This window comes from Vanacampus margaritifer, chromosome 1 (assembly GCF_051991255.1).
Source record: "Vanacampus margaritifer isolate UIUO_Vmar chromosome 1, RoL_Vmar_1.0, whole genome shotgun sequence".
Lineage (NCBI taxonomy): Eukaryota > Metazoa > Chordata > Actinopteri > Syngnathiformes > Syngnathidae > Vanacampus > Vanacampus margaritifer.
In genome coordinates this window covers 65,637,221-65,740,629 of record NC_135432.1, presented here as the reverse complement: position 1 = coordinate 65,740,629, position 103,409 = coordinate 65,637,221, and the positions used below count along the sequence as shown (strand labels likewise).

At 40.8% G+C, this 103,409-nt stretch overlaps 4 protein-coding genes across 10 annotated transcripts; 3 read left to right on the top strand and 1 right to left on the bottom strand.

Annotated features, from left to right (window-relative positions):
* The first annotated feature begins 3,754 nt into the window (after window positions 1–3,754).
* cdan1 (codanin 1) lies at window positions 3,755–18,020 on the top strand. Of its 2 annotated transcripts, none has more exons than XM_077562443.1 (27): window positions 3,755–3,857; window positions 5,118–5,728; window positions 6,817–7,020; window positions 7,109–7,302; window positions 7,384–7,509; window positions 7,594–7,672; window positions 8,579–8,699; window positions 8,783–8,892; window positions 9,430–9,519; window positions 9,613–9,688; window positions 9,760–9,965; window positions 11,202–11,352; window positions 11,430–11,573; window positions 11,752–11,918; window positions 12,705–12,786; window positions 12,852–12,941; window positions 13,224–13,278; window positions 13,362–13,611; window positions 14,365–14,514; window positions 14,597–14,660; window positions 15,434–15,512; window positions 15,588–15,775; window positions 15,998–16,105; window positions 16,195–16,258; window positions 16,339–16,517; window positions 17,389–17,496; window positions 17,565–18,020. In XM_077562443.1, exons 1-27 carry the CDS (start codon window positions 3,780–3,782, stop codon window positions 17,667–17,669), a joined length of 3,879 nt encoding a protein of 1,292 aa, XP_077418569.1. In that variant the 5' UTR covers window positions 3,755–3,779; the 3' UTR covers window positions 17,670–18,020. The 2 variants fall into 2 exon arrangements, with proteins under 2 accessions (XP_077418569.1, XP_077418563.1); XM_077562437.1 differs by having other exon boundaries at window positions 5,115–5,728.
* Window positions 18,021–19,136: 1,116 nt separating this feature from the next.
* Window positions 19,137–53,657, top strand: stard9 (StAR-related lipid transfer (START) domain containing 9). Its single transcript, XM_077562426.1, has 32 exons — window positions 19,137–19,388; window positions 21,447–21,516; window positions 23,953–24,069; window positions 32,173–32,289; window positions 33,264–33,296; window positions 33,375–33,436; window positions 33,847–33,953; window positions 35,138–35,280; window positions 35,358–35,425; window positions 35,603–35,700; window positions 35,788–35,997; window positions 36,999–37,096; window positions 37,176–37,253; window positions 37,337–37,414; window positions 37,680–37,859; window positions 38,604–38,655; window positions 39,555–39,680; window positions 39,973–40,058; window positions 40,137–40,186; window positions 40,261–40,445; window positions 40,854–41,310; window positions 41,382–46,121; window positions 47,304–47,444; window positions 47,516–47,699; window positions 48,627–48,770; window positions 49,626–49,686; window positions 49,795–49,952; window positions 50,593–50,657; window positions 50,729–50,931; window positions 51,234–51,313; window positions 51,866–52,036; window positions 52,433–53,657. The coding sequence occupies exons 1-32, from the start codon at window positions 19,342–19,344 to the stop codon at window positions 52,532–52,534; spliced, it is 8,511 nt and encodes a 2,836-aa protein (XP_077418552.1). The 5' UTR covers window positions 19,137–19,341; the 3' UTR covers window positions 52,535–53,657.
* Window positions 53,658–54,359: 702 nt separating this feature from the next.
* sptb (spectrin, beta, erythrocytic) lies at window positions 54,360–94,080 on the top strand. 4 transcript variants are annotated; one of them, XM_077562378.1, is made up of 36 exons: window positions 54,360–54,635; window positions 58,875–59,176; window positions 66,992–67,143; window positions 68,127–68,300; window positions 69,005–69,102; window positions 69,213–69,293; window positions 70,161–70,577; window positions 70,925–71,042; window positions 72,112–72,270; window positions 72,601–72,903; window positions 72,966–73,116; window positions 74,188–74,477; window positions 75,345–75,925; window positions 76,793–76,930; window positions 77,498–78,257; window positions 78,342–78,544; window positions 80,192–80,282; window positions 80,373–80,519; window positions 81,704–81,991; window positions 82,085–82,321; window positions 82,435–82,524; window positions 83,020–83,340; window positions 84,311–84,441; window positions 84,524–84,728; window positions 85,805–86,028; window positions 86,428–86,578; window positions 86,812–87,056; window positions 88,256–88,394; window positions 88,471–88,555; window positions 88,621–88,817; window positions 88,893–88,975; window positions 90,056–90,116; window positions 90,262–90,509; window positions 91,516–91,689; window positions 91,787–91,829; window positions 92,614–94,080. In XM_077562378.1, exons 2-36 carry the CDS (start codon window positions 59,029–59,031, stop codon window positions 92,812–92,814), a joined length of 7,134 nt encoding a protein of 2,377 aa, XP_077418504.1. In that variant the 5' UTR covers window positions 54,360–54,635; window positions 58,875–59,028; the 3' UTR covers window positions 92,815–94,080. The 4 variants fall into 4 exon arrangements, with proteins under 4 accessions (XP_077418504.1, XP_077418511.1, XP_077418495.1 ...); XM_077562385.1 differs by lacking the exon at window positions 54,360–54,635 and adding an exon at window positions 54,949–54,998; XM_077562369.1 differs by lacking the exons at window positions 54,360–54,635; window positions 58,875–59,176 and adding an exon at window positions 61,354–61,906 and having other exon boundaries at window positions 90,059–90,116.
* A 414-nt stretch (window positions 94,081–94,494) lies between these two features.
* On the bottom strand, window positions 94,495–103,183 carry snap23.1 (synaptosome associated protein 23.1). 3 transcript variants are annotated; one of them, XM_077562397.1, is made up of 8 exons: window positions 102,891–103,183; window positions 100,319–100,433; window positions 98,619–98,660; window positions 98,485–98,533; window positions 98,177–98,294; window positions 96,958–97,137; window positions 96,142–96,286; window positions 94,495–95,316 (listed from the first exon to the last, which is right to left on the bottom strand). In XM_077562397.1, the coding sequence occupies exons 1-8, from the start codon at window positions 103,166–103,168 to the stop codon at window positions 95,254–95,256; spliced, it is 990 nt and encodes a 329-aa protein (XP_077418523.1). In that variant the 5' UTR covers window positions 103,169–103,183; the 3' UTR covers window positions 94,495–95,253. The 3 variants fall into 3 exon arrangements, with proteins under 3 accessions (XP_077418523.1, XP_077418532.1, XP_077418541.1); XM_077562406.1 differs by lacking the exon at window positions 102,891–103,183 and adding an exon at window positions 102,710–102,877; XM_077562415.1 differs by lacking the exons at window positions 94,495–95,316; window positions 96,142–96,286 and having other exon boundaries at window positions 97,033–97,910; window positions 98,123–98,294.
* Between the last annotated feature and the right edge of the window lie 226 nt (window positions 103,184–103,409).

The following is a 103,409-nucleotide window of genomic DNA, read 5'->3' as shown; positions in this document are numbered from 1 at the left end:
GACACATTTACATTCAACAAGGCCGTTTCATTTGACATGAATGGATTAATTGCACCTCTACTTACCGATGACTTTGGCGTTATCTTGAGGGTATCGTTTCACAAAGAGCAAAAAAAAAAAGATACATTTTCAGACCGACTAAGTGAAATGGAATAATTTCCCCGGGCGCGTTAATGGTTGGGAATCGCTGCTGTGTAAGTCAAAGGTTTATTTATGGCACTTTCACAACGCAGTATATAGTCACGTATTTATCACGAGTATTAATGCAATTGATTTGCATACTGAGACTGTTTCCATATAACGAGGCCGGCTTTTTTGACGAAGCCGTGCCGCGGTGTGTACAGTTGTATTCATGGAGATATTTATTTCTTGCCGAAATTTTTATTTCTGTAAGCAGCCCCCCCCCCCCCACACACACACACACAAATTTTTTTGTGCGTGTGCTTCAATGGCAAGAAATGGCTGAGGAGCTCCAATGAGTCGTGCGGAGTGCGTGAAAACACGCAAACCTTCCTGTGCCTACTGTCGTCCCTTTTACGCAGCCTGTCCAAGCCCGGATTTGTCCACCCTTTTTGCGGCTTGCAGCAATATTCCACCTCCCGGCGGTGGTAACCGAATCCCCTTTCACGCCGTTTGAAAGCTGGCATTGTTGCTGTACAAACTGGCAATGGGTTGACTCTTGACTTTTTTTTTCCCAGCTTCGGAGGCTCTCAGAAGCCGTTTTTAACCTACCGGCGTTATTCCGCCTTTGGAGGTAGCAACAGAAGCTCCTTTCGCACCATTCGCCAGGATGAGTTGGGAAATGGAACTCCCGGCTCTCACTTCTGCCACCGTTTTGTGTTGAACGCAAGTTTTCCCCGCGCAACGCTCATTTGACGCGTTAACGCCTGATGCCGGGTTCTGTGTGAAATCGAACACTTTTGCAGGGTTCTTGTGTGAAAGGGGCTTGTGTTGCGAAGAAGCATCGGCGATAAGTGAGTTCATTTTTTTCCAGATACTTTTGAGCAACTGTGTTGTATTTTAACACGGTTGAACAAGGCACATTTCCAGAATTCGAAGTACTCGAGGTGAGGGCGAAAATGGAACGCGTTTGTGCACGAGAGCAAAAGGTAACCACTTTTTTTTTTTTTTTAATTCCAACACTAAAGCTTCTTCTGCGCTTGTACGATAAACAGCTTCTTCTTCTCTACTGCATTTCCTTCCGCATGCTGAATCCACTACTAAGACAAAATGAGCTGCATCTTTTGACCTCACTGTGACCGATATGTTGAAAAGCTTCTCACGCAAACGTCATTATGGCGAGCACTTCTGCGACGTGGCGCTCTTCCCGGCAATTTAGTAGGATTTCTTACAACGGCTGACCAGTATTTCTGAGATGACTGACATACTTTATTTGATGGTTAGAGCATGTTGCCTGGCCTATATATATATATATATATATATATATATATAATAATATATATACTATATTTCATATACTATATTTCCACTGCACTGTACCTTAGTTTGGAATGTTTGGTTTTCCACTTGCACAGTAAACGGCGAAAGCAACTGCACATCATTTAGGAGGAGGCGTGAATTCAAGCAAATGGACCTGCTCAAAAGTCCATTGCACATTGCGGAAAAAACATAACTAAATAAAATTCGGTGGAATTTTTTTTTTTTTTTCACCGAATTTTATTTAGTTATGTTTTTTCCTTTTTTCTTTTCCGATATGCTTCGTGAAGATTTTTCCATGCAACTTAAAAAAAAAAAAAGTGACTTCTGGCGAGAACCCCGGCACAATTGATGAAAACTGTCGTGTTGTTTGATACGGCCCGCCGACCCATGTGGGTTTTTTTTAGGACATTGCTGATTATGATATTTCGCAAAACACAATTCCGAAGGTATAATAAAAAAATATATAAATATATAAATTTACTTATTTTTTGGTTCCATTACTCGCTTAAGACTCTCAACGATAAAGATGTGAATTACAGAAACATTATTGGACTGTTTTATGATACTTTTGCTTAATTTATAGCAGAAAGAAAAATATATTTTTGCCTTTTTATTTTTAGGGAGGTGATTATTTGAATGTGTTATGTTCAAATGTGTTACTGTGTAAAAAATAACCGGAAAAAAAAAATCGGCCGATTTTTGCCAATAGTAGCTAATATCAACCGATAAAATCGTCCGGCGGATCTAATCGGTTAATGAATCGGTCCGTCCTAATTAAGGCACAGCGGGACGGATGCCATTTGACAAAATATGTGCAAGCCCACAATGTCCGCACTGAGCTAAGGCTAAGCTAATGACAAATCTGATCAACCACTTCATTGGAACCTTAGCAGTGGGAAAGCGGCAAAAGTGAGTAGAGCCGAGTAGGTACCGTGCAGTGGAGAATATTTTTCTGCACTGACTTTGAATGATTGTGATTCTTGTTTCTTTTTTATTTTTATCCACACCTGAAGAACTTGTGTTTTCCCACCTCCACTTTATTCAAATAGGCGGATCACGTTGCCAAATATTTTGATACAACACATGCTTTGAATGGTCACAGGAGCGAGTAGAAGTGCTTGTAGATGTCCCGATAGGCCCGCTTTTTCGCCGTTGGGTCGGCTAGTTTGGCGTTTGGTTCGCCGCCTTAATGCCTTTTCTCCGGCCTCTTTGAAACGCAAATAGATCCCTTTTCGCACTGTAAAATAATCTCAATACATTTTTAGACACGCTTCAGTGGAAGTGAGATGGAAACAACAACGGAATGGCTACTTTGAAAAGATAATCCTGTTTTTTTTGTTTTGTTATTAACGTACACAAGTGGCGTGCAGTCGTAGCGTTAGCGCATTTTGTTTGTCGGATTAGAAAGGGGTTGTTGTACGGTACTTTTACAGAATACTTGACATGTTTTATTTATTTATGGTGACATTTTTATGACCATCCGTTATTTGAACTGATATTTATTTATTTTTAATCCATAACTTTATTATTGATTGTGTATGTGTGAGTTTGAATCTGTAAAATTCTCCATGGGAAAGAATGTATCAAGTGTTTGTTTTTCTGCATTGTATATAATTGTAATTATTTATGTTGATGATATCATTTGTATCATATCAAAGCCTTGTACAGTGATTTCCCCCCCCACACACTTTTTTTTATTTTGTTTTTTTTTAATTTTGAAATTATTTTGTATTTTATTTTTATAAACTGGTTATAAATAAAATACTCATTCCGCATGCATAATCAAACAGTTGCGGTGTTGTGTTTTCCTAATCCTTTATTTTTCATACAACAAAATAATACAATTTCGTAAGGCGTGTTCCAATCAGGGTTTTATGCTGCAGGTGGAAGATATTTTAATTGACCAAATAGTAATTTATGTACAATAATATTTTTTTTCCAATGCCAATCATTGTTAAAATGTAATGCAGCAATGCATAAAACAAATAATCTGTTATTGGAATGTATCAATAAATACATAATTCAATTTAATAACTAAATAATTGCTACTTTTACTACATCATATTCAAATAACAAGTCTGTTTTCAGACCTTTTTTTTTTTTTTTTTACAAAGCCTATCAAATTCAAACTTCTATTTAAATCTCAAAGAGGTTAAAATCTTATATAGCTTCCACTTAAATTTATTTAGACCATTAAAGATGAAAATAAAATATGAATAACAAATCAAAACGAAAGACGTCGTAGACGGTGCTGACGTCACTTTCTTTTTTGCGCATGCGTGCTCGCCGACCCCGCCCCCTTCCTGGCAGGTCATCCGCCGCGCAAGTGCCTCCTCAGAATGGCGGCTCTTTTGGAATCGCTACTGGCAAGGAAAGTAGACCTTAGTAAGGTCTCGGACTGGCTGAAGAATATCCAGGTGGGTCGGAAATACCCTCGAACCCCTTCGGTGACACGCTCGGCTCGGGTTCGGCGGCGTACCATTTGTCCAAGGGGTGTGACATGAGCACATTGCGGATTGTAAACAAAACTTTTAGCTCGGCAGCTAAGCCAGGTAGCGTGAACTCGTCCCAATAGGAACGAGTAGCGGCCGAAAAATGCGTATAAATGGACTAAATTCGCTTTGTTTTGGTTATAATCTGTAAGGGTGATGCGGCTAAATAGAAATTACCCGAAGGGTAGACAGCTTCTTTAACATTGCTATTTTATAATAAAATAGTTATTATTCGCTGAAATGATTGTGTACTGCTGGAATGAAATGATTTGAACTCTTATTCTTCAATAAACCAGCGCCCCATAGAAGACAGTACATTTTTCCAATATGTTTTAAAGAAGAAAAATAGCATTCTTGGGTTTTGTATTCTTAAAAAAAAAAAAAACATATTGCAATGACATAATTAAATTGGCGCAGTGGTTATTTTGCCGTGACCGGCAACTCGCCACTTAGCGTTATTTTGCCGTGAATCGGGCAACTGGCAGGTAAACGAGCTCATCTCTACCTGTTGAGTAGAAGCTCCTGTGGCTAAAGCCAAACTGTTTCAGGGTTTTTACTTTCTGGACCTGGATTCCCCAACCCTGCTTGTGCGATAACTAGAATATTTTCTATACAAATATTTATATGTAAAAATTAGCATTTTAGCTCAATAGCTTCCAGGTCATGTGACCAATCTACTCAAAATCAGTGTGGGATCAGAGTACCGTGTCCACCGCATGAGATACGCCTCTTGTTTTTCCATTTTACATTTCTCAATCATTTCTATGAATTTATATGCATAAATTGCATTTTAGCGTAATAGCTTCCAGGTCATGTGATTTTTACTCAAAACCAGTGTGGTTTTGCTTTTTTCTTTGGATTCAACCGTAACTTCTGCAATAGGGGCACACTAAAATGTTCTTTTTTTTCCCCCGAACGTGTCGAGAATATCCAACTTCAAACTAAATTCACTTTCGTCACTCACCCCGAAAGTTCTGCTTTTCTTCGCGTCATGGATTCGAATACCGCTTTATTACATTTTACTATATTCACAATTTCTTGCAGCCACTCGGGAGTTGTAAACGACCATTTTGTTTCACGTTTTTATTGACGAACTTGAACAGTTATGCAGTTGACATTTTGTACTCCTTTTGTACTAGTTTTTCCATTTGCCTGTAAGTGTGTATGTTTTTTCCTTGTTAGCAGGAAAGCGACAGTTTGACCTTCAGCGATCCAGAATCGACGGTGCACAAGCATGAATTCATCCCGTTCCTGCTCAACTTCTTGCGGGATCAGAGCAGCCAGGCCCTTACCCATGGCCCCTCCACGCCCGCCAAGACCCCCAGCCGACCCAGGCCCGCCGCTTCGTCGCAGGGCTTCGCCGAGAGGAGGGCCTGCAGATCGGCGGGCGGCGGCTCCCGCGGCTCCAGCCGGATGCAGCTGTTCTCGCCGACGCCGTCCGCAGGATCTGACTCGGGCCTGAGTTACGTGAGCAGCCCCTCCTTTTCCACCGCATGGAGCCCGGCGTCCAGGCCCTCGGGTTCGGAGCGGAGGCCGAGCCAGAGGATCCGTCTCGGGGACTACGTGCTGTCTTCCCCGGAGCTCCAGAAAGGTCGCAGGAGGAGTGGGAATGGGGCGGGGAGGCACGCGGGAGGAGGGAGAGCGGCGCATCACGCTGACGACAGCGCGCGGAGAACCGGAAGAGGCGGAGCCTTCGGCGGGACTAACGAGCAGGTTTCTCCTCCGTCAACGGGTCATCTTAATTTCAACAACTTGGAGGATTTCCCACCCGTCGGCTCGTCACCCGTTACCCCCACGTGAGTTGTGTTGTCTACCATTTTTAAAAATGGACTTAAAACCTTTCTTTTTAAAAAACATTTTAATTTATAAACTTGTTTTGTCTGTCTCTTATTTAGGTTTTCTTCTTTTAACATTTTTATTATTGTAGCACTTAGAGATCTCTGGTAGATGTAAAGTGCGTTACAAAAAAAAAAATATATATTATTAATATTGTTATTATTACCAGTTTGAACCATTTACTTAGGTGGGTGTGACAATCAGTGGTACTTTAACTTAACTTTAGCTTTATTTTGCAAAATGAAAGAAGCAAGTTCATGCTAACTTTTATTTTTATCTAATTTTCTGAAAAATCATTTAGTGTAGATTTTAACTCATTTGCTCCCCAAAACGTATAAATACATTCTATTTTAAACGTTATAAGTGTCCCAAAGACGTATTTATATGTTTAATATATATATATGTATATATTTTTTTTAATGCTAGACAGAAGGCTTTGATGCAGCCTCTCAACTGCAGAGAACGGTTGAAGAAATGGTAGTTATTACAAAAACGGCCAGCAGGTGGCAGCAGAGCAAAGGAGATCAACCAGGGCCATATTGAAAAAAAGCTAATTTACCTACAGTTCTAAACAGATTTGTGAATAATGATCAAACTTAGCTATCTTTTAATGCTATCTGCTGCAAAACGGAAACAGATAGAAATATATATTTTTCCTGATGAAAGAACAGACTCTAATCTTTCTTTTGGTAGGTTCCATGTTTTTATAGGAATAGAACACAATGGGCCTTGCAAAATCAGTCAAAATCCAGTAAAACAGCCAGGAGCGAAGGAAATTACTTCAGTGAAATTGGCTGGGAGTGAAAATTAATGGATATTTTTTACATTATTTTAAAAATTCTCAAAAATGTTAAATTTGCTGAAAGCGTATTCAAATTTTACTTTTGTCAAAATAGCCAAAAGAACAGGAAATAGTCCACTAGTTAACATACTGTTTATTGCCCGTTTGAAGGCAGCCCTGTCTCTTTCAAGCCGGGGGCAATTTACCCTGCTCCAAATATGCGGAGCCAATCACAAGTCAAGTTTGTTTCTTTCATTTGTCCTACAGGGGCAGCAAACCATCCAGAAGAATAAATCCGACGCCGGTAAGCGCGGAACGATCGCACTCCAAGCCCAAGATGTGCTTCACCTCCACGCCCTTCGCCAAAGCTCCCAGCCCGCCGCCACCGGGGACGGAGAGGCCCGACAGGTCGGTGACAGCCATCAGCCCCCACAGCCTGATGGAAGAGAGGGAACTGCTCAAGAGGGAAAAGTAAGAACAGCCTCCAATTTCCAACCACAGCCTCCTCCGACGTTTTAGCGACAATCATGCGTCCCCGCGCGTTTCCTCCTGTCTCCAGGTCTAAACGAGCCCAGCAGACCTGCTCTCCTCCGCTAGCCTCGGAGGAGCCGTGCACACCGACCAAGTCAGGGGTCCGAGTGGTCACAACCAAGGTGACGCCCGACCCGCAGACGCCCTGTCCCGAACCATCCAAAGTCACTTTGGCCTCCGACCTGGACGTGCTGGCGGAGCTGTACTGCGCCTGCATATCCGGTGCGTCAACCTGAACGGAGTGCCAGAAAAGCAACAAAAGAGAGCAAAGCAATATTTTTTGTGGGGGGAATGTTTTTCCAGAAAACCTGGTGCCAAACGTTTTTCTGGAGCTCTTCTTCGTAATGCAGCTTCTCACGTCTCAATCTCCTCACACTCCTGACAAAAATGATGACGATGAGGAAGAGAGTGTGCGTACGCTCAACTCAGGTATTATATTGTAATAGACGACACTCCTTTTTTTTTTTTTAATTGAACATTTCAACTTTTGTTCTATTTGATGCATTTTTATAGACGTGCTGAAGAGACCCTACCTGAGGACGGTGCACAACTGTGTGTACTTTGCAGTGAAGGTGCTGGAGAATCAATATCAGTGAGTATTCGTCTCCATACATGACGTAGCCTATTAGCCTACTAGCTTGCTTCAAGCTGTTTAGTGCCACTCCCATTTGAAGTTTTGCATGTTTAGCATTTAACCTAAATTTGCCTTACTGCAGTCCACTATCTTGATGCTAACACATGATGGGGAAAGCCTTTGGCAGGCTAACAAACGTAGCATGGACATTGCAGTAGTTATATTGACATTTGAACACCAAAGAGAAGAAGCAACACATGCAGAACGACAACATAACAATACTCTCAAGTAGTGCTGTCACTATCGAATATTTTTAGAATCAATTAATCTATTGATAACTCAATCGATTAATTGACTAATCGGATTAATTAAAATTTTGCATTGACGTGTATTACAAAAGCATTCCCCCCCCGATTATTATTTATTAACCAGTGATTGGTGTTTATTTCATACTTCGTATTTGTATAGTTGTTGAAAAAAGGTGGGTTTGATGTTATATGATGTTACTGGTTCGGTTATTGTTTTCCAAAGTAAAAACAGATGTTATCTTGTGATCTTGTGATCTTATTTTGATTAAACACAGAAGATAATCAGTCTTCTTCCATGAAGGACTACAGAAATCAGTGAACAATTACTGTTGATATTCTGAAATGAGAGGATTTGGACAATTTTAAATGAAAAAAAAATGGCTCCAAATGTTACTCAATTATTAATATAGTCGTTGATTAATTTGATAATCGATTACTTGATGATTCATCGATTAATTTTGACAGCTCCTTTCAAGCATATATTCTTGATGCTCTGCAAAAAAACAACTGACCAATATTGATTTATTATAATATTTTTTAGACTGATGCTGAAAAATTCCGATAACCGATTGAACACGTAAGCACTTTTTACTTGACGTTCTTGCTTGTTTTGTAGGTTGTTGGCTCATCTGGACAAGTGCACGTTGCGTCTCCTGGCCGAGAACGAGAGAGTGGCGTCGTTCTCGCCGCCCCTCAGTGATCGTTTGGGTCTGGCCCAGGACAGAAGTACGGCCCAGGTAGCATAATGAGATTCATACGTAAACTACGCCATCAATTGAAATGACAAGAGATTAATTTTGTAAGCTTTGATGTCTTGTAGCTCTCACCCTCCGCTTCCACATTCATCCACTCGGTGCCCTTCCAGCCCGACACAGACAATCGCTCCAACTTCAGCAGCGACAAGGCCTTCCACACCTTTAAAAAGCAAAGGTAATGCTAGATTTTAGATGAACTTGCTAAATTACTTACATTTTTTTGTTGTTGTTGGAAATAACAGGATTTCATGGGAATTTACTTGACCAAAAATCATAACTTGCTAGATACCGTGGTTTTAAAGGTCATAATTTGGTTTATATTGGGCACAGTAAAGGAACAAAATGTCATGTCTTTTGTATAAGCATGTGCGCGTCAGCAGGCTAATTTTTTTTTATCTATTTTTTTTTCTGTGAAAAGAAAAAAATGATATGCCGTGTTCCCTCATTTATGGCTGGGGTTACATTCCCAAAAATACCCGGAATTAGTGAAATCCGTGAAGTAGTCAGCTTTATTTTTTTACATTTATTATGACTATTTTAAGGCTGTAAAACCCCTCAACACTATTTATTGAATCAATTCATCACCTATCCCTAGTACAACCTTAATTTACGGAAAATAAGGGAATTTCTTTGCAGCCCCGATCGTACATGACTGCAATGCATCCGAATAGTCATCTTCTAAATGGACTGATTGATTTTCTTTTCATCTCAGAGACATTTTTTACGAGGTGCTTCGAGAATGGGAGGACTTCCACAAGAACCCCGGCTGGATATTTGACGTTGCTTTCGGGAGTCGGATCAGGCAGGTCAAAGTCTTTCATTGCTACTTTGTTTTGTGCGGTTTTTAACTAATCTTACTCTCTCTTTCTTTTTGTTTTGCTTGGTGGCGTCTCAGAGGAATGATGAGTCAGCTGACCGCCGCCGGAAACCACTCGCACTTTGCTCGTCTTTTCCTGAAGCAGCTCGTTCAAGTACGTCCAAGCGTCCCACTGTGATGACCTTTGATACGAATCCCACTGCAAAGTTCAACTCCCGTGTTCAGATGTGCAAAGGGCCTCGCGTTAACTGCTCAACCGGCGACGCCCCCGACGCCGACCTGCTCGGCATGCTGGGAGCCGACGGCCTGGGCCGCCTGAAGCGGCTGGAGGAGCGTCTGATCCAGCCTCATGGCGTCGGCGGCCCGTGCCCGCCGCCGTCCTTTCCCGGACACCAGGAGTTCTTCCGGGACTTTTTGCAAGCGGCCAGTTGGTAAGACAGCAGTAAGATGAGTTATTGACACGATCAATTCATGCTAATTATTATTAATACTAGTGGTGCAACTGATCACAAAAGTCACAGATCGGATCATGGATTTGAGTCGGATCAGCAAAAAAAAAAATAAAAAAAATAGTACTTTGCTTTCATTTATTTTGTAAAGTGCTTTTTCCATTAAAAAAAAAACAATTAAAAATGTCAAATATAGCCATGTGTGATTTAGTGTCTTCATTTATTTTGTAAAACGCCTTTTCCCATAAAAAAAAAATCTATTCAAAATGTCAAATATAGCCGTTTAGGGTTTAGGAACACAACTTGTAAGTGCAATATGAGGCAGAAACATTCTTATTTTTACATGTTTCATGTGTAAAATAACATTGTTGTTGTTTTCCTATAATCTAAACAACTATGATTGACATTTTGAGTTGAATGTTTTTCTTTTTTTATTGGGCAAAAGTGTTTTATAAAATAAATGAAGACAAAGTTTTATTTATATATATATATATATATATATATATATATATATATTTTTTTTTTTTTAATAATGAAAATACCTCAACATTCCCTTCCTTTAAACATGGAGAGCGGATTACAAAGTCGCCGTGTCCAGAATATTGAAAAATGATTCAAGTAAGCCATCAGATACCAACTGTCAAACTTACCAGCCGGCAGCCAGACACTCGTTGGTCATGCTAACAAGTAGCCGCTAGCCACTTACGTCGGAGACTTCTGCCATATCATACAATGACGGCGTAATTAATTAGCGGTTTCTTCCTAAATTAGCGATTTGAACAGGAGTTCGGGATAGGGTTGTGTTGATGTTGATCGCAACTACAATTTCAGTCAACTTCGATAAAGGAAAGTCAAGCAAGTAAAAGTGTACTAAGGCTGTTTGCATTGCCATCAATATATTACTGCATTTGGTCAACTTTATTTTGAAGTTCGGCTTTCAGCCTCCGTGACATGTCAGAATGGTATCGACTTTCCCCACCAACCAATCCATGGATCGGGTGTGATCCGAACCGTGGGGCCAGATCCGAACCGACCACAGATCAATGACGATCCGTTGCACCACTAATTAATACTAATTTACAGTGCGTAATATGTAAACACATTTTCTTCTTCACTTCTGAAAATTAATCTCGTTAAAAGTGCCAAATGTATTATTGTGTAAATCTCCTGATTTGGTAATAAATCTTTATAACCGCACTTTTATTGACTTAATACCAGCTGCCAGCTGAACCAGCACCTGCAGGATAGCTTGTGTCAGCAGCTCCTTCAGCTGGACGAAGTCTCCGTCCTGACTCCTCCTCCGACCGCCGTCGGAGAACGAGGGGCCGAGGGCGAAGAGGCGGGCGGCGACGGGGACATGGAGCAGCAGGTACACGTCCGCCCGACGGCCGCCAATGAAAAGCACACTTTGTGGGTGCTGACCGAGCACCGCAAACCTCCCGTCAGGACGAGAAACAGCGCTTCACCTCCGTGCTCCTCCTCGCTCGTCTCTTGGCCAAGTTCTTGGGCTTCATCTCCTTCCTGCCGTACCAGACCCGAGAGAAACCGTCAAGGGAGATCCAGGAGGCGGCGGTCGCCCTGCGGAGCAAGGTAAAAGCCGTCGCTTTATCTTTTGCTCACAAATGGATGCACCGTGAACTTCTTTGTATTATAATGACATTTGTACATACAGGTAAGAAGCTTTATTCTTTAAAGAAGTTAATTGAAGAAATGTGTAGCTATTGTACTTTTGTCCCACCCTGTGTCTACACATCTCTGGTACCTGAAGAGCGTCCCCGTGCTGGACGTGTGCGGCGTCCTGAGGAACAGCGTGAGGCACGGGCGCACCATCTTGACCGTGCCGTGGCTGGTGGAGTTCCTCTCCATGCTGGATTTCACCGGGCCGCTGCTGCTCAGCTACAGGGTGGTTCTGGGCACGCTGTGTCTCCTCTACAGGTATTTGTGGTATTCCACAGGGCACTTCATCAGGAACACTATAAGAATGCAAGTGTTTGACTATTGTTTTTTGTTTTGTTTTTTTGTAACACACTGAGAGCTGAGACTGACTCACATTTTTGTGTTTTTAGCTAATACTTGATATTATTTCCTAATATTTAGTATTTATATATATATATATATATATATATATATATAAGAAAATAAAATTCAATATAAAAAAACAAAACAAAAATGACAAAAACACACATATATATATATATATATATATATATATATATATATATATATATATATATATATACGTATATATACGTATATATATATATATACGTATATATACGTATATATATATATATACGTATATATACGTATATATATATATATACGTATATATATACGTATATATATATATATACGTATATATATATATATATATATATATATATATATATATATATATATATATATATATATATATATATATGTATATATATATATAAAAGAAAATAGCATAGAATAAAATATCTAGATATCTACGGTATAGATATCTTGATATTTTATTATATGCTCTTTTATTATTCTATTTTATTATTATTTTTGCAAACATTTTTGCATATATGCAGATATTTTTCTGTATTTTGTCATAATGTATTTTCTACAATTTTTCTTTTCAGCTTTTCCATCTAGTATTTTAGTTTCCCCTCTTTAATAGGATTGCCTTTAAAAAAAAAAACTGATATATTTTCAAAAAAAATTCTCTCCAATTTTTGTATGCACTTGAAGGAAAATTGTGCCGGGCAGATGCAGCGAGACGTTTTACCTGAACAAGCTGCTGATTGTGTCCGTCCTGGGATGGCTCTTCCAGGTATGCAGCTCCCTCCACCCTTTTCAGCATGTAACACACGCTTAACGTACCGTCGTATTTGCCAGATCCCGGCGATCCCAGAGGAAGTGTTCTTCACCAGTGACTTCACTAAGGTGGCCGAGCTGGAGGAGATCAACGGCAATGCTGTCGGTCTCGTAAGTAGGCCGTTCGTGAAGCTCTGCAGACATTTCACATCGTGGGGTTACATCCTTGGAAGCCGTTTTAATGCGGGGAATTTGTCGCATACCAAAAAATGAACTCCATCTTAGTTTGTCTACAAGTCGCTGCTGCCAGCTTAAAAGTGTCACCTACTCATTGTGTGATAATGATTACATTTAAGAGGTAGTTTTCTTTTACATGACATCTCCAGTTCACCTGGCTGCAACGTTAGTGAGCATAAGCAGTCAAGAAAATGTGTGTGCGTTATCTCTACACAGGACTGCATCCCCCTGGTGGACCAGCAGCTCCTCTACACATGCTGTCCCTTTCTCGGTTAGTGCTGTTGGAGTTTGTCCTCCCCCACGATCACATGGTTTATGTACTGTAAACGAACTTGGCTTTTTGCTCTCCGCCAGGTGAGTTCCGCAAGCTCCTCGCCGCCTTCGTGTCGGGAAGCAGCGCCAAGGGCGGCGGCATCGTGCGCAAAATCACGCCGACGTCGGCCGAGCCTCAAGATGCGGCGGGCGTCGCTGGCGGCAAGCAGTCGCAGCAGAAACTGCAGGCAGACCTGGAGCAGGCTTTCTTCCACAACCAACCGCCGTCTCTGCGCCGCACGGTGGAGTTTGTGGCCGAGCGGGTCGGCTCCAACGCTGTCAAGCACATGAAGTTGGTATCGGAGTGTTTGAATGACAGCGAACCCTTGCTATTCTCTACAAACTTTTTTGCTCACTGGCCAAAATTTCTTTTTAAAGCGGATATTTGGACGACCTCGTTTTATAGAGCTAGTAAAAATAAAAATAAAAATAAAAAGTATGTAATACATGTAAAATATCTTATTTTGATAATTAAAAAGATACATTTTTATCTCATCTTACTATTTACTTCATTAATTAACCAATTAATAAAATAAATTTTTTAAATGGTAAAAAAAAAACTTTTTTGCTCACTGGCCAAAATTTCTTTTTAAAGCGGATATTTGGACGACCTCGTTTTATAGAGCTAGTAAAAATAAAAATAAAAAGTATGTAATACATGTAAAATATCTTATTTTGATAATTAAAAAGATACATTTTTATCTCATCTTACTATTTACTTCATTAATTAACCAATTAATAAAATTAATTTTTTAAATATACATAAAATACTTTTTTTAAATTTTATTTACAATGTATCCATGAACCCATTTTTTTAATGAGAAATAAAAAGTACATTAAAAAAAAATGTAATTAACCAATTTTAGGAAAACTGCTCAATTAATGTAACAAATAGGACTCTTTGTCATGTAAATGCTCATAATGGACTGATAAATGTGAATTGCATACGTTCTACGGGAAAAAAATGTGAAATGGCCAGGCGAGGGTTTGCTGTACTTTTTCCATGAGTTGGTGTTATGTTATAGATAAGGTTGGTTGTTCACAGGGCGACATTAGTGAGCGAGTTGGTGGAAAGAGGGGACAAAATGCTCAGAGACGGGCTGGAGTCACCCAAAGCCAACCCGTCCAAACTGAACGAGTACATCTGTGCTCAACTGTGTGAGGCAGGACTGGACGCTCTGAGCAGAGCTACCAGGTACCACAATTAAAAAAATAAAAAATCTCCTTTACATCATGTCAGTTTCTTTCAATTGATTTCCGCCTTCCATAATTTGCAGATTTTGCTGTGAAAAGAGTCCAGAAGCCATTCGCATTTTGCTCCCTGATGAGACCTCACCTGCTGTAAGTCCCATTTATTTATTTATTTATTACATTTATTTTTTTCTGGAGAGCTCAGTATTGTTCATTCGGTAATTTTACCGATTTGACATGTCATCATCATTGCTCTCCTTTTTTTAAAATTTTTATTTTATTTTATTTTTTTATGTATTTTTTTTATATTTTTTATTTTATTTTTATTTTATTTTTTGTATGTGTGTGATTACGTGTATGTGCATGCGAGTGAGTGTGTATTCATTAGTTCACCTAAAACCTATGGAAAAAAAAAAATCCCATGTCATCATCATTGCTCTCCTTTTTTTGAAATTTTTTATTTTATTTTATTTTTTTATGTATTTTTTTAATTTATTTTTATTTTTATTTTTTTATTTTTTTTGTATGTGTGTGATTACGTGTATGTGCGTGCGAGTGAGTGTGTATTCATTAGTTCACCTAAAACCTATTGAAAAAAAAAAAATCCCATACCGTTCACCGTGTAAGTCCCATTTAAGTGTTGGTGTTCAATGACAAACAGTATTTCCTCCTCATTAACATTGTAGCATAAAAGTAATTTGTTTACAAAAAGAAAAGAAAAGAAAGTCCCCAAATATGCAGTATAATAAATTAGTGCATCTTGTGAATTGAAAACAAATCCACACCCGCGATTATAATTGAAGTTTATTTATTCAAACACATGATTGTTAGTTAAAATGACATCATAAAAAGCCCTGGCTTACTTTATTTTCGCATTGAGTTGCTTGATTGTAAATTTTTTTTTTTTTTAACTGTGTCTTAAGGTGCTGGCCACATCTGAAAGCGTCACCATACACCTGGCCACAGAGAAAGCTTGCGGTTGGCTCTCAGCCAACATAACAGGTACGCTTAAAGCCACGCGTGCGAAATCCGCCCGTCCAACGGCAAACATTCAAATGTCTCACTTCTACCGCTCAGCGCTCATCCGGCGAGAATGGAAGAGCAGGTACGAGCGCGTCACCAAGACTTTGACTGCTGACTCTGCGGACGAGCTGGGCCCGCCAATTACGCCCAAGAGGAAGCAAGGGGGCGCCAGAGTGACGTCTTGCCCTCCCTGCTGCACCCACAGTGCCTCGTTGCCTTCTGACGTCCTTATTGCCATCAAGGTATGACATGAACACAGTTGGAAGTTAACGTGTAACCCGATGAATGCGTTTTTAGAGGTATGAGCAGCCATTTGGCCTTTTTTTTTTTTTTTTTTTTGAGGTGCAGTTTTTCTTTTTGTGAGTTGTGAGCGTGGTCACATTGAATTGAACTCTTTAGTCAAGGCATCGCTGTAAAGGTACTTTCATGACTAAACGCTGGCAATTTAACCACATCATTCAAAGGACATGCTGAGCGTGGCTGTGGGTCCCAGGATGGACGAGGAGCTGCCGAGCGGCTCTCGGCTCCAAACGCTCTTCCAAAGAGTGCGAGACACGCTCGTCTGCAAAAAGGTTCGAATGCACGCATCCAACCACGCTCATTGTATTGTTCGTTGTCACGTTTAATCCAACGCCTTTTTTAACAATCCCTTTGTGTTTAGTTCTTAACAGCCGTGTCGGAGCAAATGCTGCTTAATGCTACTGTCCTGCTGGCCTGCAAGCTGGGTGAGCCCGACAAAAGATGCCTTTTATAAAAATCATGGCATGAAAGGCCTCCGCTCAGTCCAAATCTTCTGTGAGTCCAGTCTCTGCGGAGCTGCCTCTGGCTCCTCCGTCATGCGGCGAGGAGTCCGAGGCTTCTGTCAGAACGCTGCTGGAGCAGCTGAGTGAGCTTTGGGAGCGAGACAACTGTTGCTGTGCGCCGCTCCACCTGCTCTTCAGCCCGCTAACCGTCACCGCCGTGCTCAAGGCTGGCGACAACGAGGTACGGTCACAGCGTGCGTTGATCCATTTTCCTTGTATAGTGTTTATCGGGGGTCGCAGGTGAGCTAGATTCGATCCCAGCTGATGTCGGGCGAGAGCCTTGGTTTATCCTGGACTAAAAATGAGCAGTCACGCACTCATAGGATTATTTAAAAAAAAACAACAACACAATTTTAGTTTTTAAGTATATGTACTCATGAAAGCACAATAATCATAACCAAGTTATTTTTTTTGAATGATAATGAAAAGGATAAAAACTAAAATTGAAATATAAAGAGCATGCAAAAAAAATAAATTAAAAAAAGAATACATGATTATGAAAGTAGTAGGTTTAAAATTGTCTAAAAGCACAATACTTGTTTACATTTTAAAAAAAATATTAAAAATAAAACTTATGAATTAAAAACAAATAAACCTATGAATAAATAAAAATGTGCATGATTACATAGTTATTTTAAGCAACTATACATAAAACCACAATATAAATATTTTTTCAATTTATGACTGGAGTATTTTAGCAATTATTAATTAATTAATTATTAAATTTGAATAACTTTAGCCAATCAATAAAGTTTTATAAATACATGTTTATATATGCAATGTACATAAAATAACTATTTTGTATTTTTTTTTCATGCTTTGAATGAGAAAATGTGGATTTTTTTTTTAAATGTTCCTTAGATATTTGTAAAAAAATATATTTTTCATCCAAAATCTTCATCTTTGACATCTCCCCATCCTTATCTACTTTTTGTGTACCTTCTCTCTGTTTAGTGTTGTGAGTATTAAAAAAAAAAAAAAAAAAAACTATACAAATCAGATTTTTTTTCTTTTTTTAAACAGTTATTATTATTATTGTAATTGTTTTTTAGTGGAACAACTACTTGTATGTGGTGAGGAGGCTGGTAGACAGAGGCCTGTTGTCCGAAGAGGAGCTTGTATCCCACTGGACCAAACTGGCAAAGCAGACGGTGCCAGCGGTGAGTTTTTACCGCCATTTTCCAAATCTGTCCATCTTCATGCTTTAAAAACAATTTTTACACTTCAGGAGCTGATGGAGAAATTGGGTCAGGACAGAGCCACTTCCTCCTCACTTACCAATAAAATGGACCTGCTGCAGCTGTCTAAACGGACTCTAGAGGGTGCTACATGACAAAAAGAACAAACAAACAAAGGCAGGAAAAATCCTGCAACAACTTGTAAGCTCCCCTCTTGTTCTGGACATCTTGTAAAACAGAAAATGATATATAATATAAAAAATTATTTTATCAATGTAGCACTTTGGCATGCGAGTCCTTACATGAATGTGACGCTGCATTTGTTCACTGTCACCCCTTTTTTATGCTGCTTTTTTTTTTTTTAATGGACAACAATATTTTTGGTCACCAAACTGACCAAATATTGATAAGGATGATAATAATAAAGAAGAACTCTGGTTAATGTTTATATCACATCTTCCTCAATGTGTTTTTGTATGAAAGATAAAATTAAACAAATAAGCAAATATGTAGATATCTGACTACTATTTCTGAAAATGTGTCTGTGCAACTTCCGCCCCACTATTACTTCGCTGTGAGGTTGAGGCTGCTTAACATAATCACCCCCACGTCAAGGTTTTTCTTTTCTATTACATTTTCGAGGCAAAGCCACAAGTGAAAGAACCACGATGAAGTAGTATCTCAGGCACTGTGTCAAAGTGAAAAGGTAAGCAGAGCTGCAGTGCGAGCACACATTAGTGTTAGCTAATAGCGTTTGATGGGGTACACCCTGGACTGGTTGCCAGGAAATTATAGGACGTGTTTAAGACAACACACATTCACAAATCACAGGTATGGACAATTTAGAATGCTAATTCCACTCAAGGCCAGAGCCAAGATTTGATTCCAGAATTTCTTGACTGTGAGGCAGAAGTGCTAAACACTAGGTGCCTGTTCTGCCCATAGATATGTAAAATTGAAATAATGATTAAAATAATCGAAATTCTAAATTATACATATTTTATGTACAATTAAAAAAATGTATAAAAACTACAAAGGTTCAAACCAAATAATAAAATTTACCTATGCATTTTATTTTTGGTATGCTTTATCTTACTATTTTAATTACGCTATTGGTATATAAACCATATTTAAAAATTGTATGCAAATGTATAAAGATCTGTAGAATAAAGCATACCTGCTAATTTTATACAATGCACACATCCTAAAAAAACTAATTGTATATAATAAATATCTAAAATGTTAATTTAAAAGACATTTTGCAATTAATAAAATGTGAAATTACCAATGTGAATAATAATACACATTTTCCAAACCAATTTTATTAAAATTTTAACAGTACTGCATTAAAAATACAATTACATTTGAAAAAAAATTAAGTTTTACATTATTGCATATTTTTTGTGCAACGTTGTTGTGTACCTAATGAATTGTCCGTCAGTGAACTTTTTATTTATTTATTTATTTTTTACAGTGTTGGGCTTGTGCCGGGCAACAAAAAAAAAAAAGTGAACATTTCCTACAGTGTTGATTTTTTGGCTCAGGTCACGGTCCCGCCCACCCGTGACTTTTGTATCCCAGCAGGAAGTTCGGCAGCTCGGCAGCTGGGCTTCACTGTTTGAAAGCGTCGGTCTGTTGGTCCGTACGACGAGGACTTCACGCCGGCGGAGATGGCTTGAAGACGGGCCGGACGACAGGGCTCTCGCGCGCATACACCAACCGCTGCTTTTTTTTTGTGGGAGGAAAAACATGTCCGGAGTCCTGCTATGCAGCTGCCGGGTGCTTTTGTGAGCTGTTTGCGCCGAGGAGTGACACACTGCTGTCAGCATGGCCAACGTCAAAGTGGCGGTTCGAGTCCGACCGCTCAACGCGAGGTAAAGTCGGATAACTACCTTAAGTCAACTGCTTAGGGCGGGCGATTGTTACAAAAGTGTATTTTATTGTGGAAATGTACTCAGTGATACTTAGTTAGGGAATTTCCGTGTCATACGGTGTCAGTTAGCGCCAAACTGGACTTTCCAATACAATATGTTTTGTTTATCGTGAAGTGGGAATGATTTATGCTAATTCATGCTAACTGTTGTCATTACAGTTGTGTTTATAAAAAGATACTTATTTTTTTTGTTATATGAAAAATATATATTGTGATACCTCCTAATATTCAACAAATTCATTTCTTATTTGGACTTAACTGGTTTGAAATGTTCTAAAATAATGTGCTATCTTATCGTATTTGCAAATCAAAAGTAGCGTAGTATTATTTTGATTTTAAATATTTAGTAAAAAATGTTTTCAATAAAAAAAAGTTATCTTGTAAGTTAACATTTTTGTTATATCATATTTCATCTCAGTGTAAATTACAATGGTTTAAAATCTTAATTCTTAATTATTAAAATTGTGTCGTTTTGTGTGATTAACCTTTTTTTAAATTCTACCTGAGCGGTCCAAATAATGGATGGATCTTTATATTCCAGTCTAGTCAAGTCAACAAATATTAACAACATTGCCTGATCTAACCACAAGAGGGAAAAACAAAATAATGTTTTATATTGTAATTAAAATGTTTTGCGTTTTTATTTATTTTTAATGAATAAAATTGTGTTCTATCTTCAAGCTGCTCAATGCAAGAAATTGAATTTCGTATCGCTACTGCTACTACGTGTGGTTGAATAATGAAACTGCACACTCTTCTTCACGTACGCAATGTGCGCATGACGTCACATCCACAGACAGAATCCAGTCTGACTATTGGCTAGAAGCTTGCAGGAGTTAATCTGATCATTTGAGGATGTTTGAGACATAAACGGTGAAATAAAAAGGCTATTGTCAAGATATTTTTTAATCAAATTGTTCAGTTTTTGTAGTCAAATGACATCACATTTTGAAATTAAAATAGTCCTCCAGTCCCAATGCTTTTCAATGAGCGGAGTAGTAAGACCGCCATTTTGCCTTGTGACGTAAGCTCGGAATCGTCAATAGGCATGGGCCAATTACCGATTTGATGATCAATAACCTCTAATCACAGCCAGGTAACCAATAATTCTTCTTCTTTTATTTGACGGGACTTCTAAGCAGAGCACAATATGATTGGCCGCTTGCAGAGTTGTGTAAATGCGGGGCCGCCTCCTTGCGGTTAATTGCTTCCATTGAACTTTTTGCCCCTCCTTCTCGGTGGGGCGAGCAGTTACGTACTGAGGAGGGTGCAGGAGCAAGACGTAAGAGACACTGCAAACATGGATGTTTTTTAGAGCTGTAATATTAATACAGTGATAACTGTAGCATATTGCCTCGTGTCGTAGCCTTGTTGCATCAGATGCGCACATTCTGAGAGATGACCTTGTTTTGTTTTTTTTTTGGTTCTGATAGTCCAAACACACACACACACATGCTGGCCTGGATGGAGTCCAGTCCTCACACTGTCATGCTGGCCCTGCTGGATGTTACGCTCTTGTTTTCATTTGAATCTCATCAGGAGCTCTCACAGCACAGAGCTTAACCCTACAAGCGGCAAACTTGGGCCGAACTGGACCCGGTCGCTACAAATTTGCTTTGAGAGCCCCAAGAAAGGACTGTAACATATCACGAGAAGTCCCCAGATACTAGAATTGTGCGATCTGACGATCGTAGGCAGGATGTAAAACATATCATTTGCTGTAACGGTGTGTTTATTGTTCATATAGTGTGTTTTTTTAATTTAAAATTAAATTTTTTTTTTAGCTTTTTGACAATGTGAACATACGTTAACAAAAGTCTATTTGTTGTTAGCCCCCCATCGCTACTGAGGGAAATTTATTTTCCTCTGTGAATAAATAATATTAGTGTCGTACCGATGAGTAGGGAGGAGTTTTTTTGGCTTGTTGTTAATGCAGGGAGACACAAAAAATTGTATTAAAAATAATAAGAACTGTTTTTGTCTTGTCACCCCCACACAGGGAGAATGCGGATGGGGGCAGGCTGGCAGTCCATGTGGAGGATAAGTTTGTGAGGATCCAAAATGCCAAGGTTGGTAATAACAAGCTTCATTTGTTTTATTTATTTGAGCATATGGGGGAGGGGCAATGGTAAAATATTAGATGACCAACCCCCCCCCCCCTCTTCCCCCAACAAATATTAGCCAAAATTATGAAATATTAGGACAAAATTGCAGAAATATTTGGGAATGACACTAAAATATTGGGTACAAATTACAAACACTAAAATAAATAATAATAATAATAATAATAATAATAATAATAATTAAGAACAATATAAAATACTAGATTAAATATCTTTTTAAAAATGTTAAAAATACACACAATAGGAAAAAAAATACTAGAATAAAACAGTATGAAAATTATAAAAATATAGGAAAAAGTATTTCTTTCTGTTTTTCAATATTATTTTGCCTGATATTTTTTCCCCCAAAAAATCATTTTGTATTAGTTTTATTTTTCCCCCTCTAATATTTGTATACTGTATTTTGTATACTATTTTTTTTTTTTAATAAATATTACATGCAGTTTTAAAACATAGAAATATTGGAGAGAAAAACAGGAAATGGTAGAATATGGAAAAAGTAAGTAAAAAAAAAAATAATCGGAAAGAATTAAGCAGGAAATACACACATTTTAGGAATAACTACACAAATATTCAGGGACTGCGCCTTGATGCTAACTGATATGCGGAAATCCAACTTGACAACTAATTTTTGTGCCATATTTTCCTCCACATTTTTGGATGCTAATTTTGTGTAGTTACATGAACTTCTCTCCGATGGTGTCCATCAAAACGCTTCTTGTAAGCCTGCTGCTTTCCCGCCAAGCTTTTGTGAGCCTCCAAACATAAGATAAGAAGCTCCATTAAATGTGCGCTTGAGGCTTATTCTTAGCTCGTTTTCACTGACTCTCGGCATGTGGGAATAATTACCGCCTCGGCAACGGGTCGTCTCGTAACGTGACACCGATCCGCCGCGTCATGTGGCCCGTGCCGAGGCGTCCCATTGGTTGGTTCGTTTTATGTTCATAGAGCGCGTACGCTGAGGTCTTTGTTTACATTTGAGGAAAAAAGTCTTGCGGTCAAGGGAGGAGGAGATGTGTTACAAATGTGACGAGGCTGAGATAAACCACATCAGGCCTCCTCTTACGCTCCTCCTCCAACGACATGCGCACGTCTCGTGGGAACCGTCGCTTGTGGAAAGTGGGACAGATCGAGACCAGAGATGAAACGGGGTGAACATTTCACATTACCGTGATGGCAAAATGATCACACGTAGCACCGGATTGCTCAAAGGAATACGTCAGGGATTTGTTCTTGGGAGTGGCACAAGTCAAAGCAATATATAATAATTGCCCAAGCCATTAAATATTGAAATAGGACTTAGGCAATTATGCTATGTGGTCGACGATATTAGAAAAACAATTAAAACAATATAAAATAAAAATAAAAATCCAGATGAGAAATATGAAATATTAGGAAAGATGAGATAAATATCCATACATGAATATTAGACAAAATACATTATAATTAAAAAAAAAAAAAAAACATAAATATTAGGAAATATAAGACAGAAATAAAATGAATATCAGTAAATATTAAAATAAAAAATAGTCAGTAAAATATTACAACAAAAATATTGGGGTAAAAATACACAAATATTATGAAAATATAAAAAAAATATTTGGCAAATAATATATAAATATTCAGGACACAATAAAAATTGCGAGATAAAGTATTTAAAAAAATTACAAAATATTTCTTAGCTCAGCTCATCTTTATTAAGGCAGAAAATATGAAAATGACTAGCAAAAATATGACAAAACAGAAGAAAAATAAACATTATAGAAAAATACACAAATAATATAAGACAAAAATATTAAGATAAAATGTATACATATTAGGGGAAAAGTTTGACAAAAAATACACAAATATTAGATATAAAATGGTTGGAAGAATATTTAAAAAGTCAGAAATAATACACAAATATTGGGAAAAAGTGCAAATCTAAAATACAATTTTAAAGAGGAAAAAAAATACAGAAAAAAATTAAGTATTACAACAACAACAAAATCACATAGATCTTCTATAATAGGAAAAAAAATACAAAATATTTGGGAAATAAATGCACAAATATACAGAAAAAAAACTACTACATAAAATCTAATCAAGCCAAAATGCACTTGAAGAGTTGATTCTTTTGACGCTCACTCCCAACATATATTCTGTTTGGAATATTAAACAAATGATTAGCGGCGCTCTCTTTCCATTCCTCATTACGGTTTATTCCCCGGCAGTAAGCAGAAAGGTGCGGTGTGCACTGAGGCAGATAGCGCTCCATGCAGCGCTAATGAATGGAGTGGAAACAGCTTGCTCACATTTTTCCACCACAAATAAAACCCCTACTACTTTTTTATTTTTTGGGGGGGCAAAGACATGAAATACTTTGTGACTTGTGCTCCACAGCTGGACCCACGTGCCGACCACGCCGTGGATTCCAGGGAGAAGCTCCTGGAGTTCCGCTTTGACTACTGCTACTGGTCGGTGCGGCCTGACGACCCCGGCTATGCGTCACAGGAGGAGGTAACCAGAAAAAAAAAACACAAACACAAACACACCATGATAAGATCTGCGCACTCCCGCTATCAATGCCCTCAAGGGCTAATTAGACATTTTGCGATGGAATTGAGGGGTTGCAGAGGAAAGCTGTTTCTCATCAGAGTTGACTTTGTGTTTGGGAAAAAAGATGTCTAACACACTTTGGGACGAGGCATTCCGCCGTTGACCCGTGGTGGGCGAAAAGGACACGGTGGGTCAACAGCGGGAATGCGTGCTTCTGCCAAACAGGCAAGTCTTCTTAAACGCTCTTGTTCACGCTGACGCAAAAACGCTTTTGATGGTTTTGAGTCCGACAAAGAGGACGGTGTAAGTTGGACAACAGGCGGGACCGGGTCATTAAAAAAAAATGTGTTGGGGACTTCAGGTCTTAACTGGCAAAAGACAAAATAAACGACAGACGTGCTACTAAGAAACGACTAGTATTTTAAACTATAAAAAAAATACAGAGTATGTCTCCTTTTTCCCATGTTTCAATGTGCCCCCCTTTTTTTTTTAATCTTCCATCTTCATTGTATAAAATGCAAAATATACAAATACATATAAATAGGATAAAATACACAGCTTTTCTGAGAAAAAAAAAAAGCAAAAAGGAAGATTAAGCTAAATATCACAAAAAACAATATGTAGATAATATGCAGATTTTAGGCAAAATCACAAAATTATAAAAAAAAATTTAAAAAAAATATTGGATAAGAATATGAGGAAAAATGCAACGTAAAATATAACTTTTTTTTGAAAATACAGAGAATAGATAACAAACAACAAAAAAGTACAAAATATTAGGCAGCGCATACAAAATACTACAACAATATTTGGCAAAAACATCCCACCCACAAATATTCGAGGCAAAAATATTTAGGAGAAATATGTTTTTATATCTTTTGTGGGGGAAAGGTACATAAATGAAAATACATTATTAAAGCAAAAAAAACAAACACATTATTTACAGGTGTCATTATTAAAATTGTAACCCCCCACCCGAAAAAAAAAATCACAATACTGTGGTACTTTGATTTAAGAGTGACCTGACCCAACAAGTCAAGTCTTTTACAAGTCTTTAAACATTTAAAAATATATTCTTATTCAAACTATAACATTTCCCAATCTTTCATGTGGCTTTCACATTCCCTTTTTTGTTTATCCTCCATCTTCCCATCGTCTCAAAATAGTCCCAAGGATGAGGAAGTGTAAACTCTGCAAACTTTGTAGCCCCCCCCCCCCATCTCATGAGACCGAGAAAATGGAAGGGAGGGGGTCTGGGGGGGGGGGATGGTGACTGCGGTTGTTAAGTGAGACAAACTGGATTTTAACTCGTGCTTTTCCAGTCCGTGCGACCGTTCCACCACCACGCCCCGCCGGCGACCCCTCGGGAATCGGGATAGCCGAGCGTGGCCTGCCAGCGCCTCTGCACGGTTTACAGCAGAACCGCGTGGGCGTCGCTGTCCAAATCTGGCGCGTTAAGCTGCACTTAGGGGTGCAGATGTGGTCGGCAAGGAAGACATTTTTTTTTTTCTCGTATCTCTCTCTGAGGAAGAAGTGCCCTCTGCCTGATGTTGCTCATGGAAAGGAGTAGAAGAAAGCCAGCTGAGGCATTCACGCTAGGTGGGAAGTGGCTAGGGGGCAACCGAGGCCCAAATACGGCCCGCCGCTTGCATCGTGACTCCCAATGTCTCTTATTTAAAATTTTGAATGTTCCAAAATAGCTGGTGCAGAGCCAACTAAAGACTTGGAATGTTGTTTGGAACATTATTTGGGATAAAAGGAGCATCCTCCCAAAAGTCTCACTTGTTCACATCAAGGATGGCGCGAGGCTCGTCATTTTGTGAACAATTGCTTGGCCGAATAGTCCCAACAGTTTAAGAAAGTTTTTCAGCGCACACTTGCAAGGTTTTCATCATCTACGGGTTCATTCAATCATCAAAAGATTCTGAGAAAATACTAATTCTCTTTTTTATTCTATCTCTTTGACTGCCAGACGTTTTCAGAAAAGGGATGCCGTGGGTGCCAGCCGATTTTAAGCATTTTGACTGATCTTTCAAGGTCCATAGAAAATTATGTGTTTGCACTATGGAAACACACATACTGCCAAAACAAGATTGGACTCTCATCTTCCATCAGAAAAAAAAAGTTTGTTTCTACCTTATTCCGTTTTTGAGTAATCAACAATAGAAAATGGTTAGTTTCACCTGTTTTGAAAAAAACGTCTTTTAACGTCTTTGGCACTCCTCCATAGGATTTTACGAAACGTTATTTAAAGTTTTTGGCAGTCAAAGAGCTATATATGATTTCATTAGAATGAATCAGCAGTTTTATAAAATGAATGATATAAATTATTATTTTACAAATATTACTACCCGCGACCTGCGTGAGGATAAGCGGTTGGGAAAATAGATGAATTTTGTATATTGTATTAATATTTTAGGTTTTTGTGATGATGACCATAATACAGGAAATGCAACATATGTGAGCAATGAAATCAACGTCATATGCAATTTTACTCAATTTATTTGCTAACATAAATCTCACTTAATGGTAGTGTTCTGCGAGACCAACATACACAACAACAAAGTAACGGTTTCATTTTTTAAAAAAAATCTAATAAAAAAGCTCCCCGCACGCATGTATTGTTCTTTGATGCTAGTAAACAGCAGCAAGCCGCCGAGATGCTAACGATTACGAGTTTGCACATTTGGGAAATACGTCATCCCTAGTTGGAGATTTGGTTCAAAGCACACAATGCACTTTTCGTTTTTTTTTTTTCCCCCCACTCTCCATCCTCCTTGGGTTTGATTCTCACAGTTTGTAGGTCTGTGTGTCAGCGGAAGAATAGTCGCTCTGTTGACAAGAATCCATCACACACACACACACAGCAAAGAGCTGAGATATGTAGGCCATGTTGACACATGGATGATTTGAGTGGAATTTCAATGGAGGAATTTACAACCAAGTCATTAATCCGTCTGCTGAATTTTTGTCTCGTTTGTTTGCTCGATAACATTAAGAGTAGGAAGTTGACTTCTATGAAGTGTCTGTGTCGTAGTCGACCGTGTTACAATAACTACTATTTAATCACAATTAGTCATCCATCCATCCATCTTCCGAACCGCTTAGACATTGTGTTGGAAAAATGAATGCCTCTCCCCAAATAAAAACTTGATCAACCGGGTCAGATGCGCCTCAAACAAAAGTCTGTGGCAAAGTCTGATTGTTTTACCAAAAATCAGATTTTAATCGACTTCTTCCCAATTACTTGTAGGAAAAGCGGATGACAATGACATTATTCAAAACAAGTTTTGCTCTTTGTGGTGTTTGGCTCGGTAGCAAAGTTTTGATTTTGATACCATACCTGCATAAAGTATCTTGATGAGGTTACTGGAATGGTACCTCAGCAAAAAAAATGATATAATAATAATAATAATAATAAATAATAAATGACAGCTAAGAGATGTCAAAACTAAAAAATAAAATTAAAAAAAGTGTACTAATTAGAATACTTGCAATTACGAACGTCAAAGTTCAGCTGTTTTCTGAGTTTGGCCACGAAAGTTTGACGCCACTTTCAGTCGATAACAGAAGGCCAAAATGGCAGCTCCCCTGAGATGGAGTCATCTGCTTAATTCATATTCCCCAAATGATAATGATGGCACGTAAAACATATAATTGCAAAAAAAAAAAAAAAAAACTTAGCTTCAGTTTCTCTTTAAAAGCTTGTCACTCCATTTAAAGCTCCCACCATTTGCTCATTGCTAAAAACGGAAATCCCCCTCCTTGCATTTTTTTGGGGGGTGGCTTACTATCATCTGTGCTTCTTCTTCAGCCATTTAATGAAAAGCACACACACACACACACACACAACCCTACAGTACGTCCCTCCCCTCCACCGCCATGCTAATTTGACCTACAAATTCAGTCCCGAGTGTGACAGACGAGAGCATTGTTCAAGCCCAGTTCCACATTTTTCTGCCTCTTTAACTCTAGAAATCTCTTTCTCTCTTTCACACACACTCACACATGGACTCCGACGTACACACACACACACACGTATATGTAGGACGCGGCCAACATTTTAAGTTTTGGCTCAGCTTGACCAGCTGTTGCGTTTTGGGGAAACTACTCACGGAGCGTGGGACGCCAACAGAAGAACTTCTCTTTTTTTTTTCTTCCTCCTGCAGCTGTTTAAATTGTTTGTGAGAAAAAGTGGTCCTTTTTGTTGTACTTTTCTGTTTCTTTATACAGTGACACACATTGCTAAAAAATTGGTGTCATTGTTTTCTCAAAAGGCAAACTCGTTAGTTTTGTGCACAACACAAGAGTCTTCCTGGTCACGCAGATTTTTATTCTGTCTCGGAAGGCTCATTTTAGGCTCTAAAGACAAACTTGGATTGTTTAATCTTAGATTCTTTAACGTGTTAAAGAGGTACCATGTTTAAATGACACGATTCATGTATGGACAATTTCATAACTTATTTAGCATTTTAATGTATTCATTCGTATTTTAACTATCCCAATTAAATGGTATCATATATTAAGTTAACTGTCAAACTGAAACGTATAAAAATATACCTGCGTATACATACAGTAATACAAAAAAACAACAAATTATTTATTACAACAACCATCTTAAGTTTGTATTAGTTTGTGTCTGATGTGGTCTGGGGAACCCAAAAAAATACAGTAAATAATAAAAACATAATTACACTCAACATTTTTCCTCATCGCTTGCCTGTCTCACAACTTAAAACAAAAAAAAAAAATCAATTACTATAAGTAATTGAAAAGCTACCAACAGTCCAAGCATTGAAATAATAGATCTGGGTTCTAATTGGAAAGCCCAAGTCCGCCTAATGAGCAATTCTGCAGTGGAGTTTTAGCCGAGCGAGTTTAGCGAACTCTTTGGGACCCTCAGCCCTGTGGCGGCCCCCACGGAGTGATTTGAAGAGGGTCAACTTTAACAAGGCCCGTACTGATTCTTGGTATTAGAGGGAGGAGGACGGGAAGGATGAAGACAAAACTGGGTAGGTGGTGGGTGGTGCTGCTCTTTGTCTTTGCGTTAAAGCTTCCTTTGAGCCCGGAGGCGGAGGGCAGCCAACTCTTGGTGGTCCCCGGTGCTTTTATTCAGCGAGAGTTGCGTAACAAAAATCACATTTCCACCACAAAGGATTACCTTTTGCTCTCAAGGATTGTTTCACAACCAATTGATGTCCTGAAAAGTCATCTTTTGGGTCAGGGAATTAATTCTAATGACACCATGTGGCACTTATGAACTTAGAAGTCAACTATTTAAGACGTTTGGTGGCAAGGGGCAAAAATGTATTTGATGTACAATAAAAGTATTACCCAAAATAAACAGTTTACCACAAAACAACATAAGCCTCCTTAGAGGCGCCAATTAAAGGGAGTCGAAATGCGATCTTTGGGTCCAATCTTGGGTGATGTCTGATTTTATTTTATTTTTATTTATTTTTATTGTATTTTATTTTATTTTATTTTTATTTTTATTTTTATTTTTATTTTTATTTTTATTTTTATTTTTATTTTTATTTTTATTTTTATTTTTATTTTTATTTTTATTTTCTGGAGAGCTCAGTATTGTTCATTCGGTAATTTTACCGATTTGACATGTCATCATCATTGCTCTCCCCTTTTCTTTTTTTTTTTGTATGTGGGTGATTATGTGTGTGCGTGTGTGTGTATTCATTAGTTCACCTAAAACCTATTTTAAAAAATCCCATACCGTTCACCTAAACCGAACACTTCCAGCCAGAGTCGTGAGGCCGTCAGGAGACCCGAGGAAGGACCAAAGAAAGGAAAGGAAAGTGAAATCCAGCACCGACCAGACACCACCCACCAGGCCACCAACCAGAGTCTTTCACCAACCCCAGAGACATCTAAATTCCAACAAATCAGGGAGACCTCAAGAGACCAAAGGAGAGACTGAGGAAAGGAAGGAAGGACAGACGTCTGATTTTATAAGGTCACGGAGCGTTGTGGAAACACTTTAACTGGTGGCACGTGGCTGCCAAGTACGCTCTTGGTTGGCAAGGTTGCAAGAGCCAGCGGATCAAAATGGATCAAGTCAACTCTTGATATGAAAGTTCTGGTTGAGCACAGAAAGATCAGTTAGCCTCATTCGACTCCTTTCGTCCAAAATCAACACCATTATCTGATGACTGATTCAATATAAAGTTGACAGTAATTATTTGCAGCGTGAAAGGGGGCTCCTGAGAAACGTATCTCCAGAACAGCTTGGTTAGCGGATCGTACGGGTCCGGTGTCGACATTGACTACGAACGCACCAATTCACACGCTTCTTGCTTGACGGGGCTTTCGCAAGCCCTTTAAAGTCAAGTCCAACCTAAACCCAGCCCCGTCGTTTTGTAAGCTCAGCGTCTGAACGGACTTGGACTCTCCCGGTCCAGACTCACACACCGGGGAGGTATGTTGAAAGTATGCCCGCCTTTGATCTTTGCTAGCAACGCTGGGAACATTCCTCCCCCTCGCTCCACCAAGATTTTACAGTCCAGACCCCAGCCTTCCTGGGGGCCGGGGAGGGGCCGGGGAGGGGCCGGGGAGACCCGGTACTTTGTTATGGTTCCGAGATAGAATGCGCTAAGTCTAAAAGTCTGCTCTAGATCAGGTTGCTAAACACACACACACACACACACACACACATGTGCGCGCATTCCAAACATATGTTACCTTTGGATGGATCACTTGTACAAGATCACATCAGTAACTGACCTTGTTTATTGGGGATGAATAAAGTAAAGAACACAAGGTGGGAAAAACCCAGAATCAGGATACCCGCGTTTGTTCTCAGCTTGTAACAGTAGACTAGCGATGTATCATTATCTGAGGATGTCGTAACTTGGCTTCTTCAAAGTAATGGCATTCACTTTTTTTTTTTGCTAGTCTTCAAAGCGACATGAATGTTGACTTAAAAAAAAATACATTCAATCTTGCCTTATGAATATAACACAAGCAAAAGTCTCAGACCAAGAGAGAAGCAAAAACAAAGAGGCCTTAATTGATTGTTTGGAGTGGGATTCTCACCGTTGCACCCGTTTGGCTTCACCACCACGTTTTTTTCGTCCAAGTTTATTTTCTTGAGCCGGTCTTTCTACCTGCGCACGCTACGTGCAAGCGTAGTTGTTTACCCGGAATATTAGCTGACCTCGTTGCCCCCTTGCGCAAACGTCTCAGGAAGCGACCGTGCCTCCTTGGCGTCTGGCCCGGTGCCACTGCAGCATTGTGCTGGTGAAAGCCACACTCGTCTTTTTACACAGTCCCATTCAGAGCCAGGAAACTCTTGGGGGGGAAAACACACTCGCGCGAGCCAAAATGTACTCAGTAGTGCCCCCTAGAGAGAATAACAAATTGCCTCTGACGTCACTGTTACCAATGATCACAAAATTAGGTGGTTAAGTCTATCATGACTGGTGCAATGCAAAGGTTTCAAAGCCCAAAATTGAACAGGAGGAAGTGCGCCATTTTGGTTTGAGGCGAATATTTTGGAAATTGGATTATTAAGGTAAATAAAAACAGCATTTTTTTTCCTATTGAACAGAAAGGTTTCCCATGTTAAAGTTTAAATAAATAAATGTTAACATTCTTACTCTATTTTCATTCTTCTTTGTAAGATGCAGTGTCCCATCACAGGTGAGCTACTCATGTTGACTTATGGCTAACTAGTAACCGCTGGCACCTTTTTATTTTTTATTTTTTTAGGACAATGCACATTAATCAACAGACTAAATGAGCCCCAAAGAAGAAGAATGTATCTTACACAAATAAATTGTAAACAAATGATGTTTTTGATCCCACGTTTATCACAACGTAAAAATAATAATGATGTTTTAAGATTTTCATATGGACTACTACAGTATTCAGGGCTCCACAGTACTAACGTTCTTTTTTAGGAGCACACTGGCACCCAACCTGAGCGCAAGTAGAAGATTTAGGGGGGCACGCTCAACATAAATTAACTCCCAACTTATTTGCACAGAATGTGATGTATCTAACTGTATGATATCATATCAGGTTCCATTAACGCCGTCTCTTTGTCAGGTTTTCCAGGACCTGGGTGTGTCGGTGCTGGCCGGAGCGTCCGAGGGCTACAACGTGTGTCTGTTTGCATACGGCCAAACCGGATCTGGCAAAACGTATACCATGATGGGCACGCCGGTGAGGAGAACGCCGATGACTCGGATTGGGGATCGATAATGCAGCGAACCCTTGCTTTTTGCTGGGGTTCAGGACTAAGCCCCCAAGGCAAATGGCAAAGATTAAAAATAGAAATAAATAGAATTGCATACACTAAAAAAAAAAAAAGATTTAATATCTCAAATCAATGCATAATAAATATGCTTGATTGAATTGCCTGCCATCCTATTTCTTCTTACCAGGAAGTTTTGGTGCATTTAATTAATTTTTCCTTAAACATCTTTTAAAAAAATAGCATAACTTGTTGATATTTTATTAGTGGCTATGAAGAAATGTAGGTAACTTAAAACCCTAAATACTCTGTGATCGCAAAACTCTTAAATGCCATTTCATACTCATCTTACAACCTTACCCTTAAAAAAAAAAAATAAAATCACTTAACTCTTTGACTGCCAAAAACGTTAAATAACGTTTAGTAAAATCCTATGGAGGAGTGCCAAAGACGTTAAAAGACGTTTGTTTCAAAACAGAGGTGAAACTAACCATTTTCTATTGTTGATTACTCAAAAACGGAATAAGGTAGAAACAAACTTTTTTTTCTGATGAAAGATGAGAGTCCAATCTTTCATTTGGTAGTATGTGTGTTTCCATAGTCCAAACACAACATTTTCTGTGGACTTTGAAAGATCAGTCAAAAGATCAGTCAAAATGCTTAAATCGGCTGGCACCCACGGCATCCTTTTTCTGAAAACGCCTGGCAGTCAAAGAGTTAAAGAAGTTCAAATTCTTTCATCTTGCTGCTATGCGCTGTCAAGCTATCAAGACGTTACAGAAATTGGCGCCAAAAAGTGAATTTTTTTTATGGTTTTCTTGTACAGAAAAAAATATTGAAAATAATTTCCCCCAAATGAGGATTCTCGAATCGCCAAGCTTTGACTGTACTGTAATAATTAGCCAAATTCTGCAGCGTTATTTTGTCTTCTGTGTGACAACAGGACTCCACCGGTTTGACGCCTCGAATCTGTCAGGTACGCTCGCATATCAAAATATGTTTTTATTCTATTTGAGCCAACAATCACTTGGACTAAATTGCGTCTTCTTTAAAGGGTCTTTTCCGGTCTCAAGATACGCTTCCCGACGGGCAGAACTCGAGCAGAGTGGAGATCAGGTAATGCTTCATTTGCCTCTTCTCGTTTTACTTGAAATCCAAACACAACAGTTGGCCTGCAAGGCATCGGGGCAGGCAAATGATTCAACTTGTTTTTCCTGTTCTCAAATGTGTTTGTGCACCTCGCCGCTCATTTTGTGCCCCACTCACACGCAATTAAAGACACAATTTTTCCCCCCACACTTTTTTTTTATATAAATGTCCATAGTGTCTCTTATAATAGACTCCATACCAAAATTAATTAATTAATTATTTATTATTTAAATTATTTCTATTGTCACAATGCAGTGTCATCCCTGGGTTAATTTTCACGCAACTTTGCTCTGAATTATCGGGGGGGTGAAAAAAGGAGTTTGTGGTGTTCCAATGAATTTGTTAAATGGATTTTTTGTGTAATGTTGCCTGTGCAGTTTTCTGGAAATCTATAACGAGCGAGTGCGAGACCTGCTGGCCGCCGGCGAGAAGAAGAAATCGTTAAGGGTCAGGGAGCATCCTGAAAAAGGGCCCTACGTGCAAGGTGAGAATCTGCCATCTATAGTGACACATACTGATAACAAACAGATTTTCTTTTATTTTTTTATTTTTATTTTTTTTGTAGTGGTAGAATTTGACAAAGCTTTTGGGTCAATATTACTATGAAGTGCCTTTGATGCCCTCCGTCATCATGAAAATGGAGCGAGCTAAATGATGATACGTCAATGATCTGTTATACATTTGATGTGCTACAAATAGACTTCCTGTTATTTTGCCCAAGCTTCTATGGTTGCAAGAACATGTTCAAGAAAAAGTCATAAATACTTACTTCGTAGCATTGTCACTGAAATGAAAATGTAGTTTAAACTTCTTTTCCTAGTCTTTTGATCTTAGTCATTTTTCCACCTTTTTTTTTTTGTTTGTCCAAATTAAACCTACCCCCACCCCGCGCCCCACTACACACATCCACTCATTGTCTGCGGCCAGAGAAATCCCAGGTGACCGCAGGAAGTGAGATCATTTCCTGTGAGCGCCGTTAACACGAATTTAAGGGATGGCAGTTCCCAGCTCCCTCGAACGCACCGCGTGCTGCGTTTCAAGTCACTGCAGCTCATCTGTTGCGCACGTGTGGTTTAGACTCATTTTAGTGGCATCTTAAAAATCTACCCTAGTTCTTAGTGGCCCTCCCTCCAATAGATGCTGTGCCCTCACTTAAGATGAATACACGCCCACAATGTATGCCTTCTGACATGTGTTCGTGTCACAATGCTGTATTGGTCCCTGTTCCTGGTGGTTATGCAACCTGGGTTTTTTGTTTTACTCTGTTTACCTTATGATCTAAGTTATGACAGTGATGTGTGTCCCAGTAGATTCTGATAGGTGGCCGCTTCACAATGTTGTTTGTGTGACCATGCTTATGTCTGCGGGAGTTGCAAGTCTACTGCCGGTCTTGACGTTTCTATGCATTTAAGTCCTTTTTTATTAAATCAAGTGCGCAATATATGATATGGAGACAGTGATTTGTGTTCCAGTAGATCCTGGTGGCCGCACCACAATGTTGTGCATTTCTGTGTTGATGTTCAATCTAGTCTGCTTCAGTTATTGCCTTCCAGTCCTTTTGATTTTCGTTTTTAAACTCTGCAGATCACGTTACGCCTGTAACATTGTTTTCTATCATTCATAGTTTTTTTTCTTCATCAAACTCATCCCTGTTTGTCTTGAATTTAGACCTGTCACAGCATGTGGTGTCAGACTGCCAGCAGGCCATGGACCTTCTGGAAGCGGGCGTCGCCAACCGTATGACGGCGGCAACGAACAACCACGACGCCAGCAGCCGCTCACACGCCATCTTCACCATCCAGTACACTCAGGTGTGACCACCACCCTTAATAGAACGTGGAAGTGGTGTCATTTTATCGCAAAATAATCGCTTTATCGTGGATCTCAGGCTATACTTGAAAACAACCGTCCTTCAGAAACCGTCAGCAAGATCAACCTGGTGGATCTGGCCGGGAGGTGAGACTGCCCTCTAGTGTCTGCAAATATAGTACAGGATTACGTGAATTTTTTTCTATATATTTTTTTTTTTGTGCAAATTCATCAAAAAATATTAACTTATTACTGTCATTCCACACACGTTTAAGATGGAATTGTTCCACATTGCACACTTAGAGAATCTCATTCTGTCTTTAGTGAGAGAGCGGATCCCAACTACTGCAGAGACAGACTAACTGAGGGCTCCAACATCAACAAGTCGCTGGTCACGCTGGGCATCGTCATTTCCGCCCTGGGTTAGCAATTGCACCGTACCATTTTCTTCAAAACGCTCGTCCCCCCCCCCCTCCCGGGTGAAAAATGATCCCGCGCTTTGTCCCCAGCCCAGAACTCGCAGATGTCCAGCAGCTGCCAGAGCATCAACAGCATGGCATCAGAGGGCGACGGCAGCTCGGCGGGAAGCCACAGCAGCTTCCTGTCCAGAGGTGGCAGTGCGGGCAGGAGGCACTGCTTCATCCCCTACAGGGACTCTGTCCTCACCTGGCTGCTGAAGGACAGCCTGGGGGGCAACTCCAAGACCATTATGATCGCAAGTACGTGTTGCAAAATATGAGGACGTGGTTGGGAAAAATAACATATTTTCAAGTCAAAACAAAATGAGCGAGCAGTATACGATTGAGGTAAAAGGAAGAGCTCTCCAAATACCTGGGAGTCAGAGAGAGCGTGAAAGTGGGTGTGGGGAGAGAAAGTATGTGAGTGATGTGTGAGAGTGAAGGTGAGAGAATAGGAAGGTGTGAGACAGACACATTTCTTTTTTTTCCATTTTAATAATTTATTGAATTAATTTATAAAAGGAAAAAAAAGACAATATGATACAATATTCTTTATCGTTGAATGAAAATGAGAGAAAACAAGAGTGACAGAGTGTGTTAGAGAGTGTGCGGGAATGGGAGAGAGAATGAGACAGTAAAATGAGAGAGTCCGTGGTTTAAGAAAGTGCTATAGTGTGAGTGATTGTGTGAGAGGGACTGATGGAGTGTCTGAAACAGTGTGAGAGAAAATGAGTGTAAGCGTGAGAGGAGTTGAGTGAGAGCAGTTGTGAGAGAAAATGAGCGTATGCGCGAGAGGAGTCGAGTGAGAGCAGTTGTGAGAGAAAATGAGCGTATGCGTGAGAGGAGTCGAGTGAGAGCAGTTGTGAGAGAAAATGTGTAGGTGTGAGAGGAGTTGAGTGAGAGCAGTTGTAAGAGAGAGTGTGGTAGAGAGTGTGAGAGAGGTAATTGCGAGTGTGTTAGGGAGTTAGGGACAATTTTGCGACAGAGAGAAGGTGAGTGTGAGAGAAATAGTGGGAGTGAGTGAGAGAGTGAGATGTGATGTGAGTGACTTTTTGTGTGTGAGAAGAAGGAAAAGAGAATTGTGTGAGAGTGACAGATTGATTGTGGGAGAGAGAAAGTGTTTGTGAGAGCATGTGCGACATGTGGGAGGGAGGGAGAAATAATGAGAGGGACTGCAGTACAATATTGATGATGGTATAAGTATTGCCAATCGAATGAATGTTTCCGGTGTAAAAGTCATGCCGGTTTATTTTTTCTTGCAGCCGTCTCCCCCTCCGCCAGCAGCTACAACGAGACCCTCAGCACCCTGCGCTATGCCGCCCACGCCCGAAATATCGTCAACAAGCCCCGGGTCAACGAGGTAATGAACCCGATGTCACGATGGCTCCCCTCCATCAATAAAAACGGAACTCCAAATAATCACGTGTTCGTCGGCACAGGACGCCAGCGTGCGTTTGATCCGAGAGCTGCGGGAGGAGATCGACAGGCTGAAGAGCACGCTGCTCAGCTTCGAGATGGTAACTTAACCGAGTCTTCTCCGACATTCTTTCATTCCCCGTCTTGCTTTTTTTCCCCTTCATTTCCTCTTTCAAATTGACAGCAACGTGATCCCAGTCCGTCCCTGAGTGACGAGAGAGAGGGGACGCTGTCGGACATGGTGCTGCAAAACGAGATGAAGGTAACACGTGTCACCCTCAAAAAGTCAAGCACTGCAACAACAAAAAATGATTTTTTGTTAAACCCAAATAAATGCATCAATATATCGGCAATAAGCATTTTCTTAAAAAAAAAAAAAGTTTTGGTATCCCACCCTCTCTCCCCATAAATAAAAACGTTTAGAAAAATATTTGAGCGGCTGCTCGTATCGTGAGAAACTCACAAGTCGGGGCACTCATAAGTCAAGGCGCCGCCGTCTTGTAAGCATTGTCGTCCGTGTTCGTCAGGTGGAGCAGCTGACCAAGGACTGGTCGGAGAGTTGGCGGGACAAGCGGGATCTGCTGGAGCAGTACAGCGTGGACATCAACCGGGACCGAGCCGGGTTCCTGATCAACTCCCTGCAGCCGCATCTGGTGGCCCTGGATGGGGACGTCCTCAGCACCGGCGTGGTCTTCTATCACCTCATGGTACCGACGGGTCCTTGTCTATTTAGAAATGCCTGTGCTGGCGTGTGTGTGTGTGTGTGTGTGTGTGTGTGTGTGAGAGAGCAAGCAATATTACATTTTGAGGTCATCTATTTCTGCCAATATGGAATTTTTCTCCTAGTCAAACCATTATGACTTTTTTTTCCCCCCAAAACAATGGGTTTTTTTGGAAACATTTACAACTTCAAAAGTCAAATCAGAATCAATCAAAAATACTTAACTACTCTAACATTATGTTTTTTTTTTCTTGTGATATTATTATCGCATTAAAAAAAAAATTGGTTTGGAGCGACGTATGACTTTTTCTCCTCTCATTACGCCTTTTCTGCCCTGTCTTAAGTTGGCTCTGTGTATGCACGTGGTTGTTTGACTCCTCCCTTTCCATGTTTTTCTCAGCTGTCCTAACTAATATCTTTTCTCTCTTTCTTTGCTAGATTCTTCCTCCTCCTTCTCTTGCTATTTCTCTGTTCTGCTACAATAAGAGAAGGTGATTGGCTTCTCTTTTCCTGTCCACCGCACATCTCGAAAAGAGGCTCGGACTTGACATTGACACGCACGCGACTCAGGCCTGACACTCCGCCGTCAAGAGCGTCGGCCACCTGGGAATACTTGTGGCCCTCGCAGCCCCGTCTTTTAATCCCCCATTAAATGAGAGAGGAGGAGATTGGAAATGAAAGGATTCTTGAATATAGTCTATTGTTGTCATCGCACCCATTTTCATTACAGGAAGGAGTTACCCGCATCGGACCTCAAGGCCAGTTTGGAGAACCGCAAATAGGTACGAGCCCGGCGGAAAACACATCACTCACATTTTTAGTGGTGCACTCTTCACAAATTCACATTTCTTTCCTGTGAAACCTGTCCCCGACTGTTGGCTGAAAAACTCTTTCTGTAATGCCGTCAGATTCCACAAGACGGCACCAAAGTCCTGCAAAAAAAAGAAAGAAAGTCTTTTATTGATACATTTTGACTGAGATACAAGCTAGGTTTGTTGAAAGGAGCATTTATTTGTAAGACTAATGTAAAGTGAGCTTGAAATGATATTAACGTGTTTTGGGGTCATACTTGGTGTTCAATTTTAGGTAACTATTAACATAGACGATTGTAAACTCTTTTTGGTCCAAGTTTTGCTTTTGCAGCAGGTGTCGGTCCCTAACTTTGGTCCTAAAACACTTAGAAAATAAAATGTAATTTCAAACTCATATCAGAACATTACCCCCAAAATCCATTAAGAAAAAACAAGATAACCCATAAAAATGCCAATTACTACTTTCCCATTAACCTTTTCAGTTGTGTTTTTGACTGTGATGGATAGTCATGCTCATTTTTTAAATACATTATATCGTAAAAGATTATCTATCTTCAGTTGGGCTCTTACTGTACCTCATGGAGAGCAACAGGCCGTAATCAGCTTAATCAGCTGTTATCTTCCAGCACCGCCAAAAGCAACATGAATCTTTCTTTGCATCATCTTGAGAAAGTTTATCACCCCGTTTTCTCTGGAGTCAACTGATATCTTCTAATATGCTGTTCACTGTAAAAACGTCCACCCGCCCAAAAATCCAATTATTTAAAAATCGACAGGAAAAAATGGTGAGTTCTCAAATGGCGATCCGTGAATATGTGAGCGTTTGATGTTTGTTCCTTTTGAAAACGCTTTTATGTATGTTGTGTTAGTTCTGCCAGGGGGTGCCGGCTGTGAGATCCAAAACGACGGCGGTGTGGTCACGCTGAGGCCACTGCCGGGTTGCGCCTGCCTGCTCAACGACAGGGAAATCACTGAGCCCAGCAGGCTGGCACAAGGTCGGTCTTCCCAATCGTTTGGGCCATTATTCAGGGTTGCTTGTGCAGTTGAAACGGGCTGCAAGAGGGCAATCGCTTTCAACGCAAGGCAGGGTCATCGGCGGAGTCTCACCTCTGTTACAACTCTGATACTTACTACCTCCAAAGAATTGACTGCTCATCTCATGACAATCCTTACAGTCATATATGCTTTATCCTCTGCGAAGAACGACCGATATTACGTCTGAGGAGTCCCGACAAATGCTGCGTCTCCACGTATAGCCGTCTTATACTTCTTCTCTCTCGTCTCCAGGAACGGTGATCACCTTGGGAGGGCTTCATCAATTTCGCTTTAACCACCCAGCTGAGGCGGCTGTCCTCCGGGAGCGCCGACGCAGGGTACGGGCAGCTCAGCTTAAACTTGTTGACGTCTTGATTGATTCTGGGTGCCCAATGTTTTGCTGTCTTTGTTCTCAGGCAAGTGAAGGCACCTACACTGATGTTTGCCTTCAGACTCCCGACCACAGGTAAATGCAGACAGCCCCAAAACTCGATCAGACCAGTTTCTCTGTCTAACTTGGCTTACGTATCTCTTTTATAGCAAAGAGGAAGAAGGGCAGCCTGACGTTTGTTTGTCCTCTGGCGAGGAGTCGACCGCTAGGCGGCGTGTGGAGGAGCAGCAGTGCTATGTGGAGGGTTTGCGCCAGGAGATCTGTTCGGAGCAGAGGCGGGCCGATAGGGAGCTCGAGAGGGAGCAGGCCCAACTTCGGCAGCAGCACAGTGAGAGTAAGCAAAATTAAAAGAGCCAATAACTGCAAAATTCAAACCAAATTGGCTGACTTCCTGTTTAATTTTATGCATGGCACCGTGAGACTTTATTGTGTGTCCTTGTGTGATAGGCATCCACTGAATTTCACGTTCATTGATGAAACTGCTTTCGGAGGATTATTCTTTTAATTTTATGAGAATCTTAAAATGATATTTTGTGCAATGCCTTGCCTATGTAAGGAAATTAATAATTTTTTAATTCTCCGGGGGAAAAAAAATAAAATAAAAAATAATTTACCACCAGGAAACACAAAAATTGGTGAATTGTGCAGGCATGTTGCACGAATAATATACAAGAGATATGTTATGGTAACCTCCTAAACAAGTCCTGACAATTCCTGTTTGTGTTGACTCTTAAACCAACAGTCCACCAGTGGATCCTGCAGGAGAAGCGCCACCTGTTGGCCATGGAGCAAAGACTCACCCAGGACCTCGGAGTTCAAACAGACTCCCGGCCGGACCCGCTTCTGGAGCGCCTCAACAGATATGTGTCAGACAATCAGGAAGTTGAGATGGAGAATTGCCCGTCGTTGGTTGTCAGGGTCGGCAAGAGAGCGGTCCAGGAGGAGCTCCTGAAACATCACGCCCTGCGTCGCGCTGAGAACCGCCTTCGCCGGAAGAAGTTGCACTTCCAGCTGGAGAGAATCGCACACAAGAGGCGTCTGTTGGAAGCAAAAAGGGAATTGCAGCAACTGGAAAAGGCTCTTCCCCCTGGACCGGAGAGCCACGAGGAGGGCTCTGCACCAAAGTTTGTTTCTCAGAGACCTTCTTTCTCTGCTGATCTTGTGTCCCGACTGTACCCGCAGCATACCCCAATCTTCAGGTAAGCGTACACAAGCGTTACGAAACATTTTCTGAACTCGCAAATATTAAAAAAAATTTCACTTTTAACAGACACTTCCTGAAGAGAAATAAATCCACAGAAGTGACTTTATACGCCACATCCCCTGCAAGTGTTAGCAGCCGGAAGTGGCTTTCAGACGAGTGTCTCCCGCGTGAAAGGACACAGAGTTGCTCCGACGCGCTTCCCGCAGGACTAAGTCAGTCCTGCCAAGAAAGACGGAGATCCTCCGACAACGTCGTACTGAATTCCAAGGAGGAGGAGAGTTCCCTGGAACAGCAATTCCAACGAAAACCTCTTCTGCCACAACGAGAACTGTCCTTTAAGAACCGATCGGACCACAACGCAGCCGTTACACCAAAATTGCCCCTTTGCATCCCCGTGCAGCCACTCGGCAAAGAAAATGTAGCATTCAAAACGGACATACCAATTCCTTCAACGCAGTCTTGTGGCACCAGGAAGTCCTTCTCTAATTCTGTGGAAGTGTCAGGTTCTAACAACCCCAAAGTAGTAGGAAAGATGGCAGGTCGATCTCCCGGAAGCCACGAAGATAGCAACATGATGAGTGGACGTACTATTAAAACAGCCGTTTCTTGTGAAGAGCTCGAGCAGAGCCGTCCGTCTGAGGGTCCGAGACGATGGCGCAGCACTGAAGCTCTGATGAACAAGACGGGCCAATGGGTGGAGAGACAACAACGACGGAAGGATAAATGTCATTGGCAAGTCGTAAAGGAACAGCACGAAGGCACCTCCGACTCCGACAGCTTCCTCTCACTCGATTCTTTATCCTCGGCTTACGCGACGGCGCTCGCGGAGAAGCTGAAAAGTGAGGAAGCGGCTCCGAGCGAAGCGGACAGCGAAGACAGCGAGATGTCGAAAGACTCGCTGGCTGTGGAGAAGTGCGCTGCTGCGACGAGCTCTTGCCAAAAAGTGCTTCCGACGTACTCGGTGGTGACGGATCCCCCGTGCGGCGATGGGATGATACCGACGGGTCTAGAATGGCGCATACGTCAAGATCCGAAAGTTATCCCTGCAGGGATGCAATGGAGCCAGCAAGATTCCATGAAATCAAGACCAGAAATTGCAAAAGCAGACAGTTTTAGAGATGTACAAGATCACGTTGGTCAAACCGGTTCTATTGTCGCGAGGTTGTCCGAAAACCTGCCGACGCTTCTCGGCGCGAACTCCTCCCTCGAGGTGGCAAGCAGTTCCGGGATCAACCGAGATTCTCCATCCTTCCGAAAAGAACGCATTAAACATTCCAAGCCAGTTAGTGTCAACCTCTCAGATGTCCCCAGTCCATCTCGAGGTTGCACCACTGCCAAAGGTTTGAATGATCAACCAACCATGGATCTGATGTCACATCATGAGAAAGAACACTCAGATAACCGGGCCGAGTGTTTAATTGCAGATCCTCCATCTCTGCCCCGCAAATTTGAAGATGTTGCGACTAAGCTGTGTACCTCAGGATGTCAAACAGAACTGCAACTGTTCAACTTTACTGGGCAAAGTCAAGAATTCAAGACAGACTCAACAAGTTCCTTAAAAGCTTCCCAGAAAGATGAAGGTCCACACAGTCTCGATGTTACACTCCAACAGTCTGATTTGTCTGGCCGTCAGATTACCAAAGATTTTTCAGAACCATGCGACAAGAATGTCGCCAAAGATGTCGATGCTACGTATTTTGCCCTGCAGCATGAATTAGCATGTAGAAATTCCCGAAAGAGAAACCAAGAGCAGAAGGAGGCTTTTGTGGGTACCCTCAAAATTCCAAAAAGAAGTCCTTCACCTGTTGACAACCAGCGAGATTCTTGGTCCGATAACAACTCAAAAAAAGAACAATGTGACGTGGACATCTCCAACTTTGGATTTACGGATCCCACGCCGAAGAAACTTGTAGCAATAAAACAAATTGCTGCCAATAGAAAAGAGGCAGGGTGTCAAAGTGACAACCCCGAAAGAAAGTATTGCTGCCAGTCTGAGGCCATTTGTAGTGCCATCGACTTGAGAATCTCACAAGTGGTCCAAGAGCATTTAAAACTGTCACTGATTGGCTGCAGTGACAAAAGGAACCGTTGCAGTCATAGCAACTCTAGCCGAAGCCCGGTCTTTGATTCTGATGCGCAGGGAATCGATCAAATAAGGAAACCGACGCGAGATAACGGCAGCGATCAGGTGGAAGGATTGGCCAATGATGGAGAAGCTACTGAAGTAAAAACTTTTGCTACATTGACCAAACTTGACAACAAGCCAATCGGCCACAAAGTGTCAGGCAGCTTTGAACTTAATCTGTTGAAGATGAATTGTTCAAAAGGACCCGAGCATTCTGCTGGGAACGGTCGTGTGGAAGGCATGTCCAGTATTGACTGTGGTCACACGTGTCACCAACAATCACCAAAGATAGTTGAGCACCCTCGCAAGCTATCCTCTGATGGATGTGACTTCACCGATGACGCACGAGGAAATAAACCTTCTGTCGAAGGACGAGATCAGCACAGCAGTTCTCAGGCTTGCGTGGCTAAAAGGAATGACACCACCAACACCAAATGTCAAGGTCGTCGGTGCAAGTTTGACAAAGCTCAAAGCAAAAATAACGCATCTTGTGTGACCAATCAAACCGAGGTGCATGTTCCAGAGAGGTTCGCGGCATTGAAAGATGAAAAGCCGGTCACAAGTACAAGTTATTGCAGATCTGAAATCTCCACTGTTGGCACCCGGTGCCATTCGTCGCTTCTGCTTAAAAAGAACAAGTCCAAAAGGCTCAGGAAGACAAAAATGCAACCACTTTCCTCCCCTTCCTTTCAAACATCATCATCATCAGATGAAGACCAAACCTCTGGCAAGCGATCGTCTACTCAGCTACGACTTGAGAGTGAAGACAAAACAGACGCCAGGCAGTCGAATGCCGAGATTTCCAAAGTCAACTCCAAGATGGATCTGACGAAAGATGTTGCCTTCTGCAGGAAAAGACTCTCGTTACCTCCGCAATCAAAATCACCGAGGCCAAATGACCTCACGTCTCAGGAATTGCTCATGCATTTTGCCTGCAGTGATATTAACCCATTTGCTCATCAGTGGCAAGACGGCGAACGGTCACGCCGCAAGAACCCGGCCTTTGGAAGTGCTGCCGATCTTTCCCGCAAATCGCCGCTTTTGAACGGCGCTGAAAAGCGAATAACAAGGTGCTGTAGCGTCGACAACGGCTTAAACGCGCAGAATTCACCTTTCTATTCCCATCTGAGCGCCTACGCGGCCCACAAAGGACTCCCAAGCACGCTTAGCAGCTTCGAACCGGCAGCTTTGAACGCGTCTGATCAGGAGTTAAGCCAAAGAGGAACAAATGAAGACGGCATTCAGACCGAGCTGGTCCCGCCGGATACTCCACGGAGGAGGGAGCGGCACAAAAGGAGCCACACGGATGTCCCGAAGACCCGGGTTCAAATGAACGACTTTCTGACATGGACCAGTATGGAAAACATGTCGGTCCACCTATCGAAGCTGATCCACAGCACCTCGGACCTGCTGGGAGACGTCCAGGGTTTGAGGACAGGCCGCGTCTGCGGGTTGTGCCCTCGATTGATCCCAAATATCGGCGTCAACTGCTCGACTCAAACCGCCTCGGATGTCGGTCTCCAGACAGAAAGACCGCTGACTCCGGAAAATACAAAGAAACACCAAAGGTCCGAATCACACGAGATCAACGTGACCTTGAGACTGATTGGTGCTGAGACGGCCTCACCAAACAAAGACTCTCTCTGTTTGGAGACGAGTGACAAAGAAGACAGGACGTCTCGTGCGTTCCAACCTGGAAGTACGTCTTTAAAAACGTTGCATGTCGAATGCCAAAGGCAAATCAGATACGCTCCCGTAAAGAAATCTTTGCCCGAAATGCCGCACCGTCGTCTTAACTCCGCCTCTGAAAACAACTTGAAACCAAACAGATGCCAAGAAAACCAAACCCCTCGGCTGAGAAACTCATCAAAGCCCGTGACGACATTCACAGATCGGGCATCGTCCCCCATTGTCACTTTGGGTGCGCAACGACAGTTGACGGCTGCAGAAAGTCATCAGAACGGACGCACGGAAGAGAAAAGCTTCACCGAGTCTCCTTCCGGGTCATCAGGACGTGTTTGTGGTGTTTGCTGTGGTAAATCGCTTGAGAAAGTCTGTGAAAGGAATGATTCAAGCCTTAAAGACTCCGATAGTACTCACAATGGGAATACCCAAGCTCAGCCCAAATGGAACTCTTCGCCAAGTCCTCACTGGTCAGACTTTTCTCTACAGAACTACCCCAACGCTCTCGTCATCCAATCCACCAAACCAGCCCAGCAAATCCCTCAAGCGGCCCCTTTTTGCGACGCTACCTGCAGCATATCTCCGCCCGCATCCTCGACGCCCAGCGAGTGCAGCACCGACGTCCTGCTGAACGCTAAACCAATCACCGGAGTGGACACGGAGACGTTACCCGAGGACCTGCCCTTGCACAACAAGTTCACCAATTGGTCCGGCATCGACCCTCGGCCATCCAAGCGCGGCGGTTTTTCTGACACGGTTGAGAGTTGCAACTCCGAAGGAAGGTTAAGAGAGATCGCGTGTCTGCGTCAGGAAAGGGAGCACGTGATGGCTTCGGTCGGCCTCGGGGCCAACTCCAAACCGCTGACGGTGGAGCTGGCCGAGGCCAAGCTGCACTACGGCCTCGGGGAGACGGACGCGCTGCTCAAGATGCTGTCTTGCAGGGCCGCGGAGGAGCGCACGGGGAAGTCCGCCCTGGGAAAAAAGCAGCTGCAGGATAAGTAAGTGTTTGCTTGTGTTGTAAGATGAATACTTACTTTTCCGTGTTCATGATGTTGATTATCAAAACATACAATGAGATCAGTGAATTCAGGCATTACTTAAGGATTTTATTCGCAAATTTGTGGACAGAGAGAATAGCCGCCACCCGCGCTATCTTTGATTCTCAACTGTGTCGCCCCACCCCCTGCTCGCCCCTCATATGCTTTGTCCTTGCAGAAGACCCTCCCAGCTAGTCACATGGTACCTCCTTCTTTTCTTCCCGCTCGTAGTCACATGATGGAAACACAGATAATCAGATAAGGGTTGACGTTGTTTACAGAAGAGACTGAGAGAGACTCTGAGGAGCCATCTTATAAACAAAGGGGTCTAATTTACACTTTCGCTTGCCCCCACCACATGTTCTCAGGAGAGAACAAAGAGAAAACCAACCCCCTCACATCATTTGAATTCTCACACAAAACTATACTGAGTAAATCAAAGCAATTTTGTCCAATTCTAAATAGTTACAACTAAATCAAAACAGTTATAATTAAATTGAAACAGAATATTTACTTCACTTGTAATCTCTGGTGTCCAACAATGTAGTGACTAGTGACAGAAAGCTGTGATGGAAATGTAGCGGCTTTTAGTTATGGAGATCCTGGACTACCGACTAACAATTCATTTGGGGAGGAGGTTGGTCCAATTGGATGGACGAGATCTACTAAAAGCGTGGACTGTGTCATCACATGGTCATAACCGGCCGATCGGCCAACTGACCAAACATCTGACATGGGTTATTATTGTTTTGGAATTTGCATTTTAGTTAGTTTTTATTTCATTTTGAATTTTGTTTTTTGAAATTTAGTTAGATTAAATTAGTTTTCAGGTCGGTTTTGTTGAATAATGTTGAGTTTTAGTTAGGTTCAGTATTAATTTTCGATGTTTTGAAAAAGTATTACTTGTGTGCAATATTTATAAACAACATGGTAAAATGAAAAAAGTCATGCATTTCTTGCATGATAAAGCAGGAGAGCCGAACCAGTGAATGACCCACCAACAAAATGGCCATCCAGTCCAGTTGACATTTTTGGTTGTAAGACGCTTCACCAACTGACCATCCGACCAATCGACCCACAGACTGACCATCCGACTCACTGACGGATCATATTTCATATATATTACTTTTCGTACCGTCCCAGACAGAGCATCGAGGGTTTGCATGAAAAGATGGAGGATCGTCCTCAAACCAACCGTCGAGCTCGTAGCCTAAGCCCCCGCGGACATCATCCGACAAGCCCTCCAGCCGCACCCGGCCAACAGCTAAAACCAGAAATCAGCGGGTACGACTTGGATGTCTCATCCCGTGTTAAACGCGCATTTCATTCAACTTCACGTCATCGCTTATCGGCAGAATACGAGACCTGGCGAGTGGCGATGGCGTGTACCCATCGGACATCGAGCAGCTGCTGCGCGATTACGGCCGCGCTCGGGAGGAAGCCATGAGCGAGATCGCCAAGGCGAGGGAGCGGCTGCGTGAGAGGACCGAGCAGGAGAAGAGAAGAATTCTTCAGCAGGCTTTATCTCAAGACGCCAAGGTACGATACTGTATGTCTAACGCAGGGGTGGGCGAAGTATATCCAACACAGGGGTGGGCAAAGTATGGCCTGAGGCCTCATTGTGTTTAATGTGGGCCACCAAACATGTACAATAATCAAGAATCATGTCCTATTTGTTACATGTTTTTTTTTTGGCGGGGGGGGCAGTTGATGATAATAATAATAAATGAATTGATGAATTTTATTAATGTATCCAATGTGATAATTCTTTAACTCATTCACTGCCATTGACGGTTGTAGACGTCAAAAATTCTTTTGAACTATTTTTATTAGTTTAACATGTTTTCCCACTTTTGTTAACAAGAGTATGAAAACCTAGAATTTGTTTTATTGTACACTTAGAACAGATATAAAATTTGTGATTAATTGTGAGTAAGTTAACTCATGAAGTCCTGCAATTAATTGCGAATAAAAAATGTAATCGCCTGATGCTCCTAATTTTTTAATAATCTTTTCTTTTCTTTTTTTAATTGCGTCAGGCGATTAAATTATTTAATTGTAATTATTCGCACAACTTCAATAGTTAACTCACAATTAATCATACATTTTCTACCTGTTTTAAATGTACAAGAAAAAAATTCTAGGTTTTCATACTCTTGTTAACAAAAGTGGAAAAATGTTAAATAAAAATAGTTCTAATGAATTTTTGACATCAATAGCCATCAATGGCAGTGAATGAGTTAATGATCATAATGAAATCAATTATAAATACCATTAAAAATGACTTATTTTTCAAAATAAACATTTACAGGCACATTAACCTCATATATAAATGGCCTAAGAATGAAAACATCTATACAGTACATTAAAAATAAACATTTGGTTGATTTATAGTATTTTGTGTATGTTAGTAAATTAAAGAGAGTGATATATATAGAGTTTTTTTTTGTTTTTTTTTTTTACCAGGATGACCTGAGGCATGGAACCAGGATCAGCAACAGCACCTTGTGCACCGGATCCAGCCTGAGCCTGTCATCTGGACCCACGTCGGGGTACAACAGCGGCAATACTCTGCAAATGCAAAACGGCCACAGACTAACTTCTGGACATGTGAGTGAAAATCAATTCTACATGACATGTAGTGCATGTCAGACACATGGCAAAAAAAAAACGGAAAGTGGAATGCAAATAGGGCTTTTCGAGATAATGTCATATATTTTTAAGAACAAAAATGTAGGATTTTTTTTTTTAAGTCACATTTTCCAGATGAAAACTCAGAACTCTACATGAAAGAAGTTGGATATTTTTCGAGAATAAAATGTTTATATTTTCAAGAAAAAGTTCTCTATTTTTAAGAAAAGTTGTGTATGACTGAAAAAGAAGTCATAATCCTACAGGAATAAAGTTAGTATAGTTTCAAGACTAAAGCTGGATATTTTTGGATATTTATATATTTAGATTTTTACAAGTTGTAATAACATAACATAACATAACATTTATTTAAAAAAAAAAAAAAAAAAGTCTATTTTTCCCAAAAAGTTATGTTTTCAGAATAAAAAGTCATAATCCTACCTAATCAGGTTTGAAGGAATAAAATGTGTATATTTTTGAGGGGGGAAAAAGTTGGCATAGTTTAAAAAAAAAAAGCCTTTTGTTTTTTAAATAAAATTTTTAAAAAATCAAATCTTAGAAACTGCATATCTTATATATTTTGTGGGGATAAATAGGCATAATCTTACAAAGAACACCACTTATTTTCTAGAATAAAATCGTATCTTTTCAAGATAAAAAGTAAAATATATTCAAGAAAATTTTGGAATCGTACAGGAATAAAGAGATAGAACCTGTATTTTTTTTTTCAATAATTTTAGGAGCCGTGGGAGAATAGAAGTGATATATTTAAAATTAAAAAAATCCTACAAAATTGATGCTTTGTCTAAAATTTGAACCACTTTTATTTTTCAGGCTTCCACGTTCCTTGAGGAAGGTGAGAAAGTTTCCTCACGGAACTCCATTTCTGCTCAGGGTAAGTCACAATTTGACAACATGGCACTCGGCATGTTCAATATACTGTACAGCTAATACATGTACATGACAAATGGAATGAAAGCATCCTTTTCTTTTTTTTTTTTAGATACCCGTTGTGAGCCCCTGATGACCTCGTCACCATTGTCGGTGACATCTTGTCCTCGACGTCGCGCCGCCTCCTTTGGCTCCTCCTCCTCCTCCTCCTCCATGTCCGCAGGCTATCAGGACATCACGGCCACGTTGCTGGGCCGAGCTCTGGCTGAGGTAGTAACACAAAACATAGAAACATATTTTCAACATCTAAAGCTATAATTGTAAAAAAAAATATTTTTTTATTTTTTAGGAGAAAAGTCATGTAATTTTTAGGTTTTTATATTTTGTACTGTATATTTTTAGAGATTAAAAAAGACATACTTTTCAGACTGAAAGTCATAAATCATCTTTGTATAACCAAGCGGATATTGTATTTGTTGGGACAAAAATTTCTATTTTTTATTTTTTTAAATAGAAAAATCCTACATGATTGTCTACATGAATAAATTATTAAATATGACATACTTTTAGGGAAAAATGTCAACTTTTTGAAAAGAAAAATCGCAATTTTAAATGTAACATTAACATTTTCAAGCAAAAGGTCACGTTTTCTTAGATAAAAGGTGTTTTTTATGTAAAAAAATATATATTTTGAAAAACAGAAGTATATTTTTGAGAAAAAAAGTGATGTATTTTTTTAAAAAAGTTGTATATTCTTATAAATATTTGATTTGATGATTTTTTTTTTAAAGAGAAAATTTATATTTTTTAGGAAAAAGTTATTTTCTAGGTAGTCATTGTATTTTGGGTGACAAAAGATGATGAAGTTACATGCATTTTGTAATAAATGTTTTTCATTCTGAATCCAAAGGTGCGACTGGCATCCTGCGGTGATTTGAGCAACCTGGTGAAGGGGAAACCTTCTGCTGGCTGGAGGTGACCTCCTCAATCGAGTCCATTTTTATCTTGATTCATTTCTTAATTGATTGGTTGATTGGTTGCCCAAGACACCAGGGAGAAGAGCGAGGCATCCAGGCTTACTACAAGGCATCCTCGAACCCTTCGGCGCACGCTTTTCTAGGGGCCACGGAGCTGGACGGACCCCCGGAGCGTCTGTGGGCTGTCCTCCGACAGCCCCGCAACGCTCAGGACTACCACCCGTCCGTCCGCACCGCATGGACTCGCCCGCTAGATGGCAGCACTCACCTAGGTCAGATACTTATGAGGGGGGAAAAAAATCATTATGGACTGAAACTGACTTTTTTTTTTTCAAGGGGGAAACTCAAAATAAACAGAATAGTGCCAAAAATGTGTATTGTAATATAGAAATGAATGATAACTAACATTAAAAATGAAAATGTATCATATTTATACAGTATGATTAATCATGTCTTTATTTTTGCACATTTTTAACATTTGAACTATACTGCTATAATTTTGCCTGTTTTAAAAATCAAACATTCTGGAACCTTCTCCTTCTGTCTCCTTATATGAAACCGTGCGTGTGTCCAGTCTACATTTTAACGGACGCGTCCAGCTGCCACCTCAGCCAGCCGCGAGACTTCTGCTGCATCAGCGCCGAGTCCAAACAGGTTAGCGCGCCGCCGGGCTAGTCGTCAGCTACAGTGGACAGAAAAAGTCGACACACCCCTCTTCAAATGTCAAGTTTTTGTGAAAATGAGACCAAGATGAATCATTTCAATGCTTATTATTTAAGTGGCCTATGACGTCCACGAGTCAACTGGTGAATAAATAAATCATGTGGTTGCACAAGTGTGCACACCCTCATAACTGGAGTTATGGCTGCGTTCTGAAGGAACAATTTCAAACAATTATACAACATTTGTCTTTTTTTCAATTGACTTGTACACGTTACAGGTCTTTTTTTATATCACAAAAATCCACCAATTGAACAGTGGTGTGTAGATTTTCTATATCCATTGCATTTAACGTACTTAAGTTTACATTTGAATTCTTTTTTTAAATAGTTATCGGCTCACAATATGTGTTTTTTCTGTTTACATCCTCAAATACAGTACATGACATAGTTCTTGACGGAGTATTTTATTATTTTCTTTTCTTTGACTGCACATCTTAAATGAAGTTTAGGCTGAAAAAACTGAATTAGACGTTTGCAACCTCAGGGCGACGTCCACGTGCTGGCCATGCGGTCCGTATTCGACGAGTCCCTCCCGCGTCCCGGCCCCGACGCCGTCCGAGGCGAGATGATGCCCAGCTGCTGGCTCCTGCAGCCAATCACACGCGGCGGTTGCGGGAGCGGACGCGAGGCCACCCGGCTCGTCTACCTGCTGCAGGTTCGGACCGCTGCAGCATCGCCGTCACTCGTGTTGAATTTCTTGTCAAAACTACGGAACACCAGACATGACAGGCGGATATGAGAATATTGGCCACAAATTAGATATAACATTCGCACAAAATGATCATTTTGTGACTACAAAACATGTATAAAATACATAATAATGTGAATATTATTCTTGATTATTTGCATATCACTTATGTTACCCAGCCGTCCAAGTTCTTCATGCTAACGATATAAAGTCACGTGTTCGTAAACCAATATTTCATGTGCATGGCATACCCGTGTTTATGTTACGTGGCTACAATAACAGTTTCTCGCCATATGTCATGTCTTGGGTTCCGTACAAAGTGGCTATTTGTGTGTTTTACCTTTCGGGGGTCTTGTGGCCCAGGTGGACTTGGGCGTGCCGTCTTTCCCGCCGCGGCTGCTGAGCGCGGTGGCTCGGAGGCAAGCGGCCGTCATGGCCGACCTCGCCGTGGCGGCCGACACATGATCGGCTATCGACGCTTCACCTCGGAGGCATTCCGACGCTTCATTTTGCACCTTTTTTTTTTAATTTAATTGAGGTTTTTTTTTTTACTACACAACGAGAGCACTCTTACTCTTTACGAGCAGCTTTATTTTTATATTATTATGAAGGTTGTTGTTTTTTTTATTTGTAATTATTATTTTTTTTAAACATTTTTACAATCGTAACGCGAGTTTACCAAAGATGATTTTTATCTTAGTAGCTTTTTACATACTGGATGTTTGAGTATCATGTTGTTGTCAATTTCTATTTCCATTGTTATGGGGAGAAAATTCATGGCGGGTGTTTTATTCTGGAACAGGTGAACCTTCAAACAGCCTTTTTTTTTTTGTGTCCTTTTTCCAATTAGAACATTGAATCCAGTTTTTTTGCGTACCACTAGAGGGAACCTGCGTAGCACACTTTTTAAGAACCACTGACCTAAGAAACAACAGAAACTTTGGTTTGCTGGCATTTGTGCACTTCACTTCCTGAACTGTATCGCAAATATTTGCCTCCTCCTGTTTGACACAGCCACAAACCAAAAAGTGGACTTTATTTTTGTGTAATTATTTGTGACTACTGACCCGATACTGCATCTCTTTACTTTTGTATTTATGGTATTTGTAGCAAAGATGGCGGGGGAAGTTTTACCAATTGACCTCGTATTGGGTGTGCATGTCTATCATAGCGCACACTCGTGAACAATACAAATTACAGAGCTGGCAATTGCAATTTCATCCAAATAATCCCCAATTGAAAGCAAGCACCCTGGCCGATGGCGATACTGAATTGCCAAGCTTTTTGTCCTAATGTGGGTGCAGCACAAATTAGATGATCATTTTGCAAATTCTCGGGAAATGACCACAAAAAAAAAAAGAAAAAGTTAGTCCCTGACACCGGTTCAATTGATTCACATGAAATTGGGATGACATGTCCATCATAACATGAAATTGTCATAAAAGCCTCAAATTAGACAGTAAGTCAGCCATTTGGGAAAATTCCAGGGTTTTGACCAACTCATAAGCAGGAATGTAATGTAGGTGGCGCATGACATCAAAGTTTGATTATTGTAGATTTGAAGTGAAAAGTGGGTTGCGAGGGTTTACACGCCTTAATATAGTTGGGGGGGGGGGGGGGGGGGTTGGATTCCGAAATGCTGTAGTTTGTTTTATTCACATTATTTTAAAGCAGCAACTTCAGAGTCCCCTGCACCATTTTTTTGTACTCGTCTAATTTATGCAAGTTCTCATTGGAAAAACCAAAGACATAAAAAAATAAAATAAAATCAAGGCACAATGACGGAATGCAGTGACAGCCTTTTCGGTGCTGTTTATTTTTTATGTGCATTGCTATGTTTTTATACTTGTGGTGTTCAAGCTTATTTATGTTTTGAATTGTAATTTTTTTATATGAAATATGCATAAACGATGTATTTTTTTCCCTATTACCAAAGATGTTATGTTTGATTAAAATAATCACATTTTTTATATTTGTCTGTTTTTTTAATACTAAATCCTAATGTGTTGTGCTATTATGTCATGATTTAAAAAAAACAAAAAAAAAACGATTCCTTGCTCTGAAAGGTGTTAGATGATGTATTATTACAATTGTATAATTGTATTGTGTCTGGTGTTATAGTATCTAATTAGCCCCAGTAAAGGTGTTGTTAAATGTTCTTTCCGTTGCACTTTTGGTGGGCGGGTTTGTGGGGGGCGGTGGGGCTGATTGGAGTCCACACACATGCAGCCCAAGACGTGCAGTCACTTCTGTTATTGCAGCCCAGCGTGGGGAATGTATCGTCCCCCCCCACTCCTCACCCCTCACTGGATGCGCCCACTCGTTATTTTTAACCCCACAGGGCGGGTCAGTGGGCCGGCTGCCTTCGGGAATGAGCGTGGAGCGCAGTCCCCCCCTACCCTCCCTATTTGCTTTCTCTCTCTTTTTTTTTCTTCTTTACCCCCCGTTTCCTGGTCCCCTCCAGGCAGGAGCAACCTCGAGTGGGACCCCGATGCGCCCATGGGACCTTAAAGTAACCGCCGGCTGGGACGAGAGACGCCACTTGGACACATTTCATTAAAAAAAAGTAAGTGCGACATTAAAATCGTGATGTTTCTTTACGGGCTTTCGTTGCGTGGTTGTCACCCGGCTGTGGAAAGCACCTGTTGCGACGTCAAACACCCCCCACGCGGTCTCAACTCCATACTTGTCTGATTTGAATTGTTTAAAATCCCGTTTTAGCGGTTTTGACGTTTAATTGGCGTCATTTAGGCCGCAGGCGGACGCACGAGTGACTTTTTACGCACGGCGACATTGCGCGTAAAAGGAAAACGAGTCGTCGTCCAACAAAGTGACCTCGCGTAAACGTCACTCTAAGTCATTTTGGGCTTTTGCTTCATGTTGGAAAGGTGCAAACTGGACCGTTTTGGTCGACTAAAAGGTGTCAAATGTGAGTATAAATAACTGTTAATACACTTCAAACGAACGTAAACTGCCTGTTTATCCAGAGTCAAAATTTATTTTGGGGGGAGGGAAAACTCTTTTTGTTAAAGAATGACGTTTGCTCTTTGCCCTCAAATTTGAGTGTCATGTATTATCTTTGCAGCTATTTTGAACCCCAGAAAGTGAATCAAAAGTGTACATTCTGGTGTCATCCTGGCCTCCGACTCTTGAGAATCATGTAGCCTATTTAAGAAGTGTTGTTAAGCTAATGAACTTTTTGCTAAGCTAATGAACTTTTTGCTAAGCTAATGAACTTTTTGCCTCCTGAAAATGAGCCACAGGTCTGTATTGTTACAAAGTGTTCTTTTAAATATCCAAAACACACGAATACATGCGGAGTGAGCCAAGAAAGTTCCTCTTTTTTTCCCCTTAAAAGGGCACGCGTGCGTGTGGACCAGCCAGGACTTTCTAATGTAAATACACTTCATCAGTAGTTTGTAGACTTGTTCCTTAAAGCAAGGCCTTGGAGGTTGTCCACTTTATTAACTTGCATTCAAAGTCAAGAGTGAGTAGAAGATGATGCTGGTCAAATGTTTGTTATGTCTGGATTGTCCACCGCCTGCCACCCTCCTCTTCCTCCTCCTCTTCCTCAGTCCAGTTGCTGCAGTTGGAGTTGCAGAATGCAAAGTGAAGAATGCAGCAGGTCGCACATGTCGTCGGTTTCAAGTCCCGTCTCTTATTTCGCCCTCTGCTCAGTCACGGCTAGAGCTCATGAAAGTGTTTTTGTGGTCATTGCGGCATCACGCGAAGGCAGATTTGCAAAATAGGTGCAGATATTGAAAGGCCTCGCCGGGGTCTGAAATTTGAGGTGTGACTCCGTGTGGTTTGTCACACATTGGACAATGAGTTATATTCTCAGAAAAATACTTTATTCTTGCAAAACTGTGACTTATTATTTTATTTTATTTTACAAAATATAATTCTGATGGAATTATACCGCGTTTTTCTATTTAAAAAAATATATATTTTGGGGAAAAATGCGCGCACACAAAAAAACGATCTAAAATGTTTAACATAACCTTCCTGTTCAAAAAAAATAGTGAAATTTGACCTTTCCCCCTGGATAAATATAGTTTATTATTCAATTGCAACTACCAAAACCTTGCCAAAACTCTTTAATTTGAGGTTTGACTTGACACATTTTTGTGCATTTTTTTTGTTCTTAAAACCAGTTAATATCTCAGAGATGCTATTACTAAAACTTTATTCACATTAAATAAAAAATGTTCCCCTCTGATCCTCGCTGACTTTCTTAACTCATTCACTGCCATTGACAGCTATAGACGTCAATTTTTTTTTCCCACTTTTGTTAACTAGAGTATGAAACCTATAATTTTTTTGGTACATTTAGAACAGATATAAAATTTGTGATTAATCGTGAGTTAACTAGTGAAGTCATGCGATTAATTACGCAAAAAAAAAAAAATCACCTGACACACCTAATTTTTAAGAACATTTTCCTTTTTTTAAATAAATAATTGTGATTATTATTTTTTTTAAATTTTTATAATATTTTTTAAAGAAAAGATTATTAAAAATTAGGAGCATCAGGTGATTATTTTTTTAAATTGTAATTAATCGCATGACTTCACGATTAACCACATTTTAAATCTGTTCTAATACAATAAAAAAAATCGAGGTTTTCGTGAAAAAAATGGGGGAAAATTTTAAACTAATAGAGTTCGTCTTTTATTTCTCGAAAAATGTTTACTGTTTACTATTAATGTTACAACTTTTTGGCAAAAAAATGCAACTTCATCGTCCTGCAAGTGGACAGTTGAGGGCCGTTGGTCCACTTAAGCTCGTGTGTGTGTGTGTGGATGTGTGTGTATGGAGCCGATAAGCCCCGCCCCCTGACCCCCGCCACCCCTGTGCTTGATAAGGTCCTTCTGTGAACGTGTGATAGCGAGCAGTAAGCTGAGGGAAACCTGAAGGACGCGTCATTGAAACATCATCCGTGGGGGGCCCCCGCCCCGTCTATATGCCGCCCCCACCCGCTCTGCACAAGTTTACTTGAACCCTCGCTTTTTGCAGGGGTTCGGAGGGACCGAGACCCAATGTGAACAGTAAATGTTGATTGTGAAAAATGTTGGGAAAATACCTCAAAAGTCAGAAAAATGTGTCAAAAAATATACCAAAATGAGTTTGAAAGTATACCTAAAAATTAGAGGTGTTATCGAAAAATCTAAAAAAATAAAATAAAAAATTGGCCTCATAAATTGCTTATTAATTAGTTTGAAAAAAATACTTAAAAATTAAAAGATAAACAATCCTCAAAACTATAATTTAAAATATTTTTGTATATAATAAATTATATTAATATTAATAATATAATATTGATGTTAATAATATGATAGTCAAAGTCAATCTTTGAGTCAGTGAGTAATGTTTAAGAAATTAATAAAGTTTGAAAAATAATGAAAAATATTGTTTTTCCTAGGTAGCATCCATTTACGTATGGATTTTTGCTATTTGTGGTCAGGCTAGGTCTTTATCCTCATAAATAACGGGTCCACTTGTTTGCCTCAAATGTTAGAAAACAAACATCTTCCTCAAAATTTAAAAAGTCAATCAATCAAAAACTATGCTTCCAAAATACGCCAATATCTTTTCAAATCTTAACAGCATTAAACTTCAAAATAATTTGCTTACAGGTGATTTGATCGGAAAAAAAATGTACACCTCTTGGCAATCCGTAAAAATATGAGTTACTACTTTCCTATCATCATTTTATTGCACTTTTCTCCCAGTGATACATACATTTATCGCAAATGACTTTCGTTAAGGACTTATTTTGAGCAGCCAATCAGCGGTTAGCTTTCGCCACTGCCGATAATGGGCCAGAACTTTGGCTACTCGTGGAGGCTACCGATACCAACCACCGATACTTCATTAAACATTGAGTACAAAAAGAAATCTGACATTGCGGCAGTTTGACACATCGGCGAATCATCAAATGAAATTTTCTCAATCAAAAATACTAGCGGTATCAAAAGTGAATACTTGTACTGGTATCTGTCTTGGAAATAAAGTGGTATCGAATTACAGAAATTTTGCGTGGCAATTTTCGAATGGGCGGGAGTTTAGTGTATTTCTGAGAAGCGCGTCGCAACTTGTTGCTTGCTGATGATGGTTGGACGACACCATTCACAGCGATGTCACTTTGTTACCACGTTGTGTGTGTGTGTGTGTGTGTGTGAGTCCACCACTCCCCATGGCGCGCACACACGTGATAAGGGAGCTATGCCGTTGCCTGATAAACCGCCATTCCGCGCTAAGAATGAACACGCTGTCACTGGGGCGCGGGGTCAAAACGACAAAATGGAGCTGGTAGCGGACATCCATTGTCGACGGCCATTTTCTAGCAACTCAACTATTTATAACAGCGACTGTGCCGTCCTGCATAAGCCACATAGTCGCATGCAACATTGAATTTTGGAAATTAGGGTTCCAGTTTTGAATGTTAAAAAAAAAAAGAGGGTTTCAAGGTATAGTAGTGCCATCTAAGTTTGAATTTAAAATGTTGGAGCTTTTGATATTTTGATGATAAAATATTCCATTTAGAAATTTGATGGTAAAAAAAATCATTGATTTTGTGGCCACAAAAGAGTATTTAATGCTCACATTAGTGTTTTGTGTTCACAATTCAGTATTTTGTGGCAACATTTTTTTTTTGCCGATTACATTGGAATCAAGGCCACAAATGAGCATTTTGTGCGGGCACACGATATATCTACATATTGTGTCCATAATTATTTTTTTTTATTCCCATCACGCCTTCGGCTTCAAAGATACTAATCAATGTGTTTTTCTTCTGTCCCAGACTATCTATCACCAGGCTACATTTTCTACTTTTTTTTTTATTATTATTATTTTTTTAACCTTTTTAACTCGAGGACCTGAGGACGCCGTGACGTCCGCCCACCCCACTCACCCACCGCCGCCCTCCCCTGCAGTCATCCCCTCAAACCTCCATCATGACTTCCACCACGGACTTCGACAATGTGGAGATCACGCAGCAATACAGTCGCATCAACACTCGCTTCGAGCTCCCCGACGAGGACCTCGACAACGACAACAGCTCGGCGCGACTCTTCGAGCGCTCGCGGATTAAAGCCCTCGCAGGTGGGTCGTCTTTCTGTGCTACGTAAGGAAATCGGCAAAATCTTGCTTTGTCTTAATTTAAGATTTGCCCCCCACCCAAAAATTTAAAAAAAAAGATTGTTTTTCGAACCCACTTACTGGGTAGCAGTGAATTTTGAACAGATTGGGTTACTTTTACCTAAATTTTGGATCCTGAAGATTGGGTTGACGATTGGATTGGAGCGAGTTGAAGATGGTCACCTTTTTAGACAGTTCTGTTGTGTCTGCTTGATCTGACTCTTAAAAAAAAAAAAAAACACACAAAAAAACAGCTGGGTCAAAAATGGACCGAGCCACTTTTGGGTCAATTTGACCTGGCTGTCTGAAAAAAAAAAGACAATTTATCTTGCTTAGTCATAATTTAAGATTTGAAACCCCAAAACATGCTGGATTGTTTCCTTAACCCACTCACAGGGTAACAGTGAATTTTGAGCAGATTGGGTTAATATTACCCAAGGTTAGAGTTTGGACAGCCACTACTTGGGTCAATATGACCCAACTTTCTGAAAAAAAAAGGTCATTTATCTTGCTTAGTCACAATTTAAGATTTGACCCCCCCCCCCCCCAAAAAAAATGCTGGATTGTTTCCTTAACCCGCTCACTGGGTAACACTGAATTTTGAGCAGATTGGGTTACTTTTACCCAAGGTTAGGGTTTGGACAGCCACTACTTGGGTCAATTTTGACCCAACTTTTTTAAAAAAAAAAAAACACCAAAAAAAATTGACCCTAGTAGTGGACCAGTCCATTCTTGACCCAAATTGTTTTGTCTTGTTTTTTTTCATGGACCCTGCACGTTGGGTTAGCCAATTTGGGTTACTTTAAACCTAGCAGTTTTAAGAGTGTAGCCAGTTAGCTGCAATTTGCTTCCTCGTTGAGTCTTTTCTCACGTGTTCGCCAAGCATGTCCCAAGTCCTAAAATTGGCGACTTAGGTCTGATTGGAGTTAAGTCACCTGACTCAGTCCCCCACCTCTGCCACCCATCCGCATTCCCGGAATGATTCCCATCTTGACGGATGTGCACAGCTGTAGGCTCGCCAGCTCACGGCTCTTTGGAATTTTCGGCCTTAAGCTTCTACTGCCACTAAACACCTGTGCAACCGCTAGCCGGCTTTTTAAAAATAGACGCGTTTCCGCTACGATAAAGGACAGGCGACTTTCACTCTACTACTGACAAAGGCCAAGGAGATTCAGTTCCAAATGTGGGCTTTTGAAAACTACGTTATCAGGTTGATATATATTTTTTTAAACTTTTCACTGAATTTAATAAATATACAACACAATAAATTTGTGTTAAAAAAAAAGTCCTGATATTAGGTATCAGATCAGGCCATTACTGGATGTACTTTAAGGTATTGAATACTCGAGGAGGCTGCCGATACCAACAACCGATATTTAAGGATAAGGCAAAACCAATTCTGACAAGTCCTCCTTGGCAGTAGTTGGCGCTATACTGCAGCATTTTGATACATCGGCGAGTCATCATCTGCCCTAAAGGAAGGTTGTGGCTCATAATTTTTGGGCAATGTGATAAATGAAATTTCATATCAAAACTACTAAAGCTATCAGTACTCAAATAGTCATATCGGTGTAAATCCTGTATTAACAGGAATGGATTGTCCTAGAAAAAAAAGATGTAAACTTCTAAAAATGACAAATAATCGTGTTACAGACCCAATTTTTTTTTTTTAATGGTACAAGAATAAAGTCATGTTATTCGGACCAAAAAATTGATGTCATCCTATGAGCGTAATGTCGAAAAAGTTTTGACAAAAAGTTGTCATTTTAACAGTGAAAAGATTGTGACCTAACTTCCAAAAATATTTATATTCTTAGAAAAAAGAAGAAAAAAACCTTGTTTAAAAATGTAAATAAAGTCAGAATGTTATAAGCAAAAAGTCTTGTTTTAAAAAGAAGGCATAATTGTTTGAAAATGTGATCAATAAGACTTAAAAGCGTTTATTATTTAACTGACTTGCGAATGGTACATCGGGAATGGGCGGGGCTTCACTGATCACGAAAGGAGAACAAGGCAGATGCAAATGAAAAATGTAGGCTGGAGGAGGTTTGATGCTGCCTGAGAGCGGCGGCATCATCACACAAGTGGCAGCGAGGAGGAGGAGGAAGAGGAAGGGAGGGAGGGAGGGACGAGTCGGCACTAAGAAAGGAGGACAGAGAGCCGGGAGCCGGAGGACAGGCGAGACGCCGAGTCCGCTCCTCTACTTCAGAGTTTCATCGGTGGGCGGCGGGGCCAAGATGAGCAGCCCGTGCCTGCTGCGGGCGGCCCCCATCAGCCAGCCCCGACTCCGGGATGTGAGGATCAGCCTGAAGGCCGCCTCCAAGATCCAAGACGGCAAGAACGCCGGCGGACGCCGCTACCCGCCGGCGGAGGGCGACGCCCCCGTGCGCAGCCGGAGCACCCCGCCCGCTCACCGGGCCGTCAGGCGGGCGCCCCGGGGCCGGGGTAAGCAGCAGGAACATCACCCGGAGAGGAACGGCACCGTCCTCCTGCAGGTGCCGCTCACCCTCCCGGGGCTCACCCCCGTCCCCTCGCCGGCCCCCTCCTGTCAGCGCCCCGTGCACCCGTCGCCCTCCTCGTCCTCGTCGTCCTCCTTGTCCGCCCGGAGCATGAAACGGGCGCGCTGGCTCAGCTCCAGCGCATCCAATATCTACTTCAACTCCATCCTGGATGGTCGCTTCAGGCAGCTGCAAGGTACCGACGGGTCCCAGGGGTGACACCTGGGTCTCACTCTCGCACCCGACGGGGGACCGCCTCTCCTCTTTGCATGTATTAGGGCAGTGAGGGGAGTAGCGAGTAAACCTAATAGTTACGTGGAGATTGAGTAAACTATATGTACGATTCCTCTACGTGTTTACAGTAAAAAAAAAATCTGTTTTCAAATGTAATAAAATGAACAGAAAGGATGTTACTTTCTGTAGGCGTAAACAGCAGGATTACAGAGGATTTGACTCTTGATCATCAAAAGCTTGGCTGAGCTGAAATATTTTTGTTTTTTGTGAAATATTTCCATTTTTTGTTCTTCTGCTTTCAAAATGACACCAAACAAAAAAAAATGTCCTCATCTAGTGGTCTACAGTGGAATTACACCCAAAATAGTTACAACCTGTCCCCCCAAAAACACGAAAGAGCCGGACCGTGTACCCAGAACCTGCAATGGAAGAGGAATTACTGTACTTTGTTTTGCTGAAAAGAGAAGAGTTGTTAACAAGCGCCAAATTTAAATTAATAAATTGTAAAGTATATAAAACGAGGCTCCAAAATTGTGCCAAAACTACTAAATCACAGGCTGAGTAACATTTTCCGCTGTCTGTAATAAGCACTTAAGCCTTCCTGGATTGTCTGAAGTGTTGACTTACTGGACAACGCAAATGCCGGTTCCGCAGGCTAGCAAGAAAATGCTAGCCCGCTGGCCTGCTAGCCCGCTAGCATGTTAAACCCCTTGACCGGCATCGCCCACTGTCACACTTGGTTTTGTATTGTGTGTTGGTCCACTTGACATAGCGGGCAAATTAGCTAGCTGGCTAGCGGGTTGACAAACTAGCAGTATAGCGAGCGCAGCGGCAGCCATCTTGTCCGGAGTGACGGCGCGCAATACTTGTACGATTCATGCCAGAAAGTTGACTTGAGCTAGGTTTTAGCCATTCCAAAAACATCTTAACCTTAAACTCAATAATTCAATACTAAACCCTTTGTTTTCATTTTTGGTGTGCATGTAAAAAGTTGTTAGAAAAATTAATATTCAAATATAGATACCTGGAAGTCTACTTTAAAGTACAATAACAAAATATTTGTGCTTCATCACCCTATGTAAGTACCATAACAAAGTATTTTTACTTCTTTACGGTACTTAAGTAGATTTTTGATTTTTTTTAGATTTTTAGAGTAAAGCAGTTGGATTAGTTGTTACATTATTTCTACTCAAATATCTGTACTTGTACTGAAGTACTTTTGCCACCTCTGGTATTATGTAGTAATTTATTTATCCGAAGGGCACTGTGGCTTTGCCCCACTTGTTCACTGGCTTCAATAATTCAGAGCAGCAACTTCTAAAAAGGTTTGGGATGTTTTTTTTTTTTCTCCCCACTTCCAAAACCATAATTAGCGTTTTAGCTTATTTGGCTTTTCTTTTTCCGGCACTTATGGCTTTATTTATTTTTATTTGATCCTGTGACAACAGTGCATTAGAGAAAAGAGGGCGGGCATATTATGGGAAACGCGTCGCCATTTGGCACACCAACATCAGCGAAACCTCTCAGTAATCATGTTCAATCGCTAATTGAATTTTCAGAAAAATCATGACGCGGTCACGATTGCCGTTAATTATCGACACACAGCCGTCCGTCGCTGCCGTCAGCGGCGTTCATCAAAGTCTGCGGTACCACTCGGAACGCATCGACGACTCGAGAGAGACGGAGCTTTAATATTTAACCGACGCTAACGATTGTGGTTTTGTCATCTTCCTCAAACTAACTTATTTCAAAGGCATAAGAGCTATGAGGGATGCAATACCAAAAAACAGATTAGCAGTATGTAAACTTTGCCTTTGAACGGCGTTCCTTCTGCATTGAATGAAACATTCAAATAATTGATTTGTCTGTTTACGTTTTTTTTAATTTGGGACGTTTCAATCTTGAGGAGACATTATGCTGCGAGGCTCCCGCGGAGTGAGGAAGAGGTGGAGGTTGAGGTTGGACTCCGCTTCGGCCCAAACGACACAAAATGATAGCATAATGCTAATGCCAGGCAATCAACGCATGTTGGCGTGACCTGACCAGGTAGTGAGTTGTGTTTTTGTTGTTGTTGTTGTTTTTTTGCACAAAAGGTGTTCCGACGTCCAGCAAGAAGTGCTGAGTATGAGGAAAAACACGGTACCGGGGCGACGTACAAGCCAGTACAGCCGAGAACAGGGAAAATCCATCAGCATGAATAAGTCATGTGTGGCCTTTCGCTGGAGTGCACGAGAGAGGACTTAAGTAGCGGCTTGTCAAACAGACCGCCTTTTAGTCAGAATTGCACTGATACGACGAGAGGAAAAAATGACAGGAAGGGGGAGGAGTCAGCTAGGATGATGATGATGATGATGATGGTGGTGGTGATGAGGATTCAGTCCAGAAGAGGACAAATATTTTTCTTCTATTAATGTTTCGAAATATAATGCAATAATATGCCGCCTACTTTTAAAGCCGTACTGTAGGCAGCGTCACGCCATGTTTATTTTACCGACAATTTCAGGATGACGCGCTAAGAACCACAATTGAATCGGATCAACAAAGCACACCAAAAATGCGACATTATGAACGTTTTTCTTGAACAAACGTTAACCGCTTCAACTCATTTGCTCCCAAAAATGTATAAATACATTCTATTTTAAATGTTTCAAGTGTCCCAAAGACATATATGTCCGTTTTTTTCTATGCTAGAGCATGCAGAAGGCTTCGATGCAGCCTCTCAATTGCATAGCACGGTTAAGGAAATGGTCGTTTTTACAAAAACGGCCAGCAGGTGGCAGCAGAGCAAATGAGATCAACCAGGGCAATGTTGAAAAAAAACTTATTTACCCACAGTTCTATACAGATTTGTGAGCAATGATATAACTTAGCTATATTCTAATGCTAATTGCTGCAAAACAGAAACAGATAGAAAAGACTCTTATCTTTCCTTTTGTAGATTTCATGTTTTTATAGCAATAGAACACAATATTCTGTGGGCCTTGTAAAATCAGTCAAAATCCTGTAAAACAGCCAGGAGCGAAGGGGGTGGCTTCAGTGAAAATGGCTGGGAGTGAATAAGTTAAATAATGACTTTTTGGAGGTAAAATTGAAACTTTTTTTCCCCTTCAATAATTTTAAATATTTTTCTTGAAAAAAAAATCCCCCAAAATGTTTTCCCACTATAGTAAAAAAGTATATATTTTTTAACACTATGATTTGATTCTCAAAACTCTGACTTTTTAAAAAAAGAATTATCTTTGAACTTTTTACATGTAAACTTGCGTTCTAATAAGCAATTTTAACTTCATTTCCAATTTTAAAACTTTTTGTTTTTACATATTTTCATGAAGCTATAACATAACTGTCTTGGATATTCCAACGTTTTCTTGGAAAACAAAACAAACTTTTTTCCCGGTAACATTACAATTTTAGTCTCTAAAAAAAAAAATGGTATAAAGCCATCATGTTGCTGTATCCGTTTTTCAGCTGTGAAGTTTTTATAAAGAATTTCTGTGCCCTGGCAGGATTTCCGTAGAAAAGCGCTATCAGTTGTACACACGCAAGTCTTGTAACATCGGCCATAAAAAATTCACACGTCCAAGTCTGTTGAGATGGTGGGGATAGAAAAAAAAAAAAAAAAAAGCAAACAAAATGACAAGAGAACAAGATACGTCGACTTGACTTGAAGAGACGACGGCGCACACGACCAAAGACACAATAAGTAGAGTCGGCTAAATAAATGATGCCTTCTTGCTGCACGCATGACAAGTAGACCGTGAAACTGTCACGCCGATTAAAACATGCAAATAAGTCACAACAGCCGGAAGACTCGCTGCGTGTCTTCGCAAATGTACGTTTCATGAGAATAAAGTCGTTGATAAATACAAAACAAAACGCTGGACTGTCTGTTAGGCACGGACGGCGTGCTGGTGAAATGTACGTGGAATGGCGGCGGAATTTGCTAACGTTTGCAAAGGAACGCGCATTAGCAGCAGGCGCGCACGCCCACGAGCTGGACTTGGCTGACTTTGCCTTTTAAACAAGCGCAGGCAGACATCGTGGAAGGACGATGTAATGGAATCATACACCAAATTGGATCCTCATGATTGATTTAAGGGCTCGTCTGCAGAGGTTCGAGCAGCTTGCTTTCCGACACGCATGCAAACATCAATAGAAACATTGATTATTATTTTTTTTAAATAAAAATTTGGACGCCTAATAGAAGCGCATTTACTCGAATAGTATTGAAATTTCGTTTTTATAAAATACCCTCATGAACATTTTATTTATAAAATATACAGACTTTATTTTTTCTTCTTTTATTGTAATAATATGGCCTTTTTCATGTGTCATAATTTTTTAAAAATAAAATTGTAGCTTCATTCTCATACATTTACTTTACATAACTCATGTAGTAACATAATTTCTATAAAATCTAATCTTCTAAAATGACTCTTTTTTTTTTCTGAAATGGAAGAGACAAATTTATTCTTTGGAAAGATAAACAATTTTCAAATGTTTTTTTTAAGTTACCGAAGTAGACAAAGCAAAGCAACATTGTGATGTCATTCTTAAAAAAATTGCTTTACAATCATATTTTGACTTTTTCTGGAACGTTTATAGCTTCATTGCAGGAGACAGTATTTTTTCATAATGAATATTTTCCTCACAATTTCAGTATAAAAAACACACACACACCCTGTTGTATTCTCATTAAATGATATTTTTTTTTCACCATGTAATTAAAAAAACGCTGTCTTTTTTAGTCATGATATTTTGACTTTATTCTCTCCAAATTAGGATTTACGCCTTATTTCGCATGATGTACCAACTTTATTTTCACGCTATGATTTTTTTCTTGTAAAATTAAAATTTTCTTCAAATTGGAATCATTGTTCTTATTGTCACAATATTTTGACTCTGTCCTTCATCGAATGACACATTTCCCATAATAAAAATTACTTTTATGATTTTTTCTCTCTCATAAAATTCCAACCGTATTCTAAAATACTTTTTATTTCCAACTATTCTGACAATTTTCGTTTTTTTGTGTGTGTTTATTCAGACGAGCGTGAGGCGGTCCAGAAGAAGACGTTCACCAAATGGGTCAACTCCATCCTGTCTCGGGTCAGCTGCCGTATCTCCGACCTCTACTTGGACCTGCGTGACGGACGCATGCTCATCAAACTTCTCGAGGTCTTGTCCGGCGAACGATTGGTAAGACAGGCGAGTTTGACGCATCAACATCATTTGCGAGAATGTCAACATTGCAGCAGCAATCTCAATCATTTGAGAGCAATTGTCATCGTTGTTCTCTCTCAAGATTGACACAATTCTTTCTCTGGAACAGACTTCAATCGCTACTTTATTCTTGTACACTTACAATGTAAAATTGTGATTTTTCTTATTCTCATATCCTCTTAATTTTATCATTATTATTGTTATTATTACTTATTTTTTTTATTTATTTATTTGTATGTATGTATATATATATATATATATATATATTTAGCTTTTTCTCCAAACATTTATATTTGAAAAAACTTTTCTCTTTTCTTTTTTAAATTTTTCTTTTTTTTTAATCTAAAACAAATACAGAGTTTTCTGATTTCTTATAGTTTTTTTTTGTTTGTTTTTTCAGATACAAATGCAAATTTGTCATAAAATTTTGACATTTTTCTTTCAGAATTATATTTTTTCATATATCTATGAAAAAAAACTTAATATTTTAACTTTTTAAGGAAAAAAACATCGGAAAATATTAGCTTGTTTTTTTTTTTATTGTCTTGGAAAAAAATTATCATAATTTTACAAGATTTTCTTGTAACCTTATGCCATACAATTATGTTCAAAATGTCCCCATTTTTTTTCTCTCTAACGTAATGGTAAAAAAAAATTTTCTTCATAGCTAGCATGGCTTCATTTGTTGAAAATTTTCTTGTAATATTTCAACATTGTTCAACATTGAATTTTTTTTTTTTACAGGATTATGTAAGTTTTTGCCTTTTTCACACACAAAAAAAAAATAAAATAAATATATATATATATATATATTTTATAACAACAACAGAATTCTCTTAAAATGGCTTTTTGCCCATAAAATCATTTTAATGCATTTGCAATTTTTAATGTTATTCTTTCCTTTTTGGCTTTTTCACACAATTGGGTTATGATTGCCCCCCCTCCCCGCCATCCCTTAGCCCAAGCCCACCAAAGGCAGGATGCGCATCCACTGTTTGGAGAATGTGGACAAGGCACTGCAGTTCCTCAAGGAGCAGCGCGTCCACTTGGAGAATATGGGCTCCCACGACATCGTCGACGGCAACCATCGCCTCATCCTCGGCCTCATCTGGACTATCATCCTCCGCTTCCAGGTCAGAACGCAACTCACTCAGTAGCGCCCCCTGAAAAGGAAGAGTCTCAAAAAAAGATGGCGCATGGTGTTGGTGTTTGATGATCATGTCGAGGATTCTGTGAAAGTGAAAATGAGTTTCACCGATCGACATGAAATTGAGTGGACATGTCTCTCACGACAGGACGAACGCAAAAGACCCAGGCTTGAAACTGAACAGAAAATTGGCCATTTTGGTTTGAAGCAGCCATTTTGGAACACTTAAAGGGCTTTTGATCAACAAATTGTGGTGGATTTGGCATGAAAAAAAGTGCAAGTTTTAATTCTTCTGCTTATCGCTGCTGTTACAAGCTGCCGTTAGCAAACGCCAGGCAAACATCAGAACGCGTCTTTTACCTTCTCGGAAGAGATATTTATTTTTAATTTGACAGCGACACGGTTATTTTTAGTTCAAACAATATGGCCTTCTGCATTATTCAGTTCTTGGTAAAAAGATGAAAAGTCAGCCTTTGACTTTTTAGTTTCTGAGAGCTAAATTTAGCCACTGGGAAGGATTTATTGGTCATGTGACTGCTCCAATTACAGACGTGCACGCTGGGGAAATTAAAACATGGTCACACTTGAATGTATTTTTTTCCCCATACATGATATATGTGCGTTGTTTTGTGTTTTATTTGTTGATTTCTTTTTTTTTGAACGTGACCTATCGATGGTCGTCCCGATCAGATCCAAGACATCATCGTGGAGACGGGCCAGGCCGACCAGAAGGAGACACGCTCGGCCAAGGACGCTCTTCTTCTGTGGTGCCAGATGAAGACGGCGGGGTCAGTCGTTAGCTTAGCTTAGCATTCGCGTCAGTGGCAAACGCGTTTCTTTTTCCGTCTTCTCAGTCGAGTGGAAAACAAAATGAAATGTGTTTGTTTGTTTGTTGCAGTTATTCGAGTGTAAACATAACAAACTTCACCACGAGTTGGAAAGACGGCATGGCCTTCAACGCGCTCATTCACAAACACCGGTAAGACAAGCTGCATATCTTTCTTTCTTTCTTTCTTTCCTTCTTTCCTTCCTTCTCTCTCTCTCTCTCCTTTCATTCATTCTTTCTTTCTTTTTTCTTTCTCTCTCTCTTTTTTTATTTATTTCCTTCTTTCTTTCTTTCTCTCTCTCTCTTTATTTCTTTTTACTTTCTATCTCTCTCTCTTTCTTTCATTGTCTCTTTCTCTTTCTTGTTTTTTTTTCTTTCTTTCTCTTTCTTTCGGTTATTTCCTTTTTTCTGTCATTCTTTCCTTCTTTTCTTTCATAATTTTTTCTTGCTTTCAGTCTTTTCTTTCTCTTTCTTCCATGTTTCCTTCATTGCTTCCTTCTTTTTTCTTCCTTTCTTCATTCTTTCCTTCTTTTTCTTTTCTTCTTATATTTTTCCCTTCATTTGTTCCTTCGTTCCCTATTTCTTTCATTTGTTCTGTCCTCCTTTTTTCTGTCTTTATCTCCTTTAATTTTCTTCTTCCCTTGTTTTTTTTCCATACTTGTTTTATGTCTTCTTTCCGTCCATCCTTCCTTCCTTTTTCTATCCCAAAACTATTTATTATTATTTGTATTATTATTAGTAGTAATAATAGAAATTGTATCGCTGTTTTTACTATTACAATTATTTTACGCTTATATTTTTAATATGATATAACCTACAATGTAGTATGATTTGCATCATATACAAATATATTTATTCAGACATCATCATGTAAAATGTAGTAGTTGTAGTTGCGTTGTCTAATGTATCATCATATTTTATCAATCGTTATTGATCATTGATCATTTATTGGTGTTATGTCACTTTGGCATCCATCCATCTACCAATGAAGCCATATTGTTGTCTGTCCCTGCCCTCCAGACCGGATCTGGTGGACTTCAGCCAGCTGAAGCGTTCCAACCCGACGCACAACCTCCAGAACGCCTTCAACGTGGCCGAGAAGCAGCTGGGCGTGGCCAAGCTCCTGGACCCGGAGGACGTGTTCACGGAGAACCCGGACGAGAAGTCCATCATCACCTACGTGGTGGCCTTCTACCACTACTTCTCCAAGATGAAGCAGCTGGCGGTGGAGGGCAAGCGAGTGGGCAAAGTGCTGGACCACGCCATCGCCACGGACAAGATGGTGGACAAGTACGAGACGCTGGCGTCGGAGCTGCTGGCCTGGATCGAGCAGACCATCCTGGTGCTCAACAACCGCAAGCTGGCCAACTCGTTGTCGGGCGTCCAGCAGCAGCTGCAGGCCTTCAACACTTACAGGACGGTGGAGAAGCCGCCCAAGTGAGTCGTGCCAATTGGCTCCCCCTAGGGGCCGGCTACAGAATTACAAGCTTGTCTTTCTCTTCCTCCCAACCTGTTTGTTGAGAGTTGATTATTATTTCAGGATTTCAAGATCCGAGTCAACTTGTACTGTATTATTCTCATGGTTCTCTTCAGCTCTCTTGGTCCAATTGCATCATTTGTTACACAGAGAAATAATTGCACCGGGGAAATTTATAAATTCTCAACTGACAGTGTGCACGTGTTGTTCCATTTCACCGTGGCTTTGGTTTCTCTTTAGTATCAACATACAATCAATAGCCGGCTGGCATGTCAGTCATTTATAATTACGATGTCGTCCCCAACAGGTTCCAGGAGAAAGGCAACCTGGAAGTGCTGCTTTTTACCATCCATAGTCGCATGAGGGCCAACAACCAGCGGGTGTACACGCCCAAAGAGGGAGCGCTGGTCGCCGATATCAACAGGGTGAGACGTCATAGCACCGCAACGCGACTAAAACCAAGAAATTGTGGAGAATAATGGCGAGAGTGTGGATAATTGAGAGGTTGCTCACTACGATAAGCACTATTAAGTGTTTGCACTCATGTATTTTGGTGACAGAGACTCTCTACACTTCGCTTTTTAACCAGAAGTACTTAATAATGTAAAACAACGTGTATGCAGTTGTAAAAATTGTAAGACCACCCTTGTTTCTTTAGTTCCTTGTTAATTTTTCATGTCTGGTGCAGGGGTCTGCAACCTGTGGCTCTTTAGTCCCTCTACTGTGGCTCCCTAAAAAAAATGGTAGAAATGAATATTATAAATGTTTTTATATATTTATTTTTATTTTTTACATAAAATATTATTTAAATGAATAAAGAATTAAATAAAATAATAATAATGAAATATTAAACACTGTCAAAGTAAAAAAAAAAAAATTGTCAGAAAAAGAGAGATGAAAGCTACATAAAAAAGTTTTACCCAAAATTGTCCAAAACGGAAGAGGAATAGCAAAAAAATACCATAAAATGACCACGAAAGTGCCAAAAATGTCAGAATTGAATAGAAAAGGCAGAACAGAAAATCTTCAAAAAGTAACCATAAAATGTCTAAAAACAAAAGAAGAAATCTTTTTAAAATTACTATAAAATGTCCACAAGATGGCAAAAATGTCAGAAAATTGATAGTAAAAAAGACAGAAAAAAATATTTTTAAAAATAGCCATAAAATGTCTCCTAGAAAAAAATATTTAAAAAAAATAGCCATAAAATGTCCCAAAAAGAGAGCGAGAGGCAGAAAATGGCCATATGTCCCCAAAAAATGACAGAAATTTGTATGAAAAATCACAACAACAACAAAATTATGTTCATTTCTTAGAAGATCAACAGCTACTGTCAAAACCAGCTTTTAGACATTCCATGTATTCTTTTGTGTCTCTTAGTCACATAATTAGCCTTTCATTGATGAACAAGTATATAATGTTGCATTTTTGATTGGCTGTTACGTTGCAACGTCACTCCCCCGCTATTCAAATCCCGTTTCTTGCGAACCACAGGCCTGGGAGCGGCTGGAGCGCGCCGAGCATGAGCGCGAGCGCGTCCTGAGGGACGAGCTGATTCGCCAGGAGAAGCTGGAGCAGACGGCGAGACGATTCGACCGCAAGGCGGCCATGAGGGAGACGTGGCTTCTGGAGAACCAGCGGTTGGTCGCGCAGGTAAGCCGGAGGGCTTCAGAGGCAGCATGGACCGTTTCAGGGTTTGCGAAATTTGGGGGTTCAGGGAAGAAATGACTGGAGTGACACTTAAAATGAAGAAATGGATTATAATTGGTTCAAATTATTTACCTTAAAAAAAAAAAAGCATGCTCTATGGGGTTTTAGTATGGAGACCGATCCTCCACCTAAATCTTAACGAATTGTACGATTGCAAATTTTTGGGGTAAAATGTCCGAACATCGTTTTGCTTTTTCTTTGGCTTTTGGCACACCGCCATTTGAGAATCGCTGCTTGAAAAAAACAAACCAAAAAACATCACGGTCTTCCCAGGACAACTTTGGCTACGACTTGCCGGCGGTGGAGGCGGCGAAGAAGAAGCACGACGCCATCGAGACGGACATCGCCGCCTACGAGGAGCGCGTCCAGGGGCTGGTGGACATCTCGGCCGAGCTGGAGGCCGAGCGCTACCACGACGCCAAGCGGGTGGACGTCCGCAAGGACAACGTCCTGCGCCTGTGGGACTACCTGCAGGAGCTGCTCAAGGCCCGGCGCGGCCGTCTGGACAAAAACCTGACGCTGCAGAAGATCTTCCAGGAGATGCTCTACATCATCAACTGGATGGATGACATGAAGGTATAATCAGCGTCTTAGCGTAAAAACGATGGGACGGGTTTGTTGACGTCTTCTTGGCTCAGGTTCGTCTGCTGTGTCCTGACATCGGGAAACATTTGCTGGAAGTGGAAGACCTGTTACAGAAACACGCTTTGCTGGAGAACGACATCGCCCTGCAAGCGGACCGAGTCCACAACGCAGGTGCTGCCGCTCTCAAGTTCGCCAACGGAGAAAGTAAGTCTGACTTAAATCTTCATGTCTGCCCCATGTTGTCGTCTTTATGCAAAAAAGGAATTCAATGTTTAGCTTTAAGTTCCCTTACCGTACCTAATGTGAAGCAAACTGATACCTTAAAACAAAAAAAAAACACTTTTTTTTTTTTTTTTTTTTACCTATCCTCCATTATCTGTTGAAAAACTAACCAATGCAAAGTTGTGAATATAAAACACTCTAAGAAACCACAAGATGGTGCCAAAGCCCAGCCTTAATAAGAAAGTAGTACTTTAAGTGAGTTTAATTTGTTTGGGAGGAGCTAAGAGCTGCAAATTTGTAAAAAAAAATATTTTCAAGGGTAGTAATGTTGAAACTTTTTTCCCATAGCAATATATATTTTTTATATATTAATGTTATTAAATACATATATTACAGCTTTTTGTTCAAGGTGATGAGGCATATACTGTATTGTTTTTTTTGGGGGGGTGACCCACAGCCCTGTATCCCCACCACAATAGATCCGCCCCTGCACTGAGCAGATTTCCAAATTCAGAACCTGAAACGAGCAATCGATAAAAAGCTGATTATATTTTAAAGCAGTTACTTGAGGATGATTAATGTCACATGTTCACACACTGACACGGAACAGAAAGTGGAGCAAGACATTTTTTTTTTCTTGTGAAACGGAATTCACATTTTTTCACTGTTATGAAGAGAAATTATTTTATTCTTTTAGTTACAGATTTTTCAAAAAAATATTATCATATCTAAGCTCTACAAAAAAGTAGTGGTAGTGGCCATGTCAAATGTTGTGTTTCGTTGATGTTGCAGGCCACTTAAATTGGACTTTGGGCCTCAAATGGCCCCCAGGCCATAGTCTGGACACAGTCTTTTTTTTGTGTTGTCAATGACTTTAATTTTTACAATATTTGCTGCAGGGCACTGGCCCTACATTGGGTAAGGAATTTAGTCTTGATGTCACAAAATAATGGCGGCGTAAAAGATTAGCTCCACGTCCTGTGATGTGTCAACACATTGAAAGCGAACGACTCGAACCCAACGCCGTTCCGCCGCCTCGTCCCCATCTCCCAGGTTACAAGCCGTGCGATCCGCAAGTGATCCAAAATCGGGTGGAGCACCTGGAGCTCTGCTACCAGGAGCTGCGCACCCTGGCCGCCCAGCGCCGGGCCCAGCTGGCGCAATCCCGCCGCTTCTGGAGCTTCTTGAGGGAGGCGGCGGAGTTGGAGAGTTGGATCAAGGAGAAGGAGAACATCTTCTCCTCGCTGGACTACGGCAAGGACCTGACCAGCGTTCTGCTTCTCCAGAGCAAGCACAGCGCGTTCGAGGACGAGCTGGGTGCTCGCCGAGCCAACCTGCGGCAGGTACTGACCGGGATTGACCAGTATTTCAACAGCTTTTTTTTTTCCCCCACTTACTGTGCATATTTTAAAGGACAACGGGAACGGGAATTAATAAGCTTCGGCTTCATCCTGTCAGCCCTTTTTCTTTTCGGGGATAATTGTATGTGATTGTTGTGAATTGTCTCTCTGATTGTCCAAAAGGAAAGAAAACCAAAATTCTGACAATATTATGTTCTAAAGTCTAAATACTCAAAAGGACGGCCATTTTGCTACTTGCTGTCGACTGATGATGACATCACAGTTGCTCAGGTAACCACCAATCAGCTCAGTTTCTGAAAACATGTGAGCTGTGATTGGTCGTTGCCTGAGCACTGAGCAACTGTGATGTCATTTTCACTCGACAGCAAGTGACAAAATGGCACTTTTATCCATCTCAGGGGGCGGCCATTTTGCTACTTGCTGTTGACTGAAGATGACATCACAGACGATCAATCACAGCTCACCAGTTTTCAGAAACTGAGCTGTGATTGGTTGTTACCTGAGCAACTGTGATGTCATCATCAGTCGACAACAAGTAGCAAAATGGCCGCACCCTGAGATGGATAAAAGCGGCTGGATTTTGGACAACCAATCACAGCTCAGCTTCAGAAAACCGGTGAGCTGTGATTGATCATGTGTGATGTCATCTTGGGTCGACAGCAAGTAGCAAAATGGCCGCCCCCTGAGATGGATAAAGGCGGCTGGATTTTATTCATAACTCATATTCCACAACTGTAACAGAACGTCATGTTTAGACTATTGAGGTCACATATAACATATTATTGTCAAGAAATGTTTAATGTTACAATAGCTTGTTTATATACTTGTTTGGTATCAAACCTGCGGCAGGTTCTGGCCGAGGGCGGCGAGATGATCCAGGACGAGCACTTGGCCTCGCCGATGATCCGAGAGCGCGCGGACAACGTGGAGAGCCAGTGGCGGCAGCTGGAGGAACTGGCGGCCTTCCGCAAGCAGAACCTCCAGGACACGCAGAGGTTCTTCCAGTTCCAAGGCGACGCCGACGAACTGACGGCCTGGCTGGCGGACGCCAAGCGGCAGATGAGCAGCGACGACGCGGGCCACGACGAGTACACCACCCGCCGGCTGCTGCGTCGCCACGACGACCTGCGCGACGAGGCGGCCAAGACGGCGGCCACCGTGGACGCGCTGGCCAAGCAGGCCAACGCTTTGCCCGAGGAGCTGCTGAACACGCCCGACATCCAGTGGCGCCTCAAAGAGATCAAGGACCTCTTCATGGAGCTGATGACGCTGGCAGACGTCAGGCAGAAGAAGCTGGACGACGCCATGGCGCTGTACACCATCTTCAGCGAGACGGATGCCTGCGAGCTCTGGATGGGCCAGAAGGAGACGTGGCTCGTGGACTTGGAGGTGCCCGACAAGCTGGAGGACTTGGAAGTGGTCCAGAATAGGTACGCAGTCCTTATTTGCAACACACTTGTGGAATACTACCACTCCAAGTCGTTTCCTTGGCCAAAATGCCATTAGATCCCGCCTAAGAACTACTTTTGTCCAAATGAAATCTCTCAACGCACTTCAGTTTTTTTCCTCGGTGCCAAGATGTCGTCAAATGGCACCAAAGTGCTACTTTTGTCTAAACAAAACGCCTCAACTTACTTGAAATTGTTTCCTTGGCGCCAAAATGCCATTAGATCCCGCCAAAGAACTACTTTTGTCTAAATGAAACCCCTCAACTCACCTGAAATAGTTTGGTCTGGTGCCGAAGGGTTACTTTTGTCCAGACGAAACATCTCAACTCACTTCAGGTTTTTTTCCCCCGTGGTTCCTAGATGCCGTCAGATGGTACAAAGCACGATTTTTGTCCAAACAGAATCTCTCAACTCACTTCAAATTGTTTTGCTTGGCGCCACCAATGGACTACTTTTGTCCAAATGAAGTGGCTTACCCTTGGGCTAAGCACATTTTTTTGGACAAAGAAAATAGTATTTTCTGAATTTAAAAGTGCTGGATCATAAATAAATAAAGAATAATTAGGTTGTAGTTATTTTTTCACTTGGGAGTCCGCAAAATAACATGAAATAAATAAAACTAAATATAGCATTGAAAACATACCTTTGGGTGTATTTTTTCAAGAATGTAGTCTGATTGTCCAGAAGAAAAAATGTGATATTGCGAGAATTTAGTTTTTTTTTTTATTACGATATTATAAATATTATATTATATAATAAATATAGCGTATATACAGAAGTCGCAATTTGAGAGCGGTTGGACGAATCCAAATGTAGCTGTGCCCTTTTGTCATTTTTTGTTGCCTCCAGGTTGAGCATTCTGGCTCAGGATATGGCCAACGTTCAGTCGAGAGTGGATGACGTCAACAAGGCGGTGAAACAGCTGGAGGACAGCCGACACCCTCGCACTAAGGAGGTCAAGGAGTGCCAGATGAGACTGAATAAAAGGTGATTTGGGTTTCTTCAGATCCAGGTCAAATCAAATTGGAAAGTCAATAATGACTTGGATCCAAAGTTAGACGTATGCCGTCTGTTTACAGTTAAAGGGATACTTGCCTCATTGAGTGATTTTCAGCAGTAAAAAGTTTGTATTTTGTCCAGAAAGAATTGGATAACTACATTATTTTTTTTGTATACTATTAATACCTTTAACTCATTCACTCACAGCCATTTTCACTGAAGCAACCCCCTTCGCTCCCTGCTGTTTTAATGGATTTTGACCGATTTTGCAAGGCCCACAGAATATTGCGTTCTTTTGCTATAAAAACATACCAAAAGAAATATTAGAGTCTCTTCTTTCATCAGGAAAAATAAGTTTCAGTTTCCATAGCAATTAGCATTAGAATATAGCTAAGTTTCATCATTATTCACAAATCAGTAAAAAAAAAAACAGTGGGGAAACCAACTTTTTTTGCAACATGGCCCTGGTTGATCGGAATTCTGAACATAAAATCTTAGTAGTCTGTAAATGACACCGAAGATTCCAGAGAACAAAATTCCGAACATTCTTTTCAGGTGGGACGCCTTTAAGGCCATGGTGGAGGACAAGAAGAAGAAGGTGGACTGCGCGGTAAGCCTGAACAACTACGGGCTGGAGTGCGACGAGACCGCGGCGTGGATCCGTGAGAAGACGCGCATCATCGAGTCCACGCAAGAGCTGGGCAACGACCTGGCCGCCGTCATGGCCATCCAGCGGAAGCTGTACGGCATGGAGCGCGACTTGGCCGCCATCGACTCCAAGCTGGACATCCTGATGGCCGACGCCGAGCGGATGGCGATGGAGAACCGGGAGAACGCGCCGGACATCTTGGTCCGCCAGGCCCAGCTGGACGCCGCCTGGGACGAGCTGAAAAACACCCTGAAGGACCGCGAGGAGTCGCTGGGCGAGGTCAGCAAGCTGCAGACCTTCCTGCAGGACCTGGACGACTTCCAGTCGTGGCTCTTCAGGGCTCAGAAGGCCGTGGCCTCCGAGGAGATGCCCGCCTCGCTGCCCGAGGCCGAGGAGCAGCTGAGCCTCCACGACGCCGTGCGCGACGACATCGACAACCACGGCGGGGAGTTCTGCGGCATCAGGGATACCGGCGCGCAGGTCACGCGCGACCAGGAGGACGACCCCCAGTACCGGGAACTGGAGCAGACGCTCGGCGATCTGGACCGAGGGTGGTACGAGCTCCAGAAGATGTGGGACCGACGCAAGAACTTCCTGGACCAGTGCTTGGGCTTTCAGCAGTTTCTGAGGGACGCCAAGGCGGTCGAGGGCATCCTCAACAACCAGGTGAGGGGAAATCCACAGGTTGTGTCTTCCGCAACATTGTGATACAAATCCAGACGTGGCATTTTCCCATTTTTTGGATGGCAGGAGTACACGCTGGCCCACGTGGACAAGCCCGACACGCTGGACGGGGCCGAGCAGGCCCTGAAGAAACACGAGGGCTTTTTGAGCACCATGGAGGCCAACGAGGACAAGATTGACGGCGCTCGGCAGGCGGGCCGACAGCTGGTGGACGGCGGCAACTTGTACGCGCCAAAAGTGCAGGACAAAATGGACTCCATCAATGACAGGTATGCAGTTTCTCGGAACACACACCGACTGGATTGGCCATCAAATTGATTTCAGTCAGCCAACTAAGATTCCGATCCCTGGGGTGGGATTGGGGGCTAATTTACTAGCATGTAGCGATAGCAGCCACTTGTTGTTAGTTGTATGTAAGCTGAGAAAGTCCCAGTTATTGTGTATTAACTCATTCACTGCCATTGACGGCTATTGACGTCAAAAATTAATTTGAACTATTTCTATTAGTTTCACATTTTTTTCCCACTTTTGTTAACAAGAGTATGAAAACCTAGAATTTTTTTATCCTACATTTAGAACAGATATAAAATTTGTGATTAATAGTGAGTTGACTAGTGAAGTGATAAGAAAATTTAATTGCCTGATGCCCCTCATTTTTTATAATCTTTTTTTTTTTTTTATCGTGTCGATTAAATGTTTTTAATTGTAATTAATCGCATGACTTCAATAGTTAATTCACCATTAATTGCAAATTTTATATATGTTCTAAATTTACAATAAAAAAAAATTCTAGGTTTTCATACTTTAGTTAACAAAAGTGGGAAAAATGTTAAATACAGGGATGTGATTTTTCCGCTAATTCGCGGAATTCCGCTTTTTTTATCTCCCCCCCCCAAAAAAAAATTCAGATTTTTTTTTTTTTTTTTGTAGTAGTAGTAGTTCATTGTGTATGCACATGACTCCGACAGATAACATCTTCTGCTATAACAAAGACATTTGTGGTATGCTCTAATATGAGTTACTTTTCATTTGGTCATGATACAATTATTTGTTCATGAAATTTGAACTCTTCAACATTATTTATGTGTTAACTTAGTAATCACATTAGTTAGATATGATGATATTCTCAGTGATAGTTTTTAAAAGCAAAGGCAGTCCAATGTTTTTGAATGTGACTGATTTTGAGTTGACTAAAACTGCCATTTTATATGGGATAGTTCAATATACATTGAAAATTTATGCTGTTGTTTTGTCTATTTCTTTGTCATGTGAGTGCATTGAAAGTACTTAAAAACACGGAAAACCCATGAGCTCCGGGGGGCTTCGCCTGGACCTAGCTGGGTGCCGGCGGCCCCCAGACCCCCGGCTAAATTTTCAGATAATTTCACTTTGGTCAAATCACATCCCTGTAAATAGAAATAATTCAAATGAATTTTTGACGTCTATAGCCGTCAATGGCAGCGAATGAGTTAATGGGGTTTTAGTCTCGTCCAGTAAAAAGTGCGCTTGGACGAAAATATTTTCATGTCGTTTTCGTGAACAAAATAAACACGACCCCGAAGCACAACGAGACGGGAGGTGTTTGTTAAAGCCGCGCACCACTTTTGAGTTTCCTGCTCTCAATAAGAATTTTGTGCTTCGCCCTAAAATTCATCGTTGTTGAGGCTTAATGGGTGTCGAAATGCATCCCAACTTGATCAGTGGCGCTCACAGAGCCACAGAGGAGGCTTTTCCCCACATTAACTCCCACAATGCATCTGAGTAGGCAGGTTGCGGCGCTAATGGATATCGATTCACTTAAAAGTCAGCGTGTACACTCTGATGACCGTTCCTGTGCCAGGTGGATTTGTGAAACTCGAGCCTCTCTCTCTGCGGGGAGGAAAAAAAAAAAATGAAAGTTTGTTTTTGACATTCAGGCAAAACAAAAACAAAGCGCGAGCGCAGGAGGTGTCGGAGCAGCTGCAGGACAACCGAGACCTTCAACACTTCTTACAGAACACTCAAGATGTGAGTTCACCGTTTGTTGTCGTGCCGCTGGTGCTGTAGCGTCGAGCGTGACGCCGATCTCAGGACGTTTCCGTCTCCGTCCCATCCCAGCTGACCGTGTGGATCAACGAGAAGATGCTGACGGCTCAGGACACGTCTTACGATGAGGCCAGAAACCTGCACAGCAAGTGGCTGAAGCATCAGGCCTTCATGGCCGAGTTGGCCTCCAACAAAGACTGGCTGGACAAAGTGGACCAGGTACCAATTGAAGAGACCCAGGACAAGAACTGTATCAGCATCAGGCCAGAGTTTTGATAGCTATTGGTTGCTTTGTTGTGGTTGTTAACAGGATTTTGCTAAACAAATACAAAAACGACTTCATTTTTGGGTTGTTTTGACATATGAGCAAAGGAGTAAATCTTGACATGTTGGTGCACCCAGTGTAGCTACTAGCTAGCTTACTAGCTCCAGGCAAGTTAGCGTAATGGCACAAAATTGTTGCCACTAAAATTTGTAAAGGGGTGAAGTGTGGGCAAAGGAAGACATCTTGAAAATTTAATGCGCATTCGGTTGCCTTAAGTAGCTTCCTCTCTGCCAAGCATCAAAAGTAGCAGACAACAGGTTGTTTTGTTAGCCATTTGCTGGTTACTAGTTAGCAAGTTGGCCCGTGTGACTGCACAAAAGAAACATTTTCACCACAATTTTGGGAGGGGTGACGTAAGGGCAAAGGAAGACATCTTGAAATTCAGACACAGATCCAATTGTCTTAAGTAGCTTCCTTAGCTCTTCCCTTTGCCAAGTACCAAAAGTATGACTCAAGAGATTGTTTTGTTAGCTATTTGTTGATTAGCAAGGCGGCTAGCGTGAGTACACGAAACAACATTTTTCAAGATTTGTATAGGATGCACATAATGGGCAAATCTAAAAATGGTGATGCAGATCCAGTTGTCTTAAGTTTACTGTATTACCTCCGCCAAGCTTGTTTTGTTAGCCGTTTGATGGTTAGCAAGTCAAAAAATGTTCCACTAATATTTGTTGAGGGGTGGATCTGGACATTTTGGTGCAGATCCCTTTTGTTGCCACTGGCTACCAGCTAGCTACTTTATTACCTCCACCCAAGGACCAAGTACATGAGGTAAGAGGTTGTTTTGTTAGCTGTTCAACAGTTGGTCAACCGTCCAGCTAAACATGATGACCTAAAAGAAAAATTTCCACCAAAATTTTTAGAGGGGTGACCTATGGGGGAAGGAATAAATCTTGATATTTTGGTGCAGATCCAGTTGCCTGTTGTAGTTTCTGGCTACTTTATTACCTCCACCAAGCACCAAATATATGAGGCAATAGTTTGTTTTGTTAGCCTAGCCGTTCGCTGATTAGCAAGTCGCCATTCATATATCTGAATAACATTTTTCTTTTCCGATCCAAATCCAATCAAACGACAGGAGGGCCAGGAGCTGATGGCCTCCAAACCCGAGTTGGAGCCGGTGGTGCGGGAACGCCTGGCCGCCCTCCACCAGCTGTGGGAGATGTTGGAGTCCACCACGCAGGAGAAGGCCCGGCTGCTGTTCGACGCCAACCGCTCGGAGCTGTTCGACCAGAGCCTGGACGACATCAGGAAGTGGCTGGGCGAGCTGCAGCAGCAGCTCCAGAGCTCGGCCGGCCAAGACGGCGGCGCCGGCGAAGGCGTCAGAGATCTGACCAACGCAAACATCCTGCTCAAGAAACACCAGGTGGGAATCATACATGCCATTACAGAAGGCGAAAAAAAATTGCTCGTGTTCTTGACCCCCCCCCTGCCCCGCCCCGCTTCTTCTGGTGAGCAGGTGATGGAGAACCAAGTACGGGATCGCGGCCGAGAGCTGGAGGAGCTGCAGGAGGTGTTGAGGACGCATGGCAGTGGCGGAGGACGTGACGAACAGCGGCAGCCCGAACTGGAAGCCGAGCAGCAGAATCTGCAGGTTCAGTTCCAGCAGCTGATCGCACCCTTGGCCCAGCGCAGGGGCAAACTGGAGGCGGCCAAGGCCGTGCATCAGTTCTACAGGGACCTGGCTGACGAGCTGGTGAGTCTTACCACATCGGATTCCGTATATATATATATATATATATATATATATTTTTTTTTTTGTTTGTTTTCCTTATTGAGATGTCCTGACATTTTGTCGTTGTTTTCCAGCTGTGGATCGAAGAAAGGATGCCGCTGGCGCTGTCGCAAGATCATGGAAACGACCTGCAAACTGTGCAGCTGCTGCTCAAGAGGAATCAGGTAACTTGAGATTTTATAGAGCAGACGCAGGGAATGCAGCCTTATAATATATAAAAAGTCTGCACACCCCTGTCAGGCTTTTGTGATATCAAAAAGTTAGACCATGATGAATAATTTTAAAACCATTTCCAGCATTTATGTGACTTGCTACAAACAAGATCTTGGAAGCTTATGCTAAAAAGCAAAAAAGATCAAATAAAATCATGAAAAGCCGACTAGAACATTAATTTGTGTTAGATGAGCGCTGACACCAATTAAACATGAGTTTAAATGATTCGTTGAGTCTGAACAGACATATTCCCAATTTCAGAGGGTGTGCACATTTACACAAATAACGTATTAAATTTCATGAATTAGAAAAATCTGATTTGAAATAATACAAAAATGTAAAAAAAAATAAAAATTATACAGTGAAAAATGTAATTTCAATACAGTTTGATAATAACGGAATATGCAATTTTCACAATCATTATTAATTGAAGAATCCTTTCGCAGACACTGCAGAGAGAGATCAAGGGCCACCAGCCCCGCGTGGACGAGGTGCTGGAGCGAGGACGCAGGATGGCGGCGGGCGAGGAGGGCGAGGAGGGCGAGGAGGGCGAGGAGGGCGAGGAGGGAGGTCCCGAGACCGGGCGGCTGGCCGGGCAGCTGCGCCAATTGGAGGAGGCGTGGCCGCGGCTGCAGGACCAAATGAAGCGACGCAAGGACAGGCTGGACGCGTCGCACCGGGCGCAGCAGTTCTACGACGATGCCGACGAGGCCCAAGCGTGGATTGGCGAGCAGGAGCTCTACATGATTGCTGAGGAAAAGCCCAAGGTACAGCAAAAGTCTACACACCCCCTCTTCCAATGGCAGGTTTTGGAGAAATTAAATTCATATACAACTCATTTGAAACAAAACCTCTTTTACACGGCAAGTAAAAAAACAACAACAACTTTGATCACTTGGTTGCAGAAGTGTGCACACCCGCTAATGCTGGGAATGTGACTGACTCTTCACAATGAGCCAATCACATTCAAATTCATGTTGAATAGCAATTAGCACACACCTGCCACAGCTTTGTTTTTTTTAAGTTTTATTGAATATTTTTTTTCCCAGTTTTTTTTTTCTGTTTAAAAAAATATATATATTTTCCTCTGTTTTTCTGAATATATTTTTTCTGAGTATTTTTTTTTGAAAGGTGTTTTCCCTCAGCGATTAGAGAACAAACCACAATACAGTATACACATTAATTCCTTTATTGAGAGCCAGTAAATAAACATGACCATCTTTATTGCATATGGAGCTATGCGGGAAAGTGTCCGTTTCCGCTTTTAGTTAGTCTGCAACAAGTCACTTGGAGTTCAGAGGTAAAAAAAAAAAAAAAAAACTCAGTTTTTTCAGAATTTCTTTTTTTTCTGTTTTTGGGGAGAGAGAAAAAATCCTATTTTTTAAAATAATTTTCAGCCAGTTTTTCCGAATATTTTTTTGGACAGGAAAAAAAAAAATCAGTAAAACAGAAAATAATATTTAGAAAACCGGAAAATAAAAAAAAAATACCAAAGCTCCCCCCAAAAATTCATTCAGAAAAACTGAATGCAATACGCTTCCGTATAGAATACTAATATGGATAATAATTATAATATAAAAAGCTGCTCTTCTGTCAAAAGACGGTATTGTGCAGTGGATGCTGCATCTCATTTATCAAGGAATTTATCTTGTTCAGCATCCGGCAGGTTTTGTTTTTGTAGCACCCATTTAGTTTTGTAGAATTAACGTTGACTTTTTTGTCTTTTTGTCCATGCAGGACGAGCAGAGCTCCTCGTTGAGTCTGAAGCGCCACAACATCGTCCAGCAGGCCGTGGACGACTACGCCGACTCCATCCGGAATCTGTCGGAGCGAGCTCAGGTCATGTTCACGGAGGAGCATCCCGACGGGTATGACACTTTTCTTCAAATGGGACTAAATGTGGCCCAAATGAAAACGCCCTTTCGTCTTTTCCATTCTGCTGCGGCGCAGCGAGAAGATCATCCGTCGCCAGAGCCAAGTGGACAAGCAGTACGCCGGGCTGAGCGAGCTGGCCGAGGACCGGCGCAGGAAGCTGGATCACGCGTACCAACATTTCCTGCTCAGCCGCGAGGTGCAGGACCTGGAGCAGTGGATCTCCGAGCGCGACGTGGTGGCGTCTTCGCAGGAGATGGGCCAGGACCTGGACCACGTCACGGTACAGTCGCCTCTGCAATTTGGTTTACCGTCAAGAAGTCAAGCAAATGTTGCCGTCAACTTGTTTCGTGGCGCTCGCGATTGAAGTTTATTGTCAAACTAAACAGAAAACGCAAATAACTTGCGCATGACTTTGTCAGCTAGCTTAATGCTAACACACAATGCAAAACACCATAGACGGGATAATGAAACTAGCATGAATGTTGCGGCGTTATAGCCCTGCAGCGACAAGTGTTGTAATAAATTAAGCAAAATAAAAGTGAAATATTTTAAAGTTTTTAATATCATAAAAAGCTGTATTAAATGTGTGATTTTTACAATATAAAAAATAGCAATCATAGCATGATGTATCAAACTGTACATTTAAAAATATGTAATCAAGTAACCCCCCCAAAAACACAATATTGGACAAGAATGATAAATATTAAAAAAAATTAAAAATACTCTGAATAAAAAGTGTAATATTTTCAAGCGTGAGATTTTTAAAAGTAATTTAAAACGATTTTTAAAAGTAATTTAAAACAAATAAAGTATAATAAGCAAAAAAATAAAAAGTGGTGGAAATAATTTGAATAGAATCAAATAAAATATACACTTAATCAAAAACAACTCAACGATATAAAATATTTAAAAAGTTACAAAATACCGGTAACTGTACAAGCAGTGTGTTATTATATAAAAGGGTATAGACATATAAAATAAAGTAAGCAATTAACACTTATTTGAAAGTAATAAAAGTGTTAAAAATATAGAATAAAATAAGCAAAAAAAAGTACAGAATAAAAAATATCCTAATTAAAACTAAAGTATAAAAAATATATTTGCATAATAAAGTAAGCAACATAATACTATGTGAAAAGGGTTAGGCCTCGTCGTCCCTTAAAGTGTAAAAACGTAATAATAAATTAACAAAAATAACGTAAGCAAAAAATATACTGCATACAAACACCTTTTTTTTTATGTCGTTAGAAAAGATTCTGTTGATTAGCAAGGCGTTAAAACCCTGCTTGTGTACAAAGTCAAAAAAAAAAAAAAATCCCAAAGTTGAGCGTCACTTTGTTGTCACGCGTGCGTCAGCTCCTGCGGGACAAGTTCCGCGAGTTTGCGCGCGAGACGGGCGCGCAGGGTCAGGAGCGCGTGGACGCCGTCAACCGGACCATCTACCAGCTGATCGAGGCGGGTCACGGCGAGGCCATCGCCATGGCCGACTGGAAGGACGGCATCAACGAGAGCTGGGCCGACCTCCTGGAACTCATCGACACGCGCGCTCAGCTGCTCGGCGCCTCCTACGAGCTGCTCAAGTAAGCGAGACAAATGGAAAAGGAAAGTAGTAGTAGAGCCGTCCCTGGCTTGAAACCAGAGATTTTGTCCGATATTAGTCAAAACTTTTTGTGAGGTTTTGTGAGTCTATTTTCTTATCGTTTTGGACAAACCGCACTCGTTTGCAAGATTTGCAAGATTTATTTTTGTGAGATTTTGTGCAAATTCAGAAGTTGTCTTTTTCTAGCATGTTTTTTTTGTTGTTGAGAGGTTTGTTTCAGCTCTAAATTGCACAACGTTTGTTCAGCCCTTGTGACTGATCGCCACTTCGGCAGATGTGTTTTTCCTATAAATATTGTTGAACTCCAAATTTGTGCAGCAGTGACGCTAAATCCAGATTTGAACGCAACTTGAAATCCGGATGGCTGTGTGGTCTTAAGGTACTTTGACGACGGCAAGGAGTTGGTGGTCCAGATCGGCGACAAGCACAAGGAGCTTCCCGAAGACGTGGGCGAGGACTTCAGCAAAGCCGAGTCCTTCCACAGGATGCACGCTGCCTTCGAACGCGACATCACCTCGTTGGGAAAGCAGGTAAGGAAGGACAAGCGCTGTTTGAATCATGGCTTTATATGCTGCCCCCTGGTGGACATGCAAAGCCACTGATACGGCTCCCAAGACATTCATGGCCAATTTATTGATTTGCTCTTTACGAGGAAAAGAAGAATCGTAGTCTTGCACTAGTTAGTAGATGTCAGTCAGGCAAGATATGTCAGCATGCGGCGTGCACCCGTTGACACCCGTTGACACCCGGCCCCCCTTTGCAGGTGCAGCAGCTGCAGGAGACGTCGGGCCGGCTGCGCGCGCAGTACGCGGGCGAGCGTGCCGACGCCATCCAGGCGCAGGAGCGGGAGGCTCTGGAGGCCTGGAAAGCTTTGCTGGACGCCTGCGACGGGCGCCGCAAGCGACTGCTGGACACGGCTCACAAGTTCCGCTTCTTCGCCATGGTGCGCGACCTCATGGCCTGGATGGAGAGCATCGGCCAGCAGATCGACACTCAGGAGAAGCCCCGGTAAACCGTCGGACAAGCAGAAAACGACACTTTTGCTTGTCGCCATTCACTTGGATATGCTACGGCTCAGTTGCGCGGCATGTTAAGAGTTTCTTGTCGTTTTGCAATGTAAAATTACTTCATATAACCAAACCCAACAAAACCGGACGGTCTCCCCAGGCAACCATTGTGCTGTCGTTTAGGTTTTGAACATAATACCAAATTTGAAACCCTAACATAAATAAAAACCCTAATTTGAAACCCCAACAGAGTAAAACCCTAATTTGAAACCCTACCATAGTAAAACCCTAATTTGAAACCCTAACAGATTAAAACCCTAATTTGAAACCCTAACAGTAAAATCCTAATTTGAAACCCTACCATAGTAAAACCCTCATTTGAAACCCTAACATAATACCCAAATTAGAAACCCTAACCAATGAAAACCCTAATTTGAAACCCTAACAGAGAAAAACCCTAATTTGAAACCCTACCTTAGTAAAACCCTAATTTGAAACCTTAACATAAATGAAAACCCTCATTTGAAACCCTAACAGTAAAACCCTAATTTGAAACCCTACCATAGTAAACCCTAATTAGAAACCCTAACAGATTAAAACCCAAATAACATAATACCCAAATTAGAAACCCTAACATAAATGAAAAACCTAATTTGAAACCCTACCATAGTAAAAGGTTTTCATTTATGGTAGGGTTTCAAATTAGGGTTTTACTCTGTTAGGGTTTCAAATTAGGGTTTTCATCTGTTAGGGTTTCAAATTTGGCTATTATGTTAGGGTTTCAAATTAGGGTATTACTATGTTAGGGTTTCAAAATAGGGTTTTCATCTGTTAGGGTTTCAAATTTGGGTATTATGTTAGGGTTTCAAATTAGGGTTTTAAATTAGGGTTTACTATGGTAGGGTTTCAAATTAGGGTTTTGCTGTTAGGGTTTCAAATGAGGGTTTTCATTTATGGTAGGGTTTCTAATTTGGGTATTATGTTAGGGTTTCATATTAGGGTATTACTATGTTAGGATTTAAAATGAGGATTTTACTCTGTTAGGGTTTTAAATTAGGGTATTATGTCACGGTTTCAAATAAGGGCTTCAAATCAAGGCATTGAGTTTCAAATGAGTCTACTGTCTACTTTCAACAAGAAACTCATTGCATCAAAGAAATCCGTGCTTTTTGCGTATTCCCAATTGTTCCCAATTTCCAGGGACGTGTCATCCGTGGAGCTTCTGCAAAAGTATCATCAGGGCATCCGCTCGGAGATGGAAGCGCGTGGGGCCAAGTTCACCGAATGCACCGACTTGGGGACGAGCCTTCTGGCCAGCAAGCACCGAGACTCGACCGAGGTCGGACATCTTTTTAATCCCCACGTCCGTTTCCACTCACAGATTTCTAACTATTAATTTTGTTCTGGTCGTCAAGATCCAAGAAAAGATGGCACAGCTGGAGCACAAACGTCAGGAGATGATGTTCAAGTGGGACGACCGCTGGGACTGGCTAAGACTTTGTGAGTGCAATTTTATCATAAATATGGTCCATATTTGCCGTTCCGGAAAACCGTTTTGTGTGTAGTGTTGGAGGTGTGCCAGTTTGCGCGCGACGCCTCGGTGGCCGAGGCCTGGCTGGTGGCTCAGGAGCCGCACGTGAGCAGCAAGGACGTCGGGCAGTCGGTGGACGACGTGGAGAAACTGCTCAAGCGGCACGAGGCTTTCGAGAAGTCCACCGCCGCCTGGGAGGAGCGCTTCTCGGCCCTCGAACGCCTCACCACCGTACGGCGCAAACCACCGGCGCTGACTGAAACCTTCACTGGCAAAACGGACAAACGTTGTCTTGTGTCTGCTCAGTTGGAGTTGTTGGAGTTGAGGACGCACCAGCAGGAGATGGAACAATTTGTTCAAGAGCAGCAGCGCTATGAACAAGAGAGCAGGTACCAGTTGACCACGCTTGACCACGGTTACCATTTACCACACACACACAAAAACTTTATTGACGGCAGACAAGTTTGCAAACATCTTGATGATTTGGTCATAATCCTTTTTTGTTGTTTTAGGATTTGTGCAGATTTTTATTCAAGCAAAAATATGTGCATTATGTAAAATGTATTCAAAGTTTTCAATTATTTTAGAAAATTTGATTTTCATTTTTGTTTTCATTCATTTATTTAAAATTATGTCATTGTCTATTTTAATTTCTTAATGATATTATATATATTATAAATTTTATTTTGTCATATATTTCAGTATTTTACATTACATACATATATTTAGCTAATTTGGGGGGGTTAACTTGTTAAATATATGTATTATTATATTATATATATTATATATATGTATAATATAATATATATTATATATATATAATATAATATATATATATATATATATATATTATATATATAGAATATAATATATATATATATATATATATATATATATATATATATATATATATATATATATATATATTAATATATATATATATAATATATATTAATATATATATATATATATTAATATATATATATATAATATATATTAATATATATATATATATATATATATAATATATATAATATATATATATATATATATATAATATATATAATATATATATATAATATATATATATATATATAATATATATAATATATATATATATATATATATATATATATATATATATATATATATATATATATATATATATAATATATATATATATATATATATATATATATATAATATATATATATATATATATATATATATAGAATATATATATATATTAATTTATTAGGTGAAAAATAAAGTGAGTTGTGGCAATTGGGAAAATTACATTTTCAGCAAATCTTCTGCAGTTGGTAAGGATTTGTTTGTCATTTTACATTTCTGCATTGTCAACAATAGGATAATATGTATTGTAAAATATATGTAATATAGCCATTTGAATGAATTTTATACGGTGTTGATAGTTAGTGTTTCAACAATTTTCTGTTTCTTCCAATCAGAAGAGAAGACACGGGATTTGCAGAGTCTTCGCAACTCTTCACAGTGGAGGAAGAAACTCTGGTGAGTTTGGGCGTGAACGTGAAATTAGTGCTGCAAAAAAGTGTGTGGGGAAACTAAAAAAAAAAAAGGCGTGGTTGGGGGGGTATTGAGATTCTTTTTATTTTTTTTGCGCCAGTGTTCTGTTTGAATATGTTATCTCCTCCAGTCCGGAGCGGCGGAGCCCAGTTCGGGCATCCCCGAGGGGTTGACTGGCGATGCCACGGCGCCGGCGGAATCCGAAATGCGGGAGAGCGGCTCTCTGGAGCTGGAGGCGTCCATCTCGGCCTTGGCCGAAGAGCTCGAGCGGGCGGCCACCTTGCCGGCGGAGGCGCCCCGAGCCCAGACGGTGTTGTTGGAGGGCATGCTGGGACGCAAGCAGGATGTGGGAGGGGCTAGGAAGAAGGTCTCCTATAGGTAAGACACCTCCATTTTGGTTGCTGTGCCCTTTTCGGAGCCGTTGGGCGACATTTTTGTTTGCATCTAATATTGCTAAATTTAACTTGTGTAAGATTTTTGGTAGCAAATTTTCCAAAGCGGCAGTAAGGGGGAAACAAGTCACAATCTTTCAAAGATGGGTGGAGCAAAGAAAAAAGGTATTTCTTCACCTGCAACAGAGTGACACGACTGAATGCCACTTAACTGTTTCACTAAAATATGCGGCACTTCAAAACGTTTCCTAAGAAGATTCTGCAAGCTGCAGACGTCAGTCACCAACTGTAGTTCCCCGAGAGTCGCGCTCAGCTGCAGCATTCATGAATACATTTGCTGTGGAACATTTTTTATTTTATTTATTAACGTTATGTTTATCTTTTTCGTGACTTTGCATAATAAAGTATTTTTTTGGGGAGGACAAAAATTGTAATCTTACTAGAATATGATTGTAATTTTACAAGATTAGAAATGCATATATTTTATTTATTTTAAGCCAAAAGACTGTTTAAAAAAAAAGTTAACACACCTTTTAAGTCTTGATTTAAAAAGTTTATTTAAAAAGTCTTAACTCTTTTATATTAAACTTTTTTTATTATTATTATTTTTTGTTTTTAAGAAAAAAATGTGCTGTAATCTTATAAGAACATTTTTTTTTTTTTTTGGGGGGGGGGGGGAATTGCCTAACAATAATCATTTACAAATTTTCAAAATGTTTTCAAAATTATTGATGCACAATCCAAGAATAAAGAAAACAATATTTCCAGAAAAAGTTGCAAAGGAAAAAAAATGGGCCTGATTTCTCCACAGTATTCCTATTTAAATTTTTATCCCTTTTTTTTTCGTAGATTTAAGAGCTGGAAGTCCAAACAAAATACTTGAAATGGTTTAAATTGTGGGCCCAGAATGTATAATCTATAAAAGTTTTATGATTTTTTTTTTTGTTTTTTTGAAAGAGTCTGCAATGTGAATGGATTTGTGTGTTGTGCAGGTCGTGGAACAACTTGTACTGCGTTCTGAGGCCCGGTCAGCTGTTGAGCTACAAGGACGCCAAAAGCTTCGGCCAAGGCGCCACCTTTCACGGCGAGGACCCGCTGCCGCTGGGCAACGCCAGCTGGGAGCAAATGGGCAACTACAAGAAGAAGAAGCATGTGGGGAAACTGCGGTGAGGGCGGTTGGTTCACTACAGCCTTCTTGTTTCAAATGCGGTCGCTGGCGGCAAAACGCAACATGGACGTCAATTTATTTGTTCTCTTTCTCAGTCTTGAAGATGGCAGTGAATATTTGTTCCAGTGTAAAGACGAGGTGAGTTCACTGTTAATTGCAACACACGTTACTTTAGTTTTGGGGGAAAACTTTTTTTTTCAAGAATTGGAATATTAACTCTTTGACTGCCAAAAACGTTAAATAACGTTTAGTAAAATCCTAGGGAGGAGTGCCAAAGACGTTAAAAGACGTTTGTTTCAAAACAGAGGTGAAACTAACCATTTTCTATTGTTGATTACTGAAAAACGGAATAAGGTAGAAACAAATTGTGTGTTTCCATAGTCCAAACACATAATTTTCTGTGGACCTTGAAAGATCAGTCAAAATGCTTAAAATCGGCTGGCACCCACGGCATCCCTTTTCTGAAAACGTCTGGCAGTCAAAGAGTTAAAGATAATTTTTTTTAATTCAACAAAAAAAGTGCTTTTAGTCAAAGTAGTATTTTTTTCAAGTTTTACCAGCTCAGTGGCCTAGTGGTACAAGTGTCCGCCCTGAGACTGGGAGGTCGTGGGTTCAATTCCCGGCCGGATCATACCAAAGACTATAAAAATGGGACCCATTGCCGCTCTGCTTGACACTCAGCAATAAGGGTTGGAATTGGGAAGTTAGATCACCATATGATTCCCGAGCGCGGCTGCTGCTGCTGCTCACCGCTCCCTCAGGGGACGGGTCAAATGCGCAGAACGAATTTCGCCCCACTTACTGTAGGTGGGTGTGACAATCAGTGAATCTTATCTTATCTTATACTACAAAATAAAAACACGAGTGTGAGCTGACCTCCCTTTCCCCAAAACGTCGTGAATGTTTTGTTGTTGTATTTCAGGAGGAGCTGCGGCGTTGGAGCCAGGCCATGGCGAGGGCCCTTCAATCGCCGGCGGAGCAAGAAGAGGCGGCGGCGGCGGCGGAGGGGCCCTCGGGGGCCAAAAGCCAGAGTCTCCCCCCGCCGGCCTCCTCCTCCTCCGCCTCACCTGGCCCCGCTGCCAAGAAAGACAAGAAGTTCAGCCGCTTTGCAAAGAAGAAGTGAGAGGCCTCGGGCTTGCTGGGCGTCACCGTGGCAACCTGGCACGCCACTAAACGCGTCCAAGCAGTCGAGGGCACGCTTGGGAGTTGTTTTCTATACATCAACATTGGTTCTTCTGCTTGTATTTAAGCAAACACATGCTAGCAAATGTCTTTTTTTTTTTTTTTTTTTTTAAATGAAAGCACAGGAACGCTCTTTTCACACTCAACCAAAGAATGATTTGTAATTTTTGCTTTAGACGCATGCTTGGAGGTTTGCCACGTATGACAAAGTTTCTTTTGGTGCCTCACACAAATGGTTGTGAACTGTAACGATACTGTGCACACAGAAGCTCTGTAAATGTAGCAGTCAGGCTTGTATTTGAATATACGTTCAAGGTTCCGCGCTAGTTTTTATTTATCTGCACACGTGGCGGCGATAAGCTGCAAAAGAGGGCCATACTCAAAAGATGTATACCACACAATTATAATATTACAAGTACAGTACAGTCCATTTTCTTTGCTGGGAAAAAAAGACGACTGCAACAGGTTTTGCTTTTTCATTAAAAACTGAAAGATTACAACTTCTTGAATTTTGAACTTGACAAAATGTGACTAAATACAACTTTGAGTAAAAAAATAAAAATAAATTAGATTACTATCAGTGTCCCCCACTTTTTTTTTTTTTTTTTGCTTTGACCCCCCCAAAAAAAACAGATGACTAAGATTGCATATAGATAAAAAAAAAATTGATTCTAGTTTTAAATTTCAAATTACAAATGCTGTAAATGTATGTAATTTAATATATATGAGTATACTGAATAAAATAAATTATACAAGAATAGTAAAAAAATTATTTAAATTGAAAAACTTCTAAATTTGATCATTATCTAGCTTTTGCGTAAGCCTTTTTTCCCTCAAAAATACTGTTGACGTTGAAAAAAAAAAAAAAGAAAACCAGCGTTATTCTTGAATATGATTTCCCCCCCCCCCCCCCCCAAAAAAATTATTTAGTAATACCAACACACCTATAATTTTGTTTTCCTTGAAGCCATAACGTTGCAACAAAAGTCATAAAGTAATCTTGTGAGAAAGTCAGTAAAAAAAAAAAATAAATCGAATTTATTAAGTCATATTTTTTTCGGGTAAGACTGTTGCTTTTACATCTGTTTGGGGTCATGACATTCCCTAAAACTACAATTTTATTCTCGATTATTTTTCTTGTAACATGAAACTTTCCTTTTGGTTGTTAATTTTCACAGAAATAAAACTTGTAATATTCTGACTTCTATCGTGTGTGCCAAACCTCTTCATTGTATTCTTCCACAGTCTGGCAGGGGGCAGTCTTTAGCCACCGTTGCATGACATTAACATGTTTATTCAATGTTTGTTAAATGGTGCTAATGTGAGGCCAAGTACTCCACTTGTAGTAACTGTTTTACTTTCTTTTTTTTTTTATCACCATTGGGGAAAACGTAATTGCACACAATATGGACTTATAATAAGAATTTACTTATTGTTTGCTAAGCACCAATCAAGACCATCTAATCTGACTTTTGTACTATTTGTGCGCTGACAGGAAGCAGCTAACAGTGACATTAAAAACTATTGACTTTTGAAGCACCTTGGCCAAACACACACACACACACACACTTGCAAGATTCTTATGATTGTGGCTAAAATTAAAAAGATTGAGCAGACGACATTCATACTTGGAATAGCTTTATTACTGAGTACAAACAATTCAACAAACGTTTTTTTTTTTTTTTTTTTTGTAACAGCTGATCTTTTGCAGCTGATCTCAGGTCAGATGTGCTGCTGAGAACATATTTACATGGGGAGCGGCCGCGCGCTGATCACGAGACCTGAATGCTAGCAGGCTAATTGCTAACAAGGATATTTACATTACAATCCACTTGTTGCAAGACTAGCTTGTGTTGGGTACATGACAGGTCCGGGGTGGGTAATTCCGTTCCTACTGAAGCACATTTTTAACTGATTATATTTAAAAATGTAAAGGGAAGGATTTCATTCACAGCTCTGCTTGAAATAATTAAATAGTTTGAAATTATACACATACAATAATTACATGCTGGCCAAGGGGTAGGACATGAAAGGCCATTTGAAGATTTTTTTTTTTTTTAAAAACGGAGCACAGGTGGAAGCGATGTCGAGAGCAGTATTCTCTAATGTGATTTTGATATCAAAAAGCGGCCATTTTGGAAGCTAGACAATCTTTTAACTGATCTCATATCCGTTTTCTATTTGGTGCTCTGCTCTTATGTGGCTGCGATGAGGTGTGTTTCATGATGGAGAAAGCTTTCTTAGAGAGAGAAAAAAAAAAGTCCAAACCTTACATTGGTCCTGCATCTGTTTTCTAATTGGCTACACAGCAGCAGGATGATTGCGTGTTTTTGCGTGGCTGTGCTGGTGTGTGCGCTTTGTTGCTGGAGAAAGCTGCTTCTTAGTTGATGAGTTTGGTGGCTCTCTGGTTGGCTTCATCGATGCGCACTTTGTTCATGTCCGCCTGGAAGCAAACAAAATCAAATGCAACATGATTCCATATTTTACACGCCAACAGCACCACAGAAAGATGGTCATGAAGACAGTCGGGTGAGAGCAAGGATGGCCACTAAGACTGATCAAAATGAGCACAAGACCCAATTAACGTTCAAGTATTTATTTTTTATTTGACCTTGATCAGAGAGAAAATAAAAACGGTTCTGCATGCCAGGCCAAAGTTGGCAACGTCACCAAATGCTTTTCAGGTTTTCCTCCAAGGCGTACAAAAATATAGAATCCGGAATATCGTTTTTTTTTTTTTTTATAATGGGAAAATTTTATGCGAGGACAAAAAAATCCAAATCTTACAAGAATAGTCAGCTTGTTGACACATGTTTTGGTATTTTTACTGAAAATGGGGGAAAAATGACTTGTAAGAAGTAAAGCTATAATGTTATGAAAAAAGTCACACGTTTTTTGTTTTTCCTTTCCAAAGAAAAAAAGTCTTATCTAATTTAGAAATGCAAGAATTGTCCCAACCTTACGGAAATAAAAGTTGATCATCTAAGAGATCCAATTATTGGGACATCATCAATAATGTCGCCGTGAGAAAAATGGTTCAATCTTACAAGAATAGTCGTGACTTTCAGAGGAAACAACTACGAGAATATTACAATATTTCGATACACATTTGGAATATTTATTTTCAAGATCCTGCCCAACACTGCTCTCGATTTTTGTTTGTACTCCGTTTCTATATTGTGATTACCAGCACACGAAATGTATTTTACTTTTTGGTCACAATTGAATTGGCTCCGTTTTCAAACCTCCAATTAAGGATCTGCGCTACCTTATCGGTGATCCGGTCAATCTGTTTGTTCTGCTTGTCCATTTCCGTGCCCATGTCCACCGCCATGGACTTCAGGTTGCTGATGAGGCCGCCGACGGCGTTCAGATTGTCCTCCATCTCGTCCTCACGGGCGTCGTTGGTTATCCTGCGACGTCGTTAAGACTTCCACGTTAGAAAAACGTCCTTCAAGACCGTGAAAGTCGTCGACATCACGGCTTGATGAGAACAGACGTTCGGTTTTGCTTCCTTAACTCATTCACTGCCATTGACGGTTATAAACGTCAAAAATTAATTTGAACTATTTCCATTAGTTTCACATTTTTTCGAGTGTGACAACCTAGAATTTTTTTTACTGTACATTTAGAACAGATGTAAAATTTGTAATTAATTGTGAGTTAACTAGTGAAGTCATGTGATTAATTAAAATAAAAAAAAATAATTGTCTGACGCCCCTAATTTTTAATTCTTTTCTTTTTTATTAGGGACATCAGGCGATTATTTATTTTAAAATTGTAATTAATCACATGACTTCACTAGTTAACTCACGATTAATCACAAATTTTATATCCATTCTAAATGTACAATACATTTTATTTTTTTTTTTTAGGTTTTAGGTACTCTTGTTAACAAAAGTGGAAAAAATGTGAAACTAATAGAAACCGTTCAAATGAACTTTTGATGTCTATAGCTGTCAATGGCAGTGAATGAGTTAACAAACACGTTTTTCCTCCCGACTCACAAGACATCTTAGCACCGCTTTTGGCAATCAACTCATTCCATTTGCTTGAAGGAAGAAACGGCGCAACGCTTGCTCACCTCTTGACGTACGGCCCGGAAGGCGGCGGCGCCGCGTTGACTTGGCCGGGCTGACCGTTGCGAACGCCGCCCGGTTGCTTCGACACCACTTTGGAACCGTCGCCGTTGCTTTCGGCGTCCAGTCCTTCCCCGATGCCCCACGTGCGCTTGTAGCGCGAGTCGTTCTCGATGGACGTCACCCTGCCGGGGGCGCAAGGCGGGAGAGAGAGCGGCGCGCCGCGGGTTCAACGGGTTGGAGCGTCAGGCACACGCGAGAAACACGCCTTCCCCTACCTCATCGTTTGGTAATCGGCAAAGAATCCTCGGCTTCAAAGCGAGGGCGTTTTGGGGAAGAGCGGGTTGTCATGGTTACGAGCGCACGTTTGGAACACTCGCATACAAAAAAGGGTTGAGTTCAGGGGTCAGCAACCTTTTTGAAACTGGGCAACTTCTTTGGTGCTCATTAATGCAAACGTTGCAAATAAATTTGCTTAAATGACTTTTTACAATATCACTAATTCATGATATTCATTGATGATGAAATCACTGATCATGGCCATGATTTCTTAGGACCATCGTAACATACATATCAATATACAACACAATTTTTATTATTAGGGGGGTCAGGCAATTACAGCTTTTAATCATTATTAATGGCATGACTTCAATAATTAACTCACGATTAATCGCAATGTTATTATTTGTTCTAAATGTACAGTAAAATTATTACTTTCTAAGTTTCTATACTATTGTTAACAAAAGCGGGGAAAAAATATTAAACCAATAGAAATATGGCTAACACTTTGTCATTGATACAGTAATTTCATAATAAATCATAAAATTGAGTTAAAAATTAAAAAGATATACTGTAAAAAAACACCCCTAGTATTGATATACCGTAATCACTTTTACAATATTCCTAGAAAATAACAATGTCCCATCACGGGGTAAGCTTTTTTTTTTTTTTTTTTTTTTAAAAAGAACGGGCTCATGACAGGACGGCGAGGACGCCGTTTGCCGGCTTTTTTATTTATTTATTTATTTTTTAAGAACGGGCTCATGACAGGACGGCGAGGACGCCGTTTGCCGGCTTTTTTATTTATTTATTTATTTTTTAAGAACGGGCTCATGACAGGACGGCGAGGACGCCGTTTGCCGGCTTTTTTTTTTATTTTTTTTTTTTTTTAAGAACGGGCTCATGACAGGACGGCGAGGACGCCGTTTGCCGTCCGAGGCGTACCTGCTGCACGGGCAGATGCAAAGTCCGCAGCACTTGGAGAGGTCGCTCAGGTTCTTCTCGGCCAGCCTCATGTCCTGGTTGATCTGGTCCATGCCGTCCTCCACGCGGTTCAGCTGCTCTGAAAGACCAGCAGGCCGCATTGCGTCAACCATCGGCACCGCCTCAACTGACAGTTTGACTCCAACAAGTGAGAAGTTGTCAGAATCAAGCCAAGAACACCAAATGCACTTTTTCTAGTACTGTGGAAGTTTTGAGAAAAAAAAAAGAAGAAAAAAAGACATCAATATGTGGGCAAGCGGCGTACGCACCTCCTTGCTGGTCCAACATCACCAAGGTTTTCACACCGGTCTCCTTGCTCTGCAAAAGGCACGTTTTTGAAATGTTAATTTCCTTCTGGTTCAGTCACAGAACGGCTCGACGACGGCGATGCTGACTGTCTCACCTCCTCGGCCATTTGCAGCATCCTGCGCGTGCTTTCCAGCGACTGCAACATAAACACATCAAATGTATACATTTCTATTCTCAAAAGCATGTGTCAGGTGACCAAAGTGTGAGGAACGGAAAACAAGGAGCATGCAAGAACTCGGAATGCAGTTGCTCCAGGTGAGTAACGGCCTGATGCTTCTAATTTCGACGATGACCGCAACAATAAACACGCTGTTAATTTTCTGACAGTGTCGTTGACAGCGTCAATCAAACTTGAGCATCTTCATCTTTAATTTTTCCGAACTGGTACAACTGATTTATCGGGGCTATGCTATGTTGTTAGCCTTTTAGCACAACTGGTAAAATCCTTTTTTTTTTCTTCTTCCTTTAAAAAAAAAAAAAAATACATATTTTTAAGACAAAAAACACAAACAAAAAAAATTCAACAAGCAAGAAGAGTCCAGTTGCCCTTTTTTTTTTTTTTTTTTTTTTTAAACATCGCCTGACAATCTTGACCTGGATAAATGAAAATCTACACATACTAGACATAAAGAAAAATAATAATAATTTTTTGCGCAAATGTAGCAAACATAGTTTATTTGATATGCGATGTTAAGCTGAAAATGATTTGGACAATTACACTACTTTGCTAACATTACAAGAAAAATAGTCATTGGGTTACACGAATTTAGCCATAAAAAATATTACCCCCCCAAAATATTTAATATCAATAAGTGAATTAGTTGCAGTGTCACAATTTTATTTGCGTGAAATTATTCAATTCAAACATTTTGATTCTTACAGCATAATTTCATTTCTGCTAGGCCTAAATGCACATTTGGTTGTAAGTGAACCTGAAGTTGCAGTCATACATACAGTTAAGCCTTATTATTATCACCACGAGGATTTATTATTATTATTATTATTTTTAGTTCTAGTGATTTTGTATCTGGTAAATGTACAAAAATGTTCCAAGACCGAAAGACTTTATTCATCTCTCTCAATACAACATCAATTGATAGTTCACTAGTTTCTGACCTCCACTGAGCAGAAGGCGACAAGTTGTCAGCCGAGCAGGCGTAGGCAGATGGAAGGAAGAGACAGAAAAAACATGACATCATCACACGCGCAAACATTCATAGAGGAGAAGCAGCGGAAATCCTCCGGCGGCCGTTAAAAGTCGTCAAGATGATGAAGGCGCCAACCAGCACAACCGCAGACGGAGATCGTCACAATATAAACAATATTGTTCAACTATGTAAACAAAACATGGTTATTGATTTCATGTCAATGCTTAACTATGTTGACGGGCTTTTGGCCCAACTTTAATAAAGTTTCGTGTAAATGTTGAAAGACTATCGATATCGTGCTTAACACACATTTGTTGAACGGTTCCGTTCCTTCTCATTTAACGCAAGGTTGACCTTCCAGAGCACCCTGGTGACAAACAAAATCCACAAAATTATTGATTTTGTTGTCAGTGCCATTTTTACATGGTACAAAGTAACTGCTTAGTTCAACAAAAATGTTCAATAAACAAAACGTGGTGACAGTGTTGACACAAGCCAGCTTAGCAGGATCGTCGTAAATATTCATCGCTGCTGAAGGCGTCAATAAGACACCAATTTGCGCTCATCTCGTTTCTTTTCGGAACTTTTAAGTTTAAGCGCGTGCAGGTCCGACTTCACGCGGCACCTTTGCAACGGGTGGGATTACCTCATCGGTCACTTGGTTGGCCCTGGCGGCGATCTGCTCCACCGTCATGTTGTCCATGTTGCTGCTGTCCAGTTTGGACGCGCCTCCCGTGGCACTCAGCTCGATAGTCTGCGGCCTGCGACGGTGTGAAGATTAGACGGGAGGTTAAGAACAATCGAGGGATGGCTGGCTTAAACTATTCATTTATTTTTTTTCCACCACCATTTTAAAAAAAATTAAATAAATCTACGAATGTGTTTCCTTTTGCAAACAATGAGCAACACACAGAGCGAAGTCATGAGACGGAATGCGGACACCTGCCAACAGAAACTTTAACGGGTTTGTAATGAGACAGAAACACCACATCAGCATGTATGCAGATGCGTCATGAGGACAAAGAGCAGCCACAGGAACGATAACTCGCACATTTTCCCACCTCAGTCGGTCGCATCAGAGTACAGACAGCGCCTGAATGTTTACCACTCAATCACGTATTCTACCAATTCATCAGATAAATATTGCCTTTGCAGGTGTTTTTTTTTTTTTTTTGTCCTCTTGGTGTTGCCATCCTTGCGTTCTACTGGACTAATTGGATTTTGGCTGGTGAGTGACGTGGGTGTCAGCAAATGAGCGCAGTTGAGTTGAGTGACTCCGTATGAACGGAGCCCACAGCTCTTGTATGAATGTGTTTGTTATTACGTATTTGTTTTCTTACCATTCTAAAAAGAGACCGTTCAAATTCTTACTGAAAAGGGTCCGACATGAAGCCGTTTTGGTTGGTGACCCAACATGACCCACGTTGTTGTTGTTGTGACCCTTCCAGAACCGGCACTGGTCCTGTATATTCATGATATAATACATTACGTTTGAATGATTAGTTCATATTTAGCGTCTTTCTACTGTATTAGTTAAGCCTTCAAGAAAATATCATTTCTGTGTAGTTACTTTTTTTGCATGAGTTTTGACACCGCTAGCAATTTTAGTACAAGGAAATAGGTCAAATGCTTTAATTGATTTTGCTTTAAGCATTCGTGGGCTTTGGAAAAGGCAACTTCAAACTTACTCTCATGTGTACGCATTTCCTGCTTTAATGTTTATGTTATTAAAGGCAACTTTAATGTTTTTGGCTTTTACTGGGAAGGATCTTGCTGGATGTGGTTCATGACGCATCTTCTGTGATCGCCTCGCATCATTCTTTTATGGCTTCAACGTTAACGTTTTGCATGGCTTGTTTTTTTACTGCATCTAAAATGCAATCCAGGTTCATTGTGACAGTTGAAAGCCGTTTGTCAACATCTAGAAGTAATCAGATTACATCAGCAAGCCCCGACTTGCTTTCCTCTGAGGATGTTGCCGCTTTTTTCCCCCTTCAAAGTCACACTCCTTCAAGCAGTTGGCACTTTTTGGCACACAAACGACAAAAATTCTACAAGGTCTTCGGAGGAGACGAGGAAACTGTGGAGGAATTCTGCTTCCTGCAAAACGTTTCCCTTGGACTCAAAAAGCTGCAGCGACGGCACTTTGAATGGAAAAAGCAAAAAGGGGAGCATGCGCTTGTCTGGATGAATTATAAAGTATTTTTGTTTTAATTTATACTTCCTCTCTTAACAGATTACACACAAACTTACCTCACAAAAACATTAAATGAGGGTAAAACCAACAAATGAATTGTTTTCATTTGTTTGGGAAAAAGTTTAAGGTTACAATACCCTTTTTATTTGACCATTTATGACTAACTGAAACATTTTTTTTTTAAACTAATAGATTAACACCTTAGTTGTGGTCATCTACAACTGTGCATTTCTAGTTTTACACTTAAAGCCCAGCATGTAAACACATTAAAACAAAACACACACACACAAAACACCAATGTGGACGTGCCGACTCATGTCCTCAAAGTTCTGGTTCTTCTACCCAAACCTGTTCCTCCAGATCATGGTGCAGTGCACAATGACGTCTTTGCTTATTCCTCACAATGACTGCCTACCAGTCACAGTTTCAGACCATCTGCTATTTCCTTCTTATCTCTGGCCTGGAGTCATTGATGGGAAATAATTAGGTGAGGCTTTTGAAGATTTAACTACACATAAACAGGTAAAATACTACACACATAAAGAAATAAAATGATTCACATTTGGGGGACATCAATGGGAAATAAAGGATTGAAGAGTAACATTTTCATTAAATAAATAAATAAAATACATACACGACAGGTGTGAATCAAACCATTTCTTGATTTCGTTAAAATTCTCGCGAGAAAAAAAAACTGTCAACAGGTGACGTTAACATGAATGGCAAGCACCAAAGTGATAAAAAAAAAAGGCGACATAAAAGATATGCCGGTTTAAACCCCAACAAACCAAACGAGAGTATTGACCGTTTTAAGATGATGAAGGGAACAAAGTCACTTACATTGTGCTTAAAAAGTAGCCGTCGACGACCGGCAGGATCCGAGGAAAGTCTCCCCACGGAGCCGACCAAGCTAGTCGGCTAAAGCTAGTTCCGCTTTCCCCTAACGCCGCCACCCAAATAAACAACGCCGACGGACGGGGCGAGAGGCAAATAAATTCGTCCGAGGGCAGTCGGTACTTACCGTCGAACCCTCCCCGCGTCGAGTTTTTCGACCCGGCAACTCCTCCTTGAGTCAGGTATGCGAACTTGGCGCAAGCGATAAAACTTCTGGATTCCTTCACTACGCTTCGTGTCGCGTCTTCCGCCTTGGTCACGAGCACGTAATGTGAGACGCGCGCGCGAGTTGCTATATGGCGGTGCCTTCGATGGCCGTCGGGATCTTTTTAATTCCGTTGAATAGCGCGTTAAAAGTTTGCTAGTTGTGGTGTTGGATAAAGAGGGTGGGTCAAAAGTAGGCATGCATTAAAAAAATAACAGTTACCTGAAATAATTTAAAGCAATTTGAGTCAAGAACAAAGAAAAACAGGTACAGAAGGAAGTAGTGGTGAATGTAGTTTTTAGGTAAAGGAAAAAAAGGAAGCAAAGATAAAAAGCGGGTTTGAGGGCAGGAATGAAGAAGTAGCACATTAAGGAAGTTGGAAAGGAAGGATGGGCAGGAAGGAAAGAAAGAAGCATGTCCGGAAGGAGCGTTTCCAGTGTG

Coding starts and splice junctions, on each gene's coding strand:
- cdan1 (XM_077562437.1), top strand. CDS start 3,780: ATGGCGGCTCTTTTGGAATCGCTACTGGCAAGGAAAGTAGACCTTAGT. Junction 9,966..11,201: donor TTTTTGCAAGCGGCCAGTTG/GTAAGACAGCAG, acceptor ACTTAATACCAG/CTGCCAGCTGAACCAGCACC. Junction 14,661..15,433: donor CTGATGAGACCTCACCTGCT/GTAAGTCCCATT, acceptor CTGTGTCTTAAG/GTGCTGGCCACATCTGAAAG.
- stard9 (XM_077562426.1), top strand. CDS start 19,342: ATGGCCAACGTCAAAGTGGCGGTTCGAGTCCGACCGCTCAACGCGAG. Junction 33,954..35,137: donor AAAAGGGCCCTACGTGCAAG/GTGAGAATCTGC, acceptor TCTTGAATTTAG/ACCTGTCACAGCATGTGGTG. Junction 47,700..48,626: donor CTTTATCTCAAGACGCCAAG/GTACGATACTGT, acceptor TTTTTTTACCAG/GATGACCTGAGGCATGGAAC.
- snap23.1 (XM_077562397.1), bottom strand. CDS start 103,168: ATGCCTACTTTTGACCCACCCTCTTTATCCAACACCACAACTAGCAAA. Junction 98,661..100,318: donor CCAACCAAGTGACCGATGAG/GTAATCCCACCC, acceptor TTTATGTTGCAG/TCGCTGGAAAGCACGCGCAG. Junction 96,287..96,957: donor TCCGGGCCGTACGTCAAGAG/GTGAGCAAGCGT, acceptor ACGACGTCGCAG/GATAACCAACGACGCCCGTG.
- sptb (XM_077562361.1), top strand. CDS start 61,450: ATGAGCAGCCCGTGCCTGCTGCGGGCGGCCCCCATCAGCCAGCCCCGA. Junction 67,144..68,126: donor TCTTGTCCGGCGAACGATTG/GTAAGACAGGCG, acceptor GCCATCCCTTAG/CCCAAGCCCACCAAAGGCAG. Junction 86,029..86,427: donor GCCTCCTACGAGCTGCTCAA/GTAAGCGAGACA, acceptor TGTGGTCTTAAG/GTACTTTGACGACGGCAAGG.